We start from the raw sequence: 144,179 nt of genomic DNA on the forward strand, positions 1-144,179 counted from the left end.
CGTCTGTCCGTTATTGTGAGTGTCACTTTTGCATGCGTGTCTATGTTTTTCATTGTCAATTTTGTGATCCGTTCTTATCGATCGGTGTTTGAGTTTTATATATACTCCTTTCCTCCCCATTCTCACAGTCTGAGGAAGACGTCACCACTTCGAAAGCTTCAACTTTTGTTTTCCTGTGTGAGTGTTCCTTTTTGTATGTCTATGCTTAGTGAGTGTGACTTGAACCATTAATATTATGTGCTAATTGCATATCATTTGTCCAAAACATTAACTCCAATAATTTGTTTTCGCAAGGAGGTGTGAAATATTTCTCAAGGCGATGGGGCACTCCACAGAACAGTATGTTTTGTAACATTCTTGCATGGAATTAAGCGTTACAAAGTTTTAAAAGAACATCATTGTCTTTCGTGTACTTAAGTTTTCTGAATAAGTGGCAGATTTAAATTTAGCTTGCCTAAACTATCCGAAACACTAACGCCCGTTGCATTCTTGATAAAAATCACTTATCTCTTGAAATTTCATTTTCCCTAATACTGCGTAGCTTGATCATCATCTGTGGTGACCTCTTGGGCAACTTCTTTTTGCCATTTGTTAAATGTATTTTCGTCACTCGCTCGAACAACTCATTGCATGTTTTTTTGATAGCTGCATGGAATTTCTGTGGGAAATACTAACCATTGGCAAATTTTGTCTTTGCAAGAATATGCATGTATATTTTTCCTCATCTGCGTAATTATTTTATAACCGTGTGGTGTGCATGTGGCGGTCCTCTTGCATGCTGCATGTTGGTGATTGGTCACCCCCTGCCAAATACTCTAGAGGTTGTTCACAAATTATTACGTGAATGAAGATGGCTGAGGAAAGGTTACAAATATGGGGGATTGATAATAGCTTCCACTGTATTAAAGGGAAAATGATATTGCCAGCCGATGGTTTATCCCGACTACCTTCAAATGTTATTAAAAATTTATTTTAATTTTTTAATTGAAATTAAAATTCACTTAGCCTCAACAGAGACAATAATTGTAATAAGAGGAGATAAAATTTTGGGCAAGGTGATCCTTTACTGCAGAGATTGTTGGCAAAGAACGGTAGCTGAAGTGTTAAAGACATATTTTTTATACTTTTAAATGAGATTGTACTTCTCTGTGTTCTCCTAATGTGGGGTAACAGGATAATAATTCCAACCAAATCCCGAAAGCAGCTTTTAGATGGAATTCATGGGGCAAACTGTAGAGTGGATAAAATGAAAATGCTTGTCCTCCAGTACCTTTGGCGGCCAGGGCTCGATCCATGTAATAAAAATTATGTTAGAAGCTGTCGTCCTTGTTGAAGTAATACCAGGTCTCTGGAAAAATCAGTTTCTGTCGAGTTTGATAATGCTAAACCCGCATTTGATCGTATTCACATGGATTTTCTGGGACATTTTAAGGGAAAAATGTTCTTTATAATTATTGATGCTTTCTCAAAATGATCTGTAATTTATTAAATGACTAAAGCAAATTCACAATCAACGTTTGGAAAGCTAAAAGAGAATGCTTCACCCGTTTTGTATTCTCTAATGTTAAAATCACTGATGGCTGTCTGTTTACATCCCCTTAGTTTAAAAACTTCTGTGAGATCAATGGAATGGTTTTCAGGAAGTCTGTACCTAAGTACCTCTATTTAATAACGGAGATAAAATAATTGTGTCATAACCTTCTAGGGGGCTTTAAACAGCCTTTTACGGAATGCGAGACAGGCAGGGTTAGGTTCGTGTTCTCTAGTGAGCAAGTATCTGTTATCATACCGTCCAACTCATCACTGTGCCACTAATGAGACTCCTGCCAAATATACGTTTGGGTGTAAGCCCAGGAAAATGTTATATTTACTATCATCATCCGTTAGTGATGCGTAGAGAAAAAAAAACAGAACATAAACATGGCGAGATCCACACAGCACAAAGAAAAAAATATTAAATAATAATTAAAAATACATGTTAGGACGTGAGCCTAGGAGAAGGTAGTCGTTCATTGTCAACACCGGTTGTTGATACGTACTGAAATAATCAGAAGAGATACATCCATGACGAGAGAAATATAAATTTTAATTTGTGTGTGGTAGTGTTTTTATAAGATTACCACGTGCGCCAACTTGAGTAAAAAAGGCCATTATAAACATTTTTGGGTTTTAGAAAATATTCCTTTGAACTTATTTAATAACATATTGTTTTTTTTGTAAAAGGTATACAGACCAGATAATAAGAGTTGGTAAGTTTTGCAGTGACTGTGAAGGTAATGAGGGATTGTAAACAGATATGAATAGAAAATATTTTGAGTGGACCAGGTACACTCTTCAAAACAGCTGGAAAACTAGAATTGCAAAAAAAACATGCTGTATCAGTTCTTTTGTTGTAATGGACATTGATTTTCGTGCACTACAAGTTATTTTAACTTTGATTTTAATGTTTAAGTTGGTGTTTAATGGGGTGTAATGTATGTAAAGGCCTACACGTTACCAAGCATTAGAATATTTTGTTATTGGTTGTTGCTTGTTGATATCTTCTTGAACGATAGAATAAACTGTGCTGTTTGCGATATTGCAATCCTTTGGGATTTTATGATATTGTGGGTGGAATTCAGTGATCTTCTACGTGAAAGTCAGTGTTGGCGTTGAAGACAATGTGCTGTTCTTTGTTTATTTCAGCACTATGGATCAGGATCTGATTCCTGAGGAGAAAGTGAAACATCTGATGGAGCTCTGGGACGGAATGGATCCTTTAGAGAGGTAGGTTAGTGCTCTAAATGTAATAGTTGAAATACCAGACGTCATTTTTCGTTATCGTTGTCCCAATTCAGGAATGAGGTATATTGTCGCAAAAATGAATCTTGATAATTTATTCTGTCATTTTTTTTGTGATCATCTTTAAAAAACCAGGATGTACTCTCAATATTCATAAATATTCTATTTTTAGGGAATGGAAGAAATGATAGACTGAGTGAATTTTCGAAATTACTATTGTCAAAATTATTTTAAAAATATTTGCTATAAATTTCATTTCATCTCCGTGCACACTATTATTCACCATCTAACTTTAAAGAAAGAAAACCAATTTATTTTAAAAATCAAAACTATAAAAAGTAATTTTTCAATACTTTTTAACATTTTATTCTTAAGTCTACAATAGGGAAGTACACTAGCGTTTCAAATGCACCAAACACATTTTTTAAATTAGAGTTCCGAATTACAAAATGGCGTAAAACCACAGTTTAAATCCTAGTAATGTATACTTGATTCGAGATGACCGTCCGAAATATGAAAAAGTTTAAAGGCCTCTTAAACGGGTGTCCATGTTTAATATCTGCAGGAATATTTCTCGGGTTTCCCACCGGGTGTCGTATCGGGTTGTAGTTCCCAACGTTTCCATGATTAACAAGGAGACTTTGCCTAACTGATGTCAAGAAAGAAGATGAAACCTTTTTTATTTGAAAGTAGTCACTTAGATAGGAATACAGTTGAAGGGTTTTGTCCAAATACGCCCGGGTTTGAGAGAAAAAAGCATTTAAAAATTGAAAAATATGGTCACGTTGAAGGGACGAGCCAACAAGCCAAACTAAAAACAGTACTATCATTTGGACATAGACCTCAACAGGTGCGGGCCATGAACAAATTTTAAGTTGCCCGAGTAGTATATTCCAGGTAATTAAAAATTCACATGTAACGACAATTCGTTCCCCAGCTTATACAGCTTGTTTGAAATCTCTAGGCACCTAAATACGCGGAAATAAGGACTCTGACAATGAGAGGAGAGTAAGTTTGTGGGAGCAAAGCATACCTCGCCCATCGATCGGTTAGGGCAAGAGGAATAGGGAATAATGGTCGGCAGGGTGCCCAAAAATGGCTTTATGGAGACACAATTCCAACGAAAAATATATACTGTACTTCAACCTACTGTCCAGGTTACTATGTGTCGAAAGAACTTCGTTCTAATCGTCTAGCCCTTCAACTATTCAGGTTTTGTGGACAAAATTTCTTTCTTTCCTTCCAAAATCCTATTATACCTACACAAAAAGTTAAGTTACCAAGGTGAAAAAATAGACTACGGGAGAGCAAAAACAGTCAGAGGAGCAAGAGCGACATTTAACACTTGGAATACTTCAAATTGATCGCATTGGTAGACGAGTGAAAATTGTTGTTTATTCTAAATACTAATACAGCAGGAACCCGGGAGACTCTCCGGACACATCCATGCTTGAAATATTTTGCTTTGAAAATGAGTTCCCTTCTCTTCGATGCCAGCACCTCCGTTTTATAACTCCTGCTTTGATGAATCTTGGCATGGAAAGAATAATTCGAAGCAAGGGTTAGCTAGCTACATAAATGTCAGTTTAGGGCTTTTCTCAAAAAGCAGTCAAGTAAAAAAATATAAAACGTCCGAAATGAACAAATTAGAAGAACATGGAACGGATTACAAAAAATGGAGGAGGTGGCAGACTGGAAAAAATTTACCGACATCGAGGCTCGAACCCTGAACTTACAAACCAGAAGCGCGGCACGGTACCACTCGGCCAAATCGCTTTTTAACAATAGGTGAAATTTTTAACATTAAATTCAACGTGACCATATTTTTCAATTTTTAAATGCTTTTTTCTCTCAAACCCGGGCGTATTTGGACAAAACCCTTCAACTGTATTCCTATCTAAGTGTCTACTTTCAAATAAAAAAGGTTTCATCTTCTTTCTTGACATCAGTTAGGCAAAGTCTCCTTGTAAGTCCGTCATCGTCATCAGGGGCGATAATTAACCCCTGATGACGATGACGGACTTAGTCATGGAAACGTTGGGAACTACAACCCGATACGACACCCGGTGGGAAACCCGAGAAATATTCCTGCAGAGCATACGCCGGGAAAAACTCAGATTCTACATGTTTAATATCGGCCGTGACGTCACAAAGCAGTAGCAGAAGGCAGCATATACGCCTTTTAGTTCTACCACTATTCTAGCATGGAAAAATTACTGAATTTGAGGATATCCGTTTTTTTGCTGTCATGAAATATCTTTAGAATACATAGTTGGCTGCTTCTCTGACTTCATCATTGCGTGATATATTAATATTCATTTACGTGTCAACTTCAAGTTTGGAAAGAGTAGTGCGAATAGCGCATTGAATCTTTAATAAATAGATGATTGTATTTAATTTTCGCTGGGTATATTTTGGTACAATGCCGTTTATCATGCCATAAATTTTTTTGTAAGAACTGATTCAAACTAATAGACCTATTACAGACGTTTTCTGCAAGACTAATTCGTTGTGTATGTATTCACGCCGGCCGGATCGTTCGCCCTTCGCAAATAGAATCATGGGATGTTAGCCGTGTTTCCGTGCTGGCTGGTTGTTGCCGCGGTTCGCTGTCCAAGATGGGTTCATGAAAAGTTAATCTTGGTTGAGAGAAGGAAAATCCCAACGATTAACCAAATTTTGATGTATTTTTGGTCACTGAATTTTGGAAAAAGGAGGACAGGTTCAACGCTCCTGAAATGCGAGGCGTTAAGGCTCAGTGTTGAGTGGTTTTTGATCAACACCTTATCCTATGTAATTTCGTAGATATTGCCGCAATATTAAATTATTGCGGACCTATTATTAATATTAACCCACTCTTATGTATGTTTACTGCAATACAAGGGAATCTTAAGGTGACAATGCGTTGGGTTACGCAAAAATCCGAAGGGACATTTTCATCAACAATTTCCTCGAGGATCAGATCCTTTATCACCATTTTTATGTGGTGCCCTCTATAGATGACTTTGGTTGGAGTTTTACTAGCTCTCTTTCTGTCACTATGGCAGTCAAATATCCTAGGAATAGTACCATCTTTGGCCCTGAGCTAAATATTACCTTCCATCAATTTGTATTGCATAATATTTTCGAAGTCTTCTTCCATCTGCAGACGAAGACAATTAGGATAATTTGAAATACAATGGATTTTGAAATTAGGTTTTTGTACAAATATGCCAGAAAATTCCAGAAGGGCATAACTTTTAATCAAAGTACTTTCAGTTTACACATTACATAGGTCTACACGGAAGATGGTATATTTTGACTCAACACACTTTCTGATAGGAATAAGTTACCTATTAAGTAAATTATTAAAATATAAATATCAATTAGATTCAACAAGACCTTAAAATGATCTTCAAAACAGAATGTCATCGATAGGTAAGAGTCAGGAGCAGCCTTGAACCATTTAATCCGTATGGCTTGTGCTTTACGCACGGGAATGAATATCTTATTCAGTATTTCCTTTCGACGTCGAGAAGCTATTTGGAACAAAAATCATTTATAATTCATTTTTGAATTCATGTTTTTCGTACAAGCCGACATTTTAGGAAGCAAACTCCACCGATTCCCGGAAACTCTCGCCACGCTAAAGAAGGCGACGGAATACAGCGATACTTCACTGCGTGCACTGCCTTGTGACGTCACATCTCAATCAAGATGGAGGCACTGTGTTTCAGTGCAACATGAAATTTTCCGACTTTCAAAACGTTTTAAAGTGCATACCCTAGATGCAGGAAATAAAAGCGACTATACTAATATTTCTTTTTTAGGCTAAACTTTCAAATTCGGCAACAAAAAAATTAGTGCACATCCCTATTATTAGAATTGGTTTTCTTTCTGTTTATACATAATTTAAAGTTAACTGCATATTACCCTCATTCAATGTGAAAATATATTCATCGAAATCACAGCACTATGTGATTTCCTGCCATGAAAATATCTCTTTAAAATATTATTATAATATCGTACTAATTTCTTTTTCTTTGGTGTTCCTTTTGTGTTTGCAGGGCCCATATGCGCATCTACATCTTTGTGATTCTCTCTCAACTCCAGAGAGCAACAATGACCATGTGGTGAGTATGCACTACTCCTCGATAGATTGTCCGTCTATGTGTGTCATCCACACTTAATGAACTCGTGTGGCTTTGTTTGAGCTTGAATCATGTGATGCTAGACCAGAAGTCTGAATATTTATCAGGAAGTAGTGTTAAAGTATTTTGAATTTTAACATTTGGACTTTTTAATTTCATGAAAAAATTGTTGTTCCAGAAGCATTTCAATGCTTAGTTTCATCATGAATTACAGCTTTCTGTCATTACCCTTTACGGTTTGGTGAATTTTTTGGGACTTCCCTTGCTCTTTGAGGCATTTAAAAAAAGTTATCTACGTTTGCATTGAAAGTATAACTAATGACAATGAACTCGAACGCCTCCATTTTAACAGTAAATCATGCTCTTGTGAAATGATAAGTGCAGTGAATTATTGAGAACTCAGTGAATGGCATTTGCTGTTGTTGATGAGATGAGAGCCTGTGTCATTGACGGGGGAATATTCCGTGTGATTTTTCATGAGGTATTCGGTGTTTGCAAGTTTCTTTTTGTATTATTATTATTAAGTCAGCAGGTTAAATTAAGCTATAATTTTTATATGTTCTGTCAACGACCTTTTGTTTGACGTTTCAGTTAAAATTGAACCATATTTTTACTTTTGTGCCTCTGGCATTAAGTCAATAGAATATTGTTTTTGTATGGGTTCATTGTAAAGAAATGCGTCTTAAGAACTATGTAAATATGTTATAAGAATGTTGCATTCATTGACTTATTAGTTTCAAAAATGTTACATGATCATTGGAGTATTGAAAATTAAGGAAATTTGTATTCTGGGTTTGAAAGGGTTTGGGCTCGTGATGGTAAATGGATTATGATTTACCTATTTCTTTCATATATTTTTTTCTATCTTCTACACTATGATGCACCATCAAAGAAACTGCATTTTCTTATTTCCCCAGGGTACCAGAAGAAATATCATGCTTCACGTCTCAGATCCAAAAAGTCGTTAAGAAGTTGTTTGTGCTACTGAAAAGAAAGAGGTAAGAAAATACTTTTTTAATCTTAAGTGCAAATCAAAATTAATTTATTAACTTCACATTTTCTTAGAAAAATTCCCTCATCTTAGGTTTGGCCAGAGTTGGTTTGTTTATATGAGGTTGGTCAGAAAAGACATAAATATATAAATATATATTTATGTCTTTTCTATATTTATGTCTTTTGTCTGGCATAAATCTTTAAATATATGTTGTTTATTTGAAACAATGTCATTGAGTTACAATTAAAAAACCTCTGTGCTATTTCATTGCCTAATGCAACCACCCATATGTAGTCCACTAGGGTGGTCCTTATTTCTCGAATTTTCGAATTTCTTTCGAGACACCCCCTCATTTTATGCCAATTGGTGTAAAAACATACCCTGTAAAACATTATATTAATTGGATCACGGAAAAACGTGCCGCATCGCACTCAAAGTTTAGAAAAGTTGGTATTTTCGGCTGTTTTTCGGATATGAATGGCGATAAGAAGGCGCTGGTTTTTTCAACTGATATTCTATGGTAACTAACGATACAATGGACATTTGGCATGATTCTCCTAAAATGTTTTTCAATTGCGACCAGTGTTTCCCGAGATACGGCCCCAAGAGTTTTTACTCAGCGCCCACCCTAGGCAGACATTTTTGGTGGCACGCGGGTTGCATACACTCAAAATTTGTTGATCTTTCTCACTCATCGTAAAACCATAGAATTCGTTAAATAAACTTCAATATTCGTCATTATAACCTTTAATGCTATATTTCTCACTGTTTATTGCCAAAACGGGGTATTATTTGGTCTTAGTGATTTATTCTCCATAGGTTTTGAAATATTTAAAACAGGGGAACATTAGTGTCCGACGACTTCCCGATCTTCGCGTCGAAGACACTTTTAAAAAACAGCTTGTATATGAATTTCCGGCATTGTAGAATTTGGATATGGAAACTTTAAACGCCGATCAAATATTCTTAATTGGTCATTATGAGAACATATCTGTTGGCCATAAATTACCATGCATTGGACAGGTGCTAAGGTTTCTTTTCTACAACTTTCTAAAGGTTTCTCTTTTAATTTGCGATATTTTTCTAGACTTCTATTGAAAGAAAAGGAAGTTTCTTTGGGAGAAATTGCGATAGTTTCAGCATATAATCGGGAATTAGGAAATTCTTTATCATTAGTGGCGGTTATTGCAGAAGTCAGGACGAAGAACTGAGTCGCAAATGGAAAAACAATTAAAATTCGTGCCAGCCCTGGACGGTGTGCTCAACATCACCCATGTCGATGGTTAAGAGAACATACCTCTGAAATAAGACACAGTAAACGAGAAGAGGGCAGACCTGGATGCATACTTCGATTGTTTAACTCTTTGAAACATAGAAAAGAAGGCTATCCTGTGACTCTAATTAGCCGACAAACTCTGAATTACGACTACGGCGATCTAAATGCGACGATATGAAAGATAATTTGTTTTTATTTAAACCTGACGTAAACCAATCAATAATTCGCAATACTAAACAGTTTCTGTTAAAATTTAATAATAATATGCAAATATAAATATAATTTAATAATAATAGACCTAAATTGCTGTTAGTAACTCTTAGACTTATGAATTTTGAAAAGTTTTCCTAAATATAGTTCAACATCTTCAAAGGACAGCAATGGCGAATGTAATGTGTACAAATGTTTTCGAGGAATATCAGAGAATATTGCCACCAGTTCTTCCTACTGCCTGACAGTATAGCGGGCTCGAAGAGACCTTCACTTCACCTTCACAAGATCACTTCGAGATTTGTCGCAGTTATAAATTCAAAGTGAGGGACGGGGAAGCTGTTCATATTTTGATAGCAGTATTTCATTAAAATATTGACGAATTTATCATAGATCGCTCATCTATCCGTCACGGTCGCGAGCGTTTACAGCAGGAGTACGCAGCAAACCTACGCAGAGCATTTGTAATGGAAGAGCTGGATACAGTTACCATATACTTGGACGGAATATTTCTTCCAGCATTGATGGGCAAAGAACTGGTGAATAGGCGTCCTGTCATAGCCACCAGTCCGGGAGCTAAGCATTTACTTGGGGTTACAATTTAATAATCAGGCAGTGGGAAATATCAAGCCGCTGCCGTCTATCAGATGCTGAAGGAGTGGAACCTACATGAAAATGTCCAAGTATTCTACTACGAGGGTACTGCGACCAACATAGGGAGACTCAGTTGCGAATGCACCCTTTTAGATCAGCTTCTCAAAAAGGATAATTAGCTTCTATCATGCCTGCATTACATATACAAGCTGTTTTTTTAAAGTGTCTTCGATGCGAAGATCGGGAAGTCGTCGGACACTAATGCACCTCTGTTTTAAATATTTCAAAACCTATGGAGAATAAATCACTAGGACCAAATAATACCCCGTTTTGGCAATAAACAGTGAGAAATATACCATTAAAGGTTATCTTGACGGATATTAAAGTTTATTTAAAGAATTCTATGGTTTTACGATGAGTGAGAAAGATCAACAAATTTTGAGTGTATGCAACCTGCGTGCCACCAAAAATGTCTGCCTGCGGTGGGGGGCACTCACTGTTGGGACCGTATCTCGGGAACCACTGATCACAATAGAAAAATATCTTAGGAGAATCATGCCAACTGACCATTGTATCGTTAGTTACCATATAAAATCAGTCGAAGAAAACCAAGGCCTTCTTATCGCCATTCATCTCCGAAAAACAGCCGAAAATACCAACATTTCTAGACTTTGAGTGCAATGCGGCACGTTTTTCCGTGATCCAATTGCAATAACATTTTACAGGATATATTTTTACACCAATTGGCATAAAGTGAGGGGGGTGTCCCGAAAGAAATTCGAAAAATCGAAAAATAAGGACCACCCTAGTAGTCCACGGGTAACTTTAAGCAAACAAACAATTCATATTTTTGTGACTTAAATTAAGAGAGTGCCTATAGTGGGCAACACATGTAGAGCATGCAGTCCGAAAAGCAATTTAGCGTTTTATCAATCTTTGGAAATTATTTTATAGAACGCTCGGTAACTCCTTGCCATTCTTTATGGAATGAATATCCTGTTCTCCTGAGATACTTGCCATTGTGGCTTTGTAGCAAATTTCTTGTTAAACAAATAGTTTTCTTTTTATGTAAAAATAAACCTGTTTCTTGTTGAAACTTTGTAACATTCTTTTATACATTCAGTTACCTTCTTTTGAAGTGGCCAAAAAATGAATATCTATTATGCGTTCTTTACGCATAATACTTTTTAGAACTCCCACATTTTTAGGAGATACTTTTAAGGTAATATTATCGGCAAGTAGCTGATTAAGGTACCTGAGGATTTTCTACGTTGACGTTTATCTTTAAACCCCTCGTTTGTAGCTTTGATTTCAAACTTTTGCATAATCATATTATTTCACTTGTGGCACGGTTTTATATTTTTCGACAGATCAAGTGCCAAATCACAATCTTATTATGCACGCAACAGCGATTAAACGTGAACATTAACTTAGAATTTAATGTCCTCCCAGTCTTCTCTCGCCCATGGACCTTTTTCCTACTATAATAGATTAAAACCTGATTTACAAAATTCTGCTGTGACTGTGATAGCTAATGCATTTATCGGTGCAAATTAATTCATCAATTCTTCTTTAGCCATACATTATTAGATACTGTTGAAAGTGACTTATCGCGCGTCTTTCTAGCTCCTAACTCTTCTTTCTCAGTCTCCTTCACATCATCAATTTCAGACTCCTCTATCACCTTCCTCGACATGAACATACTTTTAGAGAACTATAAATTCACCACTTCTATTCACAAAAAAACCACCAATCATGAGCAATATCTACATTTCACAAGCTGTCATCCGTCACACACCAAATACGCTATTCCTTTCTCTCTCCGTTCGCGCCCACCGTATTTGCGACAATACGCCCACATGTAGTCACACAACACCCTCGCCAAGACCTCGTGAAGTGGGGCTAACCGCATCCTCTTCTGAAAAAAAAGTCTGCCGGCGTCTCACATATACGCTGCGTGCACCGAAACAAATCAATCCAACCGACTGAACCTCATTTCTGGAACCCCATTCATTCGTGGTACCCACAAAATAAAAAATATACTGAGAGACCTCTACCCTATCATCAGTACAAACCATAATACCACCAGTCTCCTCTCTTCCTGTCCGTCTATCACATACAGAAAGGCACCCAACCTGCGCAACATACATATTCCGATCCACCCGCCCCTCTCTCCCCCCTCTTCTTCCTCCTCACAATGCAACGCCCAAGATGCAAGTGCTGCTTCTTATTCCGCTCCACCTCCCCACCAGTTATCAATAAATCTTCCTCCTCTCCCTGCTGCCCGTCCTTCAATGCCGTATACAGACTATCCTGCAATTTTTGCCCTGCTTACCACATTGGCGAATTCACCACGCCAGTCTCTATCCGCATGGACAACCACCGCCACTCCACCGTGACCCCTCCATTTGTTAAGCCTGTTCCTCAAAGTTCCCTCGCCAAGCGCTTCTTCCTCTCCCTCATAGAAGTTTTACCTGAAAATACCACCAGCATTGAGGTGAGAACTCGAGAATGGGCGCACATCTGGGTGGAAAAGGCTTTCAAATAACCCGGACTCAATTTAGCGCACTAGCCAATCGCTCTCCTTTCTCCCTCACTTCCGCTTACCCCTCCAAACCCCTCTTCATCCACACAGAAGATTTCCACAGTCAATCTCTACTCGTTGAGAATAGTGTCACTCCACCGAAACGTCGGCAAAGCATTTTGTGAGCGTCCTCTTTTTGTATGTCTCTATGTGTAGTTTGTATTTATTTATTTATTTATTCAACTTGTGTGTTATCGCAAGAAGCGTTTTCTTCAAGATTTATATACAGCGACTCCACAGTATTTAATCCAACAATTACAAGGAACAAATCCATTTGCCTCTCCGAAGGAACATGTTGCACGTGAAATTTATGTTGTTGCACCGTAATATAAGTTGAACATGGCACCTTCGATTCGTAAAAAGGTTTAATGATGCTGAAAAATATTTGATTAGCCGTTACGTTTAACGAATCTTTGTGGATCCCATCCTCCGCCCGAATTTCTTGTTCAGATTAGTCAAATTTTGCTTTATCACTAACACTTGGACGGTACATACTTCCACTGCACAAGCGCTCAACTATCGCCCACCGAATCTATTTCACTCATCTAGGACCCTAACGAAACACATATGGTCAGCTGGTCTTAGACGAAGCACAAACGCTCACCTCCGCTACTTGGAGAATTGGAGGTGAGTGTTTATGCTTCGGCCACTGCCGGCTGAGAAGATTCGCCTCGCTGGGCTCCCAGATGAGCGGATTCGATTCGGTGGGCGATTGTTGAGCGTGTACGCAGTGTAGGTACCGTACTATTTCTTTAAACACATACACATCCATTTATTACATATTTTACTCTGTCTTATTCTTTATTTTCCAGTTCAACCAACACATCACCTAACTAAAACAATTAAATGAGAGACACAAAAGATTTAGATAGCAAAGTGCTTAAAGTATTAATTTCATTTATTCATATTTTACAGGACTCCCCATGATTTTGTTTTGTCTCTTCAAAAGATACGGGGCAATAGCATATGGAGATTCAATCACCTTGATGAATACAGAAAAAGGTAGGATTTTCAGCAGTAATTGATATGTACTTTTAAGTCCGTTTTAGCAATGAAAAAATGTAGCGCGTACAGTGATTTTTATTTGCCTAACTCCCGTGGAGGCTACAATTCCTTATGGTATTAGGTTGCTGACATGTTGTTCACTCCAATGCAGACGAGGCGGAAAAAATCATACAAATATCTCAGTCTTACGTAATGATGTTAAGTTTTTATACAATTAAGCAAAAAGAGAAATTAAAATTGGATGAATATTTTAGTCCGAGGCTTTAAAAGGTGGTCCTTTCACTTCCGTTTCCATTGTGATATTAAATAACTCCTTCACTGTCTCCACCCAAGCTCCCTCGCCAGCTCAAGTGACCAAAAGCAGGTCATTTCCTTTTGCACACTCCAGAATACAAATAATATTTCGAATGTAGTGTGCGTCGCGATACACTCATGCCTCTGTTAACACATGGTATGGGTTCCTCGGGGTCTTTGCACCAATTGAAATTGCGTTAAAAGAGACTATTTTAAAATTTGGAAGGTAAGTATTATTTCCTGGTGTCATGTTTACAGAGAATCGAATCTCCTATAAACCGTATGCGAGGAGTGTTTATGATTGTGAAATCGGACGGAAAGGTGAAGATACATCCATAGGTTCATTGCCCATAAATTTCCAAGAATTAAAGTAACACTATCAGTAAAGGATGCATTACATGTTAAAAAAGAAACACCAAAATTTTGGAATGGCAGTTCTAATTCTAGTGCTGAGGCCTGAAAACATTATTTGAAATCGAAAGAATTTTTTTCAGAATTAACTCAAATTAGCTCAAATTATCACTTTCAGAAGGTGGTTGATTTTGGGCTCACCATTCTGGAATTTTTGGTTGTCCTAAAGATGGGTGAAAAGGAAAATCAAGCTCTAATAATTTTTAAAGTAAAAATGCTGCCGAATGTAAAATTATACGTACAACCATTCACCCATCAACTGCTTTAAAATTATTCCAAATACTATGGACATACTAGTAACATAAAACTACATAAATTCAAGTCTTAGAAATCATGCAAAATGTTTCTGAAGGGCTGACTAAAATTTAAATCGATTTTTTCACACACTATTTCATATGCAACCACTTTCCCTGCATCAGTAACATCTAGTTGACCAGTTTATGAGACTGATGCAACGAAAAAAATGCATGTAGTAGAGTATTTGTAAATTAACGAAACTCTTTTTATTCTAATATAATGGATTATGACAGAATCGAGCCAGGGTTAAATCAAGAATTTATAGGTTTAGTTTAAGATTTTGGCATGTGAAATGTTCGGTCTACATGAAAAATTTCAATGCTTCTCACCAAAAAAGCTTTTACCCTTGAAAAGTGAAATTGTTTTGCAATATTTCACAGTATATTGATGGCTAACTTCTAACAACACGTATCTTAAAAAAAGCAACTTTTCAGGAGAGCAACAAAATGATTAATATTTTTTACTTTTACACTGTAATTAAAAACTAAATGTTCATAAAACTGAAAAACAAGCATTCATTTCCAAGCAAAGAGCTTTCTTTTGTTGGTATTCTATTTTTTAATTTCATTACACGTTGTTTCAGGTACCTGTTTCAAACCGGCCGAATTTGAGATACGTGTTCTTAGAACTTAGCCATCGATATACCGGTTTTGAAGGGTGTTTCATGTGCTTTACTGAGACAATTTTTCAGTTATTTCCAATGCTTCAACGAGTTAGACGGATAGGTATCATGGGATTTATCACCGAGGATGGAAATAGACTGGTTCATTGAAACATTGGACACAATGGAAGAATTGAGGCTGAGGAGCACCAGAACAGTCATCACAACCTTAAGAAGCGTGTACCCATTTTATTAAGACTCCGGCGAATTAGGACAATTTTAGTAGAGAAATTGAAGCACACAGTGATTATTGTCATCTAATTTTTGAAAAATTTACTCGCTTTTGCTCACTGAGGGGGGCAGAACCCACCCACACCCCCCTGAACAGGCCTGCGGCTCTTTATGTTCACTATATGCGGTCATTTACTTTTTTTCCGCCATTTGTTACTTGAGATTTGTTTATTTTTCAGTTGGTTAGATTAAATATTGGGCTGTTTCCGAGAAAATGTCAACTTTATCTCTCACATTATTATTTAGGCTGTAGACATATTATCTTGATAAATCTACAGCTAAATGATTTTATTGTATTTGAAAATTATTCAGAGCCTTATTAAAAGTTTTCTAATTACATTTCCATTCATAGAGTTTTGAAGAAATTTGAAATATTACCCTTAGGATGTTGGCCTGGCAGGAATTCCGTCACAAGGTCATTTTGGGCATATTAAGAAGGTATTTCGATAATTTATTTTGTTTCTGTGTATTAAAATGACATTCATAATCGTTTTTGATCATGCTTAATTAGAATTTGACACTTTATTATTTAACAATTTTATCAAATTTATCAAAATATCCTATGTCATAGTTCTTTCTAATAGTAATTCTAATAAAAATGGAATTGCCCATAAGCAATTATTCCACTTTGGAGTAAAACAAGCGCATGGTACGTACGTTACAATATGAAAATAAACTTTTTAGATGACAAACGTGTTTCTCAGGGACTGAAAACATAAAATAAATTTCTACGAGTTAGACATATTCCCTATTTTATTTAATGCAATTATAAAAAACTTTGAGAGCATGTTCCGCTGCAACACTTAAAGTTTACTTTATATCATAGCACAACGAATTTACGAAATATAATGAACTAAAGTTAGCCACATTTCATTTGATAAAGCATTACATACAGCAAGTAAACACTGCCAAAATCATACTTAGAAATATCAGTTTCTGGCTGAACTCACCGCAATTGGGATTCATATGGAGCATTGAATATTTCTGTTACTTTTACCAAACAAGTGAAATAAATGTACTTCGATAAGAACTATCAACATGGCACTCATCAGCTAGATAAATCTAATAAGAGGAAACGCATAAAAAATCCGAAGCAGCTTGAGCAAATGAAAGATTTTCCACACAGAAAACCATGTTCCTGCATAGGGTATTAAACACGGGCCACCCACCACGACCACCGAGAGACAAGGCCTGAGCGCTGAATTGTGACGTCACGAGTCGTAGGCGGACGGAGGGAGTAGCAAAGACTGCCATTGATAGCGCATATTGGTGGGGAATGCGTAAGAAAACCAAACGATATGTGAACAGACATTTCTCCGGCAACAATTTTCCTTATATAATATCATATGTAACGACATTTAAATAATGTTAACAGTAAATCCCTACCTCGGGAAACATAATTGTTTCGAATGGACAAACGCCTTCGCCGAAAAATCTTCTTTGAAGAGAAACAGCTTGCTTCCAAATGCATTCCAAACCTCTAGAATATCATTATAAGTCTTATATTTACTAAAACACTTTTTACGCATCGGTGGTACTTATAACATAAAAGTCAAAGGATTTTTACATTCTTCACAGGGCTTCTATTTTTTCAGCATTGCTGCATTAAACGATGATGAAATAAAAAAGTTATGTTCCTTCACATGCGCAAGATTAGGATAAAACTAGATTGTGCTTTTGTTAAATTACATAGGGATTGTTTTGATTAGACCTATCTGCAAACTATAATTTCATGGCAATTTATGCACTTAATGGGGCGAATTGTAACCTTTTAAGAAACGGTGAACTAGGATTTGCTGCTTTAAAGTACCTGGGGAAATTATTTTGAATGGAAAAATACCATGTCCTACCTGATAACACAGAAATGTAGCATATAATGCATTCAGTTAGGAAAATAATAGTTTTTCTTATTGATCCAGTTGTTGCGAATACATTTAAACTTATGGACAGAGTCAAGCCTTTAGAGTAATGGTCAAGAATGATGAGAAGGATGTGGATAAACTATATTCAGCCTTGGTGGATTGGTGAAGAGAGATACTGCCTTCCTGTTGATGGATTTGTTTTCACTTATAACGCAAACCACATCCAGACCAACTTTTTCGAGACCAATGATGACTTTCTTCAGAATACCTTTTAGAACACAGGCTGACAGAGTAAGCTTCTAGAAGACAGAGCTCTAGAAGACAGGCTGACTCACTGGCAAAATATGGACAGAATCTTTAAATGAATATAGTAAGTTCTCTACCGCGTACACATGAGCACTAGAAGCTAAACTGCTGGAATTATATGCAGGTTCTACTATACATCTGCCCTTGTAGTCAAGAAAGGGTTTCAAATGAACTTCATTTATGAACTTCAGGAGATACTAACAAAACATTGCAGCAAATACAAATATGTCACAGATGCACCTTACTTACCTTCTTTTCTTGAACCTACTTACCTTTTTTTCTGGAACAAGAGACATTTGTGATTTGATAAAGTTATTCAAAGATTAATTTTCAGAGTCTGTAATTTTGTATTCTTCCAGTATAGCCACAATATCGCTATAAATATTTATATTATTGATGGAGTATTTAAATTCTATCCAACACATCATAGGTACTTTTTATACTTGAAAGAGGCTTGAAAAAGTGGAGTGAACTTGCCTATTGCTTTTAATTCCCTTTTTCAGTGGTATAATTTGATATTATTGTGAACGTATACTATTAATGAGTAAGTAATAAGAGGTGGTGCACACTCTTCCAAATGCTTTAATATTATAGCACACGGCTTCACGACCACATTCCAAAATGCTGAATACTTATTCATCTTCACCAGAGAATTTACGTTTCCGGAAGAGTCTAGCTTTTTCTAAGCCTTATATGCTTCCTGAGTTTTCAAACTCTCAGCTAAAGCAGCTTCCACAGTAGCACTTTCAAGACGCTGTTCCCTCATTGATGGCGCATCCCTGGTCTGCTCTGAAGTGGTAAGGTACCCAGGGCAATCAGGGAAGATCCTTGGCATGGCACCATCCCTCAGTTTTGGGCTGTTCAATGGTACAGCCAGCAGTTTTCCTGACTTCTCATCGAAGTTGGAGCTTTAATGAAGCACATCTTCAAACAGAAAATGCCGGATACACACCTTAAAAATAGAGATAATTTTATTGGTAGGCGGAAATTCAACTGTATTTTAAGTGAAGAATACCTTCGTCTGATAAGGGTGTAGTAAACAAGACTTAAATAATTCGCTGTGCACACAATGGTAGTTAGATTAACAATATTTGATCTGAAATGCCAACTTAAGACATGGGCCATATTTATCTCGCTTCTAGGTAGCCCATTCATTCATCCCGAGCGTTTCACATGTTTCCATAATTTATTAATTACTGAAGAATCATTCATTTAATACCCTCGAAGACTTTAAGATTTCGCTCCCTACACAATCGTTCTCAGATTAACACGATTAGCTAGTACATATTTCCTATGTAAGAATTGCTTAATGCAAAAAAATCTTCTTTTCTAAAACAGTAATACTACCCTATGCATGCGTGAACGTACAAATAATGTAAAATGCCATCGTAGGCATGGGTCATATTTATTACACAAGCAGGTATCCCATTTATTCATCCCGAGTGTTTCACATGTTTCCACAATTTGCTAATAACAAAAACTATTCATAACACCCTCAAAAAATCAAGTTCTTCTTAATAACAACACCTTAGAACACGAGGATAAGCGCCGTATTCTATTTAGCGTTGATATGCGAGAATTTCAAAGAAATTTAAGTACTATGAAATAATTAAAACCATTAATTATTCAAGCGATAATGCAAATAATATTGAAATCAACCTGCAAATACACTCGAGAGTAGAATTGTTTCAAGAAGCCAATAACAATTCGTCTATCGGTCAATGCTTGTATCAAATATCTTTTTAATTCACTTTTAATGACGATCAACATTTACATTATACTAACATTTTCCTGAATAATGACGCCGTCCAAATATAAAGAAAAAGATAAAAACTCACCTAGTATATTTCGTTAGCTGGGAGTCTTTTCTTGGAATGGCAAGGTTCATTTCCTCTTCGTCTCTTCGTCCATAGAAAATTTGAAAACGCACACTTTCGTTTCCTCCGTGTATTTTCCTTTGCACAGAGGCACACAACACTAGTACACTATTTCTTGAACACTTATAATCAATACTGTTGCCCACAAAACCATCGCAAAAGCTTTAAAACTCCAAATAACTTAGCGTTAAACAACCCAATCACCATTTTCACCGCAATGGCTTATAAATATAAACAACTGCAAGCATTGTCGGAAGGCGTGGTTGATAACCTACGGCTCGTGACGTCAGACAATTAGAAGGCATCAGCGCTCAGGCCTTGTCTCTCGGTGGTCGTGCACCCACGCGTAATAACAGACTCAATTGACCAAACTAATCGGTTGCCATGATAAATATTACAAAAACATTTCTTAATTATTTTTCAAATTACTCGACCAATTTCTTGAAATATGAATAGGTGAAGACTGAAATTTCCCTTCGTAAGCTTAAGAGAGGATATAAGACACGGTATCAGGCGTTACCTTGTGGAATTGCTTCATCATAGAATAAAATAAATTAAAATTATTTTGTTTTTATTCCACATTTTATTTTAAAAAAACACTAACCGGGTTTCAGCATCTAATGCTATCATCAGGTTCAGGTTTCGTCATCTATCATCAGTTTTTATCATCTAATACTATCACCCCGATGATAGCATTAGATGCTGAAACCCGGGTCGTCCTATTTAAAATAAATTGTGGAGTAAAAACAAAGTAATTTTATTTTTTATTATTCTATTAAGAGAGAATGGTACACACAATATAATTAGGTAAAACTGACTACCAATATCTAGTGCTAAGGCGAAAACTGGAGATCCTTTGGATGAACAGGGGCTAGTGTGACGAACTTTAACAGAGGATTATTTATGTTGATCGCCAGTGATGCCACTTCAGGAATACGTCTCTTTAAAGTTGTAAGAAAGCAGGGTACAAAAACATCTCCAAACAGCTTTAATGTCCAATATATATTGCAATAAAATCTTCTGGTGAGTAGAATATGAGAAGATAAAATTGCACATTAAAAAGGAAATTAACGGGAAAAAGAACAGAAAAAACGTTATCCCTAAAGCAATCAATGAAAATAAAATAATTTTTACCCACCTATCTTTCATGGAAGGTTTCTTTAGAAATATTTCGACTGATATCGTGTATCGGCTACTAGTTACGAACTACAGTCAACAGCATGAATCATCTTTAAAAATGGCATTATGTGCACTTGTTAACTATGGAATCAATCATAACCACACTTCTGATTCTGATAAAACCAAAATTTCATGTACATAATGTAATTTATCAAAAAAATGAGTAGTTTCCTACCTTATGTTTCTCCTTTTTTCAATTGAATACGCTTTGATGTAAACAAATATTTGTTTCTATGTAAACAAGTTAAAAAGAAATCGAATTTTCAAATATTACTTTCTAAATTTACAACCTTATCTTCATCAAATTTAATGTTTAAAGAACCATAAAACGATACTTTAAGGTCCGTGTACACAATAAATCACGCACTACTTGTGTAAGTTCATCCCGTTTTTCTTAGGGTAGCCCTAAAGTTTCCGATATATAAGACACTGAATGACTAATGCTCTTTTAGCACAGATTGAAAAATTTAATGTGTCTCTAAGTTACCAAGGAATTGTATTTTTTAATCCCTATGCCTAATCTTTCCTTATTTAAAATATCATTTTTTATTTAGGGCCTAAAAGTTTTAGTTATTCACATAGTTCAATTAAATAGAGAATATAAATAATTTTTGTTTGTTATCACATCATGATATAAATGTTCTTTTTTGATTACTGTTTGAATATGCATCTCCAAAGAAATGACATGGTGTAGTCCGATTTCAGTCTTCACGAGGTAAATACTCTCGTATCGCTTCTTTTACACTTCATACATGCTAGAATGTAATGCAAGTAAAATGGCTACAATAAAAAATGCTTAAAGCCTAATAAACATACATGAGAGTAGCAAATAGCCATGGAACAGCGAAAAAAGAAACCACCTCTCGTTTTCAAGTACCAAGACGTACTTCTCTTCGAGATATTACAGGGTAACTTAATAAGGAAAATAAGGATCATGCGGAAACACTAATACGCCGCAAGTGCACGCTTAGAGAATAAAATTAAGAAGCCAAATTAAACTTTCTTGAAATTTATCTGCTGCTTAAATAAGTTGGTCAAAGAATGCTCTCTCTCGTGTTCCATTCCGGTTCGTCCATTAGCAAGGTGGAATAATTTGTATAGAAAAATTCATTTTGCTTTCCGCGGTAATCCTTATTTATTTTTATTGTAATCTTATTTCACGCACAAAAAAAATAAAATAATTTACGCAGGTATACTACTCCATCAAGTCCTCTTTCGTAATACCCGAAACGCCTAGAGCAATATAGAATTTATTCCTCGATCCTTGTCACTGTAAACGATAGGAAATATAGAAATCGCCCCTTTCGGACCCTTTTTTACCCTTATATTGTGCAGATAAATATGAATGTCTTTATTTTTTGGTAAATTGACCCTGTTTTGTGTTATTCTAAGTGTAGAAAATGCATAAATAACTTATCTAACCTCAGTTTTCTGTGCTCTGAATCGAGACTGTCCTAGTAGACACCAAATTTCTATGAATATTGTGGATATAGTATATATCTTTATGGATATAGTAAGGATAAGGTCCTGATGGTCTCAGTCCAGTATTCGTTCGCAACTGCGCTCAGTCTCTCTCAGTTCCCATTGCCCTCCTTTTAAATCGCTGCTCCCACTATGGCATACATAAATAGAAAATGTTATTCCTACACATAAAGCTTCCATAGAGCTTTTATTGCTTAATTTTTTGTAGAAACAGATTTATAATACATCTAATGGGAACAATTTCAAACGTATTGGTATCACAAACAAGTATATCAAAGTACAACATCAAAAACATTTAAAATTTTGTTCTCAATCATTTGAATAAGCTTTTCTATGCGTATCTTAGACATTTTCATTCAAATAAAAATTTGGAGGTAAACATAAGCAAAGAATATAAACAACAGATTATTATACTTTTATCAAATTTTCCAAAAATAAGCATAGGTAAAAATGACCGGCGGGTCTCGGTAACGAACGTCCGATCCTCGGCACAGACGCCAACCCTGCGTATGGGACTTGCTCATACGTCCATTTCCACCTCAGCCCAGATTTTTTAGTATATATTTATACAGACATTTTTATGAATATGTATAAAATGGAATGTAAACATAAGCAAACATTATATACAAAGGATTATTTTACATAAAATTCGAGAGAATACAATACGGGAAAATATTTCCCATGCAGATGTCATTTTCGTATTAAAAAACATTCAACAGCCATTCTTTCTGCTCTTTCGTTCTATTGATTTTTCGTTTAAATATATAATTTTTGTGATTAAATTAGATCTGATGTCTCCTCTTTTCATTTTGTTAAAAAAATATGTGCTTATCAGTTCTGATAAAATGTGTGCCTTCGTGCATGGGAAGAGTTGGAACTTTAATTTCAGTAGATCCTTATCGTTAACACTTCCCGATCCGAAGGTGTCAAATTCTTTAAAAATATTTATTATGGTTTCCCAAAATACGTCATGTTTGAAACCCAGACCTGTGCGCGTCATGTTCTCATAGATAAAAGGCATAAGTCCAAGTCGATAACTAAAATGCTTAAAGAATTTTCCTCCTTTGGCATACTACTATGCATGATGTCCCTGATTAAAATACTAGTTTCATTTGTTCCCAGAATGTCAAATAAAACTCATTTGGCAGGCCGTCCTCCCCGGGAGCCTTTCGTTTTTTAAGATTTAGTTTTGTAGCGTCTATTTCCTGTTCCGTGATGTTTGTCTCGAAGCGCTGCGTTTCTTCGGGGTTGAGTTTGGGGAGAGGAGAGATAGCCGGTCCGTCCCCTTCTTCCCATTCCCCGTACTGGTGATAGAGCCGGCTATATAATCTCGTCGCCTCCTCAAGCCGCTTTTTGGGGTCGTCTAGATCTCCTATTTCACCTCCGCTCGCATATTTTATCGTCTTCCGCAATTGTTCTACTGTCAGGGCTTCGGATTCACTTTTGTCATGACCTCGTTCCCCTTCCCTTGGGGCAAGCTCCTCCACCTCCCGTCGGAAAATTTCTTTTTTTATTTCTTTTATTTCGGCATTTACTCTGGGCGACCTGTTCTCTGTGTCTATTAGGTGTTGGAGCACCTCACGATAGAAAGCTTTTGTTTCGTTTTTCTCCCTATAATATTCGCCTGTTAGTTTTTTAAATTTATTTATGATACCTGTTTTAAAGATTTTTTTCCCACCAAAGTAAAGTGTCATTCTCGCTGAGAGCGTGATATGAGAGTCGTAATATTTCGGTTTCAATATTTTTACACATTGTTACGTCTTTTAATAGGTTAGTATATAAACGCCAAATTTTTTTCTCCTTATTGTTTACATTCCGTGCATCAAAGTCCATTTTAATTTTGATATGAATGGTGTGGTGATCCGAAATAGCTATAGGGGTCGTACTGTATTTTATGAATTCATTTTTTAGTTTCTTTGATATAAAAATATAATCAATTCTATTTTGAGAGTGTGTTCCTATTCTTGTAAATTGTATTATATTTTGTACTGTATTTTTCCCGGTATCTATTGCGTCTATATTGCTAACTAAGGTTTTCAGTGTCTTGTTTATTCGGTATCTTATTTTCGTATTATTTGCCCCGCTGTCCTCCCTTCTGTATATAGCGTTAAAATCTCCCCCCATTATCGCCTTGTCCTTGAAAAGGCAGGCGTAAGGTTGAATTTCGCTAGTCAGGAACTCTCGCCTTTCTTCGCTTTTTTCATGTCCTGTAGGGGCTTTATCTAACTCGATAGCAAGTCTTATCGACGTTGCTACGTCGTTAGCTTATCGAAAATCTTAACTAACGACAATTGGTTTTCTCTACGCTTGCTTAGCAATATTTTCTCGGTTGCACTAACGAAAAATGTCGATAGCTTATCCGGGTGCTTGAGAGCACGTCTTAAGCTTATCGACGCCCGCCATAGTGTTTTTCGATATCGGTTTCAAAGTTTTAATTTTGCTACAACAAAGCTATAAAGTTAATTTTACTTGAAAAGTTATAGGAACACTTTTCCGGAGGAGGTGAATAGCATGAAAACATTTTGCAGTAATCAATGATATTATAAAGTGGCAATAGATACATTAGTTTTTTCGGGGGAGTTAATATGCTGTTTGAAGTTGATAATTGGTGTGAAAATAATATTTACACATTCTAATTATGGTGCTCCGATAATTTTTAGTCAGTAGTTTCTTACGGCTCTATTGATGGGACTTCACTTTTTAGGTCGGGAGCTATTCACTCTTGAGGAAAGAGCATATGTAATTAAGCATCTAGTGTAGAGAAGACGACTTAGGAATACTCAGAATCCTAATTTTTGAAGGATTTTTAATTCGGAACAGCCTTTTGAATAACCCCCGATTTGGCCCTAACACTGACGGATCTTTGACGCCTTTTTTTTTGGCTGGCTAATGCCACCGTTCACAAAAAAAATAACTGCTTTCCTTTTCTACTAAGGATTCATTAGTCGTCACTTTTAGCTTTTGCAATGCTGTTAAACTTAGTCCCAACGAAAACTATGCCTGTGTTTTGATGGGTACATGCATGCACTTATTTTAGTATCATTTGAAGTTGCTAATTGCAGTGATTTTCTATGCCCAATTGTGGCTACCAACAATTAACTTTTGCTACGTTTTGCTTTTGTGTGAGTTTAATCAGTAATTCGATGCCTCAACATGGTGGGTGACTATGAAAATATTTATATTACTTCCTTAAATGCACATTTTTTTCTATGTTTACTTTATTGTGCTTATCTTCTCTTTGAGTAGAATGCAATTATAATTAACAACAACACCAACAACATTAACACTTCCGTAATCTTTGCTCAAGAAATTGAAACTAAAAAGCGTTAAGTACCTATGTGACACGAGTTCACAATCACAACACTCGCGATGATTCCTTCCATGACATCCGCGTTATCTCGATATTTTTTTATCAACGAATTGATTTCAAACATCCCAAAATATGATGAAAGCGTCAATAAGTTTTTCTGATTGAATAACTACCACTGTGGACGTTGTGGACTTATAGCGAAAATAAGGCAAACGATGTAAACAAGCCGTGGCTGAAGAAGCACTCCGAAATTTACATTGTTACAATACTAATAAAAATAATTTTGTCACTACTAATCACGAGAGTAAAATTACTATAGGCGTAGGTGAACGAGTAAGTAGCAGACAAAGTCCTCTTCAAGATAATTATACTTGAAAATTACGATACATAATGCGCCAAAAGTTGCCGATATTCTTCCATCGACGACTGTGTAATCCTTGAATATACACGCTTATTTACACTTATTTCCCCCTTATTTTATTTTATATTAAGGATCGTTCTTCATGGAAATATATTACGACACATCATAAAAACAGTAAATGAATCCACGACTTAAATAATACTCATCAGTTTTCTCCAACATCTATTATTCTTTTCCAAATCTACCAGTGCGTTCTTTAGCAGCTTCTTGTTTATTTATGGTGACTATTTATCGTTTATTAGTTACCGTAGTTAGGCACTGCTTCTTGATGCTACCGAACAAATAAATCTAGGCATTGTGATTGGTTGAAAATTCTAGCCTCACTCGCAGGCGCCGACGGTGTATTGTTTGCTATCGACGAGCCGTGGTCTTGTTTAGCAAAGACGAGCTGTCGTTAAGGTGAGATACAGAAACACACTTTCGATAAGAGGGTGTCGTTGCAAGAGAGGACTTTCGTTAATAACCCGTTAACAACAATTCGTTAACGAGTTAGACAAAGCCCCTACTGAAGGGGCATACACTTAATAAAGTGTGTGTTTCCAATTTGCAATGTTATTCTCCCGGAGGCATGACGCCGAACATTCTTAACATTTAAAAACTTTTTTGTTAAAATTGGTGTACCTAAAGAGGAGTCATCAGTATTGCCAAATATGCGGTAATTTTTGCTCTGCCAAACAGGTATTTTGTATTCTTGAATTAAGATGACATCTGCTTTTAAATCATTGTACACAAAATTTTAATGACATTGATTTTTAAGGCATTCGTGATTCCGGCCACATTCAGTGACGCTACCGTTATATCTAGCTTATTTGAAGAGGTACTCAATGTTGGTTTTTTTTGGAAGGAATTAAAAATTTCTCTGTTACGTTGTTGAAACAAACGAAGGGCGTTTGCATGCGAAGTTCGTATCTTAAAAAGGGTGTCCAAATGGAGAAAAAAGTTAAATTTAAATGGCGAGGTTCGGAAATAGAGTCCGGCCCTCGACATCGGTCATATACACCAACTCTGAGTTCAATACCTCCGTATTCTTAACATAAGGCAAGGATTAGTAGACATTTTATATTCATGGTTATAACTGAAGCAAGATAAGTGCTATTCAAATTATTTAACATTAACTTTACAAAAACTTTAAAGCATTTAGTAATCATTTTCCTTTCTACTTGATTTTTTTTGTTCCCTTTGCGCTCACCCTCCTGGATTCTGATATCCCTGTTCCTAAGCTGTTCGTTCCACCTCTTCTTTTTGGTAGGTTAGAGTTAGAGGCTTCCCGAATAGCTTTTTCAGTTCCGCAGCTACGGCTCTGCTCCTGGCCTCATCCTCGGTGAGGTTGAGGGGCGCGCTGCCGCTGGAAGCCGCCTTATCCTCCTCCCCTCACTCAGACCACAATCTGCTTTTACCTGGTAGGGTAAGGAAAGAAGAAAGAGAAAACACTCCCCCCAGCACTCCCCAACCTCCAGGAACATTTAATTCTCTCCCAGCACTTCATTTTGGTCATCGCTCACTCCCTCCCTCACGTCCATGATTTTAATAGACTCCACACTGCCTGACATACTCACTCCCTCCCTGACTTACATGTTTTCTGTAGACCCCGCATTGTTTGAGGCACTCACTCCCTTCCTCACTTCCATGTTTTCTGTAGACCCCACATTGCCTGAGGCATTTATGAAATCATTTGTCCCCTCATCCACACCGGCATTTTTTATCAATTTCATCGTTGGGCTCTCCCCCCGTAGCTACGGCTTCTTCCTTGTCCGTCTCAGAGGAAGAAGAAGACCCTTCCTTATCATTTTGATCGCCTTTGGAACTTTTTTCTGTCTGTTCTATTTCTCCTTTTCGACTTCTTCTTTATCCCCCCTCTGATGTACTCACATGACTGACGTAGTTATTTTTCAAGTCTTTGTCCCCACTTTCATCTGGTTTTTGTATCTCCTCCGTCAATTTCACTCCGTCTTCCGTCGGGATATCCATCCCCTCCTCGTCTTCTTCCACCCTCCCAGAATTTTTAGAGCACTAGCGTGATGGCCCCGACCTAGTTTCTGAGCACTGCAGCCTTAAGTGCTCCTCGATTCCACACCTTGAGCAGGTCAGCTTTTGCCCATCATAGTGGATAACTGCGTGTTCACCGCCAACACTTATTACACTAGATATATTTTCCGTAAGTGACATCTTGACGGTTCTAGTGCCCGTCATCGTGCCCTGGTGTATACCATCGCCGCTCCACTTATTCTCTGAATATCCACAGACTTTGCCGTACTTGCTCAGCGCTGCTTCGACTTCCTCACATGTTACCTCGAAAGGTAACTGACACACTTTAATAAAAGTATATCTTTCGGATATTGATTCACACCACCATGAGAACTTTTTGGTGCCTTTGGCCGGGAACTGAAACTTTTCACCTACTTTCACCATAATTCTTTCAAAGGTAGGTTCCTGCCTGACTTTCACAAGGAATGACATCCTTCCTGGACCCAGCTGGATGCCATAAATTTCTTCCGTTTTCAGCCCGAGGTCTCCACCAATTAGTTGGTGGACCTCCAGGACAGAAGGCGTTTCACTAACACTCTCGATATTTACACGCAGAGTGTTCTTCCTTTCCACCGGCATTTTGCGTCGACTCGCACTGCGTTTACCGACACGAAAACGCTAACAGACCGCGTACCTCTGGTACAGGGGTGCGCGGTCGCCGGGGCAAGAAAACCCGCAGTCGCTGACAACAGAGCTCCGATAAGACGTCCGCTCGCTAGTCGGCTTTCCGGGCCACTATGCAGACCACTACGCTATCCAGTTTCTTTGATTTCCATGGCAATTATACCGAGGCTCATGGTACTAGGGGTGCGGCCCTCGCAGTCCGTCATGGATGGCAACGCGAGGGAGAAAGGACTTCCATGAAACCACTCGGAAGGACTCCCAAGAAGGCGTCGTCATCAAACAAATGTATTTCAGTGATAAATAAACAACAGTGATCATTTATGTACAAATGTAGAGAAGGTGGCCGATTACGCTTTCTTGTGGGACACCTGATGTAGATTTAACTGCATCGTAGCTTATTCCGCCAAAAGATACGTTTTGGTTACTATCACTCAAAAAATCGCCTATACATTTTACAACCATTTTGTTTAGCCCGAACGACTGTAATTTTTATAAAAATTTGCTCTGAAGTACTGAATCGCAGGCTTAATTGAAAAAAATTATGCGTCGAATTGTTTTATAGATGCACTAAATTTAAGAAAGTCGTGAAGAAAGAGCGCAAGGTGTGTTTCACATGAACTCCTTTCTAAAAGCCGTAATGACAGCCTTGGAGGATGCTACGACTATTTAGGAAAGTCATTGTTAATGTCGATATAAGTCATTGTATATTGTAAACATCAATAAGTTTGACTATCTTACCCATAACCGAAGTTAATGAAATTGGTCGACAGTTCCCTAGGGCCATGTTTGTTTCCCTTTTTGAAATTCGGTGTAACGTCTTTAATTTACATTTTATAAGTATCTTTCCTTCAGACTATGACTTCTTGAATATTATTTCTAAAAACGGTGCGATCAGTGGAGCTAACTCCTCGAGGACACGTGCGGATATTTCTTCTGCACCCGGAGATTTACTATCAGTTCTAGCTGTATTGCTATCCCATCGCGTTGAATAGTGATTCCTTTCATCAGTTCCTCAGTTAGAGGGATGTCTAAAATACAAGCAGCATTGCATGTAGTGTAGTGTGACAGTCGGCTTTTAACATGTTATTTAGGGGTGGGGCGATGTGGAAAGTAAGCGGGTTGAATCGGATTCACAAATCGGTGATAGGGAACAAGGAAACCTCTATTCATAAATTCAAATTTCAAAGCACATTTACAATCCAACAAGCAAGGTTTATTTCGATAAACGGTAAGTAGGGCACTTATATTTACCGTCAAAAAGTGAGCACAAATTTAATCCGTGACCATATTAAAGAAAAAAAACAACTTCTCAAATACATGAAAGTCCACTGTTCAACAAATATAATCAACTGAAAGATTAAGGTACCAGTCTTTTTTTAAGCAAATTAATGAAATATTGTCAAATTATTGCGATAATTATCTCAAAAGCGTGGCGAAACGGGAGTTCAGTCTTTCCTTTTTGACTTGTCAAAGTAGATCGCTGATAGAAAATGAAGGGGGACTCAGGGAATCGTTGGCTGGAAGTAAAACATCCGTTCTTACTTCACGGATCGGTGCTGCAGGCAAATATGTGATTGTGGGTCGCGTCGAAGATGCACTGGTTTGCCGCCGGCCGCGTCGAAGATAAGTTGAACTCATGGGCATCGTCCGGCTTTCGAGCGTGGGCTGTATGGCAGTGGAGCTGGTAGGCCGATAGTTTGGCCTGCCATCCTTCAGCGCTCCTCAATGGAACCCAAGTATTAGGCTCGTGTAAGAACGAAAATGACTTAGCCATGTGCTGGGTGACCGTGCAACATAACCCGTCTTTTTTGATTCGACTCCACGCCTCCTAAAGTCAACGGCGTCTCAGCTTCACCAAGAATCCTTCCCGCTTCTACCTGCCTCTCTCCAGCGTAGGAAGGGGGAAGAGAAACACGTGATTCACTACTTCAATGCCACCTATTTTGCTTTGCACCGTAATACTTCAGCGTCACCTTTTTCACTTCACTTCATCGCGTGGTCAGCGCGCACTTTCAAATCACTCAAAAAATGATAACTCAAAACACATCGAATATTACATATTACAAAAATAACAAATAAATTTATAAGAACAAAACAAACACATGGGAGAGTAAGTTCAAAATATCCTGTAAACGGATATGAACCTTTAAATAATTTTGAAAACCAAAAAATGCTGGAAAGCTTTGCCGCTACAGTATACACTTTCACAGCGTTAAACGTGTTAGCTATGTCCACAGTTTTGGTGACAAGTTTATCATCTTTATCAAATAGCAAATCTACTGTTGAACGTAATCCCCAGGGCACTCTCGCATGTTACCAAAATGATTTCGGATTTTCTTATAATTATGCACAGAGCACATTTTTGATGAAATTATACAGTGCAGTGCGCATGGATTTCTTTGTTTTTGACCGTAGCACAGCGTAACTTCCTCTTGCTTCAAGTTTCTCCGATTTTTCATCACCCACCATTTTGCATTTTTTCCCCAAGATGTATGGATTTCCCTGTTTCCAAAGATTCAAATCAATTTATTTGAGGTACCTGCGAAGTTTTTTACTATGGAGTTTATGAGTTTGCTAAATTTATTCGCTTATTTCTAGACGACGAAAGCGTAAAAACATAAACATTGAATGCAGAACTCTCTGCTTGATTGTCATCGAGGCGATGATCTCCTACTATCTTCTGACCTGTATGGAGAATGATCAAACAGCTCCCAAATAAATAATGCAATGAGACCTGTAATTGAATTGGCTGCATTTCTTAACATAACTTTATCGTTACGATGGAAAAAATCTGAATTTTTTTTTACAAAATTGCCACATCATAATCATCATCAGTGGTCCTAGGATTGGTTTAACGCAGCACTCCACTCAATCCTCCTATCAGCTAATCTAATCACACCTACGTATTTCTTCTCTTTCACATCCTTCTTTACTTGTTACATATATTTTGTTCGCGGTCTCCTTTTTCCGTTCTTGCCTTCCACTTGTCCTTCGACGATTGTCTTCATCAAGCCATCATGTCTCAGGATGTGGCCTACAAGGTTGTTTCGTCTTCTTATTAAGGTTTTCATGAGGCTTCTCCTCTCTCCCACTCTTCTTAGGACTTCTTCCTTACTAACTCGGTCGATCCATTTGATATTCATTATTATTATGAATAGAACCACATTTCGAAGGCCTCTATCCGTTGCTTTCTCCGCTGCGGTCATTGTCCATGCCTCACTTCCGTATAGGAGCATGCTGCAAATGTAGGTTCTTGGAAATTGTTTCTTTACTTCCATATATAAGTTTCCCGCTGTAAGAAGGTCTCTGTTTTGGTGGAATGCTCTCTTCGCCTGGGCTATTCTGATGATAATTGTTTTCTTACTACTCCAGTCACTAGTTATCTTGCTTCCCAAATAATTGAATTCATCCACCTCTATCAGTTTTTGGATCCCTATTTTAATGTTAGAGTTCACTTCTTCTCTTCTGCTGCATACTATTATCTCAGTTTTCTTTGTACTTATTTTTAGTTGATATTTACTCATTACCCTCCCATATTAAACAGAATATTTTTCAAATTCGTCTCTGTTTCTGCTCTGCTCTGCTGCTGATGTCATCAGTAAATCTTAGCATGCTAATTTTTTATCCATGGATATTCACTCCCTGTGCCTTTTCTTTGATTTCATTAATGTCTTACTCAATGTAAACGTTGAAAATTACGGGTGACAGCTTCGTCGCACTCCTTTCCTAATTGCCACAGGTGATTAAAAATGAATATCCTTTTTTATACTTGCATCAAAACAACTATAAATCCATCCTTTGAGATCGCCAAAGCCATTGCAGTTGAAACAGAGTTCAACACAATATATGCTTTGACATTTTGTCAGGCCTTAAACATATTGCGCCGTGCAATTCAGAACAAAAGGCGATTAACTAACAAGGAGTCTTCACGTACATAAACAGCTCAGAATGTTTTTAATCTCTCAGGATAGCTCCTTCCAAAAGGTTTTTTGTGCATACTGGAGGTGATTTCAGTCCGCGAGTGTGTGAAACTGTAAAAACTCTGGATACTGAATTTTTGAATGTTTCTGTTATGTTTTCCAAACATGGAAACTTAAAACTTGGTAGTATATCAAGTTTTTAAGAAATGTTCTCCAGCCTCACTTTTAGATCGATAAAATCTTATTGCCTATCGATTCCTGGGGGGAAAACAAATAGTGTCAATTATTATGATTTATCGACGAAGAAGGAGTAGCAATACCCAACATAAAAATTATACCACCGAAGTGAACATCCGTGTTCCAACCATGCGATGTATACTTTTACAGACCCTTAAAGCAGTTTATTCCACAAATCAAACACATCATCTTACGTGAGGATGGAATAAAAATTCATTCAATCGTCCATCATCAATTGCCCCTAGACGGCACAGAATCCGCCGTATCTAAATCGTATGCAGATAGTATCCATTGACGAAAAGCGACGGAGCGGTAGTCAATGGATACTATCTGCATACGAATTAGATACGGAGGATTCTGTGCCGTCTGGGTCTTCACTAGCATTCAGTGATAAGCTGAGGTAAGTGTGTTATGCCTAAAAGTTAGCAGAGAATAGAAGTATTTCTAAAACTAAAGGGAAATATGTTTCCCTGAAGATCTAAAAAACGAAAGTGTGTATGCTCAGTTAGCAGCCTTGTAAAATGTGCATGGTGTTTTTCAATTTTTCATTTTCTTGTTTTTATAACAGTTATCATTCAAATTCATGTAAAGGGGCAAAATAATAAATGAAAGGTAAAACGTTGGAGAAGGCACAATCAATTCCAGTATAATTCAATTTTTATATTTTTATGCCTTATATTATGGAGGTATTTCTTTCAATAAATGATTCTTTGCACAACAACATTTTTTGCGGGCATAAGGTCAAATGAAAGCAAGATAAAAACCGAATGATATTGCGATGGGGGAAAGCAAAGGAAGCGGTGGAAAGTGGGAATCTGGTAAGGCCGTGGATAAAGAAAAGGATGGGACGAGCCGACAAGCCAAACTAAAAGCAATACGATCATATGGGCATCGGCCTCAAGCATTGCAGGCCATGAACCAATTTTAAGTTGGTTTAGTAGAATAGTCCACCTAATAAAAAGTTCACATGTATCTACAAGTCGTTCCCCAGTTTACACGGCTTGTTTGAAAGCTCTTGGCCCCTAAATACGCGAAGAGAAAGAGACTGAAAATGTGGAGAGGTTGAGTTAGGGGGAGAAAGCCTACCTCACTCATCGGTCTCTGAGGGAAAGAGGAATAGGGGATAATGAGTGCTCAAAAATGACTTTTGGGAAAATTTTAACATTCCAACAAATATAAAGAACGAACTTCAACCTCCTGTCTTTGTTATTACGTGTTTAAAAAACTTCCTCCTATTCGTCTAGTCCTTCAACCATTTAGGTGATAAGGACAAATTTTATTTCTTTCTTTCCAAAATTCTATTCCTCACAAACAAATGCAATGTTACATGCACCCAACGTTTTGCGTTTTGGTAATAATGGTTTTCATAAAGTATGTCACCATTCCAGTATCAATTAATATCGACAGTCAAATATAGACTGAGAAATTTATTTTCTTATTTCAGTTGGCGAGAAAAACGGTGTTTTTAATTTTTTAAATGTATATTATTATTCCCATCGTTTCAGTTTAAATAATTAAAATATACTAATAATACAATAAAATAGTTTAAATTGAATCATTAAACACAGGTTTATTTTAAATTATGAATAAATTTTTCTGACATTTTAAAAATCTAAGTTTTATAAAAATTTTCTGAAAAATGCGCTTATATGTTGCACAACAGTCAACATGCCACACAAAAATTTGCAGAAATGTGATTCTAGCGCACTGGTGGCAAAATGTGGAATTCATTTTCCAAGCAACATTAATTTTGTGATTATTTTTTACATTTTTTTTTTAATAATCACAACAGCCAGAATCACAACAGAAAGCATATAAATATGCATTTTCATCTAGATATAAAAATTCAGTGCTCGCTAAAATGAGTTACAAAAATTCTACCGGTACAAACGGATGGACAGACACAAAAGTAATTTATGGAAAACATTGTAATAAAATAGACTAGTGGACAGCAACAAATGCAAAAGAACAATGACGACCTTCAGCGCTTAGAATACTTAAAATTGATAAAATATGTAGACAGGTAAAAATTTATTCGCAATAAGAACCAGGGAAACTCCTTGAAGACAGTATATTTAAAATATCTTCCTTTGAAAATGAGTTCCATTTACTTCGACGCTGGTACTGTCACTGGTCTTGCAACTCCTGCGTGGATGAATCTTGGCTATGGAATGAATAATTCGAAGCAAGGGTTAGCTAACGACATGAATTTCAATTTAGGGATTATTCTCAAAAAGCAGTCAATTAAAAATGTGAAACCTCTGTAATTAACAAATCTAATGAACATGAAACGGGTTTTAAAAAATTGGGCAGTGGCAGACTGGAAAAAATTTACTCCCCCCGACTCTCGAACCCTGGTCTTTCAAAATGAGAGCGCCATACGCTACCACAAATTGAACTTGAAATTACGGGTGAAATTTTTGGAATAAATTCAACGTGAGCGTATTTTTAAATGTTTAGATGGTTTTTTTTTCTCTTGAACCCTTATATATGGACAAAACCCTTTAACATTATTCCTAATTGTCTACTTTCAACCAAAAAAAGTTTCATCTTCGTTGTTAAATTACGTACATGAAGACTCCTTGTCAGTAATTGGATCGTTAGTCAGCAGTTTTGCAGTGAATTTTCACCCAAGTGACAATTTTCTATGACGATGATTTATAAAAGCTTGATCATCGATATGATAAGTGCTTGATATTAAGAGAAATTAGTGAATATTCTCAGATTTTATGTAAAAATAATATTGCTTTAAAATCTCACTGCCTTTTTATATTTCAATACAATACCTTGAGAACAGGCCTGGTGATTTCTCACTTACCACCTTCGAAAAGGTTAATATTATAAATGTTAGGCACTACATTTTAAAATAATTGTTTATAAAAAATTTTCTCTTGTGAGCAAAAAAGAATATCAAAAATTCTATGAGCCTGAGTTTCCAGATAAATTTATTCATTTAAAACGAAAAACGCAGGGCGCATGCTCGGCAATAAAACTCGATAGCATCTACTCCAGTATGTGCACACAACATTCAGTTACTACATTGATCTTCAGCATTTATAGGGAGTCATAGGGGAATATCCCGCAATGTTTTTCGTTGCACATGAAGCAATGTATTTAGATACTGCCAGGCTTATAGATAATTTATTTATTTGCACGCGAGAAAAAAAGTTTCTTAGAAAATTTATTTTTTAATTGCAATATATTTTATTGCTTCATGATATATTTAAAATAATGCAAACGATCAATTTCTAATATCCAGAACCACAATTTTTAATTAAAGAATCTGTAGCCTTTTGATAATTAAAGCAGCAATTGAAATGCGACAATTGAAAACCATTTCAAATACATCTTATCGAGCCTTCCTTGTGTGAGCTTGTCATGCCTCCTCCCAGGGGCGCAGCCAGGAATTAAGGCTACGGGGGTTTGGTGCAAATAATACCAGGGTGGGTGGTGGTATGGATTACCCACTAGGATAAGCGGTGCGTGCGAGATTATTAAATTGCGAAATTTTAAGATAACCGGTTCAAAATGGTGAGTTTTTAGGCTTTCTGAGGGATGTTTTATTAATCCTTACACTATTCTATTAGTAATATCGATCCAATTAAGTAAAATGGATAAAAATTAAATATTTTTCTGAGCTCTGGGGTGGGTTTTAACTCAAAAACACCCCCTCGCTGCGCCACTGCCGTATCCAGCATGAGATGATGATTCTCATAATGAAAAATAATTAAGTGTTAATGACAGTATAGGAACTAATATGATACATAACTCACTGAATTGCAAGCGAGTTAATGTAACCAAATCACATTTCTAACACTTTTTAGTCTGCCTCTTATAATCATGCCTTCTCCACTGAAAGCCGTACTAAGAACCCATTATGTTATTTTACACATGTGCGTTTTATGCACATTGAGCCTGAACCCAATAATTCCAAAACTGCGCCTGAGGAAAAGCTAGGTTCGTCTTCAAACTTCGAGAAATATGTCTGCCAAAACTGATTTTTTTCGTATCTCCTGACTCTAATTAACCATGTAGTTATCGTCTTCATTTGAGCCAACTTCCTAATTAGCCCGATCAAATTAGCCCAAAATTAAGGGTTACTCTTGCATAACTTCCCAATCAGCTGAAAATTTGCATGAACGTTAGGAAAACCATTCTAATTAAATACTGGATATTTCCCATCGATCCCGTGAGTGCAAAAAATTTATTCAAGGTCTAAGGTCATAAAAATGGGCTTTTTGCATTTTTTGGCCAAAAAATTAGTGTTATGATAAAAATTTCTCAAATAAAAATTGTACATCAGAAAATTATCTACAAAATTATCATCGTAATTTTTTATCTAACTAACAAGGGGAATACACGACCTTCGCATCGCCGATCGAGCTCAAATTTTGCGAATCGGTAGTTTATGGGTACAGATGTAATATGCCGAAGGGAGACGAAGCACTTCTCGTAAAATTCCGAGAAAAAAGCAATTAAAAATCGTTAAAAATGAAGGTACGCTATATAAGCTGTTTTGAACGCCCTTGATAACACTAGGGCGACAGCCCGGCGTCGGGATTAGCCTGCTCTTAACGAAAGGCGCCAAGGGGACCACGGCTTAACGTCCCATCCGACGGACGGTGTACTGCACAACTAGTGTAATCCACATTACACGCAGGGATTGAATTTAGGAATGCACCTTAATTCTTTACCGAGATTTGGATGTGGAAGGCCAGTACACTGCCTCACCACTCCAGTTAATCCTTTATTTGCAATTTTCAGGATGGAACTCATCATAAAGACATGCAAAGCAAAGTGATTTGCGGCACCACGAACAAGCAGAAAAGGCTGATCTATCGGAATGTTGAACGCGTGGTTCGCAGCTAATATAATTTTTATCGATGAGCAGCTCCTAGCAATAGTGCCACGCACACGTTAACTCATCCGTAGGAATATCCAAGGATAGAGTCTCTATGTTCAAAATAAGTGTGTACCACTAGCGTACCACTAACGAGTTCCATCCTGAAAATTGCAAATAAAGGATTAACTGGAGTGGTGAGGCAGTGTACTGGCCTTCCACATCCAAATCTCGGTAAAGAATTAAGGGGCATTCCTAAATTCAATCCCTGCGTGTAATGTGGATTACACTAGTTGTGCAGTACACCGTCCGTCGGATGGGACGTTAAGCCGTGGTCCCCTTGGCGCCTTTCGTTAAGAGCAGGCTAATCCCGACGCCGGGCTGTCGCCCTAGTGTTATCAAGGGCGTTCAAAACAGCTTATATAGCGTACCTTCATTTTTAACGATTTTTAATTGCTTTTTTCTCGGAATTTTACGAGAAGTGCGTCGTCTCGCTTCGGCGTATTGCATTTGTACCCATAAACTACCGATTCGCAAAATTTGAGCTCGATCGGCGATGCGAAGGTCGTGTATTCCCCTTGTAAGATTTACCGTTTCTGAGAAAAAGTCATTCGAAAGTTTGCCGGAGCTGTATTCTCCGTAATATGTATGACTATATTGTTGCGCTCTCCAAACATTATTGGACGCGTAACTCGCATAATGGTTACTAGATCTCACCTGTCCGTCCGCCAAAAATCAGGGCAGAGGGTTAAGTTTTAGATATTCTCTCTTAGTGAAAAAATGTGGTCATTTTTAGAATTGTAACTTAAAGTTTGTGCTATATTTAGACTTTAGCAAATTTTGGACATGGCTTTATCTGTAAAATAACCTTTGCCTGCATGTGAAATTGCTACTGCTGATAGTGGTTCAAAGACGTTGATTGATGCAAGTGCTAAAAGAAGTAATGAATTCATCAACTAAAAAAAACAAAAATCAGTAGCAAAACATGTGCAAAGTCTGAAAAACTACACTCGAAGTGGTACTATTGCTTCAGTGGAAAGGCATCATGAAGAGAATGAAGGAAGTACATCGAAAGTCCTCCTCGTACAAGAGTACACGAAAATAACTCAACTTTTTTCTTTAAAAATTATTCCTTATTTTGCGGCGATGAGTGGAATGAAGAATAGAAAGGTAACGAGCTGAGAAATATTGGCTTAGAATTCGTAAAGTTACTACATTTTCATTCAAAGAATCTGTTCTGTTTAAAGATCATAATAATTCGTTCCGATAATAATTTTAAAAGATTTGTCGCTCGCATAAGATTTAAACATAATTTAGTAGCTGCTGAGGCTATAGTTATCCTCATGATTGCAGTTTCTTAAAAAATCGCCCACTGTGGAAGTAAAACTGGTCGTCCTCGAAATTAAGCATTGAATCTGGCCATGGAAGAAATATTTGCCCACATCGAGAGTAGTGACGACTGCCAGACTACACTGGAAGAATTAAAAACTAATTGCAGAAGTTCATTTCTTGATGATAGAAGTGTTAAACTGCAATTAATATTAAATATTGTAATAAGGTTATTACCACTGAGAAACACAGAAAAGTAACATTTATATGCCTAATTGAAAATCATCATGATCAATTAAATAAAATAAAAGGGTTACTTTAGGTCCTGGAAGCTACGGCAGCAATCATCCGAGATGATCCCCAACAGCACACATTTGGATATACATTATGTATTAATATTGTATTTTCATGGGTCACATACATATGTATTTTTGTTATGTATCACATGTGTAATACATATGTATTATTGAATGTATTTCCTTTGTATTCATACATATGTAAAAGTGGTACGTGTTACACGATAAATACATTTGTATTTTTGAAATTTGAATACTTATGTAAATGTGGTCAAAAATACAAATGTAAATATCGTGTAAAACTTGCTACTTTTACATATGTATGAATACAGAGGAAAAACATATGTAAATGTGGTCAAAAATACACAAAATATACATTATGTATATTTCCTGTAATTTTTGAGAGGTGGATTTTCGTGTCGTCTTGTGAAATGTTCATAAACATTTTTTCCAGAAATAATATGTTCACTGCAAACGCCAGATTTCCTCATTTCAATGAATATTCATCCATTCGAATTTATACCCAGAAAGCTTACTATGGCAATTATTTACAAATTAACATAAATATGGCGACCATATTTATGTTAATTTGTAAATGCACGCGAAATACAGACGTATTACATATATAAAATTCAGTTTCCATCCGCGAAATATACACATGAAAAATGGTTCACAATACATGAAAAATACAAAAAATAGTTCTTGCACTGAGCAATAGTAAAAGCGAAGTTTAATTTTTTAAACAATATTTAAAATTAACTGTTTAAACAAAAAAATTAAATTCTCAATTCTGTCGCAACAAGCTAGGGAAGTGAGTGGAAGTGATAATCTCGTTAACAGTTAACCTCGGCATTTCGTTCGAGACTACGAGAACGTCAAGAACGTGCTGTGGGAGGAACTCCGGCTACTGATGTATAGTTAATTTTATATTTGTTTGTAATATTATACGTATTGGAAGAATTGACATAGTGTTTTAATCCTCGATAACCGGTGCTTGTGGATGGTGTGCTCAACCCGAAGCTATGTTTTGCTGGAAATGTGCTTCAATGCTTCAATCCCGCACGTTATTGCGATTCCTGCAAGCCAGCTCCAACAGTTTCCTGTCACTGGATAATTAAGGTAAGGTATGATTTATCTTTTATTATATTGTACGCCTACATAGACTACATTAATTATGTTATTTGAGTATATTTGGAAACAACTATATTGGCGCAATGTGTTGACCACATTGCGCCAATAGAGGTAATTATTTTGTTTATGTTTGGCTATTGTTTTCCTTTTTTGTTGAGTTATGTATCGAGGAGACTGGTCTTCATTGAAGTTATATGGTAAAACGGGTAAAACATAGTGTAATGTCAATCTTGTACGTATAAATTAATAGATTATGCGTCTTATAGTAATTCCGTGCTTCGCGGCTGAAGTTACATTTTTTTTCTTCTCTTAATAAAGAGCAGAAAAAATTGTTTAAAGGGATGTTTGCGTTCACGTGTAAGTTGTTTTATCGCTGTTTAATACCACAACCTACTGTATTGTAGTTCTTGCATTCCTAGTTATCCTATGCTTTAGTCATAACATCTTTGACCGTAGACTTATCAGCGTAGCCTTGTCACTAATAGATTCCTCGAGGTTCCGAGCCGTTTTGCCCACTACTTCTAATTATTTAACGAACAAAAAGTATTGGTCGTGTAATATCGGTTCCCTTAAAGCAAAGTGTAATATTTCTTTCATCTTGAAATATGCAGTCAATCAAGGTGCATTTCGTCGTTATTTTTAACACAAGATAAATACGTAATTTTCATGCGAAAGTTTGTCATTATATGTAAGAAAAAGGTGCGTATGGACCAAATTGATTAATTATAATTTTATTTTCATGCTCTTTCGCGCATACCCAGGAGGCGGCGACGATGTAAATAGCTTGGCCTGGACAAGAGGAGAATGGATTACGGAAAAGACGACGAAGCAAATCCAGAAGACCATGTGGAATTGTTAATACCGAGGTAAGGTTTGAGGGAAAATTTTTTTAAAATCCATAATGGAGAGGTTTCTTAAAGTTATGCCTGAAATTATCGGTGGTATGAAATTTATTTGTTCGAAAATTTGATATCACAAGTTTATCTTTTTTCTGTGTGAATCATCCGCTACTAAATCATGGTACTAATATATTAGTATCATGTACTAAATAAGCATACCAATGGATACACTTTTTCCTAGTTAATTTATATTTAAAAGTAGTCATATGATCTTTTCTCATATTTCTCATTCTTCTTAAGAGAAAGGCTATTAATTTTGTAAAATGAAAGCATATCCCCAAAATACATGATTTCTCAAAGGACAAGGTGAAATCTGCGCTAGCTTGAACCTCGGCATAATTGGTAAATGAAAAAATTTAAAACATATGTCTGGAATCTAGCAGAGAAGCCAAACTTTCATTTGCATTCAGAATATAGAATTAGTACTAAAATTACAGACTTCACAGAATACTGACTGCCTATATGAATAAAAAAAAATAAAATTGAAAGGCCTTGAGCTCCTATTCAGATCTTACAAAAAGATATATTTTTGCATGACTTTTAAACTTGACTTCTTCTTTTCTCCTTTCAGGAAGTGGCTGATGGTGCAGAGTTGGTTTCCTGATTTCAGGTTTCATCTTGTGCGATGGGTTACAACGCTTGTTCCGTGCTAATATTTTTTTCTACTTTCCAACTCAAACCATTGTTTGTACTTGATTTATCTTTGTGCCAATTTTTAAAACTAAGTTTCACCTACTGTTTGCTGGCCCTTAATGCTTGTTAGCAATATTCATGGCTACACTTGTTCTTTGTGTGTATTATTTTATTTTTCTCTTTGAATAAATGTTTTATTATTTGTATGTTCTTGTTTCCTTATATTTATTCATCCGTTTGATCCATATTGATATTAAGTGGATGTGGGTCAGAAAATCAATATGTATAATTCGTGCATGAGGGCCTGCAGATACATATGTATATTACATGTAAGGATATTCAGATTTCCAATTTGTAATACGCATGTATACATACATCCTGAGGGACTTTTGAGCCACTTTTACGTGAAATATACAGACGTAATACAATTGTATTCCATCGTATACATATGTATAATTCATGTATGGGTATTCAGATTTCCAATTTGTAATACGCACGTATACATACATCCATAGGGACTTTTGAACCACTTCTACGTGAAATATACCGATGTAATACGATCGTATTCCATCTTATACATATGTATTTGGTCACGTATTTTTTGTGTATTATTGATGTTATACAGATGTAATACAATTGCCGTGCTATCTGGGATATTCAATCGTTGGCCATCGGTAGTTCTCATTACCATCCACCAGGTCGCATGTTTGTAGATATAAAAAATATTATTCCGTAGTCATTGACACATGTTAAGAGCAAATTTTTAAAAGATAAACGGTTAAATTTAGAGCTGATGAAATCAGAATGTAAAACATTTGTACTAGTATTATGACTGCAGTTACACCTCGGTCTTTCAAGTCCCAGCTGAAATTGGGTATTGCAGTTTTTTTCATCGGCAGTTTACCTCAAAACAACTCATAAAAATTTTTAATGCTCCAATCGCTCACAGAATTCGCTTTCTTCTTTCAGTCTATGGATCTCCAACAAAAATCACCAGCACTTATCCTTTGATAAACAATGACATGATAAAAAACGTGTGCATTTGGCTTGTCTTCTTTCAACTTCACCTCCTGCTCGGCGATATTTCTATCGATTGTATTACCAGGTTCAAGTGTGACTTGGCAGTAAACTGGATCGAAGACATTGGGGTTGGAAGTTAATTCACAAGGTTTTATAACCAATCCATACCCTACGCCCGTCGCCATTATTTAATTTTTTGCAACTGAAAGAAAGGGTGTACTTCAAAATGTAGTTGCTCAAAGTGGGCTTATTTTGTTCAACGGCCTGCATCAGTTGTCAAGCCCAGTCGTGTTCAAACGTTGGACTCTCAAAAGAAAAAGATACCGACATCAATGACAAAACTGATCAAGTATCGGTGTTGCAACAATTTACACCGACTCACGGGAATGTAGAAGAAGAAGATAACCGTAGAAGAAGAAATAAATAAGAAGAAGCATAATAAAGCTGATTTACGAGTAAAACAGACCGTGGGGTAGAACTACTGGGAAAACTACGCTTAAAAACGCGCTTCGTGCACTACCACATAGGTGGCGAGGAAACGTGTGAGTATTATGGAGAATTATAAACCCTTTGTCCCGATTGTTGGCGGATGGACAGGTGAGATCTAGGAGCCAATATGCGTGTTACGCGTCCAATAATGTTCGGAAAACGCAACAATATAGTCAAGAATATTACGGGGAATACAGCTTCAACTAACTTTTGAATGGCCTTTTCTCAAAAATGGTAGATCTTAGACAAAGAAGTACAATGAAAACCTAGTAGATAATTTTCTGATATACAATTTTTATACTAGCAATTTTTATCATAAAACTAACCGTTTTGCCAAAAAATGAAAAAAAACCATTGTTGTGATCTTTGACCTTGAATAAATTTTTTGCACTCACGGGATCGATGGGGACTTTTCAGCATATCATTAGCCTAACGTTTATGTAAATTTTTAGCTTGTTGAGAATGTATGCAAGGCGCTACCTTGGTTTGACAAGGTTCTAACCGACATTTTTGCAAAATTTGGTGTTTTCAATCAAGATAACTAAGTTTATGTTTCTCTATGTGTTGCACCAGTTTTTATTCCTCTATATAAAATAATAACAGATTTAGAACAGTGAAAAAGTTCCAATTGCAAGGAGAAAAAAGAAATATTTGGTGTGACAAGGTTCTAACTACATTTTACTTATTTTATTACTCATATAAACATGTAAAAAATAAAATAAAAAAAAACATATTTTCTTAAAGTAATAATTACTGGTGTATCTAGTGGATCACTAGTGTATAGCCAAAAATCAAAAATAAATTCCGATTAATAATGGAAATAGAGCAGGTTAAAACTTTGACAAGGTTTTTCTCAAAACCAGCTGATGGTCAGTTAGAACCTTGTCAAACCAAGGTAGCGAAGGGTCAATGTCTATTTTGACCGGGCTAAATAGTGAGTAGAATAGAATATGACTGAATATTCGGAGACCAGTTTTTGACGAAGCGATGACACTTCATCATTTTTGATAACAGCAATAGGCTTTCTCTGATGCTTTATTTCTCAATCGGTGAATGTTTAACAATACAGACGAGTCACGTGCAGCACCGAGAGAGAAAATTTTTCGGATAAATTGATAAATGAGAGGCTGGTTTTCATGAATATTATAATTTCCATCAATGTTCCGCCGCACATAAAAGTCTACATGCGTATAAATTGTACACGTTAGTCCAATTCAGCGGAAATAAGTGGGGCAGTTAAGGGATCTTCCGTTGACACCTGATATTCACCGTGATGGGAAAGGCACCAGAGACACCACATTTGGAAGGATCATTGGTGGCATTTGAGCTTGAGAAATGTGCAATTATTGTGTTCCAAAGGAACCTGGCAGCTGCCCTATGTCACACGAAGGAGCGCAAAGAGATATTATTTCCTGTAGTATATAACTGACAGGGCTAGAGACTGGTATGTTCACGATAGTATAATGAAACTTTTACAGTAACAATATATATTGAGAGATTTTTCGATTAAAATATTGCTCTTTTCGATGAATGGTAATATATAGTGGAGATATTGTTTAAAATTACTTTTTAAATGTAATATAAAAAATCATTTTGCGATAAAGCATAGCTACTGTAACATATGAATTCATTTTCAAATTGCGTACCTATTCTATTTCTTGGATTTTCAAGGATGGACTGTTTTTAACTTCATCGGTAGAGTGGTATATATTATGGCCAATGTCGAATAGACAATGGGGCCAGCATGGAGGCAGAATATAGATAAAAATCTGGAAGGCTTTCACTGCAAGAAAATAATCGGAAACAAAAATTTGCTTAACAAAGCTTAGTTTATGAAGGAATTTCGAAGGAAATTAAGGACATGGTCTTGTAAATGACATTTTGTTGCGTAAAAGCTGTACTAGTTACACTTAGGTCGTTTTACTCGGAGCACAACATTGCGCAATCTTACATGTGTACGAAGGCGCAGTCAAAATTGCTTCGTGTAAAGCGGTGAATTGCTACAACGAACGAGAGAATTCACAGTTTCGATATTGAAAAATAGCCCCAGCTCTAATTGATGGCACGGTTTTTCGCAATTTCAACAAATGTTTTCAACACTAGCCTGCGCAATGATTTGCCACGGGTAAAACGGCCTTTATATGTATTCGAAAAGACGATATACCAATTATCACTGCTTCTGTCATATTCGCGCAGTAATTTGGAAATTCAATTTTAACAGTATTGTTATAAACAGTAATTACGATTATTAAAAGTGTGATCGGCATTGTTTATGTTAATGTTTATTCTTAATCTAAAATATTAGAAACTGATCAAAAATCGTTGCTCTCAACATTCAAATTAATTATCCTCCTGGAATACATGGATGCAAATGACAAAAAGCAATTATTCGTGTTTTTCACCGTGTTCCACAATTTTAAAAATGTGAAAAAATAATATTTTAATTTAAGGTTGGTGTAGCTACTAGTATATTTAAGTGTTTTTTTCAAAATGTCTGGGGGAACTTAACACTATCTTAACCTGCTATTTTATTTGTTACTATCTTAACCTGCCTGCTCGTACTAGTTAATGCTATTGGTTTTTATGTAAAATTTTAAGTATTCAAAGTCGTCTGGTGTTTGGATTTTCCATTTGGGGTATTAGTTCTTCATAGCAGGACAAACTTTACGGGAAATATAATGCTTTTATTAGGCAAACAATAATGTTAATTTGGGTAAAACGAGAGTACTTTTTTGTGTCCTTGTGGTGAATTTACGTTTTATCAAGTGATATATCAAGTGGGATTTAGGGAAGCCGCATTGGCAGTTATTCCCGGAGGGAAGACTTCGAGCTGTAGGCTAATTGAGCTAATCTTAATTGAACTAAAAACCATGAGTGTAAATAATGATGGAGAGGAGGTCTGTTCTACATACTCAAGTTGTTGTTTTTTTTCATAATTCCAGGATCACTGAGGAGGGGGTGGGTCGTGTGGAGAAATTTTTTATCAAAGTTCTCAACGATATGGTGAAGCAGAACATTCTCCTTCTGTCATCCTCGATCGAGCAGATGGTCCTGTGGCCCAGTCTTGAGCACTACGCTCAGGGAAGGGATTCAAACCCAGACCACCTTTGTAGAGGGAACAGCGAAGCTGACATCCAGACATTGACCAGCGTCATCAATTCATCCTCTAAAATTAGTATCAAGGTAACGATGTTATGAGATAATAGTTAGAATATTGCATTCTATTAAGGTGTTTTTCCATGGAGTACTGCAGAAGTAATCTGGGAGCCTTTCAAGAGGGCAGTGCTGGAAGGAGCCCTTTCCTTCCAGCACTGCCTTCTTCAATTCACTTTAAGGGCTACTCCCTATCAATCCATCTAAAATTCCTGTTCTTTCCCTTCCTCTCCCTCGTTTACCGAAAATTCTACCCTCTAACACCGTTTTCAGTATTCCCTCCCCGCTAAGTAGGGTGCCTTCACATCTCTGCATTGCGTCGACGCTACGAGAGCTCCCGTCCCGCGAGCAAATTTTTCCCTCCACAGCTCTGCGTTGCGAAAATAAATGAAAGGCAAAAAGCATCGGCCCCTAAAATTCAGCCTGGGAGCATATCATCTTATGATTTCGAGCCATACGCACAAAAATATGACGTTTTTAGAATTTTTACGCAATTTCATTTCTTGAAATATTCTTTTTAACTATAAATAGCTTTTGAAGTTAATATGGCGACCATAAAGTTGATAATCAAGCATGTAGTGATGGCCCTTGCCCATGCATTATTTTAACCTTTAAAATATATTTTCTAACTTGGAATAATAACAAATTACACACACTCAGTGAACATGAGTAACGTGGAATGTTATCAGGAATATCTATTTATGATAACTGTTCTTCAAACAGATTGTCCTAGTCACATTATCTTAATGGGCTCAACTTAGCAGATCATGACGGTAAAATTATTAGATATAAATTAGAATTTTAACGACCGTAGTCACCAACAAGGAGCTATAACGCTGTATTTAGCTTGTGATACAATTTACGGGTATGTGTTATGCTTATCTATGCTCCTCAGTGATTTTAATCCAATTTATGGTTAATATTTGTCATATTTTTAGGAAATATACTAATATCTACGCTTAATACTTCAAAATAATAGCAAATAATGAAATCAATAGCATTTTTCACTCCAACTACAATTAATCCTGCATATTTGTATACCTAAGCTTGCCATAACTGAACTAACTTTGCCGAACTGTAAAGGCACTCTACCCCCTCAATCCGGACCGTGAATCTCCCCCGCATCACATCTAGAAGCCACCTCTCCTCACCCACCAATCCCATCACGTAATCGTTCATCTGCCTCTTTGTCCACTTCACCTTATTCATTTTTCTCCATACCCACATCTCGAAAGCCTCTAGTCTTCCCTTGTCCTCCTTCCTAAGTGTCGACGTTTCCGCACCGTAGATAGCTTACACTCCAGACACTTCACTAACCTTTTCTTCAAATTCTTTCATAGCGAACCTCTCACGAGCTCTTCCCTGTACATGAACGCCTCCTTTGCTAGTGCAATTTGCTTCCTGATTCGCTATTGTGTCCGTTTTCCTCTAAATTGCTGCCTCAATATTTGAATTGCTCTACCTCCTCAAGTTTTTCACCACCTACTTTTATCTTGAGTCTCACATTCCTCGCTCGCGATGCTTTACAACACCGTATGACCTTGGTGTTTTTGTGATTAACCCTCATCCCATACTTCTCGCACCACTCGTCTAGAACATCCACTATAGCCTGCAGTTTCCTCGCTGACTGGCTAATCAACGCCTGATCATCCGCTTATCTCACCGATTTAAACACAATTCCTCCCACTTTAATTCTAGCTTCCAACTCATCCTACACTTTCATACCTTCTCCTCAAAGTATACATTAAAAAGCAACGATGATAAAGAACTACCTTGTCTCATTCCTCGGCCATCGCTTGCCCATTCAGGTTCTCTATTGCACAGTCTGGGCCATATACAGATTACGAATGAGTCACCTATCCCTCCAATCTACACCTATTCCCTGGAGTATATGCATTAAATTTACGAATTTCACCCCATCAAATGCTTTTTCAAAATCCACGAAACATGCATTCATGTTGTGGTCATATTCCTCGTACCTCTTCACGAGCGACGTCATTATTGCTATTACATGACGAGTTGACTTTCCTTTTCAAAAATCAAACTGACTTTAGCCCAAATACTCGTCTGCCCTCGCCTCCATTCGTCTGTTCAATATTCTCAGTACCACTTTCGCCGCGTGCGATGTAAGGATAATTGTCCTATAATCTCCGCATTCCAAAGCTTATTTCTTATGCGGAAGCGGAACTAAAACTGTCTTCACGAAATTCTTCGGCCAATATCCATTCGCATAGATCCTGCGTACAAGTCCAAAAAACCTAATCACGTTTTAAATACACTCCTTTGATTCCACTACTCAAAAATATGATTTACACACATATCTCTAACAAAATTTAAAAATACTTCGGCGAAAACAGCAGAAGCGCCGACGCGCAAACCCACACGCCACAACCTTTACAACCAAACCCCCATTCTGTCCCGCGCTGTCAATATCAGTTCATTCTTATTATTTTTGCGGCCCATTACTGCCTGCTTCAGTGCCCTTCTCCCATCAATTGTCACATTAAAATTCAACTCAAAATAAATTAAAATTAATTGTTAAAACCTTTTCTTACTCTCCTTCCTTAGATTCATCAGGAGCTCACGCGCGGCTTCGAACACGTACACTGTTTCCTAGCATCCATATCACAAAGTGTTCTCTCGATTTCCGAATCTAAGATCTCCGGCCCAAGATTATCCTCCTCCACTTCACTTTCTTCCTCTATAGTGAATCTCTCTGGCCTGTTCCTTCCGTTATTCAGATCATCCATGCACTCCTTCCATCTACTCACTGCCTCTTCTCACTGGGTTAGCATCCTCTAATTTTTAGCCTTAATTTTAGACAAGGATTTTCCTCTTTTTCCCTTCTATAGCGACTTAACCCATTAATGCCCAGAAGATTTTTTTCAAAACATTTTACTTTTTTTGCTCAAATTACGATTAGACATCGTATCTGATACGGTAAAAATGTTTTTAAAATTCTCTAACATTTGCATAGTACTTAATCCTATACGTATCTTAAGATACAGCTGGGCACTTACGGGATCAAAAATGTACATTATCATTTAACTGTGTTGATTCACGTTTTTGCTATATAATTCATTACTCATGCCTTCATCAGTAGTTTTTAATACTTGAATATGAATTATTATGCATCAAATAATATAATTTTGAGTATTATTATAGTATAATTACTTAAACAATATAAAATTGAAATTTTACAGCAGTGTGACCCTGTATCCGAGTTTTTTATACCGTAGCCATCCCTGTACAACTTATACATCCATTTTTTCTTTTCGGAAACAGAATAACAAACAGGAGTTTTCATTTAATTTTATATGCTATTAGTAATCATGGTATCTATGTATTTATCATTGTTATAAACTATCCGGTTTAACTAGAGCAGTCCCCCTTTGATTTTTGAAATGCAGCTTTTTCTGGATGGTTATATACACCATTGATTCTATTTTCCCAAAATGATCCAGTGCCACACAAGCTCCTTCCAGTCAACATTCTAAGCAGCTTTTCTGATGTGAATAAGTTGTCAACAAACATGTTTGTACCTGGTGGTAATTTACATTCATCCACGAGTCCTAAAACTACATCTCCTCCTTGACCAAGACCTGTTCTCTGAAGGTTTGCTACAGCATGATAAAGGTTGACTTGATTCGGAAATACACCATAATTTTATCCCAATTCTTACTTGTTTCCCTCTAACATATTGCTTGCAGCCATATCTACCATAGTAGGGGTTCATTGATTAATCCACCAAACAGTATTCTCCAGGGCTTACAATTTTGAAAGTCTAGTTCAAAATCTCAAACAAAGGTTGAACTTTATATATCCTATCCTTGCTATCATTCTTCCCATTATAGTAATTATCTGCCAGATGCAGAAACTTTCAAATTTCTTCAAACGTGTTCCATCGCATTGACTGAGAAAATATTTTGATGGTGCAGTCTGAAGATGACCTCCGATAAAGCCATCGACTAGGTAGACTGTGATAACCTGAGAGTAACAATATTCCAAACACTTTATAAATCTCTTCGATTTGTACGTATGAAGAATGTGCTAGCATTTTTAACAATTGTCCAGAAAATTTTGTCTTGAATTTTTCTGCTGACAGCGTTGATGGTAGACTATTTCAGATTTGTTTCACCTCTGCTTTATCACTAAGGTACGTCTTCTCCTCTCAGCGGTAAATGAGAAGTATATACAGTAAGGGGTTTGCAACGAAAGTAACAAAAAATTATTTATAAAAGAGACGGTTGATAAGTCTTTAAAGCGACGATTCCTCCTTATGTCAGGTTTATCCTTCGGAGACTCGAACTTGAATACAAAGTACTAAGTTTTGGGCGACGTAGCGTAGTATATAGTTTCTTCACCAATGTTCACCTAAGTTACTTATTTCCTACACTGATTTCCGGCTTGCAATCTGGATTTCATTGCCAGCAAAAAGTTGGTGAAACAAATAAAGGGGATTTCTTGAGGAGATTTGGAAAGATTAAATGAAAGTAAGTTGATTGCACATTTTAATCTACGTTACACACCTTCATCATTTGCTCAGTGGAATAAGTGTATTGCAGCATGGATATTCAATAGAGAAGTGTGTGAAAACTATATAAATCGTGTTTAGTGCCCCGTCCCTCAAGTACCTCTATTTTCTCGCCGGGGAGGGTTTTTGTTTTTGTCCCAAAGGACAAAAATAAGAGAATAATGTGATTGATGACCTATAGAACAGAGTTAAATACTTTATCTATATTCTAATGGGATATGTTTCAACGTAAGTGCTTGAATAAGGCTTACCATAGGGTTTTATCGAATCACCAGTTTTTCTCGGATGACCATATATATTTAGGATGTATCACTTATATCACTTCGTAAACAACCCTATAAATGTACCTATTAGTCTGCCCACTGAAGGATTACATATATAGGTAGGTGGCTTTTCACGAGAATGAATACTTATTACAATTAAACCACGGGTAAAAATATGGAATGCATGAGAAATATGATGCTTTTGGCAAGGTTAACTCAATATTTATTACTGTGATATCCTTAACTTTCGCTGCATGTCAACGCAAAGCCTTCAATTTCGACTTATTTTTGCAGCGGGTCTCGGTTCAAATACAGGAACTAGAGTAAATACAGCGTTAATTTTACTCGAAACGTATTTTTTTGATCTATCAAATACTTTTTATTGCCTTTTAACGATAATTTGAATCTCAAAATCCAGCCGATCGGGGAAAACCTCATAAGTCCCTCCCTCATAAACCTCATAAGAGTAGATATTTTTCACGAACTAATTAAAAAATGGTAGAATTTGGCACATTTTTCCGTAAATGGTTTGTCATTTTGTGCTTAGAAAAGCTGCTACAAAGCTCGCCCATGATTTTTACTTCGATCTTTTGCAATCAAGGCTCTACCGCTCCACTCTCTTAGCAATATGAATGGTGTACCGTGCGATGACGTAAGAAGTAGTTCCAAGTCACGTGACTTCAAGCGATATTCGAGAAATTTTAATTACCATTGATGACGTGTATGGAATACTAGGACAGTTTTGGCTTATTTTTTGGACTCATGAGAAAAGTTTTTAGTCAATGAGACAATAGCATGATGAAAAAATTTCATGCCTGTTCCCCATCGTTTTAAGAGGATGTTTTAAAAATCTCACTGGCTTCTCTGGACAGGTCGTGGTCCAAATGCAAATTAAGTAAAAATAAAACTGATAAAAATTAAGCCTGACTTCACCAAACCCACACTGACAACACTTATTTTGCTAAACATATATTACTTTGAAGTCAATGCACATTGGAAAGTATAAAATCACTTTTATGAGGCGAAGTTCGGAACAGACGCCGCGCTGTTGCGTACCGACTGCCGATTGTGCAGTGAAATTAATAATCTTACGTAAAACACTACTTACCCACTCATTTATAATAAGCCGATGGATTTGAATGATTGTACGGAGTAACAAAATATCCTGAGAATATCCCTTTATCCGTGACTCTAATTTTTTATGCCTATAGCATAAGTCCTAAATTGTAACCTGGTATTCTGTTTTCAGAAAAAAATTGCCAGATCAACCACTGAGGTTTACTGCAAGGAAATCTAGCTTCGATTGAACGCTACGTCTCCGTCAATTTTAGCCTTAAATGTTATACTTTGTAAATAATTGGTTTCATTTTGTCAGATGATGGATGCGAGATAATAATATATTGGGACCGTGATTAATTCTCTGTAAGCAATCATTTCAAAAAAGCGATAAGTTAGGGAACAATACACGCGGGAATGAATAGCATTGTCTATGTTGAACTTAATTTGAGACCAGGAATAAAGAATGATAAATGTATGCAAATGATTAATGTGGGAATGATGGGTAAAGGTTCCCCTTTTGATGAATATTAAATGGAGAGAAATGCCATGGCAGCTTAGTAATTCTCCCTATTCCTCAATGCTCAGTGAATGTGAATTGCTGGATTTCAAGTGTATTTTCCGAATATCCACTCGCTGGACGTTCATGGTGTCCCTGCTTTTTTATATCTGGAGAATAATCTATGAAGATCAAGGTTGTGCTGTGGCTAGTTTATTTGTTTCCCACCCAATGGGACTGGGTTCACACTTGGCGGTGACATTGATATTTCAGAGACTGCCTGATCCCTGTATCTCAAGTAGAGGACACACTAAATCCAACAGACCATCGGTAAGATTGAACTCTAAGCCTTGTCTCCTTAGTGCCTTACGTTAGCAGGAGGCTAAAGTGTGTGTCAAGTTTCTCTTCATCCTTCCCTTCTTGCCCATACTTCATGGCACAATAGGAGGGATTACTCCAAATTAAAAATTGGTTGTCGATATTTAAAACCAAAAAGATATGAATGAAAAATACACAGGCCAATTTTCAGACCTCAAATTCGATTTTAACCAGAGATAAGTAGCTTTGAAAGTCCGCTAGGAGCGTCAGCCACGCCCACGATTTGAAACAAATTTCAATTAGCTGACGTCGCGTGACGTGTTAACCTCATGAATGTCGCGTGAGTAATGCTCAAAGAAGCTGTAAACAAACTGCGTTAGAGGAAAAAGTTTATCGTCATGGAGAAACAATGTTTATTTTGTTCTTGCTAGTTCCAGAAATGTACTGGAATTATAAATAGAGAGACTGGTCAATTTTTTGTCTCAAAAAGAATAATTTCACTGAAGCGAAAGTTTTACGAGATGAAATGTTGACGATTTTGATTTGAACAGTATTCACGGCCAATATCCTTGATACTTTAAATTGTGAACATACCTACGTGAAATCTTTTTCTTAATAGCTTTTTTAGCTCAGCTTTTGTAGATGTAAATCATAAAATAAAAGAACGAATGATCGCAATCTATATATTTCCCCCACTAGCTGTTTATGGACCTCTGAAGGGAGGTAATTCGGGGCTCTCTCCTTTTTTTTGAGTAATAATGTTCAAAATTCGTTTGCTCAGCAAAGGCCACCCATGTTCCTGATTAATTTTTAAGTCAGTTTCGTACCATAAAAAGATAAGTGTCATCAAAGGCAAGGAGTAACTCATTTGCTTGTTCTTTCACAACAAAATATCCGAAGTTCACTTACATTTTCGTCAGATATACTCGCATAGTCACTTTGAAAAGTTATAGAACAAAGATTTAGCACCACTTCAGCTTCTCAAGGAAATTCAATATACCTTACCCCTTTCGTAGTTTTCGATTTCGCTTCGCATATATCCCAGTGAATATATATGCATTCAAAGTGGAAAATTATTTTAAAACTGTAAATGTATCACTCTGCTCCTATTTATGTAGGATAAAATGATTATTTCGTGTGCATTTACTACTTTTTTGCACCGGTTTTCACCCTTAGTTTCTATAATGCTTATCATTGAATGTAATATATGTGACTGCGGTTGCCACCCTTTGGTGCTGCGGAGGTGAAAATTGAAAGATCGACACTGTTTATCGTAACTTTTCAGCTCGTTCTCTCGTTTTTTGCATATTTATAGATTTTCCCACCGTAACCTCACTGCCATTGCTTTATATTATTTTTTTCTGCTAATGCGGCTTTTTAAAATTAGAAATTGGGCAAGTGTTTAGGCTTCCTTTACACGCATTGCTAAACTTTGGGGACTTTCTAAAGTGATTCACCCAGTGGTAGAATGATTGATTGGTTGATTGATTTTTTTCATGGAAAATTTCACCCTTGGCTTGCATTTTCACCCGTATACGTAAATGCATACACAAGCATTTGCCGCATACAGTGTTTCTTAAAATCCTTTCCAGATTCTTTGGGATCCTTCAAATAACCATTGTGTGATACAATTAGTGCTGCAATGTGGTTTTCATTGAAATTTAAAAAACCAATTTCATTGTTAACTTCAATTCAGAAACTTAATGAAAGTTCTTGAAATCGACTAAATTTCAATGTAGTCTGCCTGCTTCATTTACCATCAGTGCTTTGAGTTCCAACTGTGTTCTTGTCCCTTCAGTGGCTGCATTTGGCACTGTGTGAGATGCAGTTGGAACAGAGGGAACGGGCGGCTACAGTCAGCAGTCTACTAAGAACACGCAATGGAGGTAAATAAATGCAAGATATAACTCATTCCACATTCTTTACAGCTCGTCATTCTGATCTGACCAATTAAAACTCTGGCCGTGCTCAAAAGCGGCAATAATCAAGTTCATTTGGTAACGAGGTTACATGAAGACCTAGGGCAACAATTCCATGTGACAATTTTCTGACTACCACAAACTCGAGAGGCATCTAACGGTCTTTGCCTAATCAATCACTTACTTAGTATGGGTACTTTTGGAAATTAGATGCTCATTTTTTTTAACGCACTAAACAATTATCACTCTGCAATTTCCCAATCAAATAGCAGCCATTAGAGAGAAATATATCGACTTCTCTTTCTATTATTTATAATTAACATTCCTGTCTTATGCCAACCTTTCATTCTCAATTTTTTATAAATACCTTTGATTTCCAGCCGAAATATTTGACATTTGCCTCATTTCATGTCTTAATGTAAACAATTCTCTTATTTCATGCAGTGTTTTGAAATTCGTTGTCACTGAATGGAGGAAAAAAAGTAGGGGTTTTCTCCCCAAAAGTGGCTTAATAACCACCACCTTTCCTACATGTGCTGAACTGTGGACTAGTGAATTAAACACCTTGTTCGGTGAAAACCTGACCAGAAGTTCGCTCTGAGCAAATGGCTCGGTGGTGTGACTTGCTAACAAATCAGACCGCACAAAGCGGGGGCTGCTTATCTCCTTGCCTTACCCCTATTTTTGATGCTAAAGGTGCAATACAGAAGATGCCAAAATTCCACAGAACAGTACAAGTAATATACACTTATAAAAAAAGGTCAATTTTGCGAGTGGCTTAAAAGAGAAGAACTACGTCTCTATGAAATGACTGGCAGATAGGAATAGAGAGCTGCGTAATAAGCAATCTCATAACTGTTGACTTCTGATGATGGTGATATTTGCCCATACGCTAGCAAGTACATAATCCCAGACATAACAAAAATGCTGCAAAGCGTTTCATCCCGTTTCTTAAAAGCCTTTCATAAACAGCGAAAAGCACACTGAGAAAGTGCATAAGTCCGCCGAAAATCGTTTTTTTCTCGACACAGAATAAGTCTTTCCCCGGTATCTACAACGTTTCTATGCAGTCTCAAAAATGTTTTCTTCAGTGCAAAAAGTGGTTTTTCATGCCCCAAAAATACCATTTTATAACGTTTTTATTTGCGTTCTAACTACACATAAAACAAAAAAAATCCTAGAGAAGGAAGAAGTACGTTAAATTCAAAACACAGCTATAGACCTCACGTGTATGTGAGAACGGAGATATCCGCAGGATGCGAGGAAATACTTTTTTCCTGATATCACCGCGTAGGTTTGTTGTGGCGAAAACGACAGATTGGCCGGCACTTATTCCAGCCTCTTCAGGTCGAAGAATAAATAATACCGCGCTAAATATTCGGCCTGGAGATGCTAGAGGCAGGCGAATCTGTCGTGTTCGTCTCAACAAACCGACGTTATAATAACCGTAAGTTTTACATTTTGTGAACATGCTTTAACCGGGTCCACGATACGCTTTTATTTCTGTTTCGATGGAACTCTTTCCGATTGTTACACTTGTATCGCAAATTTATTTCATAAAATGGTGGGATTTGAATCAAAGCGCAGGGCATAAAAGGCACAAAGCAAACACAGCACGTACGATCTCAAGGCGAATGAACCGAAAATGGACGCTCATAGCTCCTCGTGGCTGGAAGTGCAAAACGCGATGCGTCATTGTTTGGGTTAGAGCTAGCCAGCCCTAACCACGCATTCAAAAACGCAACAAAAACACCATAATAAAACGCTTTTTAAGGAAACAGGATATTCTTTTAAGAAGAAAAATTCCTGAAAATCGTGGTTAATTATTTTTGCACAAAATACAGCTATTTTTTCCCAAAAAAACATTTCACTGGTTTTTTCATGTTAGGAGTTTATAATGCTCATATTATGCACTATAATAAAGTAATAATGCCTAGTAGGCACGCATAAAATTCACATGGAAGGTGCATTAATGATGCACATTTAATATTCATTTAAGATACGAATAGAATGTGCTTTTAACGTGAATTTCCAATTAATGTTTCATGCTTTTATTATGGAACATAACATGGGAATTTTAGGTTCATTTTTGGTGCTGATGTATTGATGTTACTTAAGCGATTATATAAATTTCATTTCATTTGTATCACGCATGTAGTCATAAAATGATCATTATAATTTAAAAATTTTATCCCTTTACATTAATTGTATACTTGTGTAGATGCGTGATTTTGTAAAAAAAATTATTCTGGTTAATATGAATAAGTATTTGAAATAAAATATAATGGGCAAATGAATCCCGTAACAATTTTCATGAGTCACGACCCTGTATCCAGACCAAACTATAAATTGAATTATCATGATACAAAACTAATTTTTCGTTTCCCTTCCTAGATGATTCTGCAGATGTGGATATGGAATCCATCATAATGGTAGCTCTGAAAACAACTACAAGCATACTCGGGCTTGGAACCGAACCAAGTGTAATGGATCCAGATGATGACGACGAGACGTGTTCAATATTTCACATTGAATACTTGGATGAGGAGAAGTTTACAGATACGGGTGACTTAGAAATCGTTTCGAAAATAAACAAACTTGTTTCCCTTAATCGCTCATTGCTCCGTCTGAGGTTGTCGCTGGACAAGTTCATTAAAGACTACACTCAGGCGAGCGAGAGTGAAGAAGGTGCTGAACGTGCCACACAATTTCAGTAAGTATCCACTCATTAGTAGGTTTTGTTTCGTGTACAGGTGTACACTGATTTAGTTACTATTTCATACTTTCCAATGCTTGTTTTAAGTTTTCGGTTTTTGCATCTCTCCTCCCTCAGAATCCGCCCTTACCTCCACAACCTTGAATTAGCCAGAATTTGGAGCCTAAATGTTTGTAGAGCTCCCGGGTTGAATATATCCTGCAAACCTCCTCCCCCAACACCCCTTCACTCCCTCCTTAACCGTCGTTCAAAATATCCCGTGTTCCTGCATCCCACATGCTCAACCAGTCCTATGTACGTTGAAAAAGAAGACGATGTCTTCAAAATCTCCGGAAGCGTTTTTTCCACCGTGAGGACGCCTGTCATGTGTTTAATTTTAACATTTTCCCTACTAAAGATGTAAATATACCTGTGGATGGTTCTTGACCCGGTTGACGGAAGCAGCAAATTTTCGTCGGAGATTTTTCCTACGCAGGTGAACGAATGCCGAATACATACGTATCCTAGCTCTCCCCCTTTTATGACGGCCGCGGGTGTGCAATGTCTTTGTTTCCGGACCAAACACAGCGGGGCTTAGGCTTAACCCTCGAAATCCCGGAGCAGGTACTCGGACCCCTCGTCTTATATTACCCCTCTAAGCGGTAAGGGATCGCGGTCATGCATTTTTTATCCAGTAATTTGCGAAATAAATATTTAAAAACAACAAAACACAAGGTTGAAATCCTTTCCCAATCGCCAATTGTCGTGAAGTTGCCCCAGTAGACTTCTTTTAGTTACCTCGGATTAAGGCACCCCTGCAATAAACCTAATTTTTATCCATACATATCACCATTCGCGACGAGGACCTTGCGAGAGTTCCCCGAAGAAGCCCTCCAGGACATGAAACGGTAATGGTACATTCATTGGAAAAATATATAAAACACAAGGGCATTATTTTGAAGAATCTAAATTGATTTTGCAAGCAAAAAATATAATTTCTAAAAAAAATTGCATTACTTTCGGATAGCACCCTGTTGGCAGGAATGCTATGGGGAGAAAGCTTGAAGATTAAACCCTGGGTTCATACCCGGTCAAATGCTACTTTCAAATCTAGGAAGATGACATACAAGATCAGCTTTTTGTTGAACCAAAAAGTGGTGGATCCTGTTCATAAAATCATTTGATGAACTGAAAAAGTGAGGTATATAGATATCATGGGGAAGTTTGCTATGGATTGACTGAGTGGACTTGATTTTTCGTTGTTAATGACACCTTTATATTTTATGATTCCCGAAATTTTATTTTTTATTGTGTAGGAAAGCGTATAATTAGTTAACGAAGTTACAGCTGTGCTCTCATGTATTATGATGGAATAATCTCAATTTTCCGCCTAAAATGTGGAAAAAAGCAGAGGAAGGTAAATTGGTGAATTAAAATATGATTGGAGCAATGGTGAGCAAGTGAATCTATCGTTACTGAATCGTGCGGAAAGTGCTGTTGTGTCACCTATTATTATTTAGCCCGTATCAGCTGATTCTAATATGCTCACTTAAAGTTGTGATAGACCGTCAACTATGCCGATGAATAATGTCTTAATTTTGTGAATAACTATCTTGCTCATTGAGGCAACAGTTTTCATTGAAGTCCACTTGATAAATATTGCATTATACTTTTGTGGATAATGTAGGTGTGGGTAAAATTTATTTACATTTGGAGTAATCCCTTGACGGGGTTTTTTCCCCACTTTGCGAGGCTTCTTCTTGACCTCCGAGGAGTGGTAATTGTATCTTCCTAAATTAGCTTAGAGGTAGCCTCATTGGCCTTTTCCCTTAAACACAAAGCTGGTGCAAATGAAATAGCTTCAGCGGAATGGAATAATCCGAAGCCTTCCGTGATCACACCAAAAACTAACGTATTATACTTCTGTGGAGAACGTAGGTGTGGGGAAATCTTATTTATATTTAGATTAATCACTTTTCGGGGTCGCTTTTTCTTCACTTGGCGAGGAATCCTTCTTGAACACCGAGCCTCTCTCATCTCTTTACCCTTCAGCCCCTTCATTTATCCCTCCTTCGTCCCCTTTCTCCGTCGCCAGAGGTCTTAAGGACTGCTCACATCAACCTCAAAGTATGCCCTTCTCAAACCACTGCTCAACGCTCAATCCCCTAGCCTGTCCTTTCTTTCCTTTTTCTCAAAACCAACACCCAGTTAAGGGTGTCAACTGCATCCTAAATCCAGATACACCCGAATTTACTCCAACGTTAATAACTGTAGGCTCAAATGCTTCCTCTCCAAATCCGTTTTGACCACTTTATGTAGCTCTTGACAACTGTTGACCTGCAGTCTTAAGCATTATTTGCGTTCTTTCAGAATGATTCATCTTAACGTCCAAGATCTCCATGCTCACCCTAGCGAGCTTAGATTCCTGCTAAAAAATAACGACATACATGTGATTTCTCTGGCTGAAACCTTTAATGCTCACTATTGCTTTTGAGATGCCAGGATAAAGCCTTTATCGCAATGATCGTGTTACTAAAGGCGGTATAGGTGTAGGTGTGTACGTAAGAAATTGTGTGAAATGTATACTATCTTAGAAGGTAAAATTAATATATCTAAAATTCTTATTGATTCAGCCTATAGACCACCAAAATCTAGGCATTTATCAGATTTGGATGATGTATTATCAAATTACACGCCCGTACTCGAACATATTATACTGACAGGTGACTTCATTCTAATTTTAATGCAAACTCCCGCGATAAAAATTACGTTCAAGGAATGCTCTATAGCTACATTTTTAAAATACCACCACTAAATGCAAATAATACCACGAAAACTTCTTAAACTTGAATTGATTTGGCCGTGACTGCAAACAAAGAAAAAATTCTCACAGCGGTTACTTTCCTGTCCCTGGTATTTCTTCTGATGATCTAATATTTCTTGGTTACTCAATTAAACAGCCGGGAGCAAAGCTGACTATAATTCCTTATCGCAACTTTAAAGAGATAAATAACGATGATTTACTTTGTGAAGCATGTACACTTCCATTGTCCTCTATTAAATTTATTGAAAAAGTTGAAGGCAAAGATGTAATCTTAAATAATCTTCTAACGTACCTTTTGGATAAATTTTGCCCCGGAGAAATTGATTCGTATCTCCAAACAGAATGCACCTTGGTTGAATGCGGAAATTAAACAATCAATTTCATAATATAATTCACAGAGTCCGGCGATATCTGGTGGAAATGTTTTATATGCATGAGAATAAACTAAAGTGGTAAACTTCCACACAATTTTATTTACATAAGTACCGACCCGGTTTCGACACATAGTGGAAGCCTGTGACTCATATGCAAGTATACTCTGCGTTTAATAGCATCAAGTATATAGCTCAAGTCTCGGATGATATTCCCCTTGATTTCATTATTTCATTAATTCCACCATACCTCACCAACATTTTCAACTCGTCACTATCACAAGATCATTTTCCCATTCAATGGAAATCTGCACTAGTTAAATCTATACCAAAAAAGGGAGACACTCCCCCTATGAAAAAATTGTATAAACCTGTTTCAAAATTTTATACAATCTTATACATTGCCATGGCAATTGTATAAATTGTATAAAATTTTGAAACAGGTTTATACAATTTTTTCATAGGGGTCTAGATCAATGAAGTTTTCGCACAATATCTTTTCTTTCAATCATTTCTAAGGCTTCAGAAAAACTTGTTAATGAACAAATCAATACCTTTCTCAAGCAATATAAAATACTCAATGATTATCAATTTGGTTTTCGGCACGGACATAGTACCCACCACTGCCACCATGTCGGTTCACTTTTATTATCACTTGATGTTTGCTCGTCAGGACTATATTGCAAGTATCACATCTATGCAGACGTTTTACAGATATGTTTGCATTCCACAGTCAATAATTTAAGCAATAGCTCGATGTATATCAACGGTGACTTAGTATTCCTCCAAGAATGGTGCAATAATATCTTCGTATGCATAAATCCCTAGCAATACTATTTAGTAACTCAAGAATTATAGCGAGAAAGCTGAGGGATGAACTGCAAAATTTACGTATCGCCGATTCCCCGATTTCATTTTGCGATTAAGTCAGAAACTTAGAATTAATTAATGGTCAAAATTTCTCTTGGGCATCGCATGTAAATAAAATCACTAAATCTGTTCATCAATCACTTTATCCCCTATTAAAATATAAATATGTCATCCCTACATTTCTTCAGGCGCAAACAATATCTACATTAATATTACCATCATTTGACTATTCTGACATTGCCTACCAGGATCTTTCTCAAGAACTTAGTCTTAAGCTTCAACGTTCCATGAACAGATTCATATTTAAGTAACAATTATCGGACCATGTAAACGATTATATCAACAAACTGTCATGGCTGAGACTCGATTCTCGACGCCGGCTGCATAATCTTTGTATCCTACATCAAATTCTAAACACAAACACACCGCCTTACGTATCATGCGAGTTCAGGAGTCTTGATACTGTCCAATTGAAAAACACGAGAGGGAATCACAATCTTGTTATACATGATCACCGCACTGTCATTTACAGCAAATCATTTACCGTTACTGCATGTAGGGAATGGAATAATTTTAACCTTTTAACTAGAAACTCATCATCATTGGTATCTTGTAAGAGGAGGCTACACAGAGCACTTTCCACTTCACGCAGGTTTTAAACGCCCCCTTCTTGTGTGGGCGTTTTCCTGCAGTGGGTTTTTTCGCTGAAGGATATTTCACCCTTATCCTCATGTTTTCTCCCACAAACAGAAATCTTTTTTACGCAAAATTTTCACATATACTTTTTTATCTTTTTTAACATTTCACAAATAGTGTTTTAATATCTTTTTTGTTGTTAACGTTTATTTACCTTTTTTAAATACGTTTTCATTTATGCTATCGAGGGGTTAGGTGGAAAAGGGGACTTCTTAGTCTCAACCTCGCCCGAATAAAGACATGACATTATTATTATTAAAAACGAGGTCAAAGGGCTCCAAACTTCAATAGTGCCATAAAACCGCCCTTGTCGGCTGTGCTTTCAATAGGCACGGGGGTTGGGGATTTGTGGCACACAGCTGACGACTCTTGCCTAGAGAGTTTGTTTTTCAACAAAAGTAGCACATTTCCCTTCGTTTAGTTGACTATATAAGTCCATTTTCCTTAGTATAACATGGAATTCACACAAAGAAGGAAATTTTTCAGTTTACCACTTGCTGTGCAATAACAGACACAATTCATTGCCTTCTACGGTGCTGATTCATAGCATCGTTTTCCTAACTGAATTTGTCATTTTCTTTGTAATTTCCTCATCATGGTGGCGATTTATATTGCAGCAATCAATGCTAACCTTATTATGAGGTTCGCCATTATATTGAAGGCAATTTCTAGTGGCCCTCCATTTAAATTTAAATAATTTAAAAGATACTGCAGAGAGACAGCAAAACAATATGTATTATATGCCACCGACGGTACGTAATATTCTCATTCACGGAGCTGTTATTGCTAAAGAGTCCATTCTTCCTTTGGGATAACTGTCGGAAGAAGCGATTGAGACACGCCGTAAAGACTTGAGAAAATTTCAACAACGATTCACTAGAAAATATCAAGAGTGGCCACAAATGAGGATTGTTTCGGGGACTACTTTTAACGCCAAATTCGGTAACTACACACTATACGCCATTTGAAAAGGTCTTTCAGTATACCTCTTGCTGTGCCCCGCGATTCGACAATAAGAGAAATTCTCAGCGTTGTTCATTAATTTTACTATTTGTTCATTAATTTTAATCCGGCGACTATTTTCTACTACTCTTATAACGATTATCCAGGTATGAAAATGAATTTGGCCATATTGCGTCCACACGCTTGCCGCGTCGCCGTGCTCTCCGCTGCCGCCACCCAGAAGCCAAGTCGACGGCACGCTACAAACAACGATATAAAATCGGGGTTGCTTATTGCTGCAAGAATCTACTTTAGATTCGCAATTTAGAATCTTCGTTAAACGACATGGTATAAGTTGCATGGCGGAAGAGTCTACTTTTCTCTACGTTTATATAGAAAATGCCGAAAAAAGGGGTTGCCATTTTGTTATATATCTATGATTAATAGTTGAAAAAATATTTTAAAGCCCTGCAAATAGTATGTAAAGAAGTTCCTATTGTGATGGCTAACCAGCTGTGTCAATAAAGCGATTCATGAAACTACCGCACGAGGATAAATTTGGCAATTTTCAGAAAAAATCGAGGGTGGTTATTTTTTGCTAAATTTATTCACCTCTCGCCTCAAACATATTGTTCACCTGAAAGCACAGTAGAGACATAATCTGGAAAGTATTGCACAATTCACATGAAAGTATATATGCAAAATTTCAACATCTTAGCTCAAAAAAAATCGTTTTGAGGTTTTGGCCAGCTTTTTACGATTCTATCTCACTATGCGGCGCTACGGAAACTTTGAGAATTACTCCATCCCATGTAATTTAACCTTGGATTACGCCCGTATAAAATACCGTACTGCATAATGGTCGGAATACGCAATGTTATTGCGCTTTCTCCCGCTATGTTGGCGAATAGCACGGTGTAATTCCAACCAGACTAGCAGCTCAGGGGCGGTCTGGCCAGTTAGGCCGGTGGGAAGGTCTGCAATCGACCGACTGCTCGTGAAGCATTCGAGACGCGGACGTCGTCGCTTCGGGCAGTCGTTGAGTTGATCGTGAGCTGATCGGAGCGATGGCTACAAAATTTACTGCTATAGACGACGAGTGCCTGATAGACGTAAGGAAGTATTCACCTCTTTACAGCCACCAAGATAATATTTTAAATATGACGCAATGACGTAATATATATGGAACGTGATTGCAAGGACATAGGGCAAAAGCGAAAAAATATTTTTTCTTTTATATTTATGAATAAGTTAGTATCATTGGCACACTTATAATTTACTTTCTTAGTTCACATAGAAGGGACAAGTCAATGCTCATGAGTCGAAATACACGTTCCTGCTGACAATTTGAAGCCCCTTCTTCATTGAAAAATTTCATTAAAATGTCTCTCAGTTCATAACCTTCTGATCCAGCGAAGCTCCTAGTTCTTTCCGAAGTAGTGATAACATAAGCGACTCTTTTTGTGGAGCTGCCTCACCGCTCACAGCCCACTCCAGAGAGTCGCTCGCACAGTGCGACTCAGCAAAGCGTTTCTGGGTTGAGGGGAGGGGGAAGAGGGGAGTCGAAGAAAGGGGAAAAGGGGAAGGTGGTGAAGGGGATATTTCTGAACGAAATTTTAAAGTGCAACATTTCCAAGATCACAATTTGAAAAATTGATTTCAAATCAATCACGTATTGCATAGTCAAAATGTTTTAGAGGTGATATAAGTGAGGAACCATTTCTGCCGATATCTTTCATGAAAGATGGGAAATGTATTCCATCCCCTGTGCTAAGAGATGACGACAATGTAAAAAATTCTGTTGTAACAAAATATTGTTTCCGAAACTACATGAATATGTTAACAATTCATAATTAATTTCCTCGATTAATCTCTGTTGTTTGAGTTAGGACACATTTTCATTTTTGTCACGTATTATTTTCATAAATTTGCCGTTGCCGAAGGTTTTACATGAGAACTTCCAACCCTTTTTCTTTCACGATGCACGGACATGTAGGAGGGAGAATTGCGATGAGTGTGATATGAGATTTTTTAGAGTAATACTCCGAAAATGAATCAGGAGAATCTTTCAGGCGGCGTGAAAAGTTCAGCAGTGGGCTACCCGCGAAAAGTGCCATGTGCTCCCTTTGACTCGCCAAACGTGCGATGAGCCTCAAACGGAAAATATTTGTGGAAGGAGTCGCGTGCGCATGGAGCCGACCATAGTTATGACATTCAATGTTAAAAAGTGTAGATAGCGTAGCGGACGACGCGTCTGGGGCGACTGCAGCGCATTCGGCGGAAGTTTGCCGTAAACTAGCACCCACCCCAACCGTTTCCCCTCCCCTTTCACTTCCCCTCCAGTCCCCATTCCACTTTTCATCTTGCTTTGCGTGTTGCATGATGTAAGGATACTATGCAGTATATCATTGAAATAAAATCACAAAATGTGCAAAGCAAATGCCAATTCATTTTATTGAAATTAACATAAAAATTTACTCAGCTGCCAAGTACAATGATTTGAATTAGTAAGTAAATGAACACTAAACACAGGATGGCGAAAGCCTGACTAATATCTCTCCCTGCCTCACTTGTGTACGCTAAGTTCTCGCACCCACACACACAGTGAACTATAATTCCTCAGTGCCATCACAGATTGCGGGATAGGAGCACCACAAATAAAATTCTTTCACCAGTGGCCACTTCACTGCACTGAATATGAGATTGTTGATTGTTGAAACACACAGATTCGTAAGCAAAATCAAGATCACTATACAAGCATTAATGAGCTTAATGTACGTGATTACTTTAGATGATCACATTTTCGAAAATATATCGTTGTCAACCACTTCACACACCACACGCAGGCTTAAAAACCTGATGTAGAGGGAATCAAACTAGAAAGAATCAACAACTATGTACAAACAACGCCTAAAAACGTACATCGCGAGGGCACTACATTTAATCGGTCCACAGTAAGTAGATGTTTTCATAACGATCAAAACTTTCGAAAAGAGGAGACAAAATTTCATTGGCCGATTGCAAAAATCCATGATTGGTCAATGGGTGAGACAGAGGAAGCACACATATTTCATATTTCCCATTTGTTATCAAAGACACCAACTAAGTGACATTATACAAGTTATAAAATAATTTTTAACGCAATAAATTTTATTAATCAAAATTATCTTACGAAACCATAGCATTAGTTCAGGTGTACACTCGCCAAGCCCTGGTGTCGCACGCTGTCAACAGTTCGCCCGGCCAGTGCCTCCACTGTCGAGCCGACTTCTACCGCTCATGACTCCAATACGCGGAGGGAGTCGTGTGCGGTTTGCGGAGGGGAGGCAGTCACGACTCACCCAATAAGACTCTCTCGCCTCACAGCTCTATCTGCTGACTCGCACATTTTATCTGACTCACTCGCACACTATTCGTGCACATTCACTATCCCGAAGGACCATGTTTGCTGGTGCTTTTACTTTAGCATCGAACTCATTTTGTGGCCACCGTTGCTTCCTAAACAACAATTTCTAATAAAATATGCAGAGAGCATGCTATTATTATCAATGTTTTGCATATTTAAGGGGTTATCGATATTGGTGGATTTAACACAAGAAAAACTTGACTTAGCATCCCGAATGCATTTTTCGTTACACTACGAGTTAGATTTAACATGTATTTGAATATAATCTTGGCTCTGTCCGCCCGAGATGTTACTTTGCTATATGACTTCATTATGTATTTGTATAATCTACACGCTTCATCTCCAATGATAGCATGGGGCAAAAGCTCATGACACAAGGGAAATCTGGCGGGAAAATTTTTCTAGATAGAAGTATTTGATTTATAGAATATTACCATGTCCCCTTATTTTACATGATCAGACCTGTCTGGCAACAAATTTATAACTAGCGTCAACCATGGCTAGCAACACAATAGAAAAGTATTCCTTGTAGTTAAAAAACAAAGATCCGCTGGGTCATTAGATAGAATTGGGCAGAATATTCTTACGTATTTTCCGTTCATGGGGCACACACAATTTGAAATGTTCCATCTCTCTGAAAAATCAAAATTAATCTTCTTCAAAGTCTTTTGATTTGGTGGGGGTAGTGAACAAAGGCACTAAACGGCTACACAACGCTTTTAGTGTTTCTTTAAGTATCACACCTATATAATTGCATGAAGTACGAAAAGCAAAGCTTAGTAACCGAAAGGTTTCTCATGTACCAAGATGCCCAGAAAAGATAATTCCTCCATGAGTTGACTAATTGGTATTTTTCTATTTCATCATAAAGGAGATATCAGAGAAATACTACGGAGAGAGATTCAGGAGATAATTCTGATTTTCGAGCATTTACACTAGGAAAAAGGCATTGATGTTGAGATATTAGGTCAAAGAACCTCTGACATTATTGATAGAGGTTCTTTGACTTAATACACCGTTATAAAGGTGGAAGAATATTATAGACAGTTACTTAAAATACATGGAAAAACCAAAGCTTGGGAGAGGCTCTGCTGCTTGTCAAAACGTCAAAATGGCTCTTGTATCTGCAGTCGTTATTTCTAGAATTGGTGAAACAGAATAGGAGGGAAGGAAAAATGGAGAGTTTTCCTTTGAGAAACTTGAGGGCAAATTTGAATTCGGATAAGATTTATTAACATAGTTCTTTTCAGAACATAGAGAAAAACTGCGGAGAGAGATTCAGGAGATAATTCTGAATTTCGAGCTCTCGCATCAAAAAGAAGGTATCGATATTGAGCTATTAGGTCATTGAACCTGTCATTATCGTTAGTGTAATTGTTAAGAAGAGAAATAATTTAGACGATTCAAGAGCGAAAAAATCCATACTTCGATAACTCACAGAAGTGTAAGATATTAAGGAGGAATTCAAAGACAGCAAAGTATTACTTCATGGCTAGCTCAAAATTATAATGAGAGATCAAGGGAGAAATTGGACATAATTAAACACATGACAATGGACAATGAAATTGACCATTTCGTGTAAATCATAGCTTTGAAAATTAAAAAAATATTTCCAATGTTAATTGCGAAGGCATAAGGTATCAGGAGAAAATCGTCTTCCATTTCTACTATGCTCCAAGTCAACCCTTCGACAATCAAACAGTTACTGAAATGAGTTTTGTGTTCGAAACATTGTTGTCAGCAAGGAAATAAAATAATTCACACAGAAAAATTGGGAAAACATCACAAGCCGAATATACATACTACTTCACTCATTCACACGGCCCCTTAAGCGCAGGCATACAAATAAACTCACAGGTAAGGAAAGAAAGGGATAGGAACATATACCAGTCAATATATGTCCCAAGTCAGAGGTTATTAATATAATGCTTCAGATGATACGCTAAAAGAGCATATTTCACCTGTGGATTTCTAAGGAATGGTTTATCAAACAAATACTACTTCTTTCCAGGGACGCCAATATCACCTTCGGGGATTACATCGGGATGTTCCAGAAAAAGACTGAAAACAGATTACGGCAGCTTGGCGAGGCGGAATTTAAGAGACTGATGTCCATTGAAGGTCTCTTGTTTAATGTAGAAAAAGACATGTTGAAGGACATGGGACAAGACCAAATCATCGAGAACATGAGCCGGGTGGCTCTAATCGTTCCGGGAGGTGAAGAGGTAAAGATCTCAGGAACGATGCCTTATAATACAGAAAACTTCGTATTGGAAAGAGCCATCCACGCTCACATGAGAAGTGAAACAAAAGATCTTCAAGCTAGAAAATTTGAGGTAAGTTTATGCGTACCTCATTCGCATTGTCTACATCTGCGTTTTCCTACATTTCATGGTAAATGATACCAATTCATTAGAATTATAAGAGGGAAAATTACCGAAGAATTTGCTTTTTGGATCCGTCATTAAGGCTACTTCACATTTGGATGTCTGATTATTATCAACCCATAGATACTCCATGCGCCGAAATATCGGCCTGAAATTTAATCGCACGTAAAAAATGTTCATAATCTTTTGAAATTGTTTAACTTTGACACAGGAGACTATATGAATGTTTATCACTTCTATTAAAGTGATATGTCTTCATTTTGTCGGTCTCGGTCCATTCCAACTTATGTAACACCGCCCATCCTCATAATCTTCCCCCTCTCTCTCTCCCTCAACCCAAAGTTTCGGCACTAGTGAAGTGAGAAAGTTTGAGCAAGATAGTGTGAATGGATTATAATAGTAAAAAGTGCCAGCGAGAACCTTATCCAATTCCTATGTGTTTGACAGCGAAGTGCCCATTTGTGTTATGAGAAGTCCCCTATTTTCCCTTCCCCTTTGTATTTTTCCGGACTTGGATTCATCGCTTTCATTTCGGCGATGCCAGAAAGTACATTCCCTTTTTATCCCATTTGTCTTTTCACAAAGACTCGTAACTCTGTTCACAGGCTTTTCTCTCGTCCATTGGGCGGAAACGAAATGGTAGGTAATTGATATTTTCAATATCATTTACAGTTTCAACGTCCTGGGAGTCATAGTGAACCCCCGCGCCAAATAACGTTACATTTTCTGTACATGACTTCCATACGCTAAAATTCTTATTTGCGGTTTCTTTAGTTAAAATATTTGTATTTTACGCTTAAATAATTTATGTTCACATTTTTACCTACAATTAGTAATATTTGGTCACAGTCAGTAAAATTTTAAATTTTAATACTGCACAATGACGATATCTGTTATACATGTGGCATAAAAAGGGGTAGGATTGTATCCGGCAGTAAAAACGACATATTCCTATGAGACGGCAAAGTATGGTAATGCGGGTTGCGTAACTGCCTATGGATACCGGATTCTGCCAAAGTTGCGAAAACGCAACATTTATTTTGTACCATAAGCAATTTTTTTGAAGGTCCATATTTTCACTGTACCTTATTTATCATGTTACTATCTAATTTGCTAATTAACGGAACTGTGTTTTCTCTGTTGAAAATGACTCTGCGTATGACATAGTCACTCAACAGATGAAAGCTTTTTCCTTCGTTCTCCGCAGTCATCAGCCACTAATCAATCATCACTGCCTCAATATTTTACTGAGTAAGCATGGCAAGTCGGTGTGGAAAAAAAACTCAACTAGATGGAAGATCCCGTTTAGTTAGTCTCATGATAGGTTCTGAGGAATCACTTGGCTCCTCTAAAAGTGCAAAGTCTCGTATTGAATGCTTTCTGCTGTGAGTTAGCGACATCATTTTACGGACAGTAATAGTGTCAAAGAATCAATTCATTTCACGAATGTCTCAGTCATTTAGGAGAGAACACGATTCTAAACTCACTGGCGAGGGCAAAATTAAATCATTCGATGGGTTGCTAATATTAAGTCCGCTCAGGATACGACAATGTCCAACATCTATGAAATCAAAATGGCATGGGCATTGATATATTTTATTCTATAATGAGCCTAAAAGATTTTTATTTTTGCTTCGGTGTATACGATTTAATAATATAAATAGCAGGTAACAACGGCGGGATTTGGACAAATTAGCTCCTTTTCGTGAGATATCTGTGTTGTTAGCTTAAAATTGTGAGGAAAGTTATCAGACAGGAATATTCAAATCGATAGACGAACAGCTGCTAAATTTCCGAGGTAAATGTTCATTTCATCAGATCATTCCCAATAAGCCCGCTAAATATGGTATTTAAGTTTTGCAATTACTGAAGCTAGAAATATTTACACTAGAACTATGGAATACACATAGAGATTCAACCACCGGCCCATTTAAAATGTCATATAAGCCACACACTCCTGTAATGCGTCAAGATAGAAACATGAAAGGTACAGGATTGAATGCGACTGCAGGAATTGGTATTCCAGCACTCAAGTAACCTGCTCTAAAAAAACCACCTTCTTTGGGGCTTTAAGAAAACATGAAAAGGAGATACCTTTGCAGTAGCTGAATTTTAAAATAGAACAGGAAAGATTAGCTATTTTGAATTTATTGGAGACATGACTCTTGCTTCCTTTGCCCCAAAGAAGAATAAAAATGTAATTAAAGTAAATGTAAAAAAATGTAAGTTAAGTTTCGTCAATACATTTTGATTTAAAAATTTATAACAGGTCAGGGGAAATGTTGAAGCCAGAAATGATGACAATGTATAATTTATCTAAGGCAGGCGTTGATACTATAGATGAAATGTGCGGAACATACTTAAAATATAAAAGGTGTAGGCGGTGGCCTACAGTTCTTTATTACAGAAGGTTAGATTTTGCTGGTATAAATTTCAAAATGGTATACCTTTCCAAATACCCGGGAACTCAAATTTTTCGTGGATATTTTAAATTGATTTTGGTCGAGATTTAGTAATCCAACTATCTCAGTAATACAAATCCAACTCGTCAATTACTAACCACCTAAGGACATATATAAAACGCACCTACCTCTCCTTCATTTTTAAAAATATCCCATATCCTCTCACTGTCTTTTCTGACAGGCCTCCCATTCCCGCTTAGTTTCACGCAGTACTTGATTATTCATTTCTTTAAACAGTTTTAGCTCACGACAGTCCTTTGTGACACTTCATCTCCTCATGGCCGTCTATGAAGAGAGAAGACAGTGGAAGACTGTGGACACAGAGCCGGGCTAAAGGATTATTAGAGAAATAAATAATCAACTATAAATAAGTAAACAATACGGGTATTTGGACAATGCCAATCACTTGAGCTCCCTTTAAAACCCATGGTTCGACACTAGTGTTGCCGCGAGACTCGAGAATTTCTCGTCTCGTCTCGTTTTCGAGACAACACTCGAGACGAGACTATTGGGTAGAATTCGAGACAAGACTCGAGACGAGACCCACTGTTTGACGAGTCGAGACGATACCACTTCCACGAGACTCTCTAAAGTCTCGAAATACAGATATATGTTTAGCATTGGTATTTTATATAGCTTTATCCCTCAAACTATGTCCTTCTATTGAGATGAAGTAAATATTACGTTTTTCTTAAGTATTACATTCTAAATTGAATTCAACAATAACTTTTGGATATATTATCTAACTATAAAAAATAATTTTTGCTTAAAGTCAACTTCTGAATGCTAGCGCGTGACTTCTGAGCCATGTTTGGGAGCATTAATGGCTATCCACTTTTCCTTATTTCCTGCGATAGTAAACTTGGAAAATTTCTCCTGCAAAACTGAATTATTTTCTAAAAAGGAAACTTTTAGCGTTTACTCCTACGACAAAATTGTCTCGGATAATACTCGCATATGAGTAAAGTATCACTCAGCGGCACTTGCAATCCTTCTTATAGTTTGCTTGCTAGGGGAAAACAATACCCATTTCGAATTGCGCAGAGCACATTACCTCGGCAGAAAGACGGATAATAATTGAAATAACTATGTATCTCTCCCTGTATGATATACCTTCCGAGGTTTGAGAGAGTATTTAACATAATATCACTAAATTGTGTTGAGGATGTTACTATTAAAAAGATAACTACAGTTGGATTTCCTTTTACTTATTTTTCTTGCCAAAAGTCCATTTAATCAAAAAGTCCATACTGCATCATCTGATCATTATTCATGCAGTTCATTCTTAAAGAGACACCTCTAGAAAAGAATCTTTTTGCAGATTTTTGCGAAATTTCTGAGAGGCAAAATCATTTGCTCTGACCGGGATTTGAACTCAGATCTATCGATTTGCAAGTTTACTTATTACTCTAATTTTTGAAGAAGTGTTAATTTCTTTCCAATAAAATACTAATAGTGATTTTATGCCTTCAGATTTTTTAAAAATTTCGATGATATTCCGTTTCAAACCAGCGAGTTGACGAATTTAGTCCTAAAAATCAACTTCTTTCTTCATTTGTACAATTTTGATAACTGCTACCCATTCTTATTTTGAAACGTCAATATTGGTCAGCTACTTTAGCTTTAGAGAACGAGATACATAAAGCAATAAATATTCATTAAAATTGCTTGAAATTATCATAGAGTAGCGTACTATAAATATTATGGAAACTTGGGAAGGATGACGAGAATAGAGTTGAGTCATGTGGGACGATGTGGATATGGCGAATAAAGGAGAAGGTAAAGTGGCCGGAGAGAAGGAAGAACGATGAAGTGCTGGACATGGTGGGTGCGGAGAGGCAGATTGTAGATTAGATACAGAGGAGACAGAAGGTATGGATGGGGCGAGTACTTAGCGGGGAAAAGGGGGTTGAAAACAATGTTAGAGGTTAGAATCAGGGATGCTAACTTACAAAAAATATTATGGGGGCCAAACCGGGGATCATGCCCCGAGAAATTTTATAAGTAGTGAGTTTTAAGTTTTTTTAGCATTTAAGAAAAGTCATATGATCAAAATAAGAACCCTGATAACTCGAATCTCGATATCTGGACACTCCGGGGAAAATTTGCAAGCCGGACAAAATTTTTCCTCACGCCAATTACAAATTGTTGAGGGGGCTCGGGCACCCTCAGGCCCCATGGAGTTGGCGCCACTGGGTAGAATTTTAGGTAAATGAGGGATAGGAAGGAAAAAATAGAACTTTTAGATAGAATGAAAGGGAGTAGGCCTTATTGTGAATTGAAGAGGGAAGTGGTTGTTGGGAAGGGAGGATCCCAGAATTCTCCTCAACTACTCCATGGAAGCCTACCTTAATCGGTAGGGCACTTAATTAATAAGCGCATTATATTAAGCAAGTTTACAAAAATTTTCAACGATACTGATCATGTGTCATGAAAATTATAAACAATTGAAAGATAGCATGCCATAAAGGCGATGTCATCTAAATCTCACCCGGCCACTGGGATAGGATTTAATTAAATGCCCGCTGGGCTTGAGGGTTTAACATTATTTTTACGTTTATTTTCTTAAGCCTTCTTTGGATACATCTGTATTAAATTTGTGTCTACATTCTCATTTTGGAAATTTTTCGTTTTAAGCCGAGGCGGTCTGGCCAGGTTGGCGATCGCCTAGGGCTCCTAGCTCAGGGGACCCCCAGAGTCCTCTGGATTATCGATAATAGACTACATAGTGCATAACATTCATAACGCTTTGAGGGAGTTGTGTTAAGAACTGCCATTCAGAGGACTTAGGTTTCGGCCCTTCGGGGTTCGAGCTTCGGGGCCCCCCACAACGTTCATGAATATCATGGAACGGCCGCCTTGCTTTGGGGCGCTGATAGTGTCTCTTCTCTCTCTTTCCTGTCCCACACTTCGGCCAAATTCGACGACAGGTTCGTGTGAATGTCCCTTGTGAGATGAGACCACGGTGGCAACCGCAAGTGTGACCTTGTATATTTCGGTATATATTGCATGCAATTATTCGTATCATATGACATGCAATTTTTTCCCTCGTCTACTCTGCCCAAAATTTCAGTTCCGTAGCAAAACCCGATATCCCCGCAGGTAGTGGATACCGTAATTCATTCATCCAGAAAAAATATCAAATAATTTGTCTGTGTATAGTTACACATCTCACTTGTCTGATTTATTGGCTAAGGGGTATCTTTTACCGTAGAAATCAGCGCCAAGTAGTTCTCCTAGGTCGGGAAGCAGGGTAGGAAGCGTTATTGGAGGGGAAAAGTTGCGCGCACAGCACATGCATTCCCTTTTTTCCCTCACATAGATCGCGAAATACTTATGAATCCTTAGTAGTTCAGTGAATGCATGTGGTGAATGCTGGTTTGACAAGTGAGAGGGTTTCATGCTCAATTGAAGTGTTAATATGAAACGTGTTAACAAACGCGGTGCGCAGAAATAAATGATAAGAAAAAAAATACTTTTTTATGTTAATAATATCTCAAAAATGTCAGTGCTTGGCTGAACAAGAACTGATTTTCCTGAATCGGTTTACTACACAATGAGAGTTTAGATACAGATTCAGGTACGTTGTAATATCCGTATTTTCATTTTAATAGTATGAAAAATACAGTCTTTTGAGGCGCTTCCAGTCACCTTCCCGTAGGGTTATTTCTTCTCTTAACAATTGTGTTTATTTTTTAGTTCGTTTTGTACATGTATTTTAATTATTTGTGCGCTTGGTTTCTATTGTCAATAAGTATACGTAACGCAAACAAAGGAAAGAAACGCAATATCTGCCGTGATATACCTGATACCAGAGGCGGATCTAAGTTTAGGCCAAGGGGGAGGGCGGTTAACCGGAACCGGTTAGAAGGGGGCCTGCCAAAGGGGTTTAAAAGGGGGAAGTGGGACTGAGGAAGGGGAAGGGGGTATATAGGATATTCTGGATTTTCGAGACAAAAGCGGCGGGTTTTGGCTTATTCTTTGTTAAATAAAGATTACTATTCACAGACAGTAAACCGATTCATTAGTAAAAGTTTTATGGTGGTCATCTACATCTGCATACTACCCCGCAAGCTGCCTCAATAGGCGTGTGGGGGGGGATGTCAGGGCACCCGCCGTATCCATTTATAAAGGAAATTTTCTAAAGAAATTACACCTAGCATGTATTTAAATCCTCTGTCGTTCAGGGGAGATAACGAATTCCCGCACCCATCCGTTCGCCTTAATATTTCGCCTTATTTTATCGTTTTGGTCGTATCTGGAAATGGAGTGGGGTTCTTACATGATGATCTTTGTGCCGCTCTTACTATTCAAGATATCCATTTTCAATTTCTCAATAAATCTAAGTCTAGCGTGCAGCCTCCGAGTCTCTAGCGGCTCCCAACTCAATTCGTTTAACATCCGTGTGACTATTTCTGCACGCCAGCAGCAGTTTTTGACGAGTCCCGAATCCCGGATAGTTTGGAGGGAATGAGGGCTTCAAGAGGACGGATTCCACGAAAACCTCTGCCACCTATTTTAAATCTATCATTGCAATAAAATGATCCGAAAAAGTTAGGAAATTGATCTCCTGAACTATTCTTATGGATTTTCTGCGGGCGCGTTGCTTCCCGTTCCTTTGACGTATGCATGTTCTCAGTGTTGATATCCCAAACCCTAACTCAACTTGATGGGAGTTCTCTGATAGACTTTTGAATTCAAGGTCGGCATCGAATCAAATATCAGCAATATTTAAAGAAGGTGTAGAATTGACCTTAATTGCTATTGTTTTATTTCTTACCGTAAGTGTGTTGAATTTGCCTGTAATACTACAATTTTATATATTTGTAACGAGTACAATTTTTGTGACTCCGTGAACCCAAAATCACTTAGAAAGGAAAGCACAAAAATAATTGAATTATTGATTGGGTCCATTAATATTTTACAGTTACTGACCAAATACATTTTAAAAATACAGCTTCACTAGTTTGAAGAATATGTAAATGGACATGCTAAAATGCATCCAAATATTTTTCATGTTATTTTCTTCTCTACCACACAATTTTAATTAGCTAGCTGTTTTATATGGACGAAACAAGTTGTTACACATAATTCTTAAAGAAAATAGTTTGAGATATGTTTGTTAATTAAGGTTTCAATTTTTCTACAGAATTAATATCTCAATTTTTGCTCAAGTTTTTTATCTGCACTTTAAAATAATTATAGCCATCTAGTATGGACAACATCTAGGTACTTTTGACTACATCTATATGCTATGCAGAAATTTATTAGACATAATTAATACATAACAACCAAAAGTGTTAATCAGGCCTCAAAATGTCCTTTGTAATATTTTACAAATTTTGTTTGTTTAATTTTATCTTGTATTTTTGAGCCAGAATAGCGTCAAAACCCCTTTCCGGGCATGCGATATCCTAAAATTTTCGAGCGGGCGAATCCTTCGGTTAGGGGGGACCCATCATGAGCTCCAGCCAAAGACCCCAATTCACCCCAGACCGCCCCTAGTTTTAAGCTACGAGTTTATTCATTGAGAATCAATAATTTTTTACGCGTTAACGTGACTGGTGTCCAGATCAATATCTATATATATATATATAAGAATGTAAACAATCGTGTTAGTAAGAACACTAATAACTCGAGAATGGCTGCACTGCTTTTAATGATATTAGGTTCTTTGGATTAGTCTCAGTCCCGGATAACATACAGGAGTTTTAAAAAAGGATAATTTCACAAAAAAAATCATCTCTTTCTTAGTGATAGGTATTTAGGAGTTAGAAAAGTAACAATTGATAAGTCGGTCAAAACTACAAAATATATTATTTGTTTTGTTTTTACCAATTTAATAACTGAACTTTGTAACAATATAACATTTTAATTACTAAATATATTCAAAATATTGAAATTTCATTAAACAAATTGAATTCGAGCTAATTGTTAGCCCAGCTCGAGTGAACACTACCCTACTGCATTTGTAAACAAATATCCAAGCAATTGTTGACAAAAGCTAATGTCCTTGTGAATCGAGCAGTTTGATTTCCCTTCCTTGGAATGTTTGCAAATTAGTTTCATCGAAAGGTGAGCTGATAAACAAATTGTCAAAAATATGATTGATCACCACAAAAATCACAGATGGCTTATTGAGCCAACAATTTTCACTGCCTAGAACGAAGATGTTGATTACTCAAACTAGGTAAATAAGGATCAAATAATTGGTACTCTGTATGAATTCTAATCTTTTACCTGTGTAACAGACGAAAACGAAATCACCAACTATCTATCTGAATATTTTAAGTCCTTGGACGTACCTGGGTTACAAAGTCACGATTTACAGCTAAATGTAAGCTATGTGTTCATGATCTTTCGAAACCTAAACCAACCATAACTGCAACGGAACGCGTTTGGTGATTAAAAAAATGATAATGAATGTGATTCACGCGACTTTACTCAAAGGAAAATTCAAAGGTGAGGAAGTTCACTTTCCAAAGATTCCATGATCCCAACTTACATGTCCTTTTGAGCTTAAACGTAATCAATTTCCAATTCGTGCTGCATTCGTGATAATGATTAACAAATCGCATGGTCAGTCTTTCAGTTTGTGTTCATGTGCTAATGAAAGCCCATGATTTTCTCATGGTCAATTAAACGTGGTATGTTAACGAGTCGGTAAACTATCCGCTGTATTTCTTCCTTCGCTTCAAGGGCGCAGCTAGGAATTAAGAATAAGGGGGTTTTAGGCGCAGCTAATACTACAGGTGTGTAGGGTATTGAAAACTAGCTAAGTTAAGCGAGGGGTGTGAGGGTCCTCCCCCAGATATTTGTTTAAGATAAATGGCTCAAAATAGTGGGTTTTGCGGATGTGTGATTAGTAAAATATGTTTTGTTTGTTACTCATCCGTCCCCTTGATAAAAACAACAAAAGTTTTCATAAAAAGTTCTGTGAGCTCTTGGGGGATTTTAACCCCCAACAACCCTTCTCGCTGTGTCACTTCTTCGCTTCGATATATTTATTAACCTTCATCTTCTTTATCCCTCGCCTGATAAAAAAACACAAAATGTTGTTTATCAGAAGATGCTTGACGCAAGACATTAAACCCGAATGTATAGGGCACACCGTAGTGCGTTTACGAATGCAGCACGTTTACGCAGTGCATTTTTTCCAAACAGAGATACTATAACTGGCACGCCTTAAGTCATTTGATACGAATGCTGCTTCATACGGGCTTTTCTTACAAGATTTTGAGCATCAGTCAAGCGTCGGCCTGGCGTTGTTTGAACCTGCCCCGTGAACGGGCCAAGTTTACGTAACGGACTTAAACCTAAAAATATTTTTTACGGTTAATAACACAAATAGCCAACAACTAAATGCGTATAATTTTTATTTCATGAAATGCTTTACAAAACCGCAATGCCCAAAACTTTTCAAGCTTAAACGTAAAGAAATTAATTGAAAAAAAATCCGCGTAAACATACTTTGATCCACCGATCAATCTACGATGTAGATTCATTAAAGAAAACTTTGATACTCATTTACGTTGTTTTATTGAATGTGTATCCTTATTTTATTATAATGAATTAAACATGATTAAAAACGATACAGCCGCTCTTGATTTATAATTGGTTTAACCAAACTGTAAGTTCATTGATTGATAGGTGGTACAAAGTTCGCCGGGTCAGCCTGTATAATTATGTTAATAGCTTTCTTATTTTGAGGTTCCGATTCAGCGAAAAAGTCGCTAAGGAAACGGCTTTTATAGTGCTAAATTTATTTTGGAACCTAAGACTTGACATCTTAGTCTATGAAATTCAGATTTCTTAAATCTCTTTTTTAACATTGAAACGCTATAAGACAAATTCAAATATTTTGTTTGAACCCATATTATGAGGACAAAACGTGAAGATTGTAAAATTCAGCCTACATTGAGCAAATACTACACCAAAGAAAAGGCGAAAATATAAAACTAGGACAAAGATTTTAAAAACAGAAATTCAGTACCTCTATTTTAAGGGAGCCAAACTAAAATTGGAACTTTACAATCTTTATCTCAAACTCACCAAAAATCTTAATGACTTCGAGTTCAAATTTTGGATGGATTTTGACATAAAAGTACACCGCTTTAGCCTATACAAAACGTTGGAATACGGCATTTTGTATTTCCGAACAATTTTTCTCACTATCTCTATAGCCAACATCGAATCATCGATCAAATTTCTAGACATGGAGGCAAAGAATTATATCGGAAAAGACTGCCAATAAAGAACCATAGCTAACATTTCAAAACACAAACACGCGATGTGACTCCCCAATTAACCTCTCCTATGAATTAAACTTCTCAAATCAGAAGTGCTCTCCCACCTGAAATCATATGAAGGAAATAGCGGAGTGATACTAAAAATAAAATATATATCATCTGAAAATAACATCTCTGCAGGAAGGCTACATTAAAATTCCAAAAAATCTCACACTTAAAGCCCGTAGGAAAAAAGAAAAATTGCCCAGATCCGAATTTGTTTTCGTAATTTTGGCTTAAAAGTGTTATATTTTATCATAAATTATTGAATTAAGTCGTTACGAACAACAATTTTTAAGTTATTTAAGGTTTTTTGGCGTCATCTGTTGATGACGCTCGGAACTTGTGAAGGGAAAGAGCTGCAGCGCTCGCAGCGCTTTTTCGTAAATTGCACGCGGCAAGTCCTTTATTTTCAAACTATTTTTTAAAAATTGTCTATAGAGTTGATTTATAAGGTTACAGGTTATAGATTTAGGCATTTTTTTAGTTATCTGATTGGCATTTTTTTCTTTTTCATGCTCACCTCATGCTTTTTTATTAATATTTTGACCTCTCGTCACGGGTCAAGGGGAGAGTGGGAGGGATTGAGGTGTACAAGAAAAGGGGAAGGGATATTTTTTCTTTGGGAGAGAAAGGGGACGGTGTGCGCGAGAAGGGAAAGGAACGTTTGAGTGACCTCTTGGTGATCGGTGCGCTTGAAAGAACGAGAGCCTTCTACAAATCCTTCGTTTAACACAAATTTTATAAAAACAGCAAATAATCGTAAGTACTTAATCATACATCAGATTGCCGCATCCTTGCGGGCATATGCGAGAATCGTCTGGATATAACATAAAATGAAAACTGAGCAAACAAGTGAAACAACTAATTCTCGCCCGATTGATTTTATCGGCTCATCTATCATCATCTGATAACAATGTTAAATGACGGTATAATCACAAGAAAAGCGTACCCTGTCCATACAAATTAATACACACATACACACTCGCCGACCAGGGGAGGGGGAATCGTAACACAGTAAAGATCGGGGGGGGGGGGTGGAGAAACGGCTCTTCTGCACTGAATGGGGGGAACAATTTTGGGGTTCAGTTTGGGGTTCGTAGATGACACTGGTCCGGAATCTTCTGAAATCCTGGGGAGGGGAGGAAATGTCTTATTTCGTGGTTTGGGGCAGGGGCAGTAGTACTTATCAGATCCGGGTCGCATCAACGCTGGGGCTGAGTTTCTGCTTTTCTTTGCGGCTCCTGGTGAGGGCTGTTGCCTTCCGCCGTGTCTCCTTGATGGGGTAGCGCTGGACGGCTTTCCTTTGGGGACGGAAAATTACCGGTCAGTCTCCTTTCACCTGTCACGCTTCAATGTAGCCTGTCCACTAGGGTGTTGCTTATTTTTTTATTTTTTCTCGGATTTTCGATTTCTACCTCTTAAAAATGCTATGGGGTGCAGAATGAATATCCTAAAAATTTCAGCTCAATTGTTTAACATTTAGAGGTCGCTCAAAGAGCATAAATGCAATAACATTAAATTTTCACAATTTTTTTAAGTAACATCATTTTCTGGGGTAACGCACGATTTTATGGTTCTTCAGGGCCAAAATTCGCTCCATTTTAACGTCCGCTCAACAGTTTTCCAGGAATACAATACTTTACCGCGAGCTACAGCCGCGCGTCACACCCCTGAGGGCTAGCTGGTCGCTCGCGGCCCGTATTCACGGTCAACTGATCACGGCATTACGCCCCCCTCGCGCCTTCTCTAAAGAGAGTCGGTGGAAGAAAGGAGGAGTTACCTAAAAACCTGTATGGTTTTACATCGTTATAAATTCTGGAGACTTTTTCTTTGAGGTGAATTTGCAGAATAGATGGAACCATTAAGAATGATGTTTAGAGACAACTGTGTATGTTTACTTACCCAAGTTTGCGTGTTTCACATTTTCTTTAACCTCATCGCAGACGGATTTTGAATGGCGTAGAGTAAAATTTCGAAGTCGAAACGCTATTGATAAATACAATGTTGTTTATCGCGCGCAAGTCTAGTGAAGTATTCCTCATCGGCGTCCCTATAACAGCTATCGCTGCTTGTTTCGTGAAAAATAAGCTGACTTTGATTCGCGAAATGCTGCAGTTGTTCTATCACCACCACTTAACCCTGAAACAATTGTATGCAAATACGAGACTAACGATGATGTCCGTGGTCCCATTCCGGAGTATTATGTCGAGAATTCAAATAATTCAAGAAATACGGGAAATATATTTAATAGAGGCACAGTGTGCAGTGAGCTGTTAAAATTCAAGATTTATTTTTGACGGCGATCTACGAAACAGCAAAAGAATGACATGGAGTTGAATAAAAAATTGGATCAGTTCTTTGATATTGCCGCGGTAAATGCTCTGGAAGTTATTCAAAACGATATGGATAATGTGCTCTTGAAAATACAGAGGCGACCGGGACAACTACTTCAAAAGATCCTAAGCTTATAGAGAGAGAGTTTTCAAAACATTTTTCTCTCTGAAAAACTTCCGTACATGTATTAGTTTTGAGTTTCTGCTTGCACCAACAAAACTAATCACCCAAATCATAGACATATATATTATGCGCATAATATGAAATGCATTGTAAACTGGCTGGTTGGGGTGAATTTGGTTTACCGGGACAACTATTAAGCATCTTTGGCTTGCCATATAATGAGATCCTTAACGAAACACTTAATAGAGAGAGAGGCGACAGAGAAGTCGACGCGACGAGTAGAGAGGAAGAGAAGATATGACGAGTATCGCAGCAAGTCTGAATTAAAGAGTACACAGAAAACCAAGTAGGCCTTGTAAAACTAAACCGCTATCGATTCCCTTTTCATGTTATTACTTTATTGCTAATGATACGTCATTCTTTTAAGAAATGATGATATTAATCTTAAGTAGTGAGGATGTTTCTGAAACGAATTCTATTGATGATAAGCCAACGGAGTTGTCAAGTAAAAGATAGATTGGTAGGAAAATCCTCATTACACCCCAAATTGCACTGATCTTTGATGCCTTGTGCATTAACGCTAGATGAGCAGCAATGGTTCTTGCTGCTACTATGTTGTAGTAACAGGGGTTACTGTCTACTAAAGGAAATATTTACTAATTCGTTGAATCAAGTAATTAAATATTATTTTGCATATTACGTCATTAGGTGGTTCTATAAATCTCATGGCTGATTGATGAAATAAAAACAACATTAAAGATTCCATAACTCACCGGAATTGCTAGTGGTCGGGCCGGGCCACTGCTGAGATTGTTCACGACTGCGTTGAATAATGGAGATTAGCGAATATATTAATGCATTTTCAATTGATTCAACAAGCGTAAATAGAGGTAACTAGCTGTTTTCATATTTAAGGTTCTCAGTCTATCTTTTTTTTTTGGGATTTTAAACCTGAGAATTTCCTTTTTTTCATATGTAAGGTTCGAAGAACAGTGATGTAGTTAATTTAAAGGATAAACTACAGCAAACACCCGGTATGAAAAACGCCAACATAGTATACGACTCCTCCTTTCTTCCGCCGACTTTCGCTAGGGAAGGCGCGAGGGGCGTAAGGCAATGACGGTCGATGTCCGTGAATGCGGCTCGCGAGCGACCAGCTCGCCGTCAGGGGGGTGACGCGCGGCTGTAGCTCGCGGTAAAGTATTGTATTCCTGGAAAACTGTTGAGTGGACGTTAAAATGGAGCGAATTTTGTTCCTGAAGGTCCATAAAATCGTGCGTTACCCCTGAAAATGATGTTACTTAAAAAAATTGTGAAAATTTAATGTTATTGCATTTATGCTCTTTGAGCGACCTCTAAATGTTAAACAATTGAGCTGAAATTTTTAGGATATCCATTCTGCACCCCATAGCATATTTTGAGGGGTAGAAATCAAAAATCCGAGAAAAAATAAAAAATAAGCAACACCCTACTGTCCACCCACGCCACATCCCGATAAACCTCCTCCGGCTGCGTATTTCGCCAGCAACACTTTAAAAAACCAGGCCGACTTCTTCCTTTAGTTTGGCAATCTTACGCCCAGCGTGACCGCGTGACCCGACTCGTTCTCCTTCCGGCGGCCAAAATCGCAGGGTTTTTATCCCCGAAAGTCGGGTTGGTGTACCTGGGGGGGGGGGGGGCAGTGGGAGGATCCGTAAATGGATCCTCTCTCGAGTCATATTACCATGGGGGAGAGGGGGGATGTCTTCGTTCGTCTCACACGGGGACTCGGGAAAGCGGGAATGGAAGGTGGGGTGAAATGAATCACGCTCAAATCGTTCGCTCGCACACTGGAACAATACACACACACATATACACTAAAATAAACCTCTGCTTGACCATGAAGTAAAGCTCTCCCTCTCTCAAAACGTCCATTCAACCCGTAATGTCACCGGCCAAACGGCGACTGTTACAATATATATCCGATGATTCATTCTACCAATCTCGGGTGAGATAAATCAGCTTAAATTTTTTGCTATTTTCTGTCGAAGAATATGTAGTTTGTTTTATTAGTTTTTGTAAATAAATGATATATTTTACAAAGAGGGATGTCCTTGTGTTTGCGTCAAGTCAGCGGTGCCTCGGATGAGCGGTTCCTGATTTATGGTGCCGCTGATCGTTCTATTTTCGCGCAAAATTTTATTGGGGATTGGAAAAATATAGTTAGTTATGAATTTGTGTCCCATTTGTACCAATTCAATACCTTTCGAAGAGAGGACCTAATCCACAAGTATCACGACGCGCACTTCAGAATTTGGCTGTGTACATAAGCCGTCGAAAATGGCTTTTTTTTGTGGAACAAGGTCGGTGAACTATTTTCAAAAGACTACGACCCAAGGATAATATCACGGATCCCTTTGGAGCTTGGAAGAAGGGAGCATATTGTTTGCAAAGGAAGTGCAGGGCCATCTAAACACAAAACTCATTTTTTCCAGCAAGGGACATTTCCTCTTCCATTCAGGATTGCATGGCTGACGAAGTATACCCCGGTACACAAAAATATACTGTAATACATTTGATAATGTTTTCAATAATTTATAAAATAGAACAAAATTGCTGTCACTGCTTCACAAGGTAGTTTATCAATGTTTTTTTGCGTATATTGAAGAAGAAATTAATCGGTGCGAGTGTAGCAAGGGAAAAAATTTAGCCAAGCATTTGCAGAATATTCTATCTCTATTTACTTATATTACAACTCAAGTATACATAATAGATATTTTAAATACGTATATTGCATAATTTACAGTATCATGACATATAAATTCATTTACAATATGAACCAATCAAATTATTAACTACGTGAAATTAAAATATGAAACGCTCGACAATATTTATCAACAGCAGATTCTTAATGATTTTACATATTTAAAATAATTTCAATGTTAACAATTGAAATAACAAATTAATATGAATATAAATACAACTCTTTTACGATATGTGCAATTTAACGATGACAATGGAAAGGGATCACCGGTAATGATCTCGGAAGCAACAATCCAAGCTGGGGCCAGGTTCTTCAGGACAATCGGTGCAGAAGGTGGTGACAAGGGTTTTATTCCCAATCTTTAAGCACTGTCTGGGTAGTTTTTGGACGTTCTCTTACTCCTGTCTTCGAAATCATTCGGTATTAATAATAAGGAAGGACCCCCGTGATATAGGCTAATTTCTCCTGGTTTGGCCTTTGGCGAAGGTGATTATTATACGCAATTAGAATGAGTCAAAGCTCAGTTTTTTCGTGCCAAGCTTCTGTTCCGGGAGATAGAAATTCAAACGCCTTTTATGCATTGCATGAATCTCTAATCTCCTGAACCATTTTAAAGGTTTATGATTACAGGGAGATTTATGCTATGCGGTCAATGCCCCCGTGAATCTAATCTGTGACGAGATAGGTTTCTTGCCGTATTTCAAAGTAAGCAGTCTGCGTAAAATGTCAATCCTGGCGATCTTAATCCGATTTATTGCGCTCAGCACAATTAAATATTTGTTTATCATCTTTTCAATGAAAAAGTATTACCGAAAACATGCTGAAGATACTTTCCTTCATCTGCAGTTGAAAGATTGCGGCGATGGGGAAGCACTTCTTTCTAAAATTAAATAATCTTGAATTTCAATTGCGTGATTTTAAGTTAGTTTTATTTCTAATAGGTCGAAATTAAAAATTTTCGTGAACAATTAAAACAATGTTAGAGCAAAAATTTGAAGCTCAATATAATAGAACTTACTTATATCAAAGAATTCCTTTCCAAGTTTCCGGAGACCAAAAAAATAAGAATAAAATAAAATCATCGGTAAATTAATTACTAATGAAATAGAGGATGATTAACAATGAATTAGTGGAGAAATATTGAAAAAATAGAAAATAGAGACATTATTTACAAAACTAACAACACAATTAAGAGAAAATTACTTCGTAAACCACAGCGCGAACTTTCGGAGGGCGCCAGTGATAGAGGATAGCTAAAAGCCAGATAAAACACGAACCGTAGATGCCTGAGAACCTACTGCCGACGTCATTGAAGATCCGAGACCACTAAGCAAAGTGAAAGCTAAGAACGGAGCTTTCAAGAATAAGGGCTCCGAGCGCAGTCAGCCGTCATCTATAGATGACGCTCGGATCTGATCGGAGTCCGGCGCGTCATTTATAGATGACACTCGGTGTCAAAGTGTTAACCGCTTGATACAGGGGGGCTATGCTCGAAATTTTAGTCGTGCACGACTTCATTGTCGTGTGCGAGTCACGTGGTACGGAGCCGAGCGCTCTGGCCATTTGGTTTGCTCGAGCTCCTTGGAAACGAATGCGACTGTCCCGGGCACGACTCCAGCCGAGCGCGGACAGTCGATTGGTCGGCACTTACCCTTCGAGTGCAGAGTGAGCTCATCATAATGAATGTATAGTTGCTGCATGTGCTCGCAATTGGAGAGCTAGATGTGGCAAAATTAGATGCTTAGGATTCCACCAGGTTATATTTCCGTTTTGGAAAAATAAATTTCAATTAGAACACAAGTAATTCGTGCGTTTATACCGGTTGAACGAATAACTTACAACGGACTTAATCGACGGCTTACGAGGTTTAGTGCGGGAATCGCCAAGATCTTCGGCATTGACGTATGAAACAAAAGGAGTGCTCGTAATATATTGTAGAAGATTGTCTACATGCCATTAGCTATGACTTTGATGTGATAATTTTACTCTCCTGCAAATATTTTAATGGGGAACTTGCATGAATTTTTTTTATTTCACAGGCGGACAGAAAATTATTTTCTGAATACAACAAAGAAAACCGCATGTATATCTGAGTTTTCCTTCGCGAGATATTCAACGATTAATATAATGAATTTTAAAGCGCGGGAAAAACTCCCTCACCCCCCAAGCCACTGCCGACGAAGCCTCGATGACGTCAAAGGTGCCTAAACATCACGCGAAGCTATTGTTGTGATTGTTTGTAATAGTTGCCAGCAGTTATGAGAGCTTCGTTTGTTAGACGTGTTGATCATTTTCTATTTAAAGATAAATATCCGACGATAGAGGTTCGAAAGCCCTCATATTTTGCATTATTTATAATATTAATATCTGAGTAAGGGCATAAAATATAAAACTGGAGCAGTTAAACCAAAAACTTTACAATACCTAAATAACGTCGTTGTAGGAGTCTGAGCCACGGCCGTTGGAAGGGGGATACGTTAATTGTAAGTTGATGTTATCGACGGCATATCATTCATTTAAGTATGTAATTAGAACGATTTTGATGTTTAATAATGTCCGCTATGCTTTTATATACAATAACCTCATCCGTTTATTCGTAGGTACCGGGGAATTCGTCGTTTAGGACTGTCTTTGCTTCTATTATGGGGTGAGTTCCAGTCAATGCAACTTTTGCTCGCTGATTGGAGACATCTAGGAACATTTTTGTGCCAAAATAGTGTTATTTTCAACGTGACATCTCCCGTTAAGCTACTGCTAATAATCACAGTGCCAGTGGTTGTAATGCACAAAGTTTGACAAGGTTGAAAAATATCGGCCAAGAGTTATCAGTGTTCCATCGTGATTGAATTGTGAAAAGTGCTATTACGCTATCGATAAATGTCTAACAGTAGTGTAAAGATTGTCAGTGGCGTGTTAACCTCCGTTGCTCACCGTAGATATGACATTTCACGATCAAGCTATTGAAATAAAAACTGTGTGAAGTTTGTTATTGCATTTTATTTCAACGAATATTTCCATCATAACGAGCGATTTGCCGCCGACGTATAGAAATAATTTGTCTTAACAAATTCTATGAGGGTCGTGGCATCAATTTTTGGTGTCCTAAAAAAAAGCTGGTGTCCTAACACCCCATGCCACACGCCTTTTAGGCGGCATGCGGGGTATTATGTAGATGGATTTCAGGTGTACTATTCGAACGAGTGGCAACGTTATCATCAATTTTTCTGATAACTAAAACATACGAAGTGAAACGCTTGTACTTCATCATCCCGATGTCGCATTATTAATATCCCAAGTAATAATCGTGGCACAATAGCAATAGGAAAACTTGCCCAAGAATAACAGAACAAAATAAAGTGACGATGAGCGGCTAAATACTCCCTCAAAACAAATTTTACACCATGCGCTCAGCGTATTTCCCAACTCCCTACGGTTGTTTAGGCACCTATGACGTCACGCCTGGCCTCGGCAACGCTCGGGTGTCTTCGCGCAGTGGTCGGCTCAGAGAAATTTTTCTCGATTTTAAATGCAATTTTTATATTTCTTTTGACGTTGAATGGAGAAACTGAAGGTATTTTGGCGAGCTAATATATCCATTTTACTCATTCAAAATAGTTTTTAGAGCAATCTACGACCCATGCAAGTTCCTCATTGATAAAACACTATTTCTGAGTTTTGGTCAACATAATTCCAAGGCATTTTAACGCCTAAGGTTTTTACGGCGCTTCGTTTTTATGCTGGAAGACCTTACCAGTCATTCGTTGGACAGGATGAGTACACTGCTATGCATCAATCTACGGCTGGCAGATACATTACCGAAGTGACTCATGCCATAACGCGCATTTAAGGGTGCGGTTCAAGTAGTGATTATTGTTGGTGGATTGATTTTAACACATATTTATCTTTATGTATACTTGTGATGCTAACACGAAAATACTGAATTTAATGCTGGGTACGATGAGTCACTTTCGACCTGACAATGAGTCTACGATTTATGGCATTTCTATGGCAGAGCGAAGTGATTACATTTAAATGGAGAAATAGTTGATCTAAATTCAACTACAGTAAAGGACAGAGGGAATTTCATTCAGCGAAGCGAAAGTCTATAAATCAATGCCTTTAAGGAATATTTTCTCGAAATATATGACAATGTTTAGAACTTTTTGGACCATGCTGACAATTTTAAATTATAATCAAAGACGCTAGAGACTTTGGAGCCACTTAGTTGTATGTTCCTTATAGTTAATATGATTGAATAAATACTTGAAACGTAAAAATTACGTAGTGGGAGCAGTGCTATCTTTGCCAATATTACGATATGCATTCAAATGGTGTTGGGTATAGTACATTATCTATATTCCATCATTTTTCCGAATATAACGCATAGCTTCACTTTTAAATTACCTATTACAAGAGTCCATAGGTATCTTCGGTTGACTCTTAAAGTTTGGTTCCGAAATCAAATTATAACATAATTAAATTTTCAACAGAAGCGAATGGGATGCTAAGTGGGATTGATGCACTATTATTGAAATATGTTCATGGACATTTTGATCACTTTCTACTTAACTTCAATACCCTTCGTGAGCAGCAGAGAATGGGATTTATAATGAAAGTAAAAAGAGGTCAAGAAAAGATAAAAAAGAAAATCTAATGAAAGTAACTTTCCTACCTTCGTAAATGCCCTTTCGAGCATTCGTTCGTGGGCACAGATAGCACCACTGCCATTGAAAATACATCTTGCTACCACATTTCAAAAGAATGCAAATGACATCACAAATATCCTCACACTCATTGACGCCAGTAACGGTGATCACGAATTTCGTTTCAAGCAATGCTGAATTTATTTCATCATACTAACCAAACACCTTACCGGGCATAAAAATAGGTCGCTTAATTTTAAGACCATTGGGTACGCACCGTGTATTCCAACGGAAAAAAGTGGTACATAAACAGAATGATTGCTCGAAACAAGGAAACATTTAATGAATTATTCATCATAAAACTACACACATTTCATTTCAACACTGGTAAACCTTCATTCCTTCAGCGTATATCACAAATTTACACTGATCCAGTATATTTAGTCCGAGTCAAAATGCAAACATTAACACTTTCATGAACATCGAACAAGAAATTCATATTAGAAACCGTAAAGTATGTCACACGAGTTCACAATCACAACACTAGCGATGATTCCGTCTATGGCATCCGCGTAATTTACGCTTCCGTCAACGAAGGTATTACAAATGGCCATAAATGTGATTTCAAGCAAAAAAATCCTAATTAAATAATTACCCTTTTGGAAGTCGTGGACTTACGGCGAGCAATGAGGCAAACGATGTAAACAAGCCGTGGCTGAAGATGGCCGTATATTGTTACAATATTAACAAAAATAATTTTGTCACTACTAATCACAAGGGTATAATCATTGAAGGCGTAGGAAAACAAGTAGGTAGAGCACAAAATCCTCTTCAAGGCAGTTGTACTCTAACATTCCAATATATTGAGTACCAAAAGTTAGCGATATTTCTCCGTCGACGACTGTTGAACTCTTGACTATAAATGCTTATTTACTTAGGCTCGGAAACATCTAATGGAAAAACGGGAAAATCTCCAAACACGAACCACATCGCACCAACTGGAGTAAGAAATTGAGTCCGCAGTGTAATTAAACATCGTAAATATCTTACTTAACTGTCATCAACCCTTTTTAACTTCTTCCCGGGCTGCCGAGTATTCTATGGCGTTTTCGGAGTCTCATTTGTCACAGAAATTTGCTGTTGCTATTTGAAATTAGCTGTTGTTTACTTCTCGAGCGCTCGTTTCTGCGACGTTGCCACGCACCCTTCGTGTCACTCGAGAACCCTATGTCGCACTCGGCCGACTTCGTCCCAAGCATACCGATCTCCGCTCGACTCGGGATACCACTCGACATCACCACTCGCTTCGTTGCCGAGCGCTCGGATAAGTCGAGAGAAATCGAGCATAGACCCCCGGGACTCTAAGGCTACATTTTCCTCCTGTAATAATCTTATGAGCGAATCTCTTATTTTTAAACTTCACGTCTCCAATACCCGCCTACCATGACTTTACGGTCTCCCCATATACACATAAAAGATTGTCCCATGAGGCCTATTGTATCAGCCATTAACTCTCTCACATATAATATATCAAAAAGGCTTTCTAAAGAGTTTACAAAACTTCAATTTCACAGTAATTCCAACTTAAAAAGCACATACGATTTCATCTCGAAAATTCAAAACACGACCTTAGAAAGATCCGAAATTTTAGTTTCCTTTGATTTCGAATCTCTCTTTCCAAGTGTTTCTATTCCAGATACCTTTAATTTCCTAAAGAAATGGTTAAAACCTTAAGTTCTCGCAAATTACATGGTTAACAAATACATCAGTCTAACCTACCTTGTCATCATTCAAAACTATTTCATTTATTACCAGACCCGTTAAAAGCAAGACTTCGGTACCATAATGGGTAAGTCACTCTCCCCCTTTCTAGTTAACATGTTCATTACCTACTTTAAAGAACACTGCCTGGAAACATTTTTCCACTTCCCCCGGGTATGGTATTGGTACGTTGATGACATCTTCACCGTTTATGACTCTGAAGCTCGTCCTATCGAGCAGTTCCTTGCACAGCTTAACGATCAGTACCCATCCATTAACTTCACGAATGAAGTTGTAAAGAATCGCTTCCTTCCAATCTTAGACAATTAAGTCTTCCGAAACGAAGAAATCTCTCTCAGCATATACAGCAAACCCACTCACACCCATAACTATATCCACACCACCTCCTTCAGCCAAAAACGCGCAGCGGTCCATTCCCTTAGTCACCGAATACTCAACGTATCTATGAGCAAAACCTGAGAACTCATCCCAGACGGTTGAAAATCTCCGTGTACGAAATATGCCGCCTATTGACGTTAACTCGCACGGAATAGAAAATGTATTGAGATCGGTCAGTCCAATTAATCACCTGGTCCAGAGAACTTTCCTTCTCGCGTACATAAGGAACTAGCCACAGAAATTGCCCCTTCTTGCAGTTAGTATTCGGTAAATCCATCAAGCAATAATAAGTACCTAATTACTGGAAATTCTAATCCAATACCAAAATTAAAAATTGGAAACAAGTAACAGCCATCTAATTACAGATCGATATCTTTAACATACATCCTAATGCAAATTCCTTGAACACATCGTACCCAGCCCGGTATTGTAGCACCTAGAGGCGCAAAACTTGTTAATGCGTAGTCATCATGGATTCAGGAAAAGTTGATCATGCGAAATCCAGTTTGCGATTTTAGCTCACGATATTTTAATCTCTGAAGAGGACAACATTCCAGTGTATGTGATTTTTCTTTATTTCAAAAATTTACTTGATAAAGTACCCCGCGAAAAGTTAATAGTTAAACTGAAATCTTACGGCTTTGGTGAATATGGCATTTCCTGGATAAGAGAACTTTTGAGCAACCGCATGCAAAGAGTAGTATTTGACGGTTCAGTCTCGAACGAGGTTACAGTGTCTTCTGGCGTCCCTCAGGGTAGTGTCATCGGCCAACATCTATTCCCTCTTAATAAAAACGACATTGGTGAAGTATTACACAGTAAGCTACGATTATTTGCCGACGACGCTGTAGTTTACAGGAGAATTCGCTAAAGCAAAGAGAGGGACGAACTAAGGAACGACCTACTGCTTTATAAGCGTGGTGCGATGCATGGCAGTTACAATTAAATTTGAAACAATGCGTAGTAATGAATTTCTGGATGAAGAATAACTCCCCACAACATAGCTATATCATTCAGGGGACCTAATTAAAGGCAGTTGAATCCGTGAAATACCTAGCAGTTAGACTCATTAATGATCTATCGTGGACAGAACATATTCGGGAAGTAACGAAGTTAATCGTAAATTTGTTATTTTTAATATATTAGGAAAGTGCGACGATAACTTGGGAGAAACTCGGATGTGAATATCTGTCATACCGTAGAGTGAAAGATAGACAAAACCTTTTACATAAATTCCAGAGCAGTGTCTTTTCCAACAAAGTTAGCAATATCTTACGGAAGCCAACATACGACGGAAGATCAGATCATTTAAATGACATAAAAAAGATAGACAGTAGAACAGACAGATCCGGAATTTCTTTTTTCCACGACCAATAAAAGATAATAATGGCAGCGTTAGGACTCATATATAGATTAGATGTCTTTTACTGTAACCTATTAACTTATGTAAAACTTTATGCATATTTCCGAGTGTTATTTCAATTTCTAACAGCGTGTAAAAGTATAAATTGTTAGTATGCGTGACGTTTTTTGGACCGTGTGGTGTGCATGTGGGAGTTCAATTTCATGCTGCATGGTGATGGTTGATCATCCCCTGCCAAACACCCAAGATGTGGCTCGCAGGGTATTATGTAGATGTAGGTTAGAACAAATTTTCAAAAGGAACTGGAATACATAAATAGTATTGCCATATCGAATGGCTATTAATAACAGCTCATCAATAAGATCCTCAGGAAGCAAAAACACAAAAACGTATTCAAGACAGCAAGACACTCATCCCAGCAAAAGACCAAAAATACGAAATACTCCCATATAACCCCAGATCCACTAAAAGACTAGAAGACATTTTCAAAAACAAAACATTAAAACGTGTGATGTATTTAACAACAAACACAAATTTCTCCTTGTGAACCCCAATGACCCAATTGAACCCCTCCAGAAACCCGTAACATGTAAAGTAACTTGTCTTGAGTGAAATTATATCCAATATGGGGCAGATACGGAGGAATTTAAACACGTTTCAAGTAGAACGCTGCGTGCTTTAGACTCGACAACTACAATAAGTCGTATATTGCTCATTTTAACTTAATTGGCTTATGATTCTCATTCAATATAACGGCTCTTTTCCACCCACTCCATAACATTCCTTCCCCTCCCCATACCTACACATACCAACGTCTTTCCGCCACCCCACTTCAAATCCCCCACCCCCTGGCAAAAGTCGACCCTTTCCCATTGTTGGATCCATACCTCTCCCGCCCCTGATGCTCAAACAATTGCCTCGACCCGTTCAACCGAAAGTCATTACTTGGCCTAAGTTTTCGAAATTTATTAACATTCTTCTTTGAGGAGGCATACTTGGCAGGAGAAACACCAGGTGTCGGAGACCATTGTTGGGCACACACAACCTATCTACCCATCCCTAACCCCCGAGAGTTTCACGGTCACTGTCGTAAGCGAGAATCTACCGATTCGATCGATGGATTTTTCTTCCTCATAGGAAAATTCACTAGGATTGGAAACATATAATTGCGTTTCGCTTGGTTTCGCTGTTAGTAGGGCCCGCATGCCTTTGTGACGGTGCGGGATTCCCCGTCCCTTCCCTTCCTTCCCTATCCCCTCCCTGGAGGCGTCGTCGGGCTCTCATCGCGGCGGCGCCTCCTTCCTTGTTCCTTCCAGTCCTCCCCCTTCTGTGGTACAGAGGTAATAGGCTTCAGCTTCAGACCTTGGCCCAGAAGAGTAACCCCGCGAGCCCGCCCTAGGGTTTCGAATCCATTGTCGTAAGCGAGAGCTTCACAAACCTGTGTGTGTGTGTGAGTGCGTGTGTCCCACGCGTACATTTGTTCAATCGGAGCAAAACTGCAAGGTACATGAGTGTGTCCGTGAATCTCCTATTAATTTATCTTTTTCTTTGGTGTGAGTATGTCACTGGCGTAAGCGGAGGCTTCGTAAACCTCAGTGTGTGTGTGTGATTGAAAACTACGAGGATATTTTTTCTCTAGAACAAACCTGCTAGGTTAGCAAGTGAACATGCGTGATCGTTTTTTTCATTGTCATTCAGTTTTATTTTTGTGTATCACCTCACTGCCATCCCTCAAACCCCCGCTCCCCACCTTTTTTCTAGTGTTGCCGCGAGACTCGAGACTTTCTCGTCTCGTCTCGAAAACAAGACGAGACCGTAGGGTTCGAGACGAGACAAGACCACCTTTTCCCGAGACGACACGATACTACTTCCACGAGACTAGAAAGTCTCGAAATATAGATATACGTCCTTAATTGATATTTGGTATAGTTTGATGCCTAAAACTATATCCTTCAGTTAGAACGAAATATTTTTTTACGTTTTTCATAAGCATTATAATTTAATTACAGCTAAATAATAACTTTATGATAGATGGTCAAACTATAAACTAGAATATTTGCTGAAAAACCAATTTCTGAATGCATAAGCGACACTTATGGAGCCAAGTAAGGGAGTGTTAATGGCTGTCTACTTTTCCTTGTTTCCCGGGATAATTAACTTGGAAAATTGGAGCCTTATTTTAATGCAGAAAAGTTCTGGCTAAACTTTCGAGAGCCACAGACTTGTGTTACAAAAATGTGTTACGTTGGGTGGTCAGCCCCTCGCTCGGTGTCTTTTGTTTTGGGTATTTCCTGCATTGATTTCCTCTTGATTTCTTCAGGATTCCAAGATCTTTCTTCATTCTGCACTTGAGAAAGCATAGGTGTATCGTAAACAAAAGACTGCATTATACAAATATAAAATTAGGACGCATGACGAGACTTATTCCGCGTCGGTAAGCAATACTGTACAACATAGTAGATCCTAACTAGAACGCCAGAAATCGTATATGACTTTCGTAAAATGCAGTTTTCTATTTCTTTCTACCGTTTTTTGTAGCAATCTATCACAAAATTCACGTTTATATTACTTCAGTAATACATATTACTGCGCCCTTCATTTCTAATTTTTTCCTAAGATGGCAACGACAGTATCATTTTTATTACAGCTGAGAGGAATCCTAAATTACCTTATTTCGATCGCTTCAACTCCAATGGTGAAAGGTTTTCACATGCCTTGCAAACTCCAGGTTATACATTAAGTAGGAAAAGTATATTAAAATTCTAAAATTTTTGCAATTATTAAATTTCATAAAAGACCTAATTATGTTCATTAAAATTCTTATATAGTTATTCAAACTGAACTCCCCTGAGATCATGCCAACTTCATTTTTTTCTTAGCTATGAAGTCTATGATACTGTCATCGGCACTAAAATCTCAGTAAGCTGAAGAGTCATGGTATCCTCAATTTTTTATCTCACTTATTTGAAGATACTCGGAGAAAATGAAAGCCGTGCCTCAGCATTTTATATTTTCTGGGAGAAAAAATTCGAATCGGTTCATAATTAGTAGAGGGTATTTCGAGGTGGTATTAGTACATTCTCGTATTGCGATCTCATTACCCTATTGGAGTCCCATCTCTAAGGCCATGTCCGGAAACATTTGACCCGCATGTAATTGCAAAACAATGTGGCTCGCGTGGCTGTTAGCTAATAATTATTTCAATGTATTGCATATTGTAAGAACTTATAGAGAGAAAGTCGTCCTTAAATTTGTAATCATTTCAATTAATTTTTAAAATTGGTGGTGAAAAATGTGACCTACAAAGTCATGCCACACTTGTGATAATCCGGGAAAAGCCTGTGGCAATGACAAGAGGCTGCTGTTGGCCGCACCGCGATGTACAGGGATAAATATGTCACCATATTTTGTCTCCAGAAGTCGTGTGGGCATATAGAAAATTAAGGATAAATATTTGAGAGGAAAGTGTTGGTTCAAATGAAAAATCATCAACTCCGGTACAATTATTTACTGTAACCTGATGCCTTCTGGAATAGTTTGCGTACCATGAAGCTCGCGTAAAACTTCTTTAATTTTACCATCATTACTTTTGCCCAAAAAGGATTTTCCCTTGCTATTCAATTAACATACCATTAGGATGCCACCAAATAAAATCACAATATTTTCATTAGACATTTCTAGCTGTCTGCAATTCGTAGAAATATCTGCTTCTTCTGCGTAGCTTATAATTGCCTTCTTTTATTTCCATGAAGGTATCTGTTATTTTCAACTTATTCTCACTTTTCCTTCCTCTTTCATCGTGGCACTGATAGTGAAGGCTTGGATTGTCCAGGCATTGTCACTTAATAGTTCTCGGAACCTCGAAGACTTGCCAGCATCTGGTAACTTATTATTGACGTTGGAAGATGAGGATTGGAGTTTTTTACGCTTACGTTTGCTTTGGTGGTTTTATTTTTTTCGGCCTTGGCCCCCTTCCGTATCTGAACCCCTTCTTGGTTGAGCATGCCTTCTACCTGTCGTGAGTGGTCCGATGAGCGTGTGAATGGCGCTCTGGAATAATAGAGTGCAGAATGCTCTGATACGACTTTGGATGTTTCAATTGGATACTCCCTTGACTCCACGTTCTAAGATTTATACCATATCATTTTTCTGTGAATTTTCAAGAAAATAATTGGGAAGAGATCGGCTGTGAAGACGCGCCTCTAACCTTTGCGTGTGATTTAGTTGAAAAGAACTATCGCCTATTCGTGTACAAAGTATCCTTGGAATTGGAGTTATTTTTCGATGATGAAATAATTACAATTATAGTGACTGAGACAAACCACTACGTGGCATAGTTTCTTAAAAATTTACAAAGAAAATTCTAAAGCAAAAAAATTCTTTTTCAAAAGTGGGTTCCCACAACTCAGGTGGAAATAATGTTATTTCTAGGTTTGCTTATATCGATGAGAATAAATAAGAAACCAAGCATCAGAATGTTTTTTATCGGAAAACGTATTCGAGATTCAATGTTTGTCAATGTAATGGGAAAGGAAAGGTTTTCATTTCTCACCAACTTTCTCTGTTTTGTGGATAGAAAGAGGAAGGTAGTTGTAAAAAATCCTTACCACTATAACATTTCGCCCATTAGTGAATATTTGAATCTTATTGAACAAAATCATACCAGGACAGAATTTAGAACAGCACAAAGGACGGCTCTCGGATACCAATACGGAATGTTCTTGATCGACCAGACGGCATATTTTGTTTACAAAAACCCAAAAATTGAAACATATAGGGTTGAAAGAAGGAAGTGTGTAGTGAGTGAGAAAAACATAAAGAGAAATGAGACAAGATACAGCTGTAAAACTGTCCAGGAACCTGTATAGTACCCTGCTTTGAGAAACACCACAGACTTTTCAACAACTAAACACGGCATACAGGGAGCAGGCAAGAGTAAATCTCAAAAAATTGTAATTACTTATTAATAATAATAAAATTCAAACAATGCAAAGATAATATAATTTTTTGATTTTTTTCCGGTTATCGATTACGATTATGACTACGTTCCATTTTTAGACATTTTTCGTTTTATGCTATTATTTTATTCATTGACTATAAATAAAATCAATGATTTTAGCACAAGTTTGATGCAATCAGTGTCCAGATAAATGTGTTTGCAATTTTTATTAATGGTTCTCCTATTTTTAAGACTATCGATTCAGCGATTAAGCACGCAATGGAAACGACGCTAAATTTATTATGGGGGAAACGAGACGAGACGAGAGTCTCGTCCGAGACTCAAGACCGAGACGAGACTGGGGTTCACGAGACGATACTCGAGACGATACCAGAGGTCAGGAAACGAGACCGAGACGAGACTGGCGAAAGTTTCGTCTCATCTCGCAACAACACTACTTTTTTCCCACAAAATAGTACGGCCTTGGAGAATTTATTTTCCTTCAACTGCTAAACGGCCGTATATCGTTCAATTACCTAAAAATAAATGGTCAAGTGAAATAGTACATGAAATAATAGGATTAACTCAAATGGAAGTCCATTTTGGACGGAGACCGTCTCGGGAGGACGAAAGTGTTTTAGAAATACCAGATGGAACTAGGTCTCGTGAGGAGGTGGCTAGGTTGGTTCTTAGGAGATTGGACGAAGCTGATCGTATAAGGAATTCAATGGAAAAGGGTAAAACGCAATCCTTTCAAGTGGATGACCAGGTGTTACTCCGAAGACCCAGGCCGTCAGATGAGTGAGCGAATCTGTTCCACTAGTCCTCAACCTATTTTTGAATGGCCTATTTCCTATTAATTGGTATTTCCTTCTCCAGAAAATTATTTCTTAAATTTTTTCTTAGGTATTGATGAGCAGGAGAAGGATGAGGTCTTTTGCTTTTTATTTTTCGGCATTGCTTTGCTCATTGCCTCACTGATGAACTTACCGAAGGATTGGACCCTCAAGTCGAGATCGGCTTTCATTTTAGGTAAAATGGCGCGTAGGTTCTTTTCCATTTCATATTGAAATACTTGCCAGTTAGCTAGGTTGTAGAATAATCGTAATATGTTTTCAGGTGCTGAAACTGGTGTCATGCCGATTCTTATCATGACAGGATACATGTCGCTTGTCATACTATTTACGATTTCATGTACCTGTTAATTTTTTTGCTAATAGCAAGGTCAATAACCGAGTTCGCAGATACTCGTGTTTGTCCTATCGGAGGTGTCATACGCAGGCCTCTCTCGTCAATATATTTTTAAGTTTTTCTCCTATTACGGTTTTTGCTTGGGCAATTCCATTCAGTGTGCTTACTATTAAAATGAGAGTTGGTGTATCGTCTTCAAATAATTTGTTGAAATCGCTCTCTTCGAACTTTTTCGAAGGGCTTAAATAGCACGAGTATAACTTTATGTTTCCCATTCTTTTCAATTGACGTAACTAGGAATATGCTTTAGGGGATGTGGAAGACTGGGAGGGCGACCCCCCAGGCAACGGGGGATCCGGGAAAATTTTGGAAAAATGACATACCTGGAAATACATTTCACATCATTTTGTCACTTAAAATTTAAGTTAAAGCTGGTGCAGGTATTATTTGTCAGAACTATACAATACTTTCAATTGTTTTTTTCATTTCTATGAGGCTCTAGGGGGGATTTATCCCCCTCATTCCCCCATAGTTATGCCACTGACTCCAATGCTTCTAACGATAGGAGATCGCCGTATGGTAGAAAGAACACAGGATTATATCCCATCCTCAACTAAAATTGCAACCTCTCCTGAAGCTTTGCTCCTGTGGGCATTGTCATTGTCACGTCTGTAGCCGATATAGCAGTATATGCTGATACATGTATCGTCTTTGAGATTTTCTCTGAAATAGAATAAATATGTACATGATACCTATCCAGAAACATTTTAAGTTCGGGTATTTTATTTTTTTATTCCGTCGTTTGCATTCCAAAAGGCTCTGGCTAGTGATTTATTCTGTACGGGTTCATTATCCACAGCTAATTTTGTAGTTTAAAATTTGCATTATCTTGTTCATAAACTCCTGTACCATTTGAATTTGTTGCTGCATCACCTGTGTCAGTGTCGTCACGGTTGGCATTAAATCAGCAGTAATTTGATAATGGCTTTGTTCTGCCTCGTTGCTACTTTGTCTTACATGTGGTTATCTCCGTTTTATACGTAATTGCCTTTATTCTGGTTGTGTGCCTGCTCATAATCTTGTGTAGGGATATTGCCTTGCCTACGTTTATTCTAAACTTGAGTGAATTGTGCTCTTTGGGCAACCTCGCATGTATGGCGTCTATTCTTCCAGACGTTTATTTATGTGGAGCCGGGACATAGTTATCTTGATGTTTTTCATTTTATTATCTCGAAAAGAATTGATGCGCTTCCCTGCCTTCTTGTATTCATAGCATTCTTCCAACCCTGACGCGTGATTATCTACACAGAGAAGTATTTCATGCAGTTGCGTCAGCCGTTCCCGTATCTATTACATCGGTAGAAACTTTGTGTACCTTTGTTCCTGCATGTATTAATTGTGATAGGATATTTTCACACATACTTAATGTCCTCTAGTTTCTTCAGATCAAATCCTGGTTGCTTTTGGACTGAAATGCGTCAGCCCTTGATTTGTCTGAAACTATTACTGCCAAGCATGGGATGCCTTGCGTTGTAAATTTTTCCAGGATTTAATCATAATCCATAATGTTTTCGTGTCCGTAGATGATATTTCCTAGTATTTTTCACTAAAATATGACCACTCGTGATTCTTTGTGCCACTTTCCTCTAAAAACCGTTTAACTATATTGTAGTCGTATTTTGTCTCGAGTTGAAGTTGTGACCCGTTATTTATTTTCTTGATAAAGAAGTTTTTGTCGATCAATTCGATCTTTTGAATTAGGCTCGTCGTATAATGTACAGGGTGTGTCCTGAAAGTAGTAGGACTGAGTCGAGAACAAAAAATGTATTTCTCATATAGGTACATCGCTTCAAAAATCTTCAAAGTAGCCCCCTTGGGCATCGACACAACGCTGCCAGCGAGTTTTCCACCCAGCATACGCTTCCTGGAAGGCTGACTCCGGGATGTCCTTTACAGCGTGCGTCACGGCCTTTTGGAGAGCTTCCACCGACCCGTGGTGACGCCCTTTCAGAGGGGTCTTGAGCTTGGGAAAGAGAAAGAAGTCCGGGGGGCAATATCCGGGCTTTAGGGTGGGTTTCCACGCCGTGTTTCGCCAGTTAGTCAACGACAATGAACGCGGTGTGGGCCGGCGCATTGTCATGATGAAGGATCCACGAAGCGGCGATGGCTGGTCGGACGCGAAAGATGCGTTTTCGCAGTCTTTCCAGTACTTGCACGTAAAAAGCTGCATTAACGGTTTGCCCTGGTGGCACAAACTCACTGTGGATGACACCTTTCGAATCGAAGAAGCACATGAGCATGGATTTTTGCTTCGATTTGGACATGCGAGCTTTTTTGGGTTTCGGCGATGTCGCTGTGTGCCATTCTGCACTTTGCCGCTTCGTTTCTGGGTCGTATTCAAACGTTGAGCGGTTGTTCTGCTCATGGCACTATCCCCGTAAGCTGCCTTGGTGAGTTCATGGTCTCCTTGCCGCTTTTCTCGAGTTTAACGCAGAATTTCACTGCGTAACGCTGCTCCACCAAACGTTCCATGACACACCGTGACGAGGTCACTTGACAGAGGTGTGGAAGAAATACGATTCACACTCCGCAAGAGCTCAGAGCCGACTGCCGCGTGTTCGCACCGCTTTGTTAGAGTCCCTTCCACCACCTACAACCCAGAAAACTCCCGTCCGACCGTCCGCGTGTGTGGGAAAAAATCAGTCCTACTACTTTCAGGACACACCCTGTATGCCGTATAAAACAGTAGCAGGACGCTTTTTATTCATCGTAATTGTTTAAACATAACCTTATTGCATGGGCGTACCAAGTGAGGGGCAGGGGAGGCAGCTTCTCCCCCAGAAGCAAAAATTGCAAAAGTCCCTAAGCAAAATCAGTACTGAAATGAAGCTGAAGTATTCAACAAATTTTCTTGAAACGCACGAAAAATGAAAAATGAAAATGAAAATTAGTACATGATATGTAACGAAAATAAAACTACTCTTTCAAGGAAATAATCTCATGAATTCCATGGCTTGCCTCCCCTCCCCTAGACCATGGTTTGCTCCACCCTGGGTCATGGCTTACCTCCCCCCCCCCAGTTATGATCCTGGGTACGCCCTTGCCTTATGGCTTCGTTGTTGTTTTGATTCGAAACTCTCGTAAATGGATTAAATGTATTGTTGATTGCTATTTCGGGTACCACTGTGTCCTCTTTACGTATTCTCTTCCGCCTGTTCGTCGTGGCTTTAAAAGTTACGAAAAGAGATTCGTCCTGAGTAGGTGCCTGTTTGTCACAGTGATCGGTTTGAATCAATGCCATTTCTATGGTTTTGTCAACTTGGTCCTCTCGTAGCTCGTTGCCATTTTGGGTTTCTTCGACTAATCTTCTTTCAGTCCGGTTTGAGCTTGCTGTCTCCGGAAATAAAACTTATCGCGGATTGGTACCCTTTGTCCTTGAGTCCGGCAATTTTGCGGATCGCGGGAGATGCATAATCGGTTGACGATCGGATTATTGACTTGAGAATGTTGAAGAGGCGTCGTTGAGGACTCACTAAACGTACACGTAACTGGATAAGGAGAAAGCTATGGAGGACACACCGGGAGCCCCGGCCAATCCAACTGCCAAAGCAGCAGTGCACAGACGATCGAACCAAGATCCCCCCATACTAAGGTGGTGCGAAAAAAAACTCAAGTTAGAAATTTCGAGTCGCTGCAGTGTGGAAAAGTTGCGATACGTTAGTACAAGAAAAAAAAGAATTTATAAAATCGGACGTCTTCTTCCGATCCCGCAAAGCACCTGAAAAAAATGACAAAAATGAAAAAAATTGTTTTTCTTTTGGTTGTAAAAAAATGAAATAAAATTGATATCATTTAGCGCCTTAGCAAAAAATGATTACAATAGCATAGGTTATTATTAATATATGCATATTTATGGTTTTAAACTGTTATTACCGATCGCAGCAGATCATTAAAAATGTATAAATTTTACAATTTGGCCGGTTTTTCAGAGTCGTGTAATAATTACTTAAGGTAACATTTTAATCTAAAATAAATGTTTGATTATGCAGCTCTTCCTTTTTTATATATGATTTAATTATACTTAAAGAACCCAGAACTTACCGTGGAGAGGTGGCTGCACTTTGAGTTCCACCCACACCCTCCATCCATCCAACCAATTAAGGTTACTGCTATTTACAATATTTACATTTCTTATCCTCCTTTTAAATTTTAGCTTTTGAAAACTACTTTGTACTACGATTTAGTAGTGAAGTCTGGCATAATGGACATTTATTTGAATATAGCCCTAGAATACAGCCCTATAGAATATATGAAGTTTACAATAGGTTTGCCTTTTGCTTAAGTCTGTCAGCCTTAAATACTCTTTTTAGCCCTAGCTCTCTAATGTGCCTTCTGTACTAAATCGACCGTCGCCATCAATGTGTGATCAAAGTTCAATAGCAGGGTAAACTACTTTCTTTTAATATTCAGGTATTTATCGAGAGGTTTCTATTGCTTTGTTCGCACGATTCATCTAGCATGTGAAATTGGTCCAGGATCACGGTTTGCTAAGTCATTTGTAAAGTCACCACTTGTGATTGCTTCACTAATGTCATTAAAGTATTTTTTGTCCTTGCTCAACATTTATCTATCAACTTGTAGAATTTCACATTCAATTGTATGGAAATACGGCATTGAAAGCTTTCCATAACCATTCAGATTAGTCGGATTAGCCCGCTAAATGATTTTTGGCCACTTGTTTCACCATCTAAATACTGAAAAATATGACAAAAGTAATTCAATAAAATGAAGCAAACAAACTGCCCACTGCAGCAGGTGTCCAATGGGTTACACGAACTTTCTAATAGTGCAACCTTTCCATCCAATGTTGATGTTCGTGCCATCACAGAAAAATAACTCTAAGTACTCCAATGATACTCCTTGATCAGAGAGATAAGATAATATGGAGACCACTATATATTTGGCACACCCGGAGCTTGGAAAAACATGACTCAAAAACACCAAATCCGGTTCTTTTATTAGAGAATGGTGCTCCGCTTTAACTGTCAGGCAGTACTCTTTCGATTCAATTATTTCCATTACTAGTGTATTGTATATCCTTCCGTCAAAGTATAACCATGTAGCTCACCTAAATCAAGATAGATTAGCTTAAAGTCGATAATAATATTTCTCTTTCCCCGTCTAATTCTACATCAGTCAATGAACTTAGAAGTATATTATTCAGTTATAACACAAATGTCTACAGGTCCACTTGATACTATAGCAGAGGCTGTACGGTGAAACACCCCGTATTGAACACAATGAAAAGCTGTAGTTTACAATTTTACCCTCATTTGCCATGGTGATTTATATTTTTTGATGTATTAGGCATGCAATTTGCCTGGTCAACAAATTTCTCTTTGATTGTTAAACTTTGCGTTGCGTCATTTAAAACTTCAACATCTTCAATTTCGGTTTCAATGGAGTTAACATGCTGCCTTTTTAAAGTGAAATTCTGCCTTTCAATTCTAGTGGCCAGTTTTATTGTAATTTTCGATCTAAAGGGCTAATTAAAACTTCACAAAAATTTTTTGCTATAGCATTTAAAGATATTAATTAAATTTTATTTTTTTACAACGAAGAAAAAACATTTTTTTTATTTTTGTCCTTTTTTCATTTGCTTTAGGGAATCGGAAGATGACGTCCGATTTTAATAACTCTTTTTTGTTTTTCTCGTATTAACGTGTCGCAACTTTTCCGCACTATAGCGACGCGAAATTTGTTACTTGAGTTTTCGCACCACCCTACCCCATACCCTACTACTTAGTCCCTAACGAGTGGACCCACTCAAAACTCACTTTCCCCAAAAATACAATGAGGCATAATGTCCTCCATATTGGATACTAATGAGCGAGAAAACCAGGAGGAATTCGCTAATAGGACGCCACTTTGACGTGAGAACGTGCTGATTGGTTAGGCCCTCCGCCAAGACGTCCCTCGCGACTCAAAATGAGTCCTCAGCTGGATTTTTCACTAGCATAAATTCGAAGTCACGATCTTTAAAAAATACGAAAATTTCGAAATGCCTACACATCGAAAAAACCCAGAACACAGCGTAAGAATCGAAAGACAATTGACAAGGAGACGACGAGTGATCTAAAGTGCATTTTTCGGAGACAACCTGTGATTTTTAAGGTATTTTGAGGTGAAGCCGTGTGTGTAGGAAGTGGGTGATATGGGTGACGACGATGAATCTTAAGTTTTGGAGTTCATTAAATGTTATCGTAAAAATCATAATATTTTTCATGATTCAAAGGCCAGCATTTCTCATTCTTTGAGCGCATTTCTTGAGACGCTAACGCGATCATCTCGGAACCCGGGTAAACCCTAATCATGTCCTTTTAATCGAATTAAAAGTCTGATTCCAGGGGACATCACTCGTTATTCAATTGCCCAGTCACTACAAGCCGAGGCAGTTGATTAAGAATATTAGTCGTGCCTACGGGCATCCGGATCATTCATCTTATTATAAATCCCGCGGGAAATCCAGTGAGTCGGGAGGGATTTTTTTATGGGACCAGTACAATACGAAGAGGCCATGATAGCAGTGGTTGGGGCGAGGATAAGAACAGTACCCGAAAATTCACGTGTAAGTAATTATGCACGTATTATTTACAGTTTGTAGAAAACAAATTGTTTTATACCACGATAATTGAATGATTATCAGTAAACAACGCAAATCTCTACTAACTTCGAAAGTAATTTGGAATGAATTGAAGACAGCTGCTTATGACATTTTAATCAAATATCGCAATCGCTTTTTATTTCTAAGTCGATATTGCTTAATATTTATCTGGCTGTTTCTATACACGTACCGCCATATCCGTCGTGGAAGAGGGAGGAGAAAAGAGGCGCGTGGTTGCCGCAAACTCGGCGGAATCAACAAGTGGATGATTCATGAACTGCTAGGGTACCGTGCGTCACAATGCACGATATGGCAACTGCGTGCGGCTTTCAGAGACTCTCTCTTATATGTTGCTTTGTTTTCGCCTGTCTCGGTAGGCAGATCAAAAGCGACAACCAGGGCTCAAAACAAGAATAAACATAAAACGATACTGAATATACTGCTGACGTTTAACTTGCATGATCTAAATAATTCATCACTTACATTCTGCGACACACAATGGTACCAATCAATTTTCAATTGACTCTTTGGTTTCTAAGTAAGCAAATATTTCCGTTCTTTAGAACAAACCGATCGACTTCAGTGGTAATAGCAATTTGTTTTCTCCACATTGTTGATAATACATTTGGATTCATCATATCAAAATTCCAAGTTATTGAATCGAAAACTGAGGGATTACTAAGCGCTGTAATTCGGGCAACTTGATGTAACGCACAAAAAACGGGTACTTTTTAGTAAAACTTAAGTAAAGGAAATAATACGAAGCGAATATTTTTAATAGCAAATAATCAAAGGCAGAAATAAGTTCTCCTCCTTATGCTCTTTGTTGGATTGAAATTGATTGCTTCATTAAGACACTAGAATTCCTCAAATTCGGGTACATTGCTTTTTTTACAGATACTAACTATGAGAAATACTTTTGGCTTCATGGCACAGTAGCAGAAACGATGTTCGCATTTTTCTGTTACGTTGATTGAATCGATATCCGGTTTGTTTCATATGTTGTTTCATCTGTGATTCTAGTCGTTCCTAGTATAGCATATGTTTCTTGTTTTTTTTTGATGTGGTTGAGTTTAGCGCTACCAGGATAGATGGCAATGGATCACTTTGCTTACTAAGCTTCCTTGCCTCACTGTCCATTCCGTCATCAAATTTTCCAATTCACTGGCATGTTTTCTTGATGCAGAATAAATTAGGGTATAATAAGGGAAAAATGAATGGCTATCTATTAAATTTCAGTGACAGATTCAATTTTCAGTCGATAGTTTCTTCTTTTGTCCGGAAGCTTCACGTCTACATCTAGTGCGCAGATGTAGGTATAATGTGTCATAAGCAAGGTTAGGCATTTGTTTGGGGTGGTAAGAATGCAGTCGGTTTCATATAAAAAGTAAATGCGCAAACGAAGTTCCGCCTAGAACTTTTTTAAGTACTCAAAGCAAGGACAAAATAAATTTCCAGACCTATTCGTCCCGTAAAATATCTCTCTTTATTTATAATTTCAGTTGATGTCTGGAAATATGGTGGGATTCTGATGCATATTCTGTATCGCTCTGTATGATATCTGTTCTTATTCTTAAAGGAATATTAGACTAGCGTGCAGCCTCCGAGTACATAGCGGCTTCCAGCCTTCTTTTTAACCTCATAGTCGCTTTTGAAGAATGCAGCTTTCTTTTGTAAAAATATCTTGCGTCAGTGGAGTTATTCCATTTTTAGGGAAATTTTTCATCAAAAGTATACTTAGAGATATTAATTTCAATTCAGCCATCACGCCTTCGGCTCTTTCCTCAGACCCCAACAAATAAACCAACTGATTTTTAAACCATGATTTTTTCACATTTAATAATTATACTTATGACAATAATATTTATTCAGCTCTGGTCTTTGCATTGTAAAATACAGGACCAGAGTAATACACACTGAATGCATATAAGCATTGAAACAATCCTCTGAAAGAATGATTCCTCAAGCAACTCACTTATTCCATAAGAGTTTATTTTCACGGAGAACTTTAAAATTTAACAAAAATGATACCCTCTGAATGGCATTTTTAATGATCGGGGCAAAGAGTATTATGTTAATGCTGCGATGTGAAAGAGGATTTATGAAATACCTGAGTACATTTCTGCTGCGATGATTGGCACGTCCTTGAACTTGAGAATTGGTGGTCAAATCTATCGTATTGCTTTCAACTGCAATGCATACGTGATATATGTACAATGAAGTTATTATAAGAATTTTAAACTCCTTGTTACTTGCTAAGATGACATGTTTTAATAATCTACAATTTAGCTCAATTTAAAAAAAATGTAGTTGAAAACTCCGTTAATCTTTTAATGTTTGTGACTGTACCACACGCAAATATTGAACCAGGTACTCACGTGCATGAAATAGATGTGTGACATGGATAAGCTTGCATGTGCAGAGTATGAAAGCTCTTTCTATTGTTTCGATGTTTTTATTCCATTAGGTTTTCCTGCTGATGCTGTTCCCCTTCCTTTACCTGCTGGATGTAATCTCTGATTGTTACGTGGCCTATAAACACTGCCACGAAGCCAACTACATATACTTTGGTCTAACACTCGTGTTTATATTTGGGCCTATGCTGGCTGATCTAATCGGGAACATGTATTGGTAAGTATAATGACAATCACAGTTTTGAACGGTTTAATTAGTAAAAATTTAAATAGTCGATAAAAAATGGTTCAATGTCTTATTAAACCTTTGATTCTTATGATTCACATTTAATAATTATCTTCTTATAAATCTATTGAAAAATTGTTGCTAAAATTGTTGTTAAAATTTGTTTTGTTACTAACGCCTAAAAATTAGGCAAAACGTGCATTTTGAGGTATTCAATCGGTTTTTTATGCATTTCTTGGCACTGTCCTTCAAGTGCTTCATTTCCATTTATTCACTTTTTCCCACAATCTGGATTTCAATGAGTGTTTCAATCTTAGTACACTTGCCTACCTCTGTCACGAGTCTTGCCTACCTTGCCTACCTCACTTGTCACGAGCAATTTTTCTTACTGCCTTTCCTTAGAAATAATTCCTAAAGGACTTAACATTAAGCTTCCACTATCCGGCCTATCTCCAATTCTTTCCTTTTTTCCATTCTTTAAGATACAAACTATCAATCAACATGCGCTATTGAGTCCTTTTCCAATACAATACCCTGGTTTCACAATACAAATCCCATATTTAATCTCTATTTAATGTAATCAATCTCTGCAGCTCACAGTCGCTCTCTATCGTCCACAAAAGGCTTCTTTCTGCTCTTAATTCCCTCACTGTGAGGCGTCAAAAAGCACTGAGGAAACTGTCCTCCCTCTTCTATTCCTTTTCTAAAAACGAAATATCTTTACCGCTACATACCGCGAATCCTCCGTCTGCCAGTCCTCCTCCACACATCAATAAAACTGACGTTGCACTCTCTGCTCCCCCTCCTGCTCCAGCCTCTCGAACTCCTACACAGAGGATCCCACAGCGCGATATCTCACCTCCCTCCCACTCCTGTTCCCCCATAGTGGTGAATTGGAACTCATTTCCAAAGAAAACGATTTTAGACAGTCTTCAAAGAGCTTCCCAGGTGCCTAAGGCGAGTAGATCTTTACCTGTCTACCCATATCACCACCAAGAATTGCCACGCTCCGAAACCTAGGTTCAATACATTTAAAACATAAGGGAATGCTGGCAATATGAGAGAGAAATTTAAAATCAGGGGGAACGAAACTCAACTGGCTTGAAATGATCTACAGATGGGTATGCGATCGCTTCGTAATATTCAGGAGTAGGAATCAGCCGGTGATGGCCTGGGCTTTACAAAAATGGGAAATATCAGCGTCGTTTCGGAAATATCGCCAGGATTTGAATGCTGCCGCGAGTGCTTCATGGGTTCTGTCTTTCAAGAAGAGACATGAAATTGTGCAAAGTAAAAAAAAACAATATAGGTGCCAACAAGTGAAAAAAGTCGCAGACCAATGTAACGAACTTCTATCGCAGAAATACTGCAATCAACAATGAAGTTTCAGAAGCAAACAAAAAGCTTAATCTCCAAATATAATAGGGATTTCGTAATATATACGAAATATCAGAATCGGTGTGCGTTCAGGGGTGATACACAGAGAACGCTCTCTAAGAAGGGAAAGAATTTTTTTAAATGGCTCTTGGGAACGTGAGCAATGTAACACATTCATACACAACGAAGTATGCTATTATTGATTCAGGAAAGCTGCTTCCTACATTTTTTGGGCATGCAAGAACCTGGAGATGATTTTGGTCCGCAAGTGCATGAAACTTAAGAAACTGGGGGCTGAAGTTTTAAATGTTTCTGTTGTGTGTTTTAAATTTGGAAAACTTACGGCTGGGTCGTATATCAAGTTTTTAAAAACTATACGTTAAGAAATATAAATTATTGCTTGTAGATTCATAGGGGGACAAACAAATAGTGTTATTTATAATGAACTATTTATTGACTAGGAAGGAGAAACAAATCACAACATAAAAATTAAACCACCGAAGCGCACATCTGTAAGCCAACCGAGCGATTTATATTTCTAATGACCGGTAAAGCAGTTTATTATAAAGACCAGAACTGTACCTTCCTCCATCTGGGAAAAGAGAGATTTCCTTACGTGAAAATGGAATAAAATCATTTGTGCATCATCAATTGTCCTCAAAAATAATTTTTCGGCTCCGAAGTATTTTTCATGTTCCTCCATCCGCTGTCGTTTATTTACTTTCTTTAGAAGGTTAAGCACAGGGCCTATTCTCTCGGAATAGCCTCGACAAAAACTAGAATAATAATTACAGACTCCCAAAACCCCACAGACATCCCTCACGATTTATGGCTGTTGGCATTGTGCGATCGCTGCAATCTTACCTGGGCTGGCAAAAGTACCATAGACAATAATGACATAAGCCATAAAATTGATTTGTTTTTCAAAGAAACGCCATTTTGATAAATTTTATCTTTAATTAGCATTTTGCAAACGTCCAAAGGCATTTATTAAATGGGAAAAATTATAATTGAAGGATCACGAGTATACCAAAACATCATGTACATAAGATGTGGCATAATTTTACATGTCCCTTCCAAGGTTTTCGTCTACACACCGTGTCAAGGTCACCCAATTATTTTATAATCCAAATGGAACTCTGCGAAACACGTAGGTCCTGGGATTTATGCAGGAAGGCAGTGTACTTTTGGTCATACTGTGAAATTCAAGTTGCCAAAAGTGATGATATGAAGCCCATATTAAGGAACCAAACAGCTCGGTTAAAAGGACTCAAAAATTCCTCAACTCCTGGCGGACGGTCGTTCTCCGTAATTGCGTTCGAGTTGAGCTATCTTGTATCTAGGCATATTCTCACCGGACCAGTTTTCTAATTTTTACAATGATTACTAAGGGGTTTACGAAAGGTCTTGTGGCCTTCTGAATAATGCTGAGATGCACCATCCTGTCAATCTCTGCTGTTGCGGCCTATTCATACGCTACAGGGACAGAAAAAGTTATCGTTGCATCCATAATTCAACTTTATGCGGAATTTGAATATTTTTGGATCGGTTAATGACATAATCGGTTTATGCACAAAGTGCGAAACGAGACCAAAACAATTCTCCAAACTCATTTGTTCCTCTTCCCGGAAACCCGTAAGTGAAACACAATCCTTAATCTTCATATCCAAGGGAATACTGTTCGTTCTTAGTAAGCCCACGTATACATTTATCGCCCCCTCTTCAATTTTCTGTACCACTATGCTATCATAATCCCATGGAATTTAGTGGTATATAAATAATGGCTGTAAATGATTTCAAAAAATCAATTCCTAATATTATGAGGCATATCAACTTCTTTATCGCCAAACACACTACGTCACATTCTCGGGCACCCAGATCACATCTACATCTACATAATGCGAGCCTGCGAGCCACCTCTAGTATGTTTGGCAGGAGTGATCAATCACCAGCATACGACATGCAAAAGGATTTCTACATGCACATTATATAGTCCACAGTAATGTTTAACAATTTCGTTACAGGCGACCTCCTATTCTGCTCGTATCCTGTAATACGGGTTCGATTAATGGGAAGCGGGGGTATCTCCATTCCTTGACTCTGCATAGACATCAGTTTTTCCTCGGAAATAATGGATATTAGGCTCCCTGAGTCGATCAAAGAGGTCGTCGTTTGCCCAGAGCATGATATGCAAACCTCGGGAAATACCATACACTCAAGATCTCCATCCCGGTAAGGTTCTGACGCTGAGGGCTCGTCCACTTAACGGATAGAAAAAATTGGACCTCCATTTTTATGCTTAATAGGTTTGGGCAGGGAATATCGGTTGGCTCAAACTCCACGCGTTTCCCGACGGAGGTAGAGGTGGTAGTAAGGAAGGAGGTGTAGCTTGTCGCCCATTCACGGTATTTACCCCGTTCATGGCCTTGTTTCTTTCATTAAAAGCGACTTCTCTGATCCGATGCCAATCTCGAGTCTCGTTGTCCATGCGTCCCGCCGGACCAAACCTACTGCGTGCCCATGTTAGAACAGCGTTTGCATTTGGTGTCCTCTCGCCTGGTTTCCCTCTGTGGCCCAGGGACTGATCTAATTTCCCTATCATAAGAACATAACATTAGTCTTTCGAACGATGAAATATCGGCCCCACGCAACAAGTCTTGGGCATAAGGAGGAAATTGGCGAAATAAGGGAGACAGCGTTTCTTCCTCGTCCACGGTTGGTTCACAGAGCCTGATGGCCGCTATTTTCCTAGTCGCATTGTCTTGTACACCATTACCGGGCGCGCGTCTTTATTACCCCGTCATCACCCTTAGCCCTTTCGGAGCGGACGTCGGATGGAACCGACGGGCATTTTCATACGCAGAAGACTAGACGTCGGGCTTGGCCGTCGCGGATTTTTCAACGCAAACGAACGGACATCGGCTCAGGCCGATGGGAGGGATGGGAAGTGGCTGCTGAGGTAGCAACTGTCGGATGCATTTAGGGTTGGCCTGACAACCAGCTTAGCGAGTCCTTATGGCCACACCTCGGCAATTAAGCTTGACCCTCGCACGCATTTATGACATTCTCACCGCCGGAATCCATTGGGAAGTGGTTATATTGTAAATAGTTTTTTTAACGTCATGTATTGTTGCATATCACTTTTTTATACTTTTTATATGATTTACTCATTTTGTTCTGTGCGTAAGCATTTTTAAAACGAAATTTTAGCGCTTACATCAACGAACTTTCGTACTTTAAGCCTTTTTACCATGTAATTATTAACTTTGTTGTTATTAACCCATGAAAAACGTTTAAAATTCCACAATGCTTAAAACATGTTCATAATTCTTTGATAGCAGTAAATTACTGAAAATTAATTAAACAACATTTCTTTGAAAAAACACTGATAAAGGACTAAGTTGAACGTCGATTGGTGCTATAAGAGGGTAAGAGGGTGTAGTCTGGTGGCCGGGGTAATGGACGGGCGTCCAATTTACTTGCGTCCCAAATCTTAGAGATGAAAATACCAGTGTAACTCTACCCCAAGAAACACCTTCGTACAGAGAGGCTTAAAATATTCTCATGCTACTCGTACCACGGAAAACGTTTTCCAATCGCTAGCGCCTGCAAGAAAGACTTAATTGGTAATTGACTTGATGTTCTTTACTCCATACCGATCGTAGAATAACCTTTACAACTCCTCTCTATCCCCTGGAAAAGGGAGTATGGCGTCGGCCCATTCTTTCGCAGAGTCGTCCAACATCTGATAGAATGTAGTGATTTCAACCGCGAAAATGAGTTCTACTTTTCATTTTAAAAAAGCCTACTGTTCACAATTATTGCCATGATGTTCACATGAAATTAAATTTTGTCTGCGTGGAAATCTTTTCCTGCGATACAGCAGCGTCAGATGCTTTTCCATTTGTTCACACAGAATCCTAGTTTCAATTATGTGAAGTCCGTGTCGCAAAAACATTTTTCTATTTCTTCTAATCTTTGCCATTACTTTTGTTGGTGAGTGGAGAGGTGTCCCAGTGCCATCATTTAGTTACTCTTGTGAGCCAAAGCAAAGGGAGTTTTCTGAGCATAATTCCCTGCCAAAAACATAGTAAATCTATGCGTCCTGGTAGCGCAACTGTTATGCACCACTTACAAGTTGGATTGCGTGTAATACTCACTACCAGTCGACCCGCGAGTTGGGTGCCATTCATTATAGGTTTTGTAATACTGATCCTACCAGTGGCGCAGCGAGAGGGGGATAATTTATAGATGACTTCGGCGATGAAACCCTCCCCCAGACCTCAGAGAATTCCTTTTATGAAAATATTTCAGTTTGACAAATTTTGTAACCTATGAATATTTAAAATGATGAAATTGGCATTATGTTGTTCGTGGATATAGCATTTAACTTCTGTAAATAATAAATAACTGGGGAAATTTTATTAATAATGGCCCCCCTACCATGCCCTTTAAATCCTACCATGATTTTTAGTCTTTATGCGCCTGTGGCGCCTTCATACAAGAATTGGAATTAAAACATCGTATGAGTGAGTGTGAGTAGGCAATTAAATTGACATTAACATATTTGGGGATGTATTTTTTCTACTTCCACGAATAACAATCCATGAAAACAACTCAACATCCTTTTTCTTGAGTTTTTTACCATTTTATTCATGGGTTCTTTGTTATTGCTTAAGTTACTCCTTTTTCTAATTGATTTCTACTCTTACTGCATTGGTATGTGACCAATTAGTCTTAAATGTGGCTTACAAAACCATCTTCTCTCAGGAAGGCGCGTGGTTACATCTTTACCTGGAAGGAAGTATTCTCTAGGCTAGAATCTTTGAAACTGCTATTTCGGTAAGAATACAAGCCTTTTTTACATAATGATTCTTTTGCTGTGTGTCAATTTAGACATTAACTTCATTTGAATAAATGCCATGGATTTGGGCGAGTTTGGAAGTGTGCAATGCGTAAGCAATATAAGAGGCAGGTTCTAATGACACATGTGGGAGACGGTGCGCGTGTGTTGTATCAAAAGTAGATACAAAAATCTATATACAGCTTTGAGCGTGGGACTCTGGCTTAATAATCATGAGTATTCCAACCAAGTTACAATAGAGTATTTTGAACGGTGTATTAAATGATGGAAATTCCTCCGGAAGTCGTAATTCTCAAATGATCTATAGCACGGGTGCATTTCAGTATTCTGGGCAGAGAATTGCACCCGGTAGGGTCGGAATTCCACGGTTTCCAAGACTGCGATATCCGTATCATGACCCGCAGCAAAAAGCGCATTGCGACGGTAAAATTTTTAAAGGTTATACTAACCACATAATGAACTTGAAAATTAAATAACTGCTACCTATGAAGTCATTGTTAAAAATTATATTTTAACGACTAATCATAGTGAACTTATCATTGCAAATGTGCTGATTTTTGACTAGTTAAACAAATTGTGTAGCATTTATTGTTCCAGCTTTAATATGCAGAGATAAAACTTTAAACTCTTCGACAGAACTTAACAATAATAATAAAAAATGCAAATAATGCATATGATTAGCAAAAAGTTTCCGCCATTCATTCATATAGGCTAGGGATGCGCGAGTACTCGAAAATCCGAGTCGAGCCGAGTAGTTGGTATTCAACTCAAGTGTTTTCAGTAGCATTACGAATGTTGAGTCGAGTCCAGTAGTTTCGGTTACAGAGCTGTCGATGTCAGTACGGCCGGAAATCTGCCGACAGGAAGCGCTATCATTAATCTTAAGTATTACTATAATTTTTAAAGTCGTTAATAATTCCTTATGCCTTGGCCCGGGAGTTTCATCTTGCTATGTACACTTCAGTAGTCGCCGTGGGCTCAAATTTCCTTTTCGTCATCCGCGGCGGCCGATCGTCTTCCTACCCGGCGGCTTTTGGCCAAAACGTTAGTTTTATGAAAACAGTTGCTCTGTACAAAATTGTGCACAAAAATTATCTACAATATTGTTATCATACTTTTTTCCCTTAGATTTACCGTTTCTGAGAAAAGCCATTCGAAAATTAGCTGTATTTTACGTAATATGCATTGCTATATTGTTGCCTTCTGCGAACATTATTGTACGCGTAACACGAATATTGGCTACCTGCTCTCACCTGTCCCTTCGCCAACCATATACTCATACTTTCCTTTGCGATATCTCTGTACGCTATCCATTTTCATTCACTCGAACGCCGAGAGAATGCGTAAAATGTTGTTACGATTTCTGAAAAAAATATGTAACTTTAATATTGTAGCGGACAATGCCATTATTTCCGGTGTTTAAAGTCGCAAGCTTTTAGCCTTTTTGATTACTGGGTACGTCGGATACTAATTTTTTTACATTCATTTCCCGCGATTTTTTTTCTAGAAATTAAAAAACAAGAGTCACTAAGGTGTTTTTTGACGACGTGAGAAATGCATATATTTATGCCTTACAAAGCTAAAATTAAGTTCTACAGTTCGTGCACCTCTTCAGCTTGAACTCCATTCAAGACCCATAATAATCATTGATATATTTTTTTGATAGGTATTTCCAATGTTCCCGAATCTTACAATTATGGATAGTAAGTATGTACTTGTGCAGAAATGGCCTTGCCTTGAATTCTACTTGCCTTTACTGCCGGCAGAAATTTGCCATGAAAGGCAATTTTCAGCAGGCAGTAATATGGAGACGTCAAAACCTGCTGCCTGATCAAGTATAAAATTTGTTTTTCCAGCGTTAGAATTGAAAGGCTCAAACATTACATGTTTCATTTCTAAAGGTAAATTCATTTCAATTGTGGCTATGGAACTCTTTAAGACAAATTAATGTTCATTTATCTCCTAATTCTGGTACAATTACCCTCAAAGTTCCTCATTATCCTTTCCGTTTTACATAAAGTTAACCGTTGAGAATAAAAAACTCTTTATGTGATCGGAAAAATAAGAATAAATTAGGGCATGCATGGTTGTATTGCCTGGTCCAGAAAGTACCATACTCGACTCGATACCCGCGAGTAGTTTTCAACTCGACTCGAGATAAAAAGTGCTACTCACACATTCCTAATATTTACTACCTATAATTTTATTGATATATTTTACGTTCGACGAAAGCAGCCTAAGGGTAGCCTTTCAAGTCCATTCATGAGTTTTTCTAATCTTTGTTTACTCACTGACACAGTTTCCCGCAAAAAAAAATTTATGACTATAACTGAAAACGAAAAATACCACATATTGGAACAGTTGTTCAAGTGGACTGTACATAAATATACAAACTTTGAGTCGAAATTCTTTTACTCAAATAATTCCCTAATTTCTACACAACCATAATTAACTAAAATATAACACAATTATTTGTGTTATTGTATACTTGCTTGAAAACAGAGGAAAAGTCCTTACATTAATTCAGTTTCCCAACACATACATTCTCCACAGAAGATTAATGCAATATCCACGAACAAAATTATGCAATACTTAACATGTGGACTTCCATACAAATCGCAACCCCTAAGCAAATAGTTTTTGAAAAAATTATGATTCAGTTTATCGGCTCAGATGAGGGTCTATTAAAATTTTTATTGAGTATCAGTAATTATAAGCGATGACTGTAAGAAACATGGTAAATGAGATGGCTGCCGGTCATTTTGGCGTAGATTTCAAAACACCATTTTTAACCGTTATATCTTAATATGTAAGTAATATAATGGGTAACTTTTCATTTGCTCAATACAATTTGTATCGTCGTCAGGTATTTTTGTCAGGAAAATTTTCTATTGCACAAAACGCCGTTGTGGAAGCGAGTAGAGGAAAAGACAGATTAGAGGAAAGAGGAGGGTGGAGAGGGGGAACAATGGGGGCTTGGAGAGTAAAAGTTCTGAGCGCTGCGGTTTCATGGAAGAGGAATGGAAGATGGAATGCGTCGGCCACCTCTAACCATTTAATTATATATTTTTAATAGTGTAGAATCTTCTTTTGCCTGTGTATAGAATATATTTTTATCCTGTTTGGAATAGAATTAATTTGAATAAAAGCTAGTGACAGGCACTCAGACTAACTGATGTTATGATAAATTGGTTGTAAGTGTACTTATATATCTTTCTTTTGCATTCAGAGCATTGAGGAGCGTGAAATTCGCCATCAATTCGAGGGGAAATTTTCAAGAAGACCTTTGCGTGCTCTATGGAGAGCTGAATAGAGCACGTGGAGGTCTTCCCATGGAATCGTCGGAGGACCTAAGGTAAATATCGTTGTCGTTGGCATACTTCATGTTAATTTTAATGATGGAAATATATATCGCTATTTAATGTGGTCATTCTCTAGCCTATTGAATAATTATTTGAACTAATTTATCTACGAAAGCTTTACCTTCCATATCCTTATGGTATTGCAAAATTTAATCAGTTTATGAGTAAATTTGAACTATGTAGCCTATTGTTCTATGAAATAAATGGAAATCCGGGGTTCGACTGTCAAACTAATTATTATTAAAATGCTCCATTCTCATGAGTCCACTTTGGAACTTGTTGGCAGAGAATGTCAGACGCAATGATAAAATACAAAAATATTAAATTAGTATTTGAAGTTAGTTGTCATTATTTATTCCACATCAAGTTGAGCATACACAAGTGTTGCATTTGAGCTTAGGTTAATTTGGTAATGGAACCATTTCGCTCATTGATATAAATAAATAACTATGGATTGGTCCCAGGTAAAGGAGACAGAAGTGATGTTCGAATAATTACGAGGCTAAAGGGATCAAATAGATTGTCTCCCTGTATGCAGTGGATTGACAAAACAATTTCACATTAATTCTCTCTCATACCTTTGCTATATCAAAATTCCGTGAATACTCACTTAACAATGAGCTCGAAAAACGATCTTAGCTAATAATTGGATTGCTTGCGTGTCATTAAGTTTCGCCTTAAATTTCCAATTTGTTCAAAATCGATGAAATGCCTTCACGGAAATTTTCCCATTAGTTTCACCATTTTCCGCGTGTACTGCTTCTTTCTTTGAGCGCCACCATTGACGTAGAGCTACTGCTACCTCCGAGAAAAAGTTCCCTACCGAGAACATATTCCTATCATGTTCTTAAATGTGGCCTTTAGGCTGACAAGTAGGTTGAAGGTGTTGCGGTATTGCTGACAGGTTACTATTGTCCATCAGTGACAAAAGGAGTGCTGGTCGATAGAGACGTTTCCTTAGCTTTTGACTCGAAAGTAAATTAGTTGTACTCCATTCCGAACTAAATCGAAACTAGATGGTCGTACGTGGGGCAAGGGCTCCATACTATCAATAATAAACACTTCGTTACTTCCAAAAAACATAAAATTTCTATTTAATGACCGTTTTCAGCCATTACATAATTATCAAGTACAGAGAATATAAAACATATGTTGGGGACATATTAATACACACTATGTTTGTTGATGAGGTGGGGTTGGTACCGAGCTGGGATTAGTAATTCCTGGAGGGGAAGGGGGTCGAAACAAAGTTTGTAAAGAGTAGTACCTTAACGGCAACTATTATCACAAAACATCACAGCATCATGTGCCTTAAATATCTTCCACGTTTTAATAGATAAATTTTTCAAATAAACGGTATAGATGTTAGCATTTCATTTTCCTTCGAATCCAATCAACAGATTTTCTAAGACTCATTCAATGTCCCTAGTAAGGGTACCAGGGTATCTTATTTATAGAGTTAGCGTTTAGACTGTTATTACAAAAAATGTTCATCCTTCAACGTTATACAGGAATCACTTATTATATTTTATGAAGTCAACACGTAAGTCTCCAAACGTGAATGGCGACTGGCGCATGACGTCACAGCATCATCTACTTTTAACATCTTCCACATTTCAATAGACAAATGTTTGTTTTAAACGGCATAGCTGGAGGCCTTTTATTTTCCTTAGAATTTAACCATCTGATTTCCTAAGACTCATTCAATTTCCCTAGTAACGGTACAAGAGTACCATTAATTGAAAAGTTAGCGTTTTGTCAGTTACTACAAAAAATGTTTCTCTTCGTCGTAATGTACGAATTACTGATTTTTTTACGTATTCAACTCCTAAGCCTCCGAAAGTGCATGTCTAAGCTGGTACATGACGTCACAGTATCATCTACCTTAAATATTTTCCACATTTCAATAGATAAATGTATGCTTTATACGGTATAGCCGTTTGCATTTTATTATCGCTCGGTTGAAACGATTAAATTCCCTTGAAGGTCCATTGCCAGGGTGCAAGAGTACCTCTATTTGACGATATATCGTTTCGACGTCTATTACAGAAAATGTTCATCATTCAAGCTAATAATAGAAACCGTGATTTATGTTAACATTTATATTCTCTAACATCATTTATATATTTTAATATTCCAAATAAGTGTTGAATTCTCACTGTTTTTGAAAATAGGAAGATCATCTCCATCCCCATAATGCAATTTCTAACATAATTCATTGTCATAGATCTGGGCAACTAAATTAAAAAAGAAATAATATATTTTTAGTCCATTTTTATTTTTTTTTAAATTAATTTATGAACATTAAACTTTTCATCCTCATTTCAATTGTAAAGACATCATCCCCCCATCAGTCATCATGAACATCCGAGGATAGTACATTTTTCTCTCTCCCCATCATCATTAATTTGGGTCAACTCCCCGTATCGGAGACTAATCATCTCCATTCGATACTTCCCCTACCATCAACATCCATTATACCCCCTCCTTCAACTCTTACTTCTTGAGGAAGGTAAACTTCTCCAGTACATCTGGGAATCTTCTCCATAATAATCGCTGCCAGAATAAATGGATAGACAAAATATCAGATGCTTGATAAATTAGATACATTATAATACATGTCATAACGAATATTCCGAATAACCAATGGAAAATTTGATGGCTGTATTCGAAGGATGATAAAATGCTAGCAGCTATGCCGTTTATATGAAAAATTTATCTATTCAAATCTGGAATATATGTAAGGTACATGATGATGTGACGTCATGTGCCAGAGTCGCCAAATACGGTACTACTGCCAAGAAGGGGGGTTTGGGAGTGTGATGAGTAATAAGGGGGTGGATTGGGAAAGGATTGGATTTAAAGTGGAATGGATTGGATTACGTCGTTAACAAGGTGTTCTTCGGTTGCTATCTTTTGAATTTCTAAGTCAACCACCATCCTTCCTTTCCCAGTAAAATGCATTGTTTTTGTATCTCAACTGCTTTGCTTCCCCATTTCCAAGAGGTTCCCGGCAAAAGCTGACTTGTCATTCGTGTTCCTCCAGCATGCCTCGTGTTTCTTCATCCTTGTCTTGATGTTTGGTCCCGTTTGGCCGATTTAACATGAATCACAATTATTACCTTTCAATTCGTACATACCAAATTTTAATGTGTGTTCAATTACATCTTTTGTATTATTGAACAATATTCCCAAGGTTTTGTCATTATAACAAGTGACCTTGTTTTTAGTTTAAGGGATTGCTTGGGTTACAAAATTGGATAAAAAAGCCGAAAAAAGGTATTATTTTTCGACGGGTAGCAAGGAACTTGACTTTGAGTAAAATAAATTGCTGAAGGTGGGCATGAGGCCTCAATGTGAATGTTTTACAGATTAACAGTTTTTATTCTCGTTCCTCTTTCACAGACAAAGTCATATGTCCTTGATAAACGCCCATTTCTTCGCTGCGATGGTGGAAAACGAACGGTGGCAGCTCAATTGGAAGTTGAATGAGGCGCTAAATGAGTCGGCGCCTCAGCTCCTTCTGCAATTAGTGATCGTGCTCATGCAACTAGGCAACGGTGAGACAGTCGGTGAGTGAATGTGCATGTATGATCAGGGTTTGCTCTGGTCGATGGAATAGAAAGAAACTCTCCTGAAAGCCTAAACACCCTGAAAATGGAGAATGGGAAGTTAGAAATGGAAATGGAATGGTTACGTAATATTTACTTTTTCTGCTTCTTCTCCCTGTGTCAACTGTAAATGAGAAATGAAAAACTGTATGCGGGAATAACTGGTCGGCTGCAATTGAGTCATTTCTCATTACACGCTTCTGATGGAGGTATGGGCAAAGAGATGGAAGTTTGTAGGCTCGAATTGGTCACCCTGGGTAAAAACATGTCTGTCGACAGAGCACTGAGGTCACAATGACAATCGCAGACACTGTTCATTCACTGAATCGGAACACGATCCATGTATTACTGGTATACCCATTCTGAGGAACATTAATAAAGTATGCCAGACGATATTTGCAACTTGGCATCGATCATCTAGTATTTTCCTCGTCACATTGAAGGCTAATTTTCAGGAAATTTAACGTTAGTGATCCCAGTACCAAACGTTTCTCCTTTTCAAATGTGGGGTGTTAGCTGGTTAAAACTATTAACTTTTTCTGGAAGACACGTCTTTTTACCTGAGAAAAATGTTTTCCTTCCAAATCTCAATCAAGGGAGTTCATACCCTATCATTTTAATAACTTTTTCTCAAACTGATTATAATTGAGGAATGTGCAGATTTTGGCTCATTGGGCATTCCCGTCACAGTTAGGCTTTGCCAGAAGGTAGGCAACTTCCCACACAATTGTTAGATTAGAAAGAATTAAGTCATCATTAACTGCCTATTTACAATAATTATTGATACTAACAAAACATTGGAGCATCCCTGTTAAAAATTTCTCTTCCGTTATATATGTCAGTGCGCAATGTGGAAATCATTAATAATACCATTACAATCAAACTGCAGCAGGCAGCATAAAATAATATGCTAGAAAAAAGTATTTTCCTAAAAGCAAAGAACAATCCATCCATAATAACGTGTCTGAGGAAATTAGGCTTCTTTGTCAAATAACTTTGGAGACTTAAAAATTGTAATCAAACACTAATTATAAACTGGATGCTTTATGCGCTAGAAATGATACATCTACAATTCTTTTTCAAACACAAGTAAACATTGCATTTTGTAAAACTTTGAAAAAATTTCTGAAGCACTCTAGGACTCATCAGGTGATTCTGATTTCAAATCTTCATTGCTGTAGATTTCACAAGGTTCCTTGGGTGCAAAATCACATTTTGAACAACGTCCTTACTCCTTTTCTTATAAAAAGTTACGGGAGTCATTTTTGAAATGCCAGCTGAGTAAAAATTATCTAATACTCCCTTGCTCTCCCTGTCACGTATAATTGTAAGAACTTAGTCATGTAATTGCTTTTTACACTCATTAACATAAATACGACGATATCATGAAGTAAATTTGTGAAATATTAGACATCTGGTTTTGATAGAAATGTATTGTCCTACATTGATTTATTGCCGTATTAGTACCGGGGGACAAATTCTTCCCATACCTATTCTTCCTTCAATTTCAAATGATTTGAAATATCATCATGTCAAGATTACATATTCAATATTGAAAAACCAAAAGGAATAAGAACGTATTAGAAACAAATAAACTTAGCTATGAAAGCATAAAAAGGAAAAACACAGCAAATAGACGTTGTTCAACGTCGTTAGCCTCGACTTTTCTATCAAAGTCGGATTTCCATCTTTCCCCGCATGGTGTCAACACTTTTTACTGTCGGCAGATACGAACGTGCTGAAAACGTCCCAATAGAAAATAGTGGAAAAATGTACTTGACTAAAGATAAAAATGATTCTGAAGATATGACCTGAAATCGGCACATCTGTCGTTAAAGGTTTAAACTGGAGTAACTAATTACTGAAGCATAATTACACGGTTTGAAAATGTTCTCAATACAGAAGATAAAACATGAAAAGGAACCTGGTCCCTCTCCTTTTCGCGTCCTGCGCGGCAGTAATGAGGGATCCTCTTTGTGCCAAGCAAATAAGCGTAGATCAATATTCCGAAAATTCTACCGTAATACATTTGCACTGGAGATGTTTTGTGTAGGATGAAGCAAGATATCTAACCTAAAGCACGCTTTAAAATGGGTATGAAGAAAGAAAGCATTTTTCAAGTAACCATTCGCATAGATTCCATTTCAATTGTTTCCTGTTGTTCAATTACCTCCCCTTCCAAATGAAAGATGTGCTATTCCCCCCACGAAATATAAGCTTTACCATCTATTGATTGAAATTTCTACGTCCACATGGACGAATAAAAAACTTAATAAAGGGAATAGTTACTCTTAGGAAAAATTATTTATCTTGCTTAACAGGAGACTCGAAAATTGACACATTTTGAGTATTTTTATAAATATCGAAATACTTATTAAATGTCATTATAAAATCACTAAAAATCAGTTTACACTTATTTTTATCGAAAAAAGTGGATTCTAAATTAATAAAATTCAATTGAAACATTTTTTTTGATTTTTCTCAATAATGTTGCATTTTCGCAGCGTTGGCCGTAAATGGGTTAAGAGGAGTATCAATGTGCCGAAACTGGGACAAGGTCAAATTAAGCGTTCCCTTTCACTCCCAGGAATTCCAGACGCGTGCCGAGGCCATAGCTTCTCCCACTCGAGTTGGATATGTTCCCATTGATAGCAAGATCTCCCCATACGTGGAGGTAACGTGAATCGTATTTCCCCGTCTACGCATCGGAAATAACCGAAATTGCACCTCTTACTACTTTGTTATTGAACATTTTTGAAAATAAATGCTTTTATGAGAAAACGGGGACAATCCAAGGTCAGTTCCGCGTAGCAATCGCGGGGAAAGGCGTCTCGCTGTACAAGTCCCCATTAGACGCACGTACCGAGGTCGCCTCCGCCCTACACATGACCATACGCATTGCAAAACTTGGTTTTCAAACATAGCTACCGTCGACATAAGAAGTCAATAGAAATTGGGAGGACCACCTCAGAGAGTGAATTGGTGGGTGCCAACCTGAGTCCATATTCTTTTGGCTATATTTTTTAGAAGTCCATGGAAATGTAAGGTCATTAAAACCGATAAAATTGATCTGAGAGCTTCAAAACACCTTACAAGGGAAATTCTGTCAACTAGCATTAATCCCTGATATTTTTCTCGAAAATACCCTTTTCAGGGTAAGGGAAATTTAATTTTGTCCTGACACCCCCTATGTACCCCTTAAGGGGTCGATCTGGGCGGGGGGTACTCACTACTACGTAGTGACTAATTTCCCCAAGTTTCAGACCGATTGGACCGACGGTTTTGGTCCTATGACCAAAAAAACCGAAAATTTCGGGAATTTTGCTCAATAACTCCTTTATTTGAAGGGATAAAAATATAGTTTAAATTGGAAATTTGTTCAGTAAGTAACTGGTCATCCATTGCGTTTATTGTTTAACACCTTACACTTCGGGTGTGACCCCTACACTCTGGGGGTAGGGCATGAGGGTAAAACTTAAACCTCAATATCTTTCTTATTTGAAGTGATAAACGAAAACTGATTTGATCTGAAACGAAAAGTGATTTAGTTTAACTGTCCTTCGAATACACTAATCAAACTTTCTCCGACTCCCAAGGATTCAGGGTCAGGGTAACCATGTACCCTAATTTGTAGAGTTAGCATTTTGACAATAAGTATCGAACTTGTTCGTCTTTCAACTTTATATACGATAAATTAATTTATTTTTCATAATTCCCTCTTTAAGTGCCCAGAAATCGATTTCAAATGGAGTTTGGACTTTGAAAATTTTTCTCGTCTGGGGGAAACTTATAAAACCTTAAATATCTTCCACATTTGAATAGATAAAGTTTTGCTTTAAACGGCAAAGCTGTTGGCATTTTATTGTCCTTCGAATGCAACCATCAAATTTTCTAAGACTCATTCAGGGTCCAAAGTAAGGGTACCAGGGTATCTTATTTGAAGAAATAACGTTTTAATAGTTACTACAAAAAATGTTTCCCCTTCAACGTTATACACGAATCATTGATTATTTTTTACGAATTCAACCCGTAAGTCTCTAAAAGTGAATGCCGAAGCTGACACATGACGTCACAGCATCATCAACCTCAAACATCTTCCACATTTGAAAAGATAAATTTTTGCTTTAAACTGCATAGCTGTTAGCATTTTATTATCCTTCGAATGCAATCTTCAAATTTCCTTCTACTCATTCAGGGTCCATAGTAACTGTACTAGGGTATCCAATTTGAAGAGTTAGCGTTTTGACAGTTATTACAGAAAATGTTCCTCCTTTGTCGTAATATACGAATCACTGATTATTTTTTACGTATTCAACTGGTAAGCCTCCAAAGCTGCATGCCGAAGCTGGCTTATGACGTCACAGAAGCATCTAACTTTAACATCTTCCACATTTCAATAGATAAATGTATGCTTTAAACGGCATAGCTCTTAGCATTATATTATCTCTCGGATGAAGCAATTAAATTTTCCCAGACCCTTGAGGCTCCATTGTCAGGGTGCAAGGGTACCCCTATTTCACGATATATCGTTTTGACATCTGTTACAGAAAATGTTCATCCTTAAAGCTAATAAACAAAACCATACTTTGTGTTAACATTTCTATTATCTAACATTAATACTTTCTATCCTAATATTCCAAATAAATGTTGAATTTTTCACTGTTTTAAAATCGAAACATCATCTCCATCATTCTAATGCAACTTCTAACATATGTAAGGGTTATTGTTCTGGGTAAATAAATTAAGAAATAAAAAATACATTTTTCATTCCATTTGTAATGTGTTTTATTAATATGCGTACATAGAACTTTTCATCCCCGTTTTAGTTGTAAAAACATACTCCCCCTTCAGTCATCCTGAACATCCGGGGATAGTATAGATTTCTCTCTCCCCCATCATAATTAATTAGGGTCAACAACCCCTCTCCATCCGATACTTCACCCATCCTCCAACTCTTACTTCTTGAGGAAGGTGAACGCCTCCAGTACATCTTGTAGTCTTCTCCTTAATAATCACTGCCAGAATAAATGGATAGATAAAATATCAGATATTTGATAAATTAGATACATTATCATATATATTTCAAAACGAAAAAGAAATAAACCCTTTTAAATGAGTAGGAAAAGCTTGCCGTGTTGGTGAGGGTATGGGGTGGCGGTCGTGTAAGAGGTACCGGTCGTGGTAGTGGAGGGGATTTCCATCCTTCCATAACAAAATGAAGCGAATAAATTAACATCATATTGAACAATGAGATTTAAGAACTCCGACTCATTCTTCCATTATCTGTATTATTTTTTTGTTGAAGAAGCAGATCTCATTAATTATTTCATTGATTATTATAGCAATAAATCATACTTTTCTTCCTCCCAACCCGTGAAATTCCGTATATTTCACTCATAATCAACTTAAAGTTGAATCTCAACGTTTACAACACTCATAAATAACACTTTTCACCCATTTCCACGAAACACCGCATGGAAACGGTAGAGTACATTTCTTCTTCTTTATTTTAGGTATTCTAGTTGACATTTTTTCCATTTCCTTTCCTTTCTTATTTCTGCAACTTTTTCTAGTGAGATTTAGGGGTAGGGGGTATCACTGGGGTCATGACTCCGTAACTATCTATGCAGTTATGTCTTTAATTGTTGAAATACAAGTGTCCTCCATATTAGATTAGTATTATTATTTTTTAATTAGACGAACTATCACTTCACAATATTGCGTCAAACTCGGGTGCTTATACTTATGACGTGGGAAGTCAATGAAGATGACAAATATGCGTCGAAAAGTCGGAAAAGATGTTAAAAAATTGACATCACCTCAAAATAAAGCAGAAGCATTACTAATAACTAGATATACGTGTAAATAGCACTTTCATTTTAATTTTATAGCACCCTCAATTATAGTTTATAGCATTGAGTAGCGTCTATCTTTTTCTTTTTTCATTATACATTATCAGTAGATGACGACAAAATGCGGTGAAACACAGTTATTTGAAAAATACGGAATAGTTTTATTAATAATGTGTTGGAAAGAAATAATTAAGGAACTAGATGTATACTAAACTAGATCACCCCGGTGAACTTCGTACCACCTGATAATCAATGAACGGTTTCAAAACATCATTTATAAATCAACTGTACGGTTGTACTGATTTTAATATTTTTTTAATTATTATAAAAATATTAGTAAAAAATGTTGCACTCAAGAAAACTACAAGAATAAGTATTACAATGGCTTGTTAGAAAAACATTTTTATTTATTCTATCTACGTTGGGTAGGCGGGAGACTTAACTTGCCCGCTCATGGGACTAGCTTACATAACGCTAGACCGATGCTTGATTGACGTAACAATCTCGTGAATAGGCCCTAATGAAGAACATTAATATGTTATGACTTATGGTGCGCTATAGTTTTAACTCGGTTAGGTAAATTGCACCGCGTAAATCTACCCCATGTGCAAACGTACCTCTGTCTACCCTACACATTCGGGTCTATTCCATTGAGCCAAGCACCTTCTGATATACAAGGAAAACACAAAATGTCATCGTCGTATAGATCGCTAACGATCTTTGGGAGCGTTTTTAATAACCGTAGTCAAGGTGACAGTCTGAAAAAAACATTCTCAGGAAGAAAGGTAAAGAGGGAGAAATGCTTCTATATTCCGATTGGTGAACTCACCGATTTTGCGCCTTTTAGACGGAAGCGTGCGTAAATGGGCTGGCGGGGGCGGTGGTGTAGCCTGTATGGTCTAGTTTGAGTCTCATTCAATTAGCAATAAGAGCCGGCAGAGCATTTCCACAGAGCTCGTGACTAAATTTACGAATTTTACCATCGAAAAGACAAATTTGCTGATTAAACATCATAAAAGTCCAGTCATCGCGCCTATGTCGCATTTATTCACGTGCATCGCATCAATATCGCATTTATCACATTAGCAATTTTTACGTATCACTACAAATAACTTATTGGTCATGAAGCACACTCGTTGGTTCAGACAGGAGATACCCATTTCCTCTCATTTCTCATTGTTCTCTAAGCTCTCATGCTTTCACCTATTCTGTTTTTATTTTGCTAACTATGTCAAAAAATTGAAGTATTTTCTCAATTATCATTAGGATACATCTATGCTGGTAATCACTTATTTATTCGAAAATTCAATGGTTTTCATTACAAAATTAAGCACAATCTTCTACCATAATCAACGTATTTTAATGCGCATCATCCTAATGAGATTTGTTTATTCTGATATTTCGTACAGATAATTTTCGATCACAATTTTTGTTACGTATCTCCAGCTTAATTTAGCTAATTCCACAGGCAATATAAGTGTTATGCGTCATCAAAATGGCATGTGAGAGTAGTTTCCATTGAGGCAAAGCTGTTTCCTGCTCCGAATTCAATCATTATAATGTAAAATTTTAGAACTCAGGTCTACAAGCTCCTAACATGACTTATGATCCCACAAATCCATACAAATATATTTTAAACGTCAATTTATGGGAAGAAAAATCTTTCACATTCATTTATAGCGATGATTTTACCCACTGGAGGCGCTCCAAGCCCCTCCCCCCCCCCCCTCTTGCCCCCCAAAGCTTTTATTTCTTAGCTTACCGTGATCTAACCTTTATGTGATCCGGATGCGTCATGCGTCTTTCAAACAAAAAATTTTTAGAATGTGTTAGCTTTATTTGAGTGATGGAGTCACAGATGGATACCACTCATTTATCTCCAATAGTCAGAAAAATATGGTTCAAACTGGAGGAAAAATATCAATAAAGTTCAAAGCTCATGCCCTAGAGACATAGGAGTAGGAATAATTAACATATTTGAGTAATTATCAAGGATTCTGACTATGGAAAACATAAGTGACTTTTATTCATCTAATCAATGAACAGGTAACATAATTTTTTGTAGTTTATATATTTCAATCCGTCATGAATCATATGTTGATATCTGCACTGTTTGATTTCCATTTCTTCAATCAAATTAAATAATTATCTCCAAACTTCTTTGCAATTCTCTGTGATTAGAATTTTTTTGGTAAATATTGTTGTGTCCGTAAACGTCCAGTCGCTCTCGTTGCGGCTCGTGAGAGAACAGGATGCGTTCCAAGTGTAAAAGGACGAGTATTCTGCTCCACAATTGTCAGTTTTTGGTCCAAAGCCGAATCTTAACCTACGGAGCACTAGCCTCCCAGTGAACTAGAGAGAGGGAGACTAACTCAGACGGTTATAAATTCGTTAAGTGCTTTGACGTCTTGACCCTTATTTCTCCCAAGCTCCTCCGGTTGTAGCCCGGACGGTCCACAACCCCGATTTTCAGGGTCCTGTCCTGATCGTCGTAGGGATGCGACAATATTTTATTCCAATAGATGAGCATTTCTTAGAAAAACAATCTTCCATCACGGTGAAATGCAGGTAATTTACAATACATATTACTGTAATGAAGTTTATTATGAAGAATACTTAGATAGTTTATCTTCAGCGTTTAATTGCAGGGTATGTTTTTTACACGGAGCCTTGATATTGAAATTTTCACTTTAACCAATTTGTTATACTTGTAGTAACTTCGGTTTTTATAAACAAAGCTCCTAAGGCACATACCATTCTTATCATTGGAATAAATGGAATTAACAGTGACGGCGATTTGGATTTATCGGTGAAAACTAACGCCATCTATTACTATGTATCCGAACAAGGTCGTTAACTTCAATCGCTTCGTGCAACGTGATTGTTTGGATATTTCACCATCCCCTCCAGGACCAACATCCTATTATTGCCGAGCATAAATGAAGTGGTAAAGGCTAGAACTCCATCAGTGTGTGGTCCAAGGCGTCGCTGATGTGACATCGTCTTGCATACGGTGATAAACAATCATCAAAAACAAGCAAATGACCATTGGAGAGAAAGAACCACTGGTTACTATGTGGTTTGGAATCCTACGGTACACTTTGGCATTTGGCATTTTTGGTAAATTTGAATATTTTTTTCATTTTACAGATTTGCCGATACTTCCTGCATGCAAATATTTTTCACTTCATTTGCACTCACTGGCAGTATATGGACAACATATTTAAACTGTAGTTCTGTACCCTAAAACATGTGCAATGGAAGCTTAACTGCTGGTGTTATCTAGATCTACATAATACCCCACAAGCCACTCAAAAGGTATGTAGCAGGAGTTTAAGAACAACACCCGTTTAAAGCTAAAAAGGAAATGCGAATAAGCCGCCATTTTGTCACCGACAATCTTCAACCTCTATGTCAATGACCTTTCTTCTTCTCTCTCTTCTTTCCTTCTTCTCCACAAATTCAAATTTTCCTGTTTGCCGATGATACCGCAATCGCGGCACAATCCTGGAGCGGCACTTACGCTTTGCGTGAACTCCAAACCCATCTTCCTCTTCTTGAAAAGTGGACTGTTTCGTCGAAGACGACAATCAACGCTGCCAGAAGCAGTCTTGTCGTCTTTCAACGACGAAAAAAAACCTATTTCCAATTCCCTTACCTTTAATTGCTGCAAAATACCAATGGTTTTAAAACACAAATTCTTAGGGTTACACTTCGATACTAAGTTACTCTGGTCCGCCCACGTAAAGCAAGCCATTAGAACTGCTACCAACACAAGGGAAGCACTCAGCAGCATGCTGAATACGCGATCTGCCATCGCAGATCGCAGAAAGGACAAGGTGACGCTGTTCAAGTCCTACATTATACCTCGGCTGCTTTACGGATGCGAAGTGTTCGGCAGCGCTTCCCTCACGAATATGAAACGCTTAGAAACATTCCATCGTACTGTGCGCTACATCACAAATCAATGAAAACTCATGCCCATGACAGAAATAAGACGTGCTCACAAAATAACACCCAAAATACACGAGTTCATTAAGTCACAAGCTGTGTGACTTCAGAACTCCCTTTCACGTAACCCGCTTACAAAGACACTATGGGATTACCCTGTACAATTCAAACGGTTCAAAAGCTACAGACTACCAAAAGAAATATTAATTCGCTATTACCGAATCCTTTCCTATCTTTTCTTTCAAATAATTATTGTCATTGTCTGTCTTGCTTTGTGGTTTGAAAAAAGAAAAAAATGAAAACACTTAAAACAAAAAACAATACATTAAATTGTTCAAAAGCAAGAAAAAAATCGTAAAACTTGATTAAATATGTGCAAAAAAATATAAAAATGAAATAATTGAGAAAATCCAAAAATAAATGTTAAAATTGTAGTGTCATGTTTTGGGCCAATCAGGGCCGTTCCCGGCTTCCGACGCCGTTTAGTTTTTAGTCTTCATAATTTTAGAGTGATTTTGCACGCGCTCACTAGAATCCTGTCTTTCTATTTCTCCTTCACTTACACTGGAAAGGTTACACTGCTCCCTTTACACTTGGTTTGTCATTTTTGTCCTGATTACGCACTTTGCGTAAAATCATCGCCACTGAAGAGGTGGTCTATATACTCACCGGCAGATGGACGACCAACAGGTATATAGCCCAGTCAAATTTGAGGATCAACGACGACGACGATAAGCGTTTATTAAATTCCTTTATGGTTTGGGGAGAAAACGAATTTCCATGTCTATCCGTTCGACTAGATATATCTTTTTATTTATCGCTTCTATCGAACCTGGAAATATAGTGGGGTTCTAATATTATGTTCCCCGTGTCGCTCTTAAATATATCTATTCATAATTGCTCAAGCAATCTAAGCCTAGCGCACAGCCTCCGAGTCTCCAGCGGCTCCCAGCCTAATTTGCTTAATATCTGGGTAACGCTGTCTGTAACCCCGTAGCAGTTTTTGACGAACCGTGCAGCCTTCTATTGTATATTATTTAGTTCGCGGATAAAGACTTTCTGCACCGGATCCCATGCACTCGCTGCATATTCAAGGTGAGGACGGACGAGTGCGAAATACCACCTTTCTTTTGCTTCCTCATCCGATAATCTTCCCACAGTACGTTTGACGAACCCTAATTCATTCAGGACTCATCACTCACCCTCCTAAGATTGGTTCGACGCAGCTCTCCACTCAGTTCTCCTCATAAGCTTACCTTTTCACACCAACGTAATCTTCTCTTTCACATCGTTCTTTGCTTGTTCCATGTATTTTGTTTTTGGTCTTCCTTTTCCGGTCTATATAAAATACAATCTCAAGGATAATTACAGTAATTATTTCCAGCATCATCAATCTCCATCCCATACAAACTATATTTCGAAATTTTAATAGTGTTTACTTCGCTTCTATAGGCAAAGCACTACTACTACACATTATGTTAGCATAGCTAACAAGTTACCCAATATCGATTATCTTAATCTAAAAACAAGTCATAATTTCCGCAAATAAAAAGATTTAAAACATCGAAAACAAACTGCGTACCAATAATTTTTCAGTTGTTTCTACCTTTCCTTCATTAGTGGTGACCATCATATGACTTCTAACTTGGGATATATTCCGTTTTCCATGTTTGGGATGAGGGGGAACCATACCGACTGGTTTGAAACCGACGGCCGTACAGAATCGCTGAAAGTGCCGTCGTCGGTACGGAATGATGTCCAGTCGGTGTGCTTGAAAGGGAAACTGATTGGTGCGGTACCAACGAAATACAGAATACGGCCCAAGATCAGAATGCAGAACTGCAATAATAAAAAAATTCAGCTGCTCTTGAAAGATTCCGATGCTCACATACTGGAGTAAACTAAATTTCATCACACTTTCTGGAGTAAGCTAACAATTGAGGAGTAAATCAAAGTACCTCTTTTGGGATCCTATCTACCGGTCCATATGCACTGTGCTAGTGCAGTATGGATGATGGGTGACTAAAGATGATGGGCCAGTCTGTAACACCCTTTTCTCACGAAAATGGGAAATAGGAGATTCGTGAAGTGCCTGCGCGAGATTTGTTTCCCGCCCTATGTCTCTAACGATTTTTGCCGGTGGAAGGAGACAATCTATCACCTAAAGCCTAAGTCTGTAACTCCGTTTTCTCCGGAGTTGGGAGAAAATAGACTCGTGTCACTACCATTTCATCCAAACTTAAGTCTGTCACTCGTTTCTCCCGGTAATGGAGTAAACATTCTCCCAGTAACGGAGAAAATGTTTCTCCTAGAGAAAATCTTTCTCCCGACTCAAGTCTGTAACCCGATTGGAGATACTCTACGTACCCTTGACGGGTGCTTCGGAGTCACCCGCCCGGGACCGGCCGACTAATTTTCTCCATGGGAGAAAACAAGAAAAATAGCAATGGTGGACCATTGTGAATGATTGATCTGCGGCTCTATTTGTACACTTTTATGTATTTTTTACGTATCTGTGCCTAAAAAACACAAAAATCCATGTTTCAAATTAGGCTGGCAACGTATGTAGTGTAATATTTTTACAGGAATTGAAAATTTTGTATAACTGCAATGGGAGGGAGCACTCAGAATTAAAAATTAGTTTTCCTTATTTAAAACCAAAGAAATATGAACGAAAATCCCACGCGCCAAATTACGGAGCTCAAATTAGATTTTTAACCGAGATAAGTAGCTTTGAAAGTCCGCTAGCACTTTCGGCCACCTTACGACGCGAAACGTATTTCTAATGGCTGACGCCGCGTGACGTGTAAAACTCATGAATGTCGCGGGAGTAACGCTTGAATAAGTTGTAAACACAATGAGTTCGTGGAAATAGTGGCCAAAAGTTTATCATCACGGCGAAAAAAAAACGTTTAGTTTGTTGTGACTGATTCCCGAAATGTACTGACATTAACACTTTAGGCTTTGAACATTTTTCTCAAAATGAATCATTTCATTGAAATGAAACTCATTAAGATAAAATGTTTAACTTTTGAGAGACGCAGTAGTTGAGGATATTATCGTGGACATTTCAATTTGTGGGCATACTACCTTAAAATATTTATTTAATAATGGTTTTTAGTTTCGAGATGTAAAGTATGAAATACATGAACAAATAGCTATAGCTATAGCTGTTTTCTTGTCCTCTGAAGGGAGGAAATTCGGGGTTCTCTCCGTTCCTTTTAGAAATAGCGTTTAAATTTCATTGAAGCAGCATTTTTCAAAGCAGAGGCTTCGCTATGGTTAACTGTGTTCCTGATTATTCTTCAAGTCAGTTTCGTACTATAAAAATTGGTAAGCAATTGTCATCAAAATGAAAGAGTAACTCAGAAATGGGGATTTTTACATAAAAATATCCGCAAGTTCACTCATATTTATATCAGAGTTACACGCACCGTCACTTTCAAAAGTTTTAGGGACAAGTTTGTGGCATCACTTCTGCTCCTCAAGGAAATTTAGTATCCTATAATCCTTTCGTAGTTTTCTGCGGCACTCCGCTAACATTTCGCTTTCGAGTGGATATATATATGCACTCAAAGGGAAAAATTATTTATACTGCAAATTTATCATTTCGCTACTATTTATGTAGAGTGTAATGATTATTCCGTGTGCATTTATTGTATACTTGAACCGGTTTTCACCCTTAGTGGTAATAGTAATTTTTAAATGATTTTTATCATGTGACGGCTCGCCGCGGCGGTGGCCTACTGGGCAACGCTTTGAGCTCGGGTAGTGAAGATTGAAGGGTCGGGACTGCCTCTCATAATTTTTTTCAGCTCGTTTTCTTACATATTTACAGATTTTTTCGTAAATTCACAGTATTTTCTATTAAGCTTTTATTGATGTTGATGTGAGTTAAAATTAAAAGAAAAATTGTGGATAAATTCTGGCGTCAATATTAGCGTACAGTTTGAAGGAAAGGAGTCAAAAATTTTATTTTATTAGCTGACCACTATTCTGTTTTCATTAATGATAGCTCAAACTATTGGATAAACTATTAATTCATTCAGTACGTATTTGCCTCCGGCTACTCTGTTTTGTTGTTAGATTAACAAAGTTATCCGTGTTTATTATTTACTATTTGTGCTTCTATTTATAAATCTGGCGGCACCGGGATTCAAATATGCTTATTTCTGCTTATTGTGAGTAATACGATACCGCAGTATGCCTGGAGTAAATATTTGAGATTAGCTTGCATTACTTTGTACTAATTGACACATCACCAGCCCACATAGCACAAAATATCTTCTGAATATCTAGAAAATATCTTCAATGTCTTAGATATCTTAAATACCTTCTAGATGTCTAGAAAATATTTTCAATGTCTTGGATACTTTAAATAATATATCCTACTTTATCATTCCTAGAATATTCTTGTGTTGCACAGTGGGGACCAGGGAGTTAGAACCTCCCAACCACCCTCGAAATATTAAAACATGTTTACTTTGCTTCATGAAAGAATAAAATCATTAATTTTTTAATTTTAGGGGGGTCCAGGAGTCCGAACCCCCCTGAAATATAAAAACACATTTACTTTGCTTCATAAAAGAAAGAAAAAATGAAAAATCATCAATATTTATATTTCGTTGGGGGAGGGGGTTTGGACCCCCTTCGACCCACTGCCACCCCCCCCCCCGAAATCCGAAACATAAAAACACACTCACTTTGCCTCATAAAAGGAAAAATTGAAAAAGTCATCAATTTTTATATTTGGGGGGGGGGGCAGTGGGTCCGGACCCCCCTCCCCCGAAATATAAAAACACTTTTCTTGCCTTATAAAAGAAAATAAATTTGAAATTTAGGGGGGTTGGGGGGGGGGAAACCAGACCCCCCAGACCCACTTACTCGTTATTCCACTGATTGAGGCTCTGTAATACATTCAATAAAAAGATCATAATGATAAACTGTGTTGAAATTCTTGCCTAATTTTAAATCATCTGGGTGGGGGGCGCGTGCCCCCTCTCACCCCCATAAATCCTTCAATGTTTGGCTGGGATCATTAGCGAATCATTTACCCTGAATTTTCCCAATGGATCCAATTTGAATATGGATGTCTAGAAAATATCTTTTCAAAGAAATCTTGTAGATATCGGAAAGGCGGACATTCAGATATCTAAAAATATCTAGAAGATATTACAAGATAAGATATCTAGAAAATGTTTAGAATGTCTTCAGCTAATGTCTAGAAAATATGTTGTGCTATGTGGGAGGTTAGCGTCAAAGACCCTTTCCGTTGCGTAGGTTTGACTTTTAATGCGCCAGATAGAAACAAAGAGTGGAAACCAGGACAAATATGCACAAGGGCGTACCCAGGATCAAAACTAGGCGGGGGGCAAGCCATGGTTGTTCAACTTGCAGATAAGATTTAAGCATGGAAAAGGTGAATGAAACCAACATTTTAAGGAAACTGTAACAGTTCTTTATTAGTTTTTAAAATTATTTGCTTGAAGGAATATTATTTTCCTTAATGATATTTGCGATTTTTGCTTCTGAGGGGGTTAAGGGGTGGGGGCAGCTGCCCCCTCCTGTCCCTCGCTGGGTACGCCCATGATTATACAGTAAATGCAGTAAATCATTATATCCAACATAAATTGAAGCAGAATGATATATTTGTAATTAAAGATTAAAATTTCCCATTGAGTTCGTATATATTTAGATACATACGAAATTTTTGCGACGTGTGGCCGAAGACAACAAAAGGAGCAATGGAAACTAAATGTCTTTGAGAAGTAGAAAAGACTTACATTAAATAGCCCTCAAGAATTCTATAACAGGCTATCTCTGAAGGAATATGCTGTCTCCATACAGCGTCGTACGACCGGCTTCCTCGGTCTGGGTCGTTTGGCACCACAGAAGAATACTTTTTTGGCGTTAAACAAGAGGTAGATTCACATCGGTACACAACAATATACGTAAGGTTTCCTCAAACTTATATAAATTCTCATTTTTATCTACTATTAATTTATGCACGAAATAACGTATACGACAATGCACTCCTTAAGCAAGCAATGCAGGGATTATGATATTCACACGTCATCAACATGGCGTCGCCCGAGAAAACGTTTTTGGAGCGGAATTCAAGTTGAAACTTCAAACTGCTCTAGGGGCGTAATTATTCAGCGCTTAGTGGTAAAATTTTGTGAGAACCTTTCTAACATCCATTGCTTTACAAATCAAACATAGTATTTGGTAGTGTTATCCCATCTATTGCAAGGAAACTACGTGCTGTGATTTTTCATTGTGACTCTAATGTCAGTGATCACAATTTGTGCCTCTACGTGAATTGATTGCATATAGACGATGAAGTTAATAATGAAGCGATAAGTGTAGTAAGTCGTAGATGTAATATCTTCGACAATTTGTTTTTATTTCTTCCATGCTAGTTTAATCAACCATATACATTTCGATCAAAGGTATCTTACTATTGCGAAGAGGATATGTTTCATATTTGAACTAGTTGTACTTTAGGGATACATCGAACGCAGATAAATTTTCATTCGTTTGTTTGATTCTAAGCTCTGTATGATTTTATTACCTATTGCCATTTCATTGTGAGCTTTCGCCAGTGTTTACAGTTCATGCAATACGTTGCGCTGTTTTTTTTTTGTTTTGGTCATATTTTGGTTACGGTAAGAGTGATGGTGAAATTCGAAGTTTTTTTCATGTGACAATAACTGGTTTAGCAATTTGTTTCAGCTTATTCAATTCATTGTCTTCGTAATGCTAATGTGAAATAACGTTATCTGATTCTAAGTCGTTAGTGATGAGTGGGAAGTGAGGTGTGAAGAATCCTTTCGAACATCAATAAGTACAAATTCTTTTAGTGTGTGCCAAGTGATTGGAAAACAGATTATCATGTTTTATTAGTGTTACATTATAGTGTTTTTTAAATTTATTGCGAGCCATGTTCTTCATTAAATCAGTTGATTAGGAATATAATATTTAGGAATATACTAAGTATCAAAAAGGCAGCTCGAGAAATGTGTGCGTTGTAGTGCTATTTGAAATAATATGAGCAATAAATATGTACAAGTAAGGGTAATTTTGCTTTTTTTATTACATAAATACCTCTAGTAAACTATTTTCCCTATGTTTCCGCTCTTCTACGCCGTCAATACATTAAATGTGTACTATTCATACATTCATACGGCAGAAGACGGGAATACTTCCTCACCCGGAGATCGAAGAAGTCATCCGCGAGACAGAAAGGCCAAAGACAAAAGAAGCGGTGCGGCGATTCCTGGGTATGGTTCATTACCACTTAAATTTTTTGGATCACCTCACTCACATGACTCGATTATTACGATAATTATTATCTTCCGAATGAGAACTTGCTTGAGCTTAAGTTTACGAAAAATCGTTTGCTAAAATAAAGAAGAGGCTCACCAAAGCACCAAACCTGGGTGATTTTTGACCCAAATAGAAAATTTAGTTTCTCAGCAGATGTTTAAGTCTATGGTTTGAGGGCAGTATTGGAGCAGAAGAAAAACAAAGGGAATGTTAAAGTCGTCAACGTAGCGTCCCGATCTCTCACTGAATCGGAACAGGAGTACGCGCAAATGGAATAGAAAGAATAATTAGCTTTGACTTCGGCGTGTGAGAAATTCACCCCATATATCCAAGGATCTCATTTAATTTTAAGTACGGACCATAAATAATTAGTGCCCTCATAGAGTATGAAAACATTAAGTGATTTTCCACGAGGTTGCTAAGATTTCGCATGAGAGATCTAGGTTACCAGTACACTATTTAGTACGTTCCTGGAAAAATTTTTTTCACCCCATATTTTTTTTAGAGCACCACTGACCAGGAACACGGGTTGAGGATATAATTATGGCACAAAAAGATAAAGCTATGGTTAAAAAACTAATAAAAGCTCTCCCAATGCCAGAAAAAAGGCTGCAAGAAGTCAAAGATAAGCCAGATGAAAGCGACGTATGAAAATAAATAAGCTGATACGTTCGTTATGGCTGGCCTGCGCACAACGAAAACCTTAAGCTGCTATTGCGGAAGTAACATAAAGACAAAGGATATCTCAATGAGGGAGAATGGATACTTATGCATGAACACAGAGCTCTTTTCTGAAGGGTTTAACGAAATGGATTCTTGACAGGTTACCTATGGGGCATATATGAATGGGGAACTGCAGTGAAAGAGCGCGAGATTCATTTTGATGGCCGGGGATATCGGCAGTCATACACAATGCAGTAGAAAAATGAAAGGACTGTCTAGAGAGGCGTCCACTGCGCGTTAAACCCCAGATACCATTTTCAATCTCGGAAAGACCATGGATGATGGTAGGAATAGGTGTCGTAACCGTCCGCATAAAAAAACTTTAGCTGTGGAAGATTAATTTTCGAGATAGCCATAGTTCATGAGGCTGTCAAGCACTCCCGCAGCAACATTAATTGAAAAAAATAATAATGCAAATTCCTCTAGGTTTGGAATTTCAGAAGTTCTTAGATCCAACAATGGGCCACAGTTTGGAGGACAAATTTTTGGAATTTAATAAAGAATATAGATTCTGTCTTGTAACGAGCAGTCCCTTATTATCGAGAAGTATTTACCAAGGAAAATGAGCTGTTATAATAGAAATAAATATTCTACTGAGGGAGAAGGACCCAAATTTAGGGTTACTCGTCTACTGTTCAATAATCCTGGAAGCCAAGTATAGCCAACAGAGCTGTAAATGGAAAGAAATTAATTACAAATCTTCCTACTTCTTCGGACTCCTTGACGCCATTGTGGTCCTACCTGAGGAAGCACGGGGAGAAAAAAGAAGTAAAAAAAGCGAAGGCCAACAAGAATGGGCCACATAAGAAGACATATCACTCGAGCTCTGCCCGAGTTGAAACCACTGACGTAGTTTGGGCGAGTTGCCGGAGACACTACGGAAAAAAATTTAATAGACGCAACTAGCCGGAGGTCATACGACGTGGAAATTGACGTCTGCGTAACTCGGCGAATTCGAGCGTTCATCGTAGTGGCCCAACCGGCGGTGCAGAGCTGCCTGTCCGGGGCAGGAGAATTCCAGTGGGGTGAAATAAGATAAAAAAGCTGTCTGTTGGCTAGTAAAAAATATGCATTTTGAGAGATAAGAGATTAACACTTTTCTTTCTTGTAGAGAGGGGAGGGTGTTTGGATCCATGGGCCGGCCTACGCAGTTGAGTGACAGCAGGTGGATGGCTAATGCAGTGCTTCATTGCCGGCCAGAATGTTCTAGAAGAACCCAGCTATAAGACGTCCCGTGCCGAGATGGCTTCGCGCCAACGTGGCTCGCGTCCTGACGGCCCACAGTGGGCAGAAATCGAAAAAAGCTGGTCCAATTCTCAAAATAGATTTTTTTGAATGCAGAATTTGAAACTTTGCACAGTTGTTTTCAATACATTTGTGCGTTTATTGACGCAAACTGTTTTTCATAGGTTATTTTTTTAAGCAGTTTCCTTGGCCTCAAAGTTAATCAAATTTCAAAAAAATTACCCGCAATGAATTTTTTTCGAAATCCATCATGTTAACACTAATGCCACACCTTCTGCAGTTATTCAATAGAAACAAAAATTAACAATATTATTACGTCGTGTATTGTTATAAATTATTGGTTACTTTCACGACTCATTTGTATTGCTTGTGGCCAATACGGTACAAAATGGTGGGCCCTGTTTTTCGTCGAAATTTTGTGTTAATTTAGGAGTATAAAAAATGGAACACCGAGATACCTCGAGATATTTACAACAAAACACGCGTAAAACTACACGTTTACAACAAAGCCTTAAGATTATGATACCAAAAGGAGAATATCGACCAACTGCGATGCTGAAATTCAGATCGATTTTTTGAACGTGCGGCACAGTTCGGAGCTTGCTGCTGGCCACGGGGAATACCGTGCTCGACGGACGTTGGAAAGTGAATCTTCTTGCTAGTGAATTGTGTATAAGATATAATTTGCTTTTCCACTATTGTGCTTTTTATATAGCCTAATTTTTGTCGCTGTCTTGCGGTATTTTTCGTCGATACGATAGAAATTGGAAGACCCTGTTTTTCGTTGAAATTTTGTGTTCATTTGGGATTATAATAAATGGATTACCGAGATACTTTGAGATATTGACGTTAAACTACATCAAACGTTTAAGAGTGTCTATCCAAAGAAATCAACCATTACCGTTAGTATAAAGCAAAATAAAAATAGTTATTTTTTCCGAGCGCGCAGTCCGCGGCAGCTCCCTGATGGTATGGAATGCCGTGACGCGGCGTACTTTACAATTTCCGACGTTAAGTCATATAGGCTTTTTACGTACATCGTCAGTTTTATTATTTACTTAATAGGATACACATACTTTAGCCTTTTTTCTCTGTTTCTCCATTTTATTAAAGGATTAGCATTAGTTAGGTTGATAGCTGTTGGACACACCACACACGTAATTGCATGGCTTGGATTCGGTTGTAGTACTGTCCGTTCTAACTCCATGCTGCAGAATGTCCTACCAATAGTCTAAAAATTAGAGTTAGTTCATCAGTCCAATCTGCAAGCCTCGGAATTTGTTTGTTATTATCTGTGGAGTGTTCGATATTAATAGAATTGAATTAGATGGAGCTTGCGAAATAAGTCTTAATTGATTGATATTCTCGAATGGTTTCTGATGACGCTTTCAATTTATTTTGCTATCAATTTTTATAAAATACCGCCTGAAAATGAAACGGAGACCCTTGGTATCTTATGCGTTTCCTTATGAGTGAATTTTTCTTTCACATAATTCGCATAATATTAATCGTATCAAAATAATCGTATCTTATTACAGTCGACTGAATTCCGGATTAAACAATTTTTACAAAGCATTGGAAGAGTAACCTCAAGACCAGGGATTTTAATATTGTTTCCAAATACTTTTGTTTCATTTTTAAAATCAATTCTGGTTCCATATCAGGTAAACGAGTAACCAAAACCTCAAAATATACGTCGTAATGGAATAAAGGGTAAATTTGAGAGGCGCCCATTTTACCTTAAAAGAAAGAAATTGCCAGCTCCACGTATATATAACGAGACAGATGATTAAGTACTCCAAATACAAAATCTTTGACCAGGTTAAATGATAGATATTTAGTGAAATATCGTTTCTATAAGTGCCTTTATTTGCTCTCAATATTAAGGCAAGGGCCGCCGTCCAAAGATCAGAGTCACCCTTCAAAATTTTCATACTACGACATTTTTCTCATCCGGTCAGGAGAAACAGCTTGCGCTACCCAGGTACAGACTCGGGTCAGGAGGAAACTTTGAAAGAGAACTCTCTCTCCAAAACGCAACGTCTAAAGTCACAGACCTACCCCACTGAATGCTTCACCGTGAGCTAACACGACACATAACTGGAAAACAGAAATTATAAATATGAAACATGGCGTCAACATGTCAGTAATATTTGGCTCAAAATTTCCCGTAACTATGAATCTGTTACCGACGTGTATATTCCCATATCCTATCAGTTTGAAAATCTATAATTTCATTGGTATGTAAAAGTGATACAGGAGTTTTTTTACAAAGACTATATGAGTTTAACTTGAGGACATTCAGTTGCTACTAGACGGTTTAATGGCTCACTATCATGAGCATCGATGGTTGATTTGAGGGAACACATCGTAGATCATCTTACTCACCCAAATAAGAGAAAATTTGGAGGGACAAGCCTGCTCTCCCGATTGGGCCCCTTGTGATTTCTCTCTCTGGCGATTTTCAATCCCATATTAATGAGAACAATTCAAGGACGTGATGAGCTTTGAAGACCAAAATCCTTGTAGATATTGACAGAAATACCTAAGCTACGCTAGCAAGAGTCGTCGCAAACGACATGTATCAGCTTACTCAATGTACGGGGAAGGAGGGATGTCTTCAACCTGATTTTGTGTTCAAAACTGTATATAAAAGAAATGAAAATATGTGCGTACATTATTTTTAAAAAATCTGGGTCACATAATGGGTTTCATTAAGTTTTGAAGAATGGGAGTTACGTTTCCGTACCCTGATTCTCAACGTGATTAATTTATTGTCATATAGGTGCGATTGCCCAGCATATGTGCTTCCCCTATTGGCAGGGTACGTGACTTGCAACATTAGTGTGGGTGATTCGATCATTTAATTCTTAAATTTAGGAGGTATATGTGCCTTGTGTGAAAATGGCTTTTTCGCTGATTTACAGTGTTGTTAATGTGTGGCGTTTGTGTCATTTTCAGGGCTCTTGACCTACATAGGAATTCTGACATCACTAGCATCTTTTGCTTGGACCCTCCATCTGTTCCACTA

General features: G+C 37.6%; 1 protein-coding gene across 1 annotated transcript; it reads left to right on the forward strand.

The window, feature by feature from the left end:
- The first annotated feature begins 3,778 nt into the window (after window positions 1–3,778).
- LOC124170032 lies at window positions 3,779–108,829 on the forward strand. The gene is made up of 9 exons (XM_046548717.1): window positions 3,779–3,789; window positions 6,828–6,893; window positions 7,829–7,909; window positions 13,485–13,571; window positions 46,291–46,531; window positions 54,970–55,057; window positions 57,485–57,803; window positions 68,906–69,230; window positions 108,662–108,829. Exons 1-9 carry the CDS (start codon window positions 3,779–3,781, stop codon window positions 108,827–108,829), a joined length of 1,386 nt encoding a protein of 461 aa, XP_046404673.1.
- Window positions 108,830–144,179: the final 35,350 nt, after the last annotated feature.

The sequence above is a fragment of the Ischnura elegans genome, chromosome 13 (genome assembly GCF_921293095.1).
Source record: "Ischnura elegans chromosome 13, ioIscEleg1.1, whole genome shotgun sequence".
Lineage (NCBI taxonomy): Eukaryota > Metazoa > Arthropoda > Insecta > Odonata > Coenagrionidae > Ischnura > Ischnura elegans.

Bases quoted from the DNA above. Each gene is read 5' to 3' on its own strand.
- LOC124170032 (XM_046548717.1), top strand. The intron at 6,894-7,828 runs GTGAGTATGCAC...TTATTTCCCCAG, and splicing joins AGAGCAACAATGACCATGTG to GGTACCAGAAGAAATATCAT. The intron at 46,532-54,969 runs GTAACGATGTTA...TTGTCCCTTCAG, and splicing joins CCTCTAAAATTAGTATCAAG to TGGCTGCATTTGGCACTGTG.